This window comes from Grampus griseus (assembly GCF_964374135.1).
Source record: "Grampus griseus genome assembly, chromosome: 11".
NCBI lineage: Eukaryota > Metazoa > Chordata > Mammalia > Artiodactyla > Delphinidae > Grampus > Grampus griseus.
Genome location: NC_139005.1, coordinates 51,587,072 through 51,731,250, shown reverse-complemented (window position 1 = coordinate 51,731,250; position 144,179 = coordinate 51,587,072). Strand labels below are relative to the sequence as shown.

General features: G+C 38.8%; 1 protein-coding gene across 1 annotated transcript; it reads left to right on the top strand.

The window, feature by feature from the left end:
• Window positions 1–53,449: 53,449 nt before the first annotated feature.
• WIF1 (WNT inhibitory factor 1) lies at window positions 53,450–139,844 on the top strand (the record flags this gene model as incomplete). Its single annotated transcript, XM_082666837.1, has 10 exons — window positions 53,450–53,597; window positions 54,096–54,235; window positions 103,299–103,407; window positions 116,516–116,656; window positions 117,536–117,631; window positions 125,045–125,140; window positions 129,454–129,549; window positions 134,706–134,801; window positions 135,321–135,416; window positions 139,049–139,844. 10 exons carry the CDS (start codon window positions 53,450–53,452, stop codon window positions 139,168–139,170), a joined length of 1,140 nt encoding a protein of 379 aa, XP_082522963.1. The 3' UTR covers window positions 139,171–139,844.
• Window positions 139,845–144,179: the final 4,335 nt, after the last annotated feature.

Below are 144,179 nucleotides of genomic sequence, written 5' to 3'. Positions count from 1 at the left end.
GGGTCTCTGGCCATTTTTCTTATTTTATATCAATACTCCTTTGTCACTGCCATGATCTCACTGAACAGCCCTATTGAATGGCAGAAGCAAGTTATTATAATTCTCACTTTATATAGGCAATGAAATTGAGGCATAGAGTTTCATTCAATTCTCCAAGATCACAAAGCTAGTACATGTGATAGTACCTAGGTCTTCTGAATTCTATTTAATTTTTCTTTCTATAATTAATCATATCAGGAGAAATATTTAAATATCTAGCAAAATAATCTCAGCAAAAGTACAAAACAAAACAACAACAACACTTTTGAGGTGCATACCAGTTGGAAGACAAGGGGGACAGGCTGATGATGGAAAATGTAATGGCTGAAAAAATAGTAACAACTAACAGTGTTGCCATAGTAGCAAAACTGAGCAATTAGAAGCATCGATGCAAATGTCTTTGAACAAAAAGAATCAAATTCTATGAAAGAAGTAATTTTTGGTCAGTCCTTACATTGTTTCAAGATACCAACTGCGCAAATGCAAAGATGAGTAGATTTGAATTAACATCGATTTCTGGGTGAAGACATGGGAATTTTCGTTCATTAAAAACAGAATGGCTTCAATGTTATGACACGGCTGCCAGAAAAGCTACTGTAACCCTACGTGACAGTGATAAAAGGATGTATGTAGTAAAATTCGCTGGTTATGCTAAAATTGTATCACCATGTTAATCTTGGTGCCACATTTTTTTTTTTTCGATACGCGGGCCTCTCAACCACTGCGCCACCAGGGAAGCCCCTTGGTGCCACATTTTAAGAAGGACACTAAAAACCTGAAGTTCGTATAAGAGGCTGACCAGAATGGAAGTCTGGAAGCCATTTGAGCCATTGAGGAACTTTTTAGGAACTAGGGCATTAATTTGAAAATAAGGAGAATTAAGTGTTCTCTAAATTTATTCATTCACTCAACTAAAATTTATTGAGTGCTTACTATATGTCAGATTAGGTAGGGCCTTTTAGGTGACTGCAAAGACCTTGTCCAGTTTCTGCGTGAGTTGGGGAGCCATGTGGAGGATTTTAGATAGAGGAGTGACTGTATCTCACGTGTTTTTGAGGCATCATTCTGGGAGTTATGTTGCAAAATAGGCTGTTGAGGGTGGGGCTAGGGTGGAAGCATGGAGACAAATCAGGGTACTGAAATAATCAGGCAAGAGCTGATGTTGTTTGGACCAGAGTGGTGGCAGTGGAGGAAAAGAGAAGTGATAGGATTTAGGATATATTTTGAATTTGGGATATATTTCATATATGTGAAGGGTTTTTTTAGGTTAAACTTAATTTAAATCTCTGTGTCTCCAGAAGATAGCACCAGGATCCGTGGATGGTGTTGGGAGGGGAAATGGGAGCAGGAGGATGGGATTTGCCAATTGACAGACTTTTCAATGGCAGAGAGAAGAAGTGGGGGGTGGGGGCAGAGCTGGAACATGAGTCTCTCCCTCTAATGTCATAGCATTTTGACTCAGTGTCACAGAGGGAGACAACATTCATAGCTGCGAGAAATATTATAGAATTTCAAAAAGTTCATGAAATTAGCAATATAAATTGCAACACATAAAACTGCTATTATATTTGTTCCACAATAGTGTAAAAACAATAAATTTTTTACAAAATATAAAAGGAGAAGAAAGACTATGACCCACCACTTTCTTAAAGAGTCACTTGGAATTACCAATAACAAGTTATCTGCATGACCATCACCACCTCACACGCCCATTCATCCCACAATCATTTTTTGCACTCTACAACTATGAAACATAAGAAGTAACTAATAGGGGAATTCCCTGGCTGTCCAATGGTTAAGATTCAGTGCTTTCACTGCTGTGGCCCAGGTTCAATCCCTGGTGGGGGAACTAAAATCCCGGCCAAAAAAAAAAGTGACTAATAGAAAAATGAACAGCAAGGCTAAATATAGACGAATATTTCTACTTCAAAATGGTCTGATGTAAAAGTAATTGAAATTGGACTCATAGGACATGAACACCATACCTATGCCATTTGGGGAAGAAGAATTGAAATGTGGGCTGAAAGCAAGTCTAACATAAATGCAAAGGAGGACTCTTAACTAGTAAAGGTATCACAATAATGGACTGATTTTTTTTTATTGAAGTGTAGTTGATTTACAATGTTGTGTTAGTTTCTGGTGTACAGCAAAGTGATTGCTATATATATATTTTTTTTTCCCCTGTGCTATACAGTAGGACCTTGTTGTCTTGTTGTTTATCTATTTTATATACAGTAGTTTGTATCTGATAATCCCCTTTTGGCCATCTGCATGTCTTCTTTGGAGAAATGTCTAGGTCTTCTGCCCGTTTTTTTGACTGGGTTGTTTGCTTTTAGTCTACGAGCTGTTTGTATATTTTGGAAATTAACCCCTTGTCGGTCATATCGTTTGCAAATATTTTTCTCCTAGTCCGTAGGTTGTCTTATTGTTTTGCTTATGGTTTCCTTTGCTGTGCAAAAGCTTGTAAGTTTGATTAGGCCCCATTCATTTATTTTTGCTTTTATTTCTATCGCCTTGGGAGACTGACCTAAGAAAACATTGCTATGGTTTATGTCAGAGAATGTTTTGCATGTGTTCTCTCCTAGGAGTTTTATGGTGTCGTGTCTTATATTTAAGTCTTTAAGCCACTTTGAGTTTATTTTTGTGTATGCTGCAAAGGAGTGTTCTAACTTCATTGATTTACACGTGGCTGTCCAGCTTTTCCAACACCATTGCTGAATAGACTGTCTTTCCTCCGTTGTATATTCTTGCCCACTTTGTAAAACATTAATTGACCATAGGTGTGTGGGTTTATATCTGGGCTAAAAAATCTAAAAAATAGTGGATATATGTATATGTATAACTGATTCACTTTGATGTACAGCAGAAACTAACACAACATTGTAAGTCAACTATACTCCAATAAAAATTAATTTTAAAAAATAAGAGGGATTGCTTTTTTTACTGTCCCTTTCTGATATTTCATCATTAGTGTAAAGAAATGCAACCGATTTCTGTATGCTAAATTGGTATCCTGCTACATTGCTGAAATCGTTTATCAGTTCTAGCACTTTTTGTGTGGAGTCTTTAGGGTTTTCTATGTATAGTATCGTGTCATCTGCATAGAATGGCAATTTTACCTCTTCCCTTTCAATTTGGATATCTTTTATTTCTGTTTCTCGTCTGATTGTTGTGGCTAGGACTTCCAATACAATATTGAATTGAAGTGGTGAGAGTGGGTATTCTTGTCTTGTTCTAGGTTTTAGTGGGAAGGCTTACAGCTTTTCACTGTTGAGTATTATATTGGCTGTGGATTTGTCACAAATGACTTTTATTATGTTGAGATATGTTCTCTCTATATCCACTTTGGTAAGAGTTCTTTTTTGTTGTTTTTTTTTTTAACATCTTTATTAGAGTATAATTGCTTTACAATGGCGTGTTAGTTTCTGCTTTATAAGAAAGTGATTCAGGTATACATATACATATATCCCCATAACTCCTCCCTCTTGCGTCTCCCTCCCACCCTCCCTATCACACCTCTCTAGGTGGTCACAAAGCACCAAGCTGATCTCCCTGTGCTATGCGGCTGCTTCCCACTAGCTATCTATTTTACATTTGGTAGTGTATATATGTCCATGCCACTCTATCACTTTGCCCCAGCTTACCCTTCCCCCACGCTGTGTCAAGTCCATTCTCTAGTAGGTCTGCGTCTTTATTCCCGTCCGGCCCCTAGGTTTTACATGACTTTTTTTTTTTTTTTTAGCTTCCATATATATGTGTTAGCATACGGTATTTGTTTTTCTTTGACATCACTCTGTGTGACAGACTCTAGGTCCATCCACCTCACTACAAATAACTCAATTTCATTTCTTTTTATAGCTGAGTAATATTCCATTGTATATATGTGCCACATCTTCTTTATCCATTCATCTGTCGATGGACAATTAGGTTGCTTCCATGTCCTGGCTATTGTAAATAGAGCTGCAACAAACGTTGTGGTACATGACTCTTTTTGAATTATAGTTTTCTCAGGGTATATGCCCAGTAGTGGGATTAATGGGTTGTATGGTACTTCTATTTTTGTTTTTTAAGGAACCTCCATACTGTTCTCCATAGTGGCTGTATCAATTTACATTCCCACCAACAGTGCAAGAGAGTTCCCATTTCTCCACACCCAATCCAGCATTTATTGTTTCTAGATTTTTTGATGATGGCCATTCTGACTGGTGTGAGGTGAGATCTCATTGTAGTTTTGATTTGCTTTTCTCTAATGATTAATGATGTTGAGCATTCTTTCACGTGTTTGTTGGCAATCTGTATATCTTCTTTGGAGAAATGTCTATTTAGGTCTTCTGCCCATTTTGGATTGGGTTGTTTGTTTTTTTGATACTGAGCTGCATGCGCTGCTTGTAAATATTGGAAATTAATCCTTCGTCAGTTGCTTCATTTGCAAATATTTTCTCCCATTCTGAGGGTTGTCTTTTCATCTTGTTTATGGTTTCCTTTGCTGTGCAAAAGCTTTTGAGTTTCATTAGGTCCCATTTGTTTGTTTTTGTTTTTATTTCCATTTCTCTAGGAGGTGCGGCAAAAAGGATCTTCCTCTGATTTATGTGGTAGAGTGTTCTGCCTATGTTTTCCTCTAAGAGTTTTATAGTGTCTGGCCTTATATTTAGGTCTTTAATCCATTTTGAGTTTATTTTTATGTATGGTATTAGGGAATGCTCTAATTTCATTCTTCTACATGTAGCTGTCCAGTTTTCCCAGCACCAATTATTGGAGAGGCTGTCTTTTCTCCAATGTATATTCTTGCCTCCTTTATCAAAAATAAGATGACCATATGTGTGTGGGTTTATCTCTGGGCTTTCTATCCTGTTCCATTGATCTATCTTTATGTTTTTGTGCCAGTACCATACTGTCTTAATTACTGTAGCTTTGTAGTATAGTCTGAAGTCAGGGAGCCTGATTTTTCCAGGTCCGTTTTTCTTTCGCAAGATTGCTTTGGCTCTTCGGGGTCTTCTGTGTCTCCATACAAATTGTGAAATATTTTGTTCTAGTTCTGTGAAATATGCCAGTGGTAGTTTGATAGGGATTACATGGAATCTGTAGATTGCTTTGGGTAGTAGAGTCATTTTCACAATGTTGATTCTTCCAATCCAAGAACATGATATATCTCTTCATCTGTTTGTATCATCTTTAATTTCTATCATCAGTGTCTTATAGTTTTCTGCATACAGGTCTTTTGTCTCCTTAGGTAGGTTTATTCCTAGGTATTTTATTCTTTTTGTTGCAATGGTAAATGGGAATGTTTCCTTAATTTCTCTTTCAGATTTTTCATCATCAGTGTATAGGAATGCCAGAGATTTCTGTGCATTAATTTTGTATCCTGCTATCCTGGTGGGTTTTTACCTTCCTCCTTCATCTGCTGTGTGTTTCTCTGTCTTCTCATTTTACTTGACTTACTGTGTTTGGGGTCTCATATTCACAGGGTGCATGTTCGTAGTTTCCGTTGTTTTTGGTGTCTGCCCCCAGTGGCTAAGGTTGGTTCAGTGGGTCGTGTAGGCTTCCTGGTGGAGGGGACTAGTTTCTGTGTTTTGTTGGATGAGGTTAGATCTTATCTTTCCGGTGGGCAGGTCTGCGTCCAGTGGTGTGTTTTGGAGTGTCTGTGACCTTATTATGATTTTAGGCCGCCTTTCTTCTAGTCGGTGGGGTTGTGTTCCTGTCTTGCTAGTTGTTTGGCATAGGGTGTCCAGCACTGTAGCTTGCTGGTCGTTGAGTGGAGCTGGGTCTTGGCGTTGAGATGGAGATCTCTGGGAGATTTTCACCATTTGATATTACATGGAGCTGGGAGGTCTCTGGTGAGCCAATGTCCTGAACTCGGTTCTCCCACCTCAGAGGCACAGGCCTGACAGCTGGCCGGAGCATCAAGACCCTGTCATCCACATGGCTCAGAATAAAAAGGAGAAAAAAAGAAAGACAGAAAGAAAAATAAATAAAATAAAATAAAGTTATTAAAATAAAAAATAGGGCTTCCCTGGTGGCGCAGTGGTTGAGAGTCCGCCTGCCAATGCAGGAGACGCAGGTTCGTGCCCCGGTCCGGGAAGATCCCACATGCCGCGCAGCGGCTGGGCCCGTGAGCCATGGCCGCTGAGCCTGCGCGTCCGGAGCCTGTGCTCCGCAACGGGAGAGGCCACGACAGTGAGAGGCCCGCGTACCGCAAAATAAATAAATAAATAAATAAATAAATAAATAAATAAATAAATAAAATAAAAAATAATTTTAAAAAATTAAAAAGTAAGAAAAAGAAAGAAAGAAGAGAGCAACCAAACCAAAAACAAATCCACCAATGATAAGAAGCACTAAAAACTATACCAAAAAAAAAAAAGAAAAGGACAGACAGAACCGTAGGACAAATGGTAAAAACAATGCTATACAGACAAAATCACACCCAGAAGCATATACAAACACACTCACAAAAAGAGAAAAAGGAAAAAATATATATATATTTATCATTGCTCCCAAAGTCCACCTCCTCAATTTGGGATGATTCGTTGTCTAGTCAGGTATTCCACAGATGCAGGGTACATCAAGTTGATTGTGGAGCTTGAATCCACTACTCCTGAGGCTGCTGGGAGGGATTTCGCTTTCACTTCTTTGTCCACACAGCTCCTGAGGTTCAGCTTTGGATTTGGCCCCGCCTGTGTGTGTAGGTCACCTGCGGGTGTCTGTTCTCCGCTCAAACAGGACGGGGTTAAAGGAGGAGCTGGTTAGGGGGCTCTGGCTCACTCAGGCCGGGCGGAGGGAGGGGTATGGAGTGCGGGGCGAGCCTGCAGCCCCAGAGGCCGGCGTGACTTTGCAACAGCCTGAGGCGCAGCGTGTGTTCTCCCAGGAAAGTTGTCCCTGGATCACTGGACCCTGGCAGTGACGGGCTGCACAGGCTCCCGGGAGGGGAGTTGTGGACAGTGACCTGTGCTAGCACACAGGCTTCTTGGTGCCTGCAGCAGTAGCCTTAGCATCTCATGCCTGTATCTGGGGTCCGCGCTGACAGCCGCGGCTCGCACCCGTCTCTGGAGCTCATTTAGGCGGTGCTCTGAATCCCCTCTCCTCATGCACCGGGAAACAAAGAGGCAAGAAAAAGTCTCTTGCCTCTTCCGCAGCTCCAGACCTTTTCCCGCACTCCCTCCCGGCTCGCTGTGGCACTAGCCCCCTTCAGGCTGTGTGCACGCCGCCAACCCCAGTCCTCTCCCTGGGATCCGACCTCGGAAGCCCGAGCCTCAGCTCCCAGCCCCACCCGCCGTAGCGGGTGAACAGACAAGCCTCTTGGGCTGGTGAGTGCTGGTCGGCACCGATCCTCTGTGCGGGAATCTCTCCCCGCTTTGCCCTCGCACCCCTGTTGCTGAGCTCTCCTCCGTGGCTCCGGAGCTTCCCCCTGCCACCCCACCCCGCCACCGTCTCTACCCGCGAAGGGGCTTCCTAGTGTGTGGAAACTTTTCCTCCTTCACAGCTCCCTCCCAGTGGTGAAGGTCCAGTCCCTATTCTTTTGTCTCTTTTTTTTCTTTTGTCCTATGCCCTACCCAGGTACGTGAGGAGTTTCTTGCCTTTTGGGAGGTCTGAGGTCTTCTGCCAGCATTCAGTAGGTGTTCTGTAGGAGTTGTTCCACATGTAGATGTATTTCTGATGTATTTGTGGGGAGGAAGGTGATCTCCGCATCTTACTCTTCCATTATCTTGAAGGTTTCCTGGTAAGAGTTTTTTTTATCACGAATGAATATTGAATTTTATCAAATGCTTTTTCTGCATCTATTGAGATGATCATGTGGTTTTTATCTTTTCTTTTGTTGATGTGGTGTATCACATTGATTGATTTACATACATTGAACCATTCTTGTGATGCTGGGATGAATCCTACTTGATCATGGTGTATGACCTTATTTATGTGTTGTTGGATTTGGTTTGCTAATATTTTGTTGAGAATTTTTGCATCTACATTCATCAAAGATATTGGCCTGTAATTTTCTTTTTGGTCGTGTCTTTGTGTAGTTTGGTATCAGGGTCATGGCAGCTTCATAGAATGACTTTGGGAGTGTTCCCTCCTCTCAAGTCTTTTGGAAGAGTTTGAGAAGGTTTGGTATAAGTTCTTCTTTGTATGTTTGGTAGAATTCCCCAGTAAAGCCATCTGGTCCTGGACTTTTGTTTGCAGGGAGTTTTGTTTTGTTTTGTTTTTTTCAATAATTGGCTGATTTTTGACACCTTACAAGTTCTTAGTATTTGATAGAAATATTTTGGTATTGTAATATAATCAAGAGTTTATGATTCAATCAGTAATTTTAAGTTAAGCCTTATCACTGTTATTATACATTTGTATATAATAAGAATTATGTTGTAGACGTAAGAGATAGTTTATTGAATCTGTATGTGTCTTTTATGTGCCAGGCAATGTGTAAGGGATTTAATCCTGAACAGGATGCACTAACTGTGCCGTGTCCTCAAGTAATTTATATTCTGGCTCAGTGGTTCTTAAACATTAATATACTTGAAAATCACCTAGAGAATTTGTTTAAAATGCAGATGGCCAGCTCCTTCCACTCCTACCCCTGCAGAAATGCTGATTTGGTAGATCTAGAGAGAATCCCAAGAATCTAATCTCCATTTTAAACAAACTTCCCAGTAGATTCTACTGCAGGCGGTCCATGGACATCACTATGAGAAATCCTGGAATATGACAGAGAATGAGGAGAAACTATGGGTCTCTGTCAGCCTCTCGGGGGCAACAACTGGTGACTAGAATCAGTATGACTACTTACAAACCAACAAGCAGGTATCCTTTGGTGGAAAGATTATTCTTAGTGAGTAGGAAATCTTGGATGATTCTTAGGAAAGGATAACTTCCAATTCCCAGGCTACAGTTTTTCAAAATATCTGACCTTGTGGGGGGCATTTACCCATCAAACACACACCAGACCAACCATTCCATTTACCAGGTACTCGCAACAGTACCTTCTACCTTGACCTGCCACATCCACCGCCTCTAGAGGGATATACAGTTAACCTGCCCCTACCTCTTCCCTAGCTGATTTGACTAAAGGTGAGTAACTCAAAGCCAGCCAATGTACTGGCAGCCAGAGAGCACATTTTTCTCCCTTGGATAATCTGAACTAAGAGACATAGGGTTGTAGTCACTGATTGTATGTTAAGCTAAAAGATCATGAGCAGTCGATATGAGATGATTAAACAGAAACCCAGCAAGAATAGAGATCAGAATACATGTGTAGAAAATAGCAGTGAAGCCACAAGAGAGACACAAATATGAAGGAGAACGCTTGACTCCTGAGAGATGTAAAGAATAACCACAGTTCCTGACTTCCCATTTCCCTGCTTCAGTTCCCTTGGACACAACTCTAATTCCTGTCCTTAGTGCCTTGAGGCTTCTTTGTGCTCTTTCAATAAAACTCATTTTTTGAGTCAGCTGGAGTGGGTTCTGTCTATTGCAACCAAATTATCCCTAACTAAGTTAAGCAGCGACTAGACGCTTCAGGGAAAAAAAACTACCCACTCATTCATATATAGTGTTTTGGTTAGAGATTTGAATTGCAAGCAACAGAAACTCTAAAAGATAATAAAACCTTTGGGAGGCTATTGGCAGTGCTTAGACTTGAGATTAGAGAGCCAGATTCTGAGATGAACAATAACCAAGGTAACACAACCTGATCCGGAAGCTGAAAGTGCAGCCACTGTCTCATAACTGCACATGTAGTTGGCATACTACCTCTGTGCTGAATGATGTCTAACATTTTTTTTTTAACTCATGCCACATTCTCTTAAGATTAAAAAACTGAAGGGAAAGTTGACCAAACCTAGGACACATACTTATGCTGGTTTTATGAGGGCGAGGAAAGGAAAGATTTGCCCTTTGTTTCCAAAGTGGGAGGCAGGCACACAGGTTTTTTTCTTCCAAAAACCATACACCACGGAAGAGATATGATTTCCTAAAAGGAAATTGAGGACTTTTCTGAGTGGGAATGGATATCTCTGGAGAGATATACAGAGATACTTTGAAACAGAGATAAGTAGCAAAAGACCATGTGCTTACCCTGAGACAAAAAATTACAGAGAAATGATTTGGTATTCAACATTAAAAATAAAGTTCTGATGATTAGAAAAATGGAATAGCCAGGTTTGTGAAATAGTGAACTCTCTGTCACTCTAACTATTCAAGCAAGAGCTGGATAACTATTAGTCAGTAACATGGAGGAGATTTCTAAATTAGATGACAAATGGGCTCAATGACTTGTCTGACTACTTACAATTCTTAATGGTATATGACGAAAAATACATATAAATATATATATCTATTTCACATCTTGGGGGTAATGAGTACCATACATATACTAAATACTTTATGAAATACCTTTGCCTTTTATTCACCTTGAAATTATTCTTTTAATCTTTAAACTGCTCTGCTTATGGCCCTGTCCCTGCATCTCTCTAATTGTTATCACTGAGATAGCTTCACCTTGAGCTAAAGGTATAATCTTGCCCAGCAATTTGGGATCAAACTTGTTCCTAGGCATAGGGAATGGCAGGAGCCACAAGAGCCCCAGGGCAGAGGTTTACCAACTCAACACACACGCTGTATTGCAACACAGCCTGTCCTGAAGTTGACTCTGGTTCCCTGAAAACTAGTGTAGTGCATTGTTTTCTTTGATAGAGACTGTGTCTGGCACACCTGTCTCTCCAGGGTCTTAATTTCTGTCCCTGAACTGGCTGTTTATTTCCACATCTGCCAATTACTGTTTGTTTAAACCTTTGCTGAATGTCTCTCCTGACTGTGTGTATCACAGTGCTGGAAAGAGATGCCACCTGAAGTATTTTAAACAGAAAGGGATTTATTACAAAGAATTAGATCATTTAAAACAATCACTTGAAGGGCTGGAAGACTGAGTTATAAGCTGAGATCCAGGAATGACTCCTTAAGCATCACAAAACTGATCTCCCAGTGACGTTACCTCCTCTGCCATAAGCAGGAAGGTGGGGAAGCAGGAGTTTGCCACTAGGACTATTAAAGTTAAAAACAAAATAAAACCAACCAACCAACCAACAAAACACTGTAGCTGCAATCCAGAGGTCAGGAAGCTGATTCTACTGCCTCTTGAGAGCCATGAAACTGGAGACTGGACACTGCCGAAAACCCCACAGTTCCATGACTGCGTTTGTCAACAGTAAACAGCCAAAAGCGGCAGTAAGAGGACCTCCACTTTAGCTTCACGTTTTCTCATGTGTGTAGGTGTATCTAATTGGTGGAATCTAGCCAACTGTAGAACTCTGATGCCAAGGGAGTCTGGGAAACTTAGTATTTAGCTTTCCATCTACTCAGCACAGAAGGTCACACTAGAAGGAAGTGGGAATAAATGCCAAGTGCTGTATCCACCACATCATGCCCATGTTGTGGCATGTCCATGGAAGCCCATGGAAGTCCTAGCCAGTGTGTTAAAGCAAGAAAAATAAATGAAGGGCACACAGTCAGAAAGAAGGGAGTAAAACTAGTCTTATTCACAGATGACATGATTTAATACAAGGAAAATCATCAAGAACCTAACAAAAATAAAAAAAAACCTACTAGAAGTATTATTAAGTATATATATATCAAGATCCAGAATATATGGTCAGTATTTTAAACATTCAATTTTATTTCGCCATGTAAGCAGTTAACAACTGGAAATTTAAAATTTTTAAATAACAATAAATAATAAAAATAATAAATTTATAGAAGCATTATAAAACATGAAATACTCAAAGATGGATTTTATAAGATATGTGTAACATTTGTACATTGAAAACTATAAAATATTGCTGAGTGAATTGAAAAAAGACCTAATTAAATGGAGAGTTGTATTATGTTCACAAATTAGAAGACTTAATATTAAGATGTACACACTCCTCAAATTTACCTTTAAATTCAATGCAAGTTCAACCAAAATCTCAGCACGTTTTTAAAAAAATTTATTTTATTGAAGTAAAGTTGATTTACAATGTTGTGTTAATTTCTGCTGCACAGCAAAGTGATTCAGTTATATATTTATATACATTCTTTTCCATATTCTTTTCCATTATGATTTATCACAGGATATTGAATATAGTTGCCTGTGCTATACAGTAGGACCTTGCTGTTTATCCATTGTATATATAATAGTTTGCATCTGCTAATCCCAGACTCCCAATCCTTTCCTCCCCCAACCCCTTTGGCAACCACAAATCTGTTTTCTATGTCTGTGAGTCTGTTTCTGTTTTGTAGATAGGTTCATTTGTGTCATATTTTAGATTCCACATATAAGTAATATCATATGGTATTTGTCTTTCTCTTTTTTTTTTTTTTTTTCTTTTTTTGCCGGTACGCGGGCCTCTCACTGTTGTGGCCTCTCCTGTTGCGGAGCACAGACTCCGGACGCGCAGGCTCAGCGGCCATGGCTCACGGGCCCAGCCGCTCCGCGGCATGTGGGATCTTCCCAGACCGGGGCACGAACCCGTGTCCCCTGCATCGGCAGGCAGACTCTCAACCACTGCGCCACCAGGGAAGCTCTGTCTTCCTCTTTTTGACTTACTTCACTTAGTATGATAATCTCTAGGTTCATCCATGTTGCTGCAAATGGCGTTATTTCATTCTTTTTTATGGCTGAGTAGTATTTCATTGTATATATGTACCATTCATCTGTTGATGAACATTTAGGTTGCTTCCATGTCATTTTTTTTTTATAAAAGCTTTATTGAGATAAAATTAACATACCTAAAATTCCCCCTTTAAAAATGTACAATTCGATGTTTTTTAGTATATTCACAAGGGTATGCAGCCATCACCACTATCTAATTCCAGAACATCTTCATTACCCCAAAAAGAGACTCCATACCTAGTGGCAGCCAATCCCAATTTCCCTCTCTCCCTAGCCCCTGGAAACCACCAATCTATTGATACTTTCTGTCTGTAAAGATTTGCCTGTTCTGAACATTTCATATAAGTGGAATCATATAATATGTGGTCTTTTGTGACTGACTTCTTTCACTTAGCATAATGTTTTCAAGATTCATCCATGTTGTATCACTACTGAATTTCCTTTTTATAGCCAAATAATAGTTAATTGTATGGATATATGACATTTTGTTTACCCATTTGTCAGTTGACAGAAATTTGGGTTGTTTCCACTTTTTTTTTTAACATCTTTATTGGAGTATAATTGCTTTACAATGTTGTGTTAGTTTCTGCTGTATAACAAAGTGAATCAGCTATATGAATACATATATCCCCATATCCCCTCCCTCTTGCGTCTCCCTCCCACCCTCCTTATCCCACCCCACTAGGTGGTCACAAAGCACTGAGCTGATCTCCCTGTGCTATGCAGCTGCTTCCTGCTAGCTATCTATTTTACATTTGGTAGTAGTGTACATATGTCAATGCTACTCTCTCACTTTGTCCCAGCTTACCCTCCCCCTCTCTGTGTCCTCAAGTCCATTCTCTACATCTGTGTCTTTATTCCTGTCCTGCCCCTAGGTTCATCAGAACCTTTTTTTTTTTTTAGATTCCATATATATGTGTTAGCATACAGTATTTGTTTTTCTCTTTCTGACTTACTTCACTCTGTATGACAGACTCTAGGTCCATCCACCTCACTACAAATAACTCATTTTTGTTTCTCTTTATGGCTGAGTAATATTCCATTGTATATATGTGCCACATCTTCTTTATCCATTCATCTGTCAGTGGACACTTAGGTTGCTTCCATGTCTTGGCTATTGGAAATAGTGCTGCTATGAACGTAGGGGTGCATGTATCTCTTTGAATTATAGTTTTGTCTGGATATATGCCCAGGAGTGGGATTGCTGGATGATATAGCAACTCTACTTTTAGTTTTCTGAGGAACCTCCATACTGTTTTCCATAGTGGCTGCACCAATGTACATTCCCACCAACAATGTAGAAGGGTTCCTTTTTCTCCACACCCTCTCCAACATTTGTTATTTGTAGTCTTTTTAATGATGGCCATTCTGACTGGTGTGAGGTGGTACCTCACTGTAGTTCTGATTTACATTTCTCTAATAATTAGCGATGGTGAGCATCTTTTCATGTGCCTGTTGGCCATCTGTATGTCTTCTTTGGAGAAATGTCTATTTAGGTCTTCTGCCCATTTTTCAATTGGGTTGTTTGTTTGTTTTGTTATTGAGTTTTATGAGTTGTTTGTATATTTTGGAAATTAAGCCCTTATTGGCCATATCATTTGCAAACATTTTCTCCCAGTCCATAGGTTGTCTTTTCGTTTTGTTTATGGTTTCCTTTGCTGTACAAAAGCTTGTAATATGATTAGGTCCCATTTATTTATTTTTGCTTTTATTTCTATTGCCTTGGGAGACTGACCTAAGAAAACATTGCTACAATTTATGTCAGAGAATGTTTTGCCTATGCTCTCTTCCAGGAGTTTTATGGTGTCATATCTTATATTAAGATATCTTATAAGATATAAGATATAAGATATCTTATATCTTAAGTTTTTAAGCCATTTTTAGTTTATTTTTGTGTATGTTGTGAGGGTATGTTCTAACTTCATTGACTTATATGGGACTGCCCAAATTTTCCAACACCACTTAAAAATCTCAGCAGGTTTTTAAAATAGACATTAATAAACTGATTCTAAACTCTATACAGAAATACAGAGGACCTAGTATAGCCAAAACAATGTTGACAAAAACCCCACAAAGGTGGATATCTTACATTACCTGACTTCAAGATTCTTTTGGGTTCCTAGACCCAATTCCAAAGTATGACGTATGTGTGCATGCTCACTGGATAGGAGGAGTTTCCCACACAATGCCATAGCAATTCTCTGGCATCAACAAGGTGTCCAGGAATTCAACTCAATTCTGACACTACTTACCCAGAGATAGCATCAGATTCCACAGGTAAAGGGCTCAGTCACAGATGACTAACACCCCCCAGGCCCCCTCATCCCCTGCAATTCAGATGCCCATTGCAAGCCCAGATTGTCACTTGTGCTTCTGACCAACTGGCTATAGATTGGGGGTTCCAATGACTTCCCCCCACCTTGGACTTTAGACACCAGTCACGAGTTCAGGTTGCTACCAAACGTCTGACCAACTGGCTATAGATCAGAGGTTTCTAGGCCCCCTTCCCTGTGTTTGATTAATTTACCAGAGCAGCTCATGGAACTCAAAGAAACATTTTACTTACCAGATTGCTGGTTTAGTATAGTAAGATATAACTCGGGAACATCCAGATGGAAGAAATGCATTGGGCAAAGTATGGGGAAAGGGCATGGAGCTTCCATGTTCTCTCCAGGTGCACGATTCTCCCAGCACCTCCATGTGTTCACCAACCCAGAAGCTCCCAAACCATGTCCTTTTGGGTTTTTATGGAGGCTTCATTACATAGGCATGATTGATTAAATCATTGATGATTGATTCAACCTCCAGTCCCTCTCTCCTTCTTGAGGTCAGACTGAAAGTTCCAACCCTGTAATCACATCATTTGTTGGTTCCTCTGGTGACCAGCCCCCACCTTTATGTAATTTAGGGGTATTCCAAAGATCATCTCATCAACATAACAAAAGACACCTTTGTCACTCTCAACACTTAAGTAATTCCAAGGGTTTTAGGAGCTCCGTGCCAGAAATATATATTTCTTATTAAAAATTGCAATATCACAAAGATACATTGTCAAGTTACAGTAATCAATACAATGTGGTATCCATATAGGAGTAGAGATACAGATCAACGGAACAGAACAGTGGTTCCAGAAATAGACCCACACAAACTGTCAGTTGATTCTCTAGAAAGGTGTCAAGGTAATTCAATGGGAGAAAAGATAGTCTTTTAAACAAATAACAACAGAGCAACTAGATTTCCATTGGGGGAAATGAATTTCAATCCTTCCTCACACCATATACAAAAATGAACCCAAATGGATCACAAACACAAAAATAAAAACTAAAATGTAATACTTCTAGAAGAAAACATAGGAAAATATTTTGACTTTTACATATACAAAGATTTCCTGGACAGGATACTGTATAGTATTTAAGATTCAAAGGGATTTGGAGTCAGGTAGACTCTAGTTCTGCTACTGATAATATTTAAGCATTTAGTCTACTTATTTTATTACTCAAAATCCAAGTTTCCTCTTCACTAAGGCTTTTTGTAAGGATTAAATGAAACATATGTGAAGTGTTTAGTACACTGCTTATTGAATATCATACACCCACAAAATGATACCTATTAATATAAACAAAAGTGTTTATAATATAAACAGAAGTCATATTCATGGACTTTTGTAAGATTTACCTAGATTCTAACCTAATTCTGCAATTTTCAACCATCCCAGGTGAATAACAGAAAGGTAGCAAATTGAAGCTGAGGCTTACATTTTCTTAAGCTGGAGTTCCTAAAGTTCTAGTCATATTTTTAAAAAGCGATTAATTAGATGTCATTAAAACTAAAAACTTCTGCTCTTTGAAGACCACATTTAGTAAAATCAAAAAGCAAACCACAGACTGGGAGAAAATATTCACAAATACATATATCTGATAAAGAACTTGTATCTCAAATACTTAAAATTCAATAAGAAGACAAACAACCCAATTTAAACATGGGCAAAGTATTTGAGCAGACACTTCCCAGAAGAAGATACATGAGTGGCCAATAAATACATGGCAGTATGCACAACATCACTAGTTATTAGAGTAATGCAAATTAAAACACAGTGAAATACAACCACACACCTACTAGAATGGCTAAAATTCAAAGGAATGATAACATCAAGTGTTGACAAGGATGTGGAGCAGCCAGTGCTTTCACACATTGCTGGTGGGAATGTAAAATGGTACACCCACTTTGGATGACAACTTGGCAGTTTCTCATAAGGTTAAACATATACTCACCATATAATCTAGCAATTCCACTTCTATATATTTGCCCAATAAAAATGAAACATATCCACACAAAGATTTAAATATGAATGTTAATGACCTAAAGGGACAGGAGAAATCCCCATGTGATTAGGTAGGTTGTGAGGGGGAAGGAGGGGAGGAGGAAAAGTGGAGGTGGGATGAGACTGGCACCCCTGAGGGGTGGCTGGGGAAGGGGAGGGGTTCCCACTATCAGAGGGGACCACCCACAGTGCCGGGATCAGTGGGGACAGGGAGGGACCTTCGGGGGATTGGGGAATTGGAGGGGAACTCAGCCAGTATTTCCCCTGCCCACTTGGGCCCTGGAGAGTCTGCTGGGGTCCAGGGCCTGAACCTCTGCCTTCCAGAGCCCCCTCCATCTGCACTAAGCCTAAGCACTGCCCCTGCACTTCCCCCAGGGCCTTTTCCAGCCACATAGGTCCTGAGCCTAGGCCCTGTCCCCACCTAAGTCCGTGCCCCCCCCGCCCCGCGCCAAGGCCTTTTCCGGCTTTTCTTTTTTTTCGTTGTTTTTGTCCTGCTCTTTTTTTTCTTTTTCCTTTCTTTCCTTCCTTTTTTTTTTTTTTTTTTTTTGCCACACCACACAGCTTGTGGAATCCTGGTTCACAGGCCGAGAGTTGGACCTGAGCTCCTGTGGTGGGATGCTGAGTCCAAACCACTGGACTAGCAGAGAACCTCAGACTGCAGGGAATATTAATCAGTGTGAGGTCTCCCGGAAGTCTTCATCTAGGCACCAAGACCCAACCCTACCCAGCTGCCTGCAGACTCCAGTGCTGGACGCCTCAGGCCAAACAACCAGTAAGACAGGAACACAGCCCCACCCATCAAAACAATGAGATGACAAAAAAATATGTTACAGACGAAGAAGCAAGGTAAAAGCCTACAAGACCAAATAAATGAAGAGGAAATAGGCAACCTACCTGAAAAAGAATTCAGAGTAATGAGAGTAAAGACGATCCAAAATCTCGGAAATAGAATGGAGGCAGGGATCGAGGAGAAATGTTTAACAAGGACCTAGAAGAACTAAAGAACAAAGGAATTGTAATGAACAGCACAATAACTGAAATGAAAAATACACTAGAAGGAGTCAATATCAGAATAACTGAAGCAGAAGAATGAATAAGTGAGCTGGAAGATAGAATGGTGGACATAACAGCCAAGGAGCAGAATAAAGAAAAAACAGTGAAAAATTTTGAAGACAATCTCAGAGACCTCTGGGACAACACTAAATGCACCAACATTTGAATTATAGGGGTACCAGAAGAAGAAGAGAATGAGAAAGGGTCTGAGAAAATATTTGAAGAGATTATGGTTGAAAACTTCCCTAACATGGGAAAGGAAATAGCTACCCAAATCCAAGAAGCTCACAGAGTCCCATATAGGATGATCCCAAGAAGAAACACACCAAGACACATATTAATCAAACTAACAAAAATTAAATTCAAAGAAAAAATATTAAAAGCAGCAAGGGAAAAACAACAAATAACATACAAGGGATCCCCATAGGGTTATCAGCTGATTTTTCAGCAGAAACTCTATAGACCAGAAGGGAGAGGCAGGTTATATTTAAAGTGATGAAAGGGAAAAACTTTACTCTACCCAGAGAACCAAGATTACTCTACCCAGTAAGGATCTCATTCAGATTCAATGCAAAAATCCAAAGCTTTACTGACAAGCAAAAGCTAAGAGAATTCAGCACCACCAAACCAGCTTTACAGCAAATGCTAAAGGAACTTCTCTAGGCAGGAAACACAAAAGAAGAAAAAGACCCACAAAAGGAAACCCTGGGGCTTCCCTGGTGGCTCAGTGGTTGAGAGTCCGCCTGCCGATGCAGGGGACACGGGTTCATGCCCCGGTCCAGGAAGATCCCACATGCCGTGGAGCGGCTGGGCCCGTGAGCCATGGCCACTGAGCCTGCGCGTCTGGAGTCTGTGCTCGGCAATGGGAGAGGCCACAACAGTGAGAGACCCGCGTATAGAAAATGGTAATAGAAACATACATATCAATAATTACATTGAATTTAAATGGATTAAATGCTCCAACCAAAAGACACAGACTGTCTGAATGGATACAAAAACAAGACCCATATATATGCTGTCTACAAGAGACCCACTTCAGACCTAGAGACACATACAGACTGAAAGTGAGGGGATGGAAAAAGATATTCCATGAAAATGGAAATCAAAAGAAAGCTGGAGTAGCAATACTCATATCAGATAAAATAGACTTTTAAAATAAAGAATGTTACAAGAGACAAGGACATTACATAATGATCGAGGGATCAATCCGAGAAGAAGATATAATGATTATAAATATTTATGCACCCAACATAGCAGAACTTCAATACGTAAGGCAAATGCTAACAGCCATAAGAGGGGAAATTGACAGTAACACAATAATAGTGGGGAACTTTAACACCCCACTTACACCAATGGACAGATCATCCAGACAGAAAATAAATAAGGAAACACAAGCTTTAAATGACATGTTAGACCAGATAGCTTTAATTGATATTTACAGGACATTTCACCCAAAAGTGGTAGAATACACTTTCTTCTCAAGTGCACATGGAACATTCTTCAGGATAGATCACATCTTGGGTCACAAATCAAACCTTGGTAAATTTAAGAAAATTGAAATCATATCAAGCAAATTTTCCAAGCACAACACTATGAGATTAGAAATCAATTATAGGAAAAAAAAACCTAAAAAACACAAACACATGGAGGCTAAACAATACGCTACTTTGAAGAAATCAAAGAGGAAATTAAAAAATATATAGAAACAAACGACAATGAAAACACGACAACCCAAAACCTATGGGATGCAGTAAAAGCAGTTCTAAGAGGGAAGTTTATAGCAATTCAATCTCACCTCAAGAAACAAGAAAAATCTCAAATAAACAATCTAACCTTACACCTAAAGCAACCAGAGAAAGAAGAAGAACAACAACAGAAATTCAAAGTTAGTAGAGGGAAAAAATTCATAAAGAGCAGAGCAGAAATATATGAAATAGAAGCAAAGGAAACAATGGTAAAAATCAATAAAACTAAAAGTTGGTTCTTTGAGATGATAAACAAAATTGATAAACCATTAGCCAGACTCATCAAGAAAAAAAGGGAGAGGATTCAAATCAATAAAATTGGAAATGAAAAAGGAGAAATTACAACTGACACTGCAGAAACACAAAGGATCATAAGAGACTACTACAAGCAATTATACACCAATGAAATGGAAAACCTAGAAGAAATGGACAAATTCTTAGAGAGGTACAACTTTCCAAGACTGAATCAGGAAGAATTAGAAAATATAAACAGACCAATCACAAGTAGTGAAATTGAAACTGTAATTAAAAATCTTCCAACAAATAAAAGTCCAGGACCAGACGGCTTCACAGGCTAATTCTATCAAACATTTAGAGAAGAGATAACACCTATCCTTCTCAAACTCTTTCAGAAAATTACAGAGAGAGGAACACTCCCAAACTCATTTTACAAGGCCACTACCACTCTGAGACCAAAAACGTATAAAGATTTCACAAAAAAAGAAAATTACAGACCAATATCACTGATGAACATAGATGCAAAATCCTCAACAAAATTCTAGCAAACAGAATCCAACAACACATTAAAAGGATCATACACCATTATCAAGTGAGATTTATCCCAGGCATGCGAGGATTCTTCAATATACACAAATCAATCAGTGTGATACACCATATTAACAAACTGAAGAATAAAAACCATATGATCATCTCGGAAGATGCAGAAAAAGCTTTTGATAAAATTCAACACCCATTTATGATAAAAACTCTCCAGAAAAAAAAAAAAAAAACTCTCCAGAATGTGGGCATAGAGGGAAACTACCTCAACATAATATAAAGGCCACATACGACAAACCCACAGCAAACATCATTCTCAATGGGGATAAACTGAAAACATCTCCTCTAAGATCAGGAACAAGACAAGAATGTCCACTCTCACCACTATTATTCAACAAAGTTTTGGAAGTCCTAGCCACAGCAATCAGAGAAGAAAAAGAAATAACAAGAATACAAATTGGAAAAGAAGAAGTAAAACTGTCACTGTTTGCAGATGACATGATACTGTACATAGATAATCCTAAAGATGCCACCAGAAAACTACTAGAGGTAATCAATGAATTTGTAGAGTTGCAGGATACAAAATTAATGCACAGAAATCTCTTGCATTCCTATACACTAACAATGAAAGATCAGAAAGAGAAATTAAGGAAGCAATCCCATTCACCATTGCAACAAAAAGAATAAAATACCTAGGAATAAACCTACCTAAGGAGGTAAAAGATCTGTATTGAGAAAACTATAAGATACTGATGAAAGAAATCAAAGATGATACAAACAGATGGAGAGATATACCATGTTCTTGGATTGGAAGAATCAGTACTGTGAAAATGACTATACTACCCAAAGCAATCTACAGATTCAATGCAATCCCTATCAAATTACCAATGGTATTTTTCACAGAATTAGAACAAAAAATTTTACAATTTGCGTGGAAACACAAAAGACCCCGAATAGCCAAAGTAATCTTGAGAAAGAAAAACGTAGCTGGAGGAATGAGGTTCCCCAACTTCAGACAATATTACAAAGCTACAGTAATCAAGACAGTATGGTACTGGCACAAAAACAGAAATATAGATCAATGGTACAGGATAGAAAGCCCAGAGATAAACCCATGCACCTATGTTCACCTAATCTATGACAAAGGAGACAAGAATATACAATGGAGAAAAGACAGTCTCTTCAATAGGTGGTGCTAGGAAAACAGGACAGCTACATGTAAAAGAATGAAATTAGAACACTCCCTAACACCATACACAAAAATAAACTCAAAATGGATTAAAGACCTAAATGTAAGACCGGACACTATAAAACTCTTAGAGGAAAGCATAGGAAACACTCTTTGACATAAATCACAGCAAGATCTTTTTTGACCCACCTCCTAGAGTAATGAAAATAAAAACAAAAATAAACAAATGATACCTAATGAAACAAAAGCTTTTGCACAGCAAAGGAACCCCTAAACAAGACGAAAAGACAGCCCTCAGAATGGGAAAAAATATTTGCAAATGAAGCAGCTCACAAAGGATTAATCTCAAAAGCAGCTCAATATCAAAAAAACAAAAAACACAATAAAAAAAATGGGCAGAAGACCTAAATAGACATTTCTCCAAAGAAGACATACAGATAGCCAAGAGGCACATGAAAAGCTGCTCAACATCACTAATTATTAGAGAAATGCAAATCAAAACTGCAATGAGGTATCAGCTCACACTGGTTAGAATGGGCATCATCAGAAAATCTACAAACAATAAATGCTGGAGAGTGTGTGAAGGAAAGGGAACCCTCTTGCACTGTTGGTGGGAATGCAAATTGATACAGCCAGTATGGAGAACAGTATGGAGGTTCCTTAAAAATCTAAAAATAGAACTACCAGATGACCCAGCAATCCACTACTGGGCATATACCTTGAGAAAACCATAATTCAAAAAGACATACGGGGGACTTCCCTGGTGGCGCAGTGGTTAAGTATCCACCTACCAGTGCAGGTGACATGTGTTCGAGCCCTGGTCTGGGAAGATCCCACATGCCGTGGAGCAGCTAAGCTCGTGCGCCACAACTACTGAGCCTGCTCCCTAGAGCCTGTGAGCCACAACTACTGAGCCCGCGTGCCTAGAGCCTGTGCTCTGCAAGAGAAGCCACCGCAATGAGAAGCCTGTGCACTGCAACAAAGAGTAGCCCCTGCTCGCCTCAACTGGAGAAATCCGGCGCAGCAACGAAAACCCAACACAGACAAAAATTAATTTAAAAAAAAGAGGAGTACACCAGTGTTCATTGCAGTACTATTTACAATAGCAAGGACATGGAAACAACTTCAATGTCCATCGACAGATGAATGGATAAAGAAAATGTGTTACCTGTATACAATTAAATATTACTGAGTCATAAAAAGGAACGAAATTGGGTCATTTGTAGAGATGTGGATGGACCTAGAGTCTGTCATACAGAGTGAAGCGAGTCAGAAAAACTAAAAACAAATATCGTATATTAACGCATATATGTGGAATCTAGAAAAATGATACAGATGAATCTCTTTGCAGGGCAGGAATAGAGACACAGCTGTAGAGAATGGACATGTGGACAGTGTGGGGGAAGGGGAGGGTGGGACGAATTGGGAGATTATGATTGACATATATACACTACCAGGTGTAAAATAGATAGCTAGTGAGAACCTGCTGCACAGCACAGGGAGCTCAGCTCTGTGCTCTGTGATGACCTAGATGGGTGGGACGGGGGTGGGGGTTGGGGGGGGGAAGTACAAGAGGGAGGGATTATATATATAAACATAGCTTATTCACTTCATTGAAACTAACACAACATTGTAAACAACTATGTTCCGATTTTTAAAAAAGTTAAGAGAGAAAATGAATGTTAATAACAATTTTATTCACAATGAGCAAAAACTGGAAACAGAATCTATCAACAGGTGACTATATAAACAAATTTTAGTGGAACTAATGAAATTGGAACTGTATTGGAACTACTCAGTAATAAAGAATGAACTATTAATGTACATCAATCTGGAGACATTTGAAAACTTTAGTTACAAATGACACAAAAATTACATACCATATGATTCCATTTATTTGAAATTTTGAAACAGGAAAAATAATCCATGGTGACAGAAAGCAGAATCATGTTTATGTTTGGGGAGGGCGTTAGAGAGAAAATGACAGCAAAGGGATATGAGTGAATTTGGGGGGTAATAAAGTTTTTTTTAAAAGAATCTAGATGAGCTTACTGTCCTTCAAATATTTTATAGCAAAAGGAATGCAGCAATCTGGTTAGGGTAGCATGAAAAAAAAAATGCAGGTTTGTACGCGGTGCTGTTTACATCCAGGAGCTGGGTCTGCCTGGCATCAGGGGCAGTGGTTGCACTTGTCCAGTGCTGCTGTGCAGACACAGCCATGGGTACGCTTGGCACAGCCCATGGGGCAGCAGGAGTGGCAGCCCTTCCTTCAGGAGGTGAGTTTGCAGGAGTTAGCACAGGTGCAGGATCCACCAGTGGAACAGGAGCAGCTGGGGTCCACTTCAAGCCAAGGTGACGCCAGAGGTCCAAAGCAGTGGCAGAGAGGCATTTGGGCTGGTGCAAGGTTTGTACAGAGTTTCCTTTATTTTAATTGGAGTAGTAGTTACGTGGGTATGCTTTCATCAAAACGTACCTAACAATACACTTAAATGAATGTATTTTATCATATGTACATATCAATAAAGTTGATTTAAACTGTAAAACCCCGAAGTATATAGTATATGTACCTCTAAGTGTAAAATCTAATTCCCAATTTATACTCCCCTCCCTCAGGAGCACATAACCATATCTTTTTTTTTTAAACATATCTGTTATCTACACTGATAACAATACTGCAGGTTATAAATCCTTTAAAATTTTATTCCATTTGCTACACAGAAAGAGGTATCTAACTGGCTTGCATTGCCCAGATATTAGTGACTTGTCTGAAATGCTAACTTTTAAAGGACAAACAAAGGAAGAGAAACCAACATATAGGACTAAGAAGGAACAATGAGGGAAGTAAGAAGAAAACCTGTTTTCACAGGAGTAAAGGAAATAAAATTAGCATTTCCAGCTCCTCTAGGATGTTCCCTGTCTCCCTCCCTCTCTCTCTCTCTCTCTCTCTCTCCCCCTCCCTCTCTCCCTACATTATTACTGTTTGTCTGTACTCTCCGAGTCAAAACTTGAGGAGCTATTTTTGGTTTCTCCTTACCCTGATCATCGTAATCGTTTTCAGGTCACTTGCTAAGTCCTTTGTAATAGTTCCTGCCTCAGCATCCTTTCCCTCCTGTGCATTACTTCTGCCACTTTAGTGCATTTGACCTGTTTCTACTCTAAGTAGACCAGCTAGGTCCTTACCTCTAGTCTCTCTTTCCAATCCAAACTACCCTCTGCTCTGCAGTTAATTTTCCTGAAGCACATTTCTATGATGGTGCTTACAGGATCAAGCACAAACAATAAGAAACAACAACAAAAAATTTCAATGAGTTGCTTACTAAATAAAATCCCGATACCAGCATTCCAGGTCCTCCAGAATTCGGCTGCAATCTGCATTCCTAGCCCTATATTCCATTATTTTCTCACCTCTACTCAGGCTGTACAGTGTAGTGTTTGAAAGCTGCTGTTATCTCTGTATTAACAAAAGTAACATGGAGAGCCAAATATCTCTAAATAAGCTGTGTGCAAAGAGCACCTCTGGCACGTCATCAAGTATTCAGAAAGACCTTTATTCACAGGCCACAGGTGTTTCTGTGGCCTGGTGTCTCTGCAAAGTACATATTTCTTTCAGGTCTACTGCCATAAAAATTGTGTGTGGCTTGTCTTGTGTTGTTCAGAGACATATTTAGCTAGTTCATTCTCTCAGCAAAGATTTACATATAGTAAATAGACTTTTGTACTTGAACAAGCCTTTATGTTACATAGTCTGCTTAAGAAACCTTGGTCATGCTTTCAGAATAACTTTTTCTGTCTTAAATTGTACAATCTTTATTAAATTTAACAAGTATTTATTGAGTACCAACTCTGTGAAATATGCTATACGAACAAGGGCCTACAGAAAATTAAAAGATGAGTGGGAGAAAACCCTTTAAACAATTTACGATCTGGTAAAACATCAAGATAACAAATCCTGAGAATCTTTAATTTAAAAAGAAACATTTTCGTCACTATTAGAGGCATACAGAATTCTACAGTGGCTTGAAGAACAAGTCATAGCTGGTGCGTGAATCAAGGCTTTTTGACAAGGGTGGTTTCTGACAAAGTCCTGGAAGGTTAGATAGGGTTTGACAGGCAGAGATGGTTCAAGAACACTTTCCAGGCAGAAGAAATATCAAGGATAAAACTAGAGAGTTTCCAAAAATGTTTGGGGTTATTAGGGAGGGGTCCATGTGCCAGGTCAACTGAGCCATAGTGTCCATAAAGGCGGCAGTTGGTGATGTAGGTTAGACCCATGTTAGTAGAAAGCCTGGCATGATGGGCTGACAGGTTTAGACTTATGTTCAAAACAAGGAACCTGTTAGTTAACATATAACAAATGCATGATTGGCACGATGTTTGAGGAGGATTAATCTGTAAGGATAAAAGAAGGGAGAAGAAATTGGAAAATAAGGAGGAAAACTAGGAGTCTAACTCAATACTAGTGAAAAGTAATACATTGGAAGGAGGGAGTCATAAAGAGGAAGGTAAACACAGCGGCATTTTTTTGTTGTTGTTGCGGTACGCGGGCCTCTCACTGCTGTGGCCCCTCCCGTTGCCGAGCACAGGCTCCGGACGCGCAGGCTCAGCGGCCATGGCTCACGGGCCCAGCCGCTCCGCGGCATGTGGGACCCTCCCGGACAGAGGCACGAACCCGTGTCCCCTGCATCGGCAGGCGGACTCTCAGCCATTGCGCCACCAGGGAAGCCCCACAGCGGCATTTTTACAAATTTTTTTTTACAGGGCTTAACGATGTATTAAAGTTAAAAGAGGATAGGGAAGTAGACCGGCATGGACTGTGCAGCTACAGGATCCAGGCACTGGGCTCAATTATCTTGCTGAGGGATGCGGGCAACGTAAGAGGCGCAGCGAAGGTTTCCAGATTAGGGAATGGGGAGAATGCTTGTTCCATTAACAGGAATTAGGAAATTAGGAGATAGTTTAATTTGGATGCGTTGAGCTCCATGTGCTGGTGGAATATTTAAGTGGTGATTTGTACGAGAAATTGAAAGTAAAACAAGGACGCCCAGGAGTGGTGTCCAGGTAGGTGACATAGGTTTGGAAATCATCCAGGTAGTTGTGATAGTGAAAGCTAAGGATAAGACCACGAAAAGAGAGCTTGCAGAGAGAGAAGGGCTCTGTGTGGAGTGATAATAATATTGATAATCCTCCTCACCATTGCAAACACTGTTGAAGGATTAGTATGTGCGAAGCATCATGCCAAATACTTTTCATGCATTAGCTCATTTAATTATCACAATAAAGGAATCTGTAAATGTTATCACTATGACTAATTTGTTATTAATACACAATGTAAAAGTTAATTTTCCAGAAGTAGAATTCCAGATGATTTCAAGATGTTAAGTAGTGAGGAGGGGGCCTTAGAACTGGATTTATTTTCCATTGGAATCTGAGTCTTTGACTTTTTACTAAAAATATTAAGCTCATTTACATATATAGTCATAAATCTTACATGTATGTATTTAGTTTTAAGATGTAGAAATTCATCTTGAATTAACTTAGGCAAAATGGAAATTCATTGGCTCCTGTAACCAGATAGGGCAAGAGTGCAGCTAGAGACCCCCTGAGCCAGAGACTTGAGGCTACCACGATTTTCTAACTCCACCTCCCTTCTTTGCTTCTCTCTGACTACTCTTTTTTTTGGCGGTGCCAACCAGGGATCAAACCCGCGCCCCCTGTAGTAGAAGCTCAGCGTCTTAACCACTGGACCGCCAGGGAAGTCCCTCTCTGGCTACTCTTGTCCACACATACTTCTCCACCCATCTTCCCAGCTTTATCTTCAAAGTTAAAAAAACCCATTTGCACAAATCCTGTTGAACAAACCCTGGAGAAGTAATATGATGTTCATAGTTTGTGCCAAATGTCTATTTGCCTATGAACTCAACCAGTATACAGGACTGGGTGGTGAGTGGGTGGGGATGATGAGGTTGTAGAACTGACCCAGCTTAAGTCAGATACTCGCTTCTGCATAATCTAGACCAGGTACATAAGACCATGTAAAACGATGTTATCTCCATTTGGAGTTAGAGTGGGGATGGGGGCATGGGGTTCTTTTCTCAGAAAAATGCAGAGTTACTGGGCAGAAAAAGAGGTAAATGACCATTTTAATTGTTACAAAAATTAAAAGCTCCTATTTTATACTTCCTGGGTTTTAATCCCTTTCCTCTTTTAGACATGGATTGTTAGTTTGTTCTTATTCTCTGCAATAATTAAGAAGGAAAGCATCCTGTTTCAGTTAAACCATTCTTAGACTTTTGCCATCTAATTATTAAAATCAAGAGCAACATAAGAACTTTACTCCCCATTATGAAGGATGTGAAACCCAAGGCTTTTGTTTCCTTTGGTGAAGCTTCTCCTTTCTCTCCAGTGTTTTCTTTGGTGGTAGGGGGAGGGGTGGTTTCATTTAGACTGAGGTCATAAACTGCATCACTGACCTCGTGTTAAATAGTATAAATCATCTGTTTCAAGTAACTTTATTTCAAATTTATACACTAGTTGTAAAAATTCAACTTCTCTCTAGATATTTAACTTACCTTATTGATTACCCCAATTCCTTTAGCCACCACTTTTGTTTTCTTGAATCTAAATTTTTATTAATATGTTGGGGTTCTGAAGCAGGCCTTCAGGGCATTTATTTGGGAAGACAATCTGGCTTCTGTGTTCTTAGACACCTAAAAATGTCATTCTGTGGCTTTCTCACCTGATAATAAATGGCCTAGGTAGCTCAGAATGAATGGAACACCAGTTCCTTTAGTTACTGAGTCACGGTCACTGTGGCAACAAGTAATGAGCAAGAACAAGGTTCTTCTATTTCAATCCTACTTCACAGAAAGTTAGGCAGGATTATTTTGTCTCTTAACAGAATCTGACTATATCTTTTATTTTACCATGTTCATAGATGAGTTTTCTCATTTAAGGTACTCTCCTGGTTAATCAGGAGGGAATTTGGAAGACATTTTTCATTGTGTCCTTTATCACCATTGTAGGCAGAAGGCGAGATTAGTTCTGTGATTCTACAGCTGGGTTTGGCAGCTTCAGAGTATGAGCAAAGAAAACAGACATTAGAGATTCCTAAGCTCGAGGTCTGGCCAAACAGACTATGGCACAAGTGTACGTATCGACGAGAGAGTCCAGTCTAGTGATCAAGCGATCACCACTGGCATAGCGTCACATTGGGTAGGGAGATAAATGAAGCTGCAGCCTGTAGATATGCTGAAAGAACAGGCAAATGTAAAACTTGAATTTATTATTTGGACAAATAGGACATTCAGTAGGAGTGAAAGAATGGGATGATTAGGATGCTGTGATCAGAGAAGGAAATGTCAGAATTGGAAATCTGATCGCATCTTAGTTGCTCATATCCCTTTTAATTCAGCATTTCAGGTTTATCCTACATTCATATTTTATTCGAATCCCTCAGTCATTATCAGTTTGATGCCATTCGTCCATTATTGGGTTGTCTTTCTTCCCATTATATAATTAAAAAATAATTTTATCTCTGGCTCATACAAATGTGGGATTGCTTATTTTCTGTAAGCTAGATTCCTAAACAGCCTTTCCAGTTTTCTTTATGGAAACATACTGTAATTAAGAGTCAGGGACAAGATACCCATTTTCCTGTCTAAGAATAATGCTACCTCTGTTTTAACCATCAGCTCTGGCTTTTGAATGCTCATTCTCACTGTGACTAATATGCCAAAACTTTCATAATTATGCATATGCAGGGAGAACAATATGCACGTTTGTTCTGAAGTAGAGAAGGATTAGAAGGATAGACTAATGTTAACTCCAGCTTAGTAAACACATACTTGTTATGCATGTCACAGAGCATTCAGACTCTGATGAAGAAGCTTTTTGTGATTCCCTGATTACATAATTGAGCTTTATAATTTATGTTCTACTATATATTTTGCAGCAGATTTCATGGACTGCTTGATTGTGGTTGTGACAAAGCCTAAAATCAAATTCTAGTGTTTTAATCCCAAGTTGCGTTCTTTCCACTATCCCACATTGGTCTTTGTGTCTTTTTAAAAAAACTTTATTGAAGTATAGTTGATTTACAGTGTTAATTTCTGTTGTACAGCAAAGTGATTCAGCTATACATATATATTCTTTTTCATATTTTTCATATTCTTTCCCATTATGGGTTATCCCAGGACACTGAATATATCCTATGCTATACAGTAGGCCCTTGTTGTTTATCCATTCTACATAATAGTTTGCATCTGCTAATCCCAAACTCCCAATCCTTCCCTCCTCCACACCCCTTGGCAACCACAAGTCTGTTCTTTATGTCTGTGAGTCTGTTTCTGTTTCTGAGATATGTTCATTTGTGTCATATTTTAGATTCCACATATAAGTGATATCACATGAGAGATATCACATGAGTGATATCTCTTCCTGACTTACTTCACTTAGTATGATAATCTTTAGGTTCATCCATGTTGCTGCAAATGGCATTATTTCATTCTTTTTTGTGGATGAGTAGTATTCCATTGTATATATATACCGCATCTTCTTTATCCATTCATCTGTTGATGGACATTTATGTTGTTTCCATGTCTTGGCTATTGTGAATAGTGCTGCTGTAAACACAGGGGTGCATGTATCTTTCTGAATTACAGTTTTGTCTGGATATGCTCAGGAGTGGGATTGCTGGATCATACGGCAACTTTATTTTTAGTCTTTTAAGGAACCTACATACTGTTCTCCATAGTGGCTGCACCAATTTACATTCCCATCAACTGTGTAGAGGGGTTCCCTTTCCTCCACACCCTTTCCAGCATTTATTATTTGTAGACTTTTTGACGATGGCCATTCTGGCCAGTGTGAGGTGATATCTCATTGTAGTTTTGATTTGCATTTCTCTGATAATTAGAGATGTGGAACATCTTTTCATGTGCCTGTTGGCCATCTGTGTGTCTTCTTTGGAGAAATGTCTATTTAGGTCTTCTGCCCATTTTTAAAAATATATTTATTTATTTATTTGGCTGTGCTTGGTCTTAATTGCAGCAGGCGGCCTCCTTCGTTGTGGCATGCGAACTCTCAGTTGTGGCATGCATGTGGGATCTAGTTCCCTGACCAGGGATCAAACCTGGGCCCCCTATTAATTGGATTTACACCTGTGGTTCAAAACATTCAATCAGAAAAATACAAATATACTGGCAAATCAAATCCTCATTCAATAAACTACTCTCTCCAGTTTCATCTCAGTTCAAACCTTATACAAGCACATCCACACAAAATTATAAAAATTGTGGACATTCACTAAGTACGGTTTTACAGCTCATTCTCACTTAAACGTCGCTTTATGAACATTCCCTAGGTTAGTCAGTACAATTATGCAGTTCGCCATTCACAGCTGCCTCATATTCCATCTTTTCCCTTGTGTTGGCCATGCACCTTGTTTCTAATGTTTTTACTGTTGTAAATTATGCTGCAAACAATATTCTTGCCCCTAAGTCTGTGTCTGCACCTTTGATTATTTCTCAAGGATAAATCCCTATATCAGCCAGGGTTTTAGCAGGGAACTGATGGCATATTCCAAATGTTTAATTCAAGAGACTTTCATGAAGGAACTGATGACAAGAGGCGTGGACAGGGTTGAAGAATCAACAAGGAATGGTGAAGGACTCAGAGACTGGCAAACACACCCTTCCCATGCCTAACCAGAGAGAGAAAAGGGCTACAGTGTCAATGTCTCACAAAGAAAGTCTCAGCTGAGCAACTAGGGCTCAGCTGAGCAACTACGGCAACAAGGAACCGTGGCCTTAAATCTGTACTTCTCAAAGCGTGATCCCCGGACCAGTAGCATCAGCAACACCAGGAAACCTATCAGAAATGCAAATTCTCAGGCCTTAGCCTGTCCTACCAATTTGGAAACGAGGCTCCCAGATGATTCTGATGTGTTGAAGTTTGAGGACCACTGGCTTTAAGGAACAAAATTGCTCACAAAACCATGGCAGCAGTGAGGAATCAGGTGGTGGGAACTAGATGTCCCCAGATCTCTCATTTTCTGACCTCTCTTCTCCTTTCAGTGCTTTCACTGGCTAAAGCCAACTAGAAGCTAGAAAGCAAGGGAGCTCAGGGATCTTCCCCTAGACAACATAGAGTAGGACCAAAAAGGGTGGAGTGGTGACATGGAGGGACAGAAGGAGAAAAACGAGCCAATCCCTATACGTAGAACCACTGGAGCAAAAAGGTAAACATTTTTATTCCTTTTAATACATATTAGCAATTTTTTTTCATAAAGTACTCATAAATAAACATTTTTACCAGCAGTGGCTATGACTGCCAGTCTGGTGGAATTCTTGCTAACTCTGAATATGAGTTTAAAAAAAAGTCTGTTCCAGTTTTGTCAATTTGAAATGGTATCTTGGTTGTGTTTTAATTTGCATTTCTTCATTTAAAATGAGATAATTTTTTATTTTTATTTATTTTTATTTTTTTAACATCTTTATTGGGGTATAATTGCTTTCCAATGGTGTGTTAGTTTCTGCTTTATAACAAAGTAAATCAGTTATACATATACATATGTTCCCATATCTCTTCCCTCTTGGGTCTCCCTCCCTCCCACCCTTCCTATCCCACCCCTCCAGGCGATCACAAAGCACCGAGCTGATCTCCCTGTGCTATGCGGCTGCTTCCCACTAGCTACCTATTTTACGTTTGGTAGTGTATATATGTCCATGCCTCTCTCTCGCTTTGTCACTTCCCCCTCCCCATATCCTCAAGTCCATTCTCTAGTAGGTCTGTGTCTTTATTCCTGCCTTACCCCCAGGTTCTTCATGACTTTTTTTTTCTTAAATTCCATATATATGTGTTAGCATACAGTATTTGTCTTTCTCTTTCTGACTTACTTCACTCTGTATGACAGACTCTAGGTCTATCCACCTCATTACAAATAGCTCAATTTCGTTTCTTTTTATGGCTGAGTAATATTCCATTGTATATATGTGCCACATCTTCTTTATCCATTCATCCGATGATGGACACTGAGGTTGTTTCCATCTCCGGGCTATTATAAATAGAGCTGCAATGAACATTTTGGTACATGACTCTTTTTGAATTACGGTTTTCTCAGGGTATATGCCCAGTAGTGGGATTGCTGGGTCATATGGTAGTTCTATTTGTAGTTTTTTAAGGAACCTCCATACTGTTCTCTATAGTGGCTGTACCAATTTACATTCCCACCAGCAGTGCAAGAGGGTTCCCTTTTCTCCACACCCTCTCCAGCATTTATTGTTTGTAGATCTTTTGATGATTGCCATTCTGACCAGTGTGAGGTGATCCCTCATTGTAGTTTTGAGTTGCATTTCTCTAATGATTAATGATGTTGAGCATCTTTCCATGTGTTTGTTGGCAATCTGTATATCTTCCTTGGAGAAATGTCTATTTAGATCTTCTGCCCATTTTTGGATTGGGTTGTTTGTTTTTTTGATATTGAGCTGCATGAGCTGCCTGTATATTTTGGAGATTAATCCTTTGTCAGTTGCTTCATTTGCAAATATTTTCTCCCATTCTGAGGGTTGTCTTTTGGTCTTGTTTATGGTTTCCTTTGCTGTGCGAAAGCTTTGAAGTTTCATTAGGTATCATTTGTTTATTTTTGTTTTTATTTCCATTTCTCTAGGAGGTGGGTCAAAAAGGATCTTGCTGTGATTTATGTCGTAGAGTGTTCTGCCTACGTTTTCCTCTAAGAGTTTGATAGTTTCTGGCCTTACATTTAGGTCTTTAATCCATTTTGAGTTTATTTTTGTGTATCATGTTAGAGAGTGTTCTAACTTCATTCTTTTACATGTAGCTGTCCAGTTTTCCCAGCACCACTTATTGAAGAGTCTGTCTTTTCTCCATTGTATACTCTTGCCTCCTTTATCAAAGATTAGGTGACCATATGTGCATGGGTTTATCTCTGGGCTTTCTATCCTGTTCCATTGATCTATATTTCTGTTCTTCTGCCAGTACCATACTGTCTTGATTACTGTAGCTTTGTAGTATGCTAATCAATGGATTTGGTAGCGTATCAGGATACAAAATTAATGCACAGAAATCTCTTGCATTCTTATACACTAATGATGAAAAATCTGAAAGAGAAATTAAGGAAACGCTCCCATTTACCATTGCAAGATAAAGAATAAAATACCTAAGAACAAACCTACCCCAGGAGACAAAGACCTGTATGCAGAAAACTATAAGACACTGATGAAAGAAAGTAAAGATGATACAAACAGATGGAGATATATACTATGTTCTTGGATTGGAAGAATCAACATTGTGAAAATGACTCTACTACCCAAAGCAATCTACAGATTCGATGTAATCCCTATCAAACTACCAATGGTATTTTTCACAGAAGTAGAACAAAAAATTTCACAATTTGTATGGAAGCACAAAAGACCCTGAATAGCCAAAACAATCTTGAGAAAGAAAAATGAAGCTGAAAGAATCAGGCTCCCAGACTTCAGACTATACTACAAAGCTTCAATGTATCTTTTAAACCACATAAAAATCTCTCTTGAAACAGTCGGGTATAAATTAAAACGAATAAAATCACGTTTGTGTTCATGAAAGTATTTGACACAAATAAGTGTTAGTGTATTACCTTGTGTAAGTATGGTTTCATAAAAATATAAGATATAAACATTATAACAAAAAATGCTTTATGTTTAAGGTGTTATATATGGGTAAAATTCTGTTAAGTATTATCCTTCAGTTTCTGTTGGAAATTTATTGAATGTTACCCAGTGAATTAGGGAAGAATATGCATAGACTTGTGAATATGAGAAAAATAGCTTAATGCTTATCTACAAAATCTTGTCTGAGATTGGAAATTATGTATACCTGTGATAAACTGTCTGAAGCTCCTGTAAGGATGATAAATAATAATGGAGAAGATGGAAGTTAAATGACAAATCTTTTCTATACTGGGCTAAATGCCATTTATAGCAGTTCTCTGTGAAATGTTTTATTGTCATGTAAATTATATGCCATTTTCAATCTGGCAGTTTTCAAATTGCTTCTCTTTTTTGCAAAAAAAAAAAAAAGAAAAAGAAAAATATTCTGTTAATAATGGAAAACATTCTTTTCTGTTCTGGAGGGTTTGAAGATAATAGCTCTAAAATGTGAAATGCAATACAGTGTTCCAAATATGTAGTAACTCTGGGAACTCTATAAAAGTGAAATCCATCTACAGCTTTCCAGAACCTAATATCCACATCCACCAGGGGAATTATTAACCTTCTCTAATATCCCTAAGTAACTTTATTTCAAAAATATGTATTATAATCATTTTAGGAGAAATTAAAGTAATAGAAAAAGGAAAAAGTATGTCTCTATAGTACTGAAGCTGGTAATGCAAACCCACAGCATAAGCTATTTTTGTTTCAAAATGGGTAAGTGAAATAAGGGATAGGTATATTGTCTACACAGAAAAAAACAACAACCTTGTTTTAACACATATTTCTCTTCTTTCAATTTTTAATGTTATATTTGAAAACTGTCAAGCATATTCAAAAGTAAATAGAATAGTATAACCAACTGGCATATATCCATCACCCAGCTTCAACAATTATCACTAATATTTACTATCTTGAAGTCAATTTTCTCTGATACTAATAATGCCTCTATTTCTTATGAATAGTTTTTCCTTGGTATACACTTTTTCGATCCTTTTCTTTTAACTTACCTGAATCTTTATATTTAAAATACTATTTTTGTAAGCAGCATTGTTGAGTCCTTCTTTTTAAAATCCAATCTAACAATCTCTGCTATTTAAATGGGGTATTTAGACATTTATAGTTAATGTAATTAAAGATATAGTTAGCTTTAAGTCTACAATTTTGCTATTTGTTTTCTACTTGTTATATTTGTTCTATATTATTTTCCCCCTCTTTTAGATTGAGTATTTTTAGTATTCTATTCTATCTCCAGTATTGTTTTGTTAACTATACCTCTTTGTTTTATTTTTTAGTGTTTTTTCTAGCATTTACAACATTCATCTATAACTAAGCACAGTCTACCTTCAAATAATATTGTACCACTTTACATATACACCTCTGTTTCCTCCCTCTCAATCTTTGTACTATTGCTGTCATATGTTTTACTTTTACATATTATAAACTTCACAATACTATTTTTGCTTCAAAGAGTTAACTGCTTTTAAGGAAAATTTTTTAAAAGAAAATATTATTTTATATTTATCCACATATTTAGCTTTTCTGAGTTCCATCTTGTATAATCTTCCTTTCTTATTTCTTGTAATGCAAATTTTCTAATGACAAATTTTTTTCAACTATTGTTTTAAACATTTTCATTTCATTTTTAATTTACTGAAGGACACTTAAATGAATATAGCTTTCTAGGTTGCCTTTTTTTCTTTCAGCATTGTAAAATCCATTTTTTTCTACCTTGAATTGTTTCTAAAGAGGTCTTAAGCTTATTCCTCTATAAGTAATGTGTCTTTTATTCTCTGCCTGCTTTAAAGATTCTTTTCTTTATCACTTGTTTTCAGCAATTTTATCTTTATTATAGCTGCCATCTCTCTCCTCATTATATTCATGTTTTTCTTTAAACTCTTGAGCATATTTAAAGTAGTGCTTGAAAGTACTTACCTGTGAATTCCATCATTTCTATCATTTCTTGATCTTTTTCTATTGATTCATTTGTCTTCTGGTTTATGTATTACCTTTTCCTGCTTCTCTGCATGCCTAGTAATTTTTTATTGGATTCTGAACATTATGAATTTTAGGCTTCAAATGTCTGGATTTAAACATTTTTCTTTAAAGAGTGTTGAGTCTTGTTCTGAAGGAAGTTAACTTACTTGCAGGTTAGGTTGATCCTTTTGAATCTTGTTAAGCTTCATTAGAGTCGATCTAGGGTAATTTTTATTCTAGAGCTAGTTTAACCCTACCGTTAAAGAATTATCCTTCTGGGGTCTCCACCAAGTAACTCAATGTTCACCGAAGTCTCTACAGTTTGCTTGGTTGGAAATCAAATGTCTCCCTGCTTTGCATGAGCTCTGGGAACTTTTTAGCTTATTGCTTTTGAGTAGTTTCTTAACCAGCCTTGTGAAGTTTCCCCCTATGGATTTTCATCTTAGTATTCAGAAACAGACTCAAGGAGACTTCTATGAAGGATTCTTGAGCTTTTTCCCCCCCATAATCTTTCTTCTAAGTTCTTTGCTTCACAAATTCCAGCTGCCTCGGCCTCCTCCATCTCTGTCTCCTCAGAGACTACCTTGCTCTGCTTGGATTCCCTCTCCCTACTCCATAGTCAGGAAAGTGCCTTCAGAAAAACAGCCAGAGTGATCATTGAGCTTAAATAACTTGTCTCCTTTCTTTTAGGATTTACAAACTTTAACACTTCCTATCATTCAATGTCTTCAAACAGATTTCTTATATTTTGTCCACTTTTCTAGTTGTTTGCAATAGGAGGACAAGTTCGGCACCATTTACTCCATCATAGCGTCAGAGGAAGTTTCAGTTCCAATAATTATCTACTCATGGCCAACCTTATTTTGTGTATACCTCCACCTCCACTCCCACCCCTCCAATTTTAAGTTGATGGTAGATGGGACAATTCCAACCACAATTATGAGTAACTAAAATAAGATTACCACTTGAAGGTTGATGGTGTGCCACAGATGCTAGAATGTACGGTGTGAACATTGGAACCTTCATCCTGACTTCAAATCCATGGTTCAGCTTATAGTCAATAGAGGTATATTTTGGTTTTTGTTTTTAAGTCATTTGAATTCACAATTCCAATGTCAGTTATTGTGAAGCAAATTTATTAAAGTGACATTTATTTAGTTCTTCTTTTAGAAAGCCAGCATACTGGATATGAATTACAGATTCTTAGCACAAGTATCAATTAATGATTATCTAAATGTTATATTCTTGTTACTTATTCATATAGCTTAATTGGTTAAATAGTTGTTAGGCAAGAAAATTTAAAAAGCTAGTAATTCATCATTTTGACATCTGTTCTTTGGATATTACCCAAATTAAGGCATTTATTAGGTAATGTTCCTTCCTTAACCATTTTAATCACCCACAATAAGTGAACTAAACATTTCTACATGTTAAAATTTCCCAGTTTCAGAAGGCTGCAGAATAAATACTGTTAAATGGCAAAAAGTCTTTAACACCCCAGCCAAAATGCTGACCAATTGTAAACACCTTATAAAAATACAAGAGACTTGTATTTTCTCTCAGTAGAAGTGACATTTTAGTACACTTTTCTTCTAGGAAACAAAAGCAATTTTTTTTTTTAATTCTTAGTAAACTCAGGAGGTAGTATAATGTGAGTCCTGGTTTTTTTTTTATTTTACTTTATTTTATTTTATTTTAGAGTTGTAATATAGCAGTGAATGGAAAAGCTTAAGAATTCACAGCATTCTTCCATTTAAGCACAAAACTAGTGAGGCAGTATGGTGTAGTAAATGTTCACTAGAATTAGTGGCTAGGTTTTAATCCTAACTGCCAGTAACTTGCTGGCTTTGATTGAGCTGTAGTTCATTCATTGTCATGAATCCTATTAAAAAATAACTTATATCTCTCCATATATCTGACACTATTCACAGGAGAGTGATGAGAATGAGTAGTTCAATCACTAGAGATGTGAACTGCGGGAGCATAAATGTCATCAGTGTCTATGGCCTAGTTCAGTGGTTCTCAACACTAAGACCCAACACTACCATTTAAGTTGCTTTATTTTCTGTGTTTCGTTTGTGGGTTTTTTCCCCAAGTTTTTAAACATTTAAAAAATTATATACAGTAAAATTCAATTTTTTTGGTATACATGTCTATAATGTTTGACAAATTCATGCAGTCATATAGTAATCACTACCATAGTCAAGATTCAGAACAGCTAACATTGCCCCCCAAGAAATTCCCTCATGATGGCTTGTTGTAATTAAACCATCCTGGAAACCCACGGCGTTTGGTAACCATTGATGTATTCCCTGATTTTCTAGAATGTCACATAAATGGAATCACATAGTATATAGACTTTACAGACTGACCCAAAGCTGCCTTCTGTTTTTCCCCCTTTATGATCCTTAAATAGAATCCAAATGGATGCTTGCATCTACTTTAATGAAAAGTTTGGTTTCAAGGGAAGTAAGAAGATCAGAAGCTATTATATATAAAAGTACAGGAAAATGAGAAAAGCAGAGGTGTGATGTGATTTTTCCAAAACGTGGATAATTCTTGGTAAAGATCCAAGCAAAACCAAGTACAATCTTACTCTTCGCAGAATCTTACTATTGCCAGTAGTTGCATTTCTGGAAAATTCAGTGTATATTAAAAACTGTATGTTTATATGTAAAATGGAGCTAGGTTTCTAGGTTCATATAATTATAAACAGGTTTTCATCTACATGAGTCTCCAATGGGGTCATCAAAAGATGTATAGACTGTGGGACAATTCATGTGTGGTCCTGTCTCGTGCATAGCAGGACATCTACTATCCCTGCCCACACGCTGTAAGAGCCCAAAGTGCCCTCTAGTCGTTGTAACAACCAAAAATATCCCCACAAGGCATTTCTAAAATGCTTCCTAATGGGTGGCAGTTCAAACTCACTGGCCAAGATGAAGTAACTCTCATGCCATCCCATACTGTCAGCTGGAATCAATGTTCACCAATCTTGTGATTACCAAGTGAATTCTGCATATACCTTCATACCTTCATAGGAAAGAGAAGTCTTGGAATGCTGACTTTTGTATTCTAGTTTCCAAAAATAGATTCCGCCTGTTAGAGATTAACAAATTATCATTTTGGTTTATCCTGCTTCTGTTTTGAGTTTATCCTGAAACAGTCTCTGAGGACCTGATCAACTTGAAAGTGACAAAATTGAGATTTGTCTGCCCCAAATTAATTTCCTATTTTGTGTTAACTCTGCCAAGGAATTTTTCCCTCATTAGGTCTTACTTTCACAATTAGCTGATCTCCCTTGAAATTTTGAATGTGTCCTTTCAAAAATTCACAAGTGCATATTTTTAAAGGTTACTACAGGCCAAATGCTATTCAGTATTTTACCTAAATGAAGCCAGTCATATAAACTGGCATTGTTTGATTGTGATTATTCTCATGAACGGAAAGAATATGTATCATGTTCAGCTGGTCCAGAGAAAAATGCCTCAGGAAACTTGAGTATTCTCAAGAATGAGTGCAAGATAGAATTCAACCCTCATTGTGATTATCAGTTATTAATAAGGCAACTTCCACAATATATTTTATAAAAAGCCTTGGGAAAAGTTTTTTAATTATAAAGATAATTTTTTCATATGTGAGAAGAGTTTTTAGAGTCACAGTGCTTTCTAAGATGCTAGTTGATGCTGCTAGGGTTGCACAGATGATGAAGCTAGACCTATGCCCCCCATTGTCTATTAATGGTAGTTTTTATTGCCATAACCAAAGGGCAGAGCAAAATTTCCTCTTGGGCACAAGTTATATGGCTTCATGTAAATTAATGATAAATATTCAAGGTATTTGTGCCATTAGAATAAACTGTTAAGAGTAAATTTTTGCAGACAGCCTGTAGTAACTTGGAAGAAGCTAGTAATTTACAAGAGGGAACCAACCATAGCCATGTGGATCCAAATATTGCATTAAGTCTTTCAGTGTATATTTTGCAGACGTTCATGAAGTACCTATTGTATTTCAGACGCGTTAAAGTGCCAGAAGCATTCCTTAAACTAAATCTGAGTTGAAGTAGCTAATCAAACAAAGTGTCCTCAAATATTCAATTGGTGGGATGTGGAGAAGTGAGGAGGCTGTCTTGTTTCCACAATCCACATTTTTTCCATAACTCTACATTGCCTCCCAAGTGGCACTAAAAACCCGAAGGAAAGGTGAAATTTTGTGGGAACTATAAATATATTGTAAACAAGGCTCCAAACAGCATGTAATCCCTTGGTATTCTTGCATAAATGAGAGCGGTCTTTGTAAAACCTGATTTTAATCAAGATTGTTGATAGCTAACCTCACATAATGCTATGGCAGACTCCAAAACAGTCATCATTCATGGAGGTACATGACATTTAGATTCAATCTCTTTGCTTGAAAAAAAAAGCCATTAAATATTTTTCAAACACAGTGAACTAGCTTTACTACTTTTTCTTATTAATACAGCTTTATTGTAAAAGATTTAGATAATACAACTAAACAAGATAAAGTGAAAATCTGTAGTAACGTCATCATTTAATCACTGTTAATGTAAGTAGTGTCCAGATGTACACAAATATGTTAACATGCATAGACATATTTTAAACCATTCTGTAATTATACTATTGATTATACCACGATCATTCATGCTTTTTTCAGTTAAAATAATGAGGATTTCTTTTAATGTCAACAAATTCCATTAGAACCCATTTTAACTTACATCATGGCATTCTACTGTGTACTTGTTTGTTCAGTTTTGATGGGAATTATTTCTAATTCTTTAATATAGTAAAGATTGTCAAGAACATTCTTGTTCATATACATTTTATGCATATCTAATTATTTCATAAATTCTCAGAAATAAACATTTCTGTTAAAGAGTATGCATATTGGGACTTCCCTGGTGGTGCAGTGGTTAAGAATCCACCTGCCAATGCAGGGGACATGGGTTCGTGCCCCGGTCCGGGAAGATCCCACATTGCCGCGGAGCGGCTAGGCCCATGAGCCATGCCCGCTGAGCCTGCGCGTCCGGAGCCTGTGCTCCGCAACGGGAGAGGCCCGCGTACCGCAAAAAAAAAAAAAAAAAAAAACCTCTATGTCAAAACTGTCCTGCTGCTTTTTTGAGGCTCATTCTGAATGTAGCTCCTTCACATAGTATTTCTGTTACCCATGGAATTTTCCATTGCTTTAGGAGTCTGTGTTCTAGGATGTCTATGTCTGTGATGACTTTGTGGCTGTAGGAATGGGTCAAGGACTGGAACTCAGATTAGCAAATAAGCTGGAGAGAAGAATCAAGGGAGGAAGGTTCATAGTGTTCTGGAGACTTCAGAGATCAGTGATCACAACAAGAAAAGCCTCCCACTCCTCTGTCCTGAGGACAGCCTCAGACACAGAGGTGAGCGAGCAGCTCCGTACCCAGGCCTTGAGTCTTGGCTATTCAGACCACTGCTGCTGGAACTCATAAAATACCAGCTACAAGTGGGGCTTTGCAGGTTACAAAGTGCTTTCACGTGAACTATCCAGTTATTGTTGAAACAACATATTTGTATTCTGAGTTCCTTTTCAGCAATTCTGTCTCTTGCCTGAGAAAATTACATTCCTGGATGGGTCCAACCTTTCTGTCCATCTCTCAGTCAGCTCCCAGCTCCTACTTCATATCTCAATGCCTTCGTTCCTGACACAATTTCTCATACAGGGAATGTTTTCCTAGACTATCTGGGAGGAATTTTAATTAGGAATTTCACTGGGACCTGACTCTTTAATAATTTAAAAGGCCACAGTCATAAGCTGTATGTGTCATGGACACAGACTTGGAGTTAAACTTGCCTGAGGTATTTCCTTAGCTCTGCGGAGTTTTAGCTGTGTGACCTTATACACAGTACCTAACGTCATCGAGCCTCTTATATGAATATGCATAGTGACCCCCTGACAGGACTTTTGTGAGGAGTAAATTAATAAAACCAATGCCTCTTATGTAGAAGTGACTAATGTGACTGTCAGTGTCCTTCATTCCTTTCACAAGAGTCCATAGCTACTATTTTAGCAATAATTTTTGATATATAAGTAACTTTTTTGTAATAGAAATGTTAGAAAATAATGACGAGCAAATAAAATTAAAACAAGCAAAAAGAAAGTAAAAATAAGAGGAGAAAATAAAAACGAGATAGCTACTATTAATATTTTAAGGTTACATTAAATATTGAAATATTCACATTGTTATGCAACCATCACTATCCACGTCCAGAACTTTTCATCACCCCAAAGTGAAACTCTGTACCCATTAAACAATAATCCCTCATTCTCCCTCCCTTCCTGGTATCCACTGTTCTACTTTCTGCCTCTATGGATTTGCCTACTCCAGGAATATCATATTAGTGGAATCATACAATATTTGTCCTTTTGTGTCTGTCTTATTTCACTAAACATAATGTCTTCATGTTTCATCTATGTTGTAACATGCATCAGAATTTAATTCCTTTTAAGAAATTTGTTAATATTCCATTGTATGTTAATACCACTTTGTTTATCCATCGAAGGACATTTGGGATATTTCTACCATTTGACTATTGTGAATAATGTTATAAACACTGGTGTTACTGTTAACATTTTGAAGTATTATCCCTGCAGTCATGTATTTTCACACACACACACACACACACACAACACACACGTTTTAAGTAGGTTCCCACAGTATATAATATTTTTAATGTGATTATTTTTCATTCAACAATATATCATAGATGTTGTTAAATGTGATTATGTAACTTTCCAATACTCCTAACTGTGCATAGTTTTTTTTAAATTTGTATTTAAACTAAAACTGATGATTGGACATTTAGGTGGTTTCTAGTTTTTTACTACTATATGTAAAATAGCAGTGAACATTGTAGTTAAGTTTAAACATTTTTCTCTATGCTTTCTGCCTTCAATTCCTCTTTTTCTCAGGTAAATACTAACTCATATTTTTTTCTAGTATTTTGTTTCCTCTTTTATATTTAAATATATATAAATATTTACATTTATACATAAATATATGTATAACCTATCTGACACTTATTTTGGAATGTGGTATGAAATAGAGATCTTTTATTTCCCAGCAGAAACCAGTTACCTCAATATCATTTATTCAATATTCATGGTTTTCCTGCTGATATTCTGAGTGTCTGTCTCTAGTCTGCTTCTCCCTACTATATAAGTACAGGAGTTCTGGTTATTCCATCGGGGCAAGTTTCTCATTTCTCAGTAACATTTCAGAGCATTTTTATATTATTTTTGTGTGTTTATGTTACACATAATATATTACACAGAAACATTCCTTTCTTGGGGTTTTCTCATTCAAAATTATATTATGAGCTATCAGAAAGTATTTGGAAATGTCATTTAAAAAAACATTTCTTAGACTTTTATTTTTGAAAACAGAAAAGCAAAGAGAAGAAAATTTAAATGGCTCATAGCATGTTACCTAAGTAATTTCTATTAACATTTCAAAAAGTAGAAACCAACTGTATGTCTAAAAAATTTCAAATAATAGAGAAAAATAGAATTAAAAAATCCTCTCTCCCCAAACTCTTCCTAAACCATAGTTCTTTTCACCAAAGGAAACTAGCATCAAGTTTCCTATGTATTTTTCCTGCAGATAAATTTATGTGTGTGTGTGGCTGACTATGTGAACGTGATGATGATGTCTGTGTTTTTGTATGTACATGTACATCTGTGCTTAAGTGTTTGTGTGTGTATTAATTTTTTATGTACACTAAGGAACACATACTACAAACACTGCTTTGCATCTTGCTTGCATCTTCTTCACTTCATAATGAATCTTGGAGCACTTTCATAATCAGCACAGAGTTTCTTTTTTCTGGATAATGGCTGCCTGATATTCCACTGAATACTGTACCATAATTTGGTTGACTACTTTCCTATTAATGGATCTTTAGATAGTCTCAAGTTTTTTGTTTCTTTGTCTTTTACCATTACAAAGAGAATATCTTTGTAAATGTATTTTGGTGGTGTTTTTCCATGTATAGTCATGGAATAAATTCCTAACAGTGGAATTATTGAGTCAGAGAATATATGCATTTTGAATTTTTGATGGATATTGGAAAATTAGAAATTATTCTCCCAAACGGATAAGTTGATTAACACGTTCATTAATAATATATGAGAGTTTCTGTTTGCCTATTTCCTTGACTATACTTTATATTCAGTTATTTAAAAATTTATCTAATTTTTAATTTATCTAATTTTATATTTGTCAATTTTTATATTTTTGACATCAGTAAAATAAAACAATATCTCATTGTTTTGGTTTGCACCTCTTCCATTATGAATGAAGTTAAGCACCTTTTAGCCTTTTGTATTTCTATTTCTGTGAAACAGAAATCTATATTGTCCATTTTTCTACTAGCTGATATGGTAGGCATAAGCATTATTGGTAAGGATAAGCATTTTGGAAATTTGAAAATTATCCGTCTGTCTGTCATACGTTTGCAGATATTTTCCCCAGTAATCTGTTTATGGTGAAGCTATTTTTACATTAATTGCTACATAGCTATTTAAAACATTTTTTCTGGCCAAATTGATTTATCTTTTCTTTTATAGCTTTCAAGTGTCTTGCTTAGAAAGGTCATTCCCAGTCTAAGCTTATACATACATTCACCTATGTGTTCTATCTTTTATAATTTTGTTTTTTATATGATATAATAATTTTTAGTAAATGTTTTATTGAAATATACACATAGAAGAGTGAACAAATCATAAATTCATTCAATGTAACGAATTTTCACAAAATAAACATTCCCATGTAGCAAACATCCAGATCAAGAAACAAAACATGTGGCGCAGTGGTTGAGAGTCCGCCTGCCGATGCAGGGGACACGGGTTCGTGCCCCGGTCCGGGAGGATCCCCCATGCCGCGGAGTGGCTGGGCCCATGAGCCATGGCCGCTGAGCCTGCGCGTCCGGAGCCTGTGCTCGGCAACGGGAGGGGCCACAGCAGTGAGAGGCCCGCATACCGCAAAAAAAAAAAGAAACAAAACATTACCAGCACCCTGAGACACCTTTTACATCCCCTTACAGTCATTACTCCACTCCAAAGGTAGTCCCTTCATTATCTTAACTTCTAATATTAGTTTTTCCAGTTTGGGGAATTTTAGTAATGGAATCATGCAGTATGTACCCTTTCGGTTTATTTAGCTCATCCTGATGTCTGTGAGAGTCATCTGTGTTGTGTGTAATTGTACTTTGCATATTCTGATTGCCGTGTAGTATTCCATCATACCAATAATAATAATTTATTAATTCATTCCACTGTTGATACTTGAGTTGTTTCCATTTGGGGGCCAAGATAAATAGTGCATGTCTTTGGATGGATAGGTGCACATTTTTTTTTCTTGGGCTTATCCATAGGAGTGCAATCACTTGAGCTTTACTAGCTATTTCCAAGCAGTTTGCCACAATGATTGTACTAATTTACACTTTCATCAGCAGTATAGGTTTCACTTCTTCACCAACCTCATATAGTCTTTCTTTTTTAATTTAAGCATTCTGAATGCAGTGAACTGGTTTCACTGTAGTTTTAGTTCTGATTGCTAATGAAGTTCAGCAGCTTTTCATGTGTTAATTGGCCATTTAGATATGCTCTTTTGTGAAGTGCTTATTCAAGCCTTCTGCCCATTTTTCTACCAGATTGTTTGACCTTTTTCTTATGAATTTATAGAAATTCTTTATATATTCTGGATAAGAGTCCTATATGCCCAAGTATCTTCCCCTACTTTATAGCTTGTCTTTTCATTCTCAATGCTATCTATTGATTAAAAAAAGTCTTCATTTTAATATCACCTAATTTACCAATTTTTTCTTTTATGGTTAGTGTTTTTTGTGTCCTGATGAAACATCAATATTTTTTATTTCTTAAAAATTTTTTAAACAGATTTAATTAAATGCAGTTGCCATATAATAAACTGCACATATCTAAAGTATATGATTTGTTCAACTTTGGGAGTGATGGATAATGGATTTTATCTTGACTGTGATGATAGTTTCATGGTTGAATACATAGGTCAGAACATTAATTTTAATAGTTCAATAATAATTCATCTTATGAAAGTATTCTAATTCGTTTTCCATTTCTCTAATATTGGGCAGTACAATTGTTTTCCTTTTATTCCCAATTATAAAAAAATAGTGCTGTTAAATGTCATAGGGATGAAACAGCATGGATGAACAGAAAATAATGGGTATGGTTTGTGGAAGACAAGATATGCTAGGTTGCTTGGCAATGCCATCAAGTGAGGGAAGAAGAGCAGAAGTGTTACATGCGCTGATGAGGAACCCTCAAGCTGTGCTGTGCTTCAGTAATGAGCTGTCATGTGTTGTGATGTACAGTTCTTAAGTGATAAAGTATGCAAGCAGCATAGCAAGAAGTGCTGGACTAGGGTGGTGACAGCTGCCTACTTTGAGAGAAACTGACTGAGCAGGAGAGAAACAACCTTTCTTCTTCGAAGTGGTTTTTAATTACAAGAGCATCTGCCCATTAAAAAAAAAATCAGAAAATATTTGTGCATAAAGTGAAAAATAATTCCCTCATCCCAGTCTCACTCCTCATAGGTTACCCTTGGAAATATTTTGGTATGTAACCTTTTAGACATTTTCTCGGCATGGTTTTATATACATATTAACTAGATAGATAGATAGGCAGATAGATATTGTGTTTGGTTTTTAAAAACAGGGCTGCATTAAAACAATGCTTGGCAACTTGCTCTCTTCACTTGCTATCTTGTGTCTTGTGGCTCCCTTTCCATACCAGTGTGCTACAGGGCTGCCTGCTCCCCTCTTTCTCCAAACGCAGCTCAGGGTGCAGCTGATATAACCTAGTCTCCGTCCCAACACCTGTCACCACCAAAATAGCTCTGGCGGAGACCACAAGGCAGAGTGGTCAGCAGGATGGCAGTTTGCTGGGGTGAACGGGTGGCTGGGCAGTGACAAGATCCTCCTCTACAGCAGGCTTTGTCCTTGTTCCCACACAACTGCACTTCCAGGCTAAGGGATGGCTCAGCCCCCTCAGGCACCTTCCCACTCCCTGTCCCATGGTCTCTCCTCCAGGCCATGAGTAGCGAGTAGCAAACTTCTGGGCCTCCAGAAGCCCAGCAAGTCAAGAAAATGAGTGGAGCAGGCTGGAAAGAGGAGTATTGTAACTGTACTTACAGCACTACTCACACACATCATCTTGGGAGGGAATATTGCCAGATGTCTCAGTTTTACTTGAGTAAGCCACAAGAAGCCAAAAAAAAGCCTCAAGAACCTGAAAAACCCAAATTTTTATGAAAAATCCTTTGATTTTCAAATGTCAGCACTTTAGTATTTTTGTTATTGGAATATATTTGATATTTATTTTCCAATGTTGTGTTAGTTTCAGGTGTACAGCAAAGTGAATCAGTTATACATGTATATATATCCACTTTGTTTTTTAGATTCTTTTCCCATATAGGTCATTGCAGAGTATTGAGTAGAGTTCCCTGTGCTATACAGGGGATACGTATTAGTTATCTATTTTCTGTATAGTAGTGTATATATGTCAATCCCAATCTCCCAATTTATCCCCCTTTGCCCCCCGGGAACCATAAGTTTATTTCTACATCTTTGACTCTATTTCTGTTTTGTAAATAAGTTCATTTGCGGTACGCGGGCCTCTCACTGTTGTGGCCTCTCCCGTTGCGGAGCACAGGCTCCGGACGCGCAAGCTCAGCGGCCATGGCTCACGGGCCTAGCCGCTCCGCGGCATGTGGGATCTTCCCGGACCGAGACACGAACCCGTGTCCCCTGCATTGGCAGGCGGACTCTCAACCACTGCGCCACCAGGGAAGCCCACATGTATCTTTTTGAAATATGTTTTTTTCCAGATATATGGCCAGGAGAAGGATTGCTGGATCACATGGTAATTCTATATTTAGTTTTATAAGGAACCGCCATACTGTTCTCCATAATGGCTGTACGAATTTACATTCCCACTAGCGTCGTGAGAGGGTTCCCTTTTCTCCATGCCCTCTCCAGCATTTATTGTTTGTAGATTTTTTGATGATAGACATTCTGACCAGTGTGAGGTCATACCTCGTTGTAGTTTTGTTGCATTTCTCTAATAATGAGTGATGTTGAGCATCTTTTCGTAGTATTTTAGTATTTTTGAATGTATCTAGGTCTACCATTTATTTTTAAAATAAACTTTACTTTTTAATTTTTTTAAATAAACTTTATTTTTTAGAACAGTTTTACATTTACAGAAAAATGGCAACGATAGCACAGAGTTCCATAAATCCCGCACCCAGTTTTCCTTCAATTAACATTTTACATTAATATGGTATATTTGTCACAGTTAATGAGCCAATATTGATACATTATTATTAATAGTTTATTCAGATTTCCTTAGTTTTTATCCAATGTCCTTTTTCTGTTCCAGAATCCCATCCAGGATACCTCATTACATTTACTTGTCGTGTGTCCTTGGGCTCCTCCTGGCTGTGACCATTTCTCAGACTTTCCTTGTTTGTGATGACCTTGACAGTTTTAAGGATTACTGGTTAGGTATTTTGTAGAATGTCCTTCAGTTGTGTTTTTCTGATATCCTTCTCATGATTAGACAGAAGTTATGGGTTTTTAAGAGAAGACCACAGAGGTGAAGTTACCATTCTCATCACATCTTATCCAGGGTACATACTATCAACATGACTTATCACTGTTGATGTTGACCTTGATCACCTGGACAAGATCACCCATGTCTGTTAGGTCTCTCTGCTGTAAAGTTACTCCTTTTACCTCTTTCCATATGGAACTCTATGAAAGGAAGTCACTATGCATAGCCTACGCTTAAGAGTGGGGACAGCCATAAAAAGAAACGAAATTGAGCTATTTGTAATGAGGTGGATAGACCTTAGAGTCTGTCATACAGAGTGAAATAAGTCAGAAAGAGAGAGACAAATAGCATATGCTAACACATATATATATAGAATTTAAGAAAAAAAAATGTCATGAAGAACCTAGGGGTAAGACAGGAATAAAGACACAGACCTACTAGAGAATGGACTTGAGGATATGGGGAGGGGGAAGGGTAAGCTGTGACAAAGCGAGAGAGAGGCATGGACATATATACACTACCAAATGTAAGGTAGATAGCTAGTGGGAAGCAGCCGCATAGCACAGGGAGATCAGCTCGGTGCTTTGTGATCGCCTGGAGGGGTAGGATAGGGAGGGTGGGAGGGAGGGAGACGCAAGAGGGAAGAGATATGGGAACATATGTATATATATAACTGATTCATTTTGTTGTAAAGCAGAAACTAACACACCGTTGTAAAGCAATTATACTCCAATAAAGATGTTAAAAAAAAAAAAAGAGTGGGGAGTTATGCTCCACCTCCTTGAGGACAGTGTCTCTCCATAAATTATTGAGAATTCTTCTCAGCACAATTTCCATAACCAACTCCTACTTCCCTTTTTGGCTTCATCCATCCCTCTCTCCCCCACTCCAGGCTCATCACATTGCAGATCAGTACATTCAGGTTCTGGATGGTACCATTCCTTCTCTCATCTCTGTTCTCACTATTGCTGGACATCCCTTGTCTCTCTCCCTTACATGTTCAATTCCCCTTTAACCTTCAGAACTGCTTACTCAAGTACCCTGGCCCCTAGGAAGTCTTACCAGAACCCAGTCTGCATTAGGGGACTTTTCTCCCAGTCCCAAAATACCCTGTGCACATCCCCATCCTGGCATTCATTCTTCTTTATTGTTCATTCTTAACAATCTCCCCTGTTAGACCGAGAGTTCAAGAGCAGGGGCTGTCTTTTTACTTGCCTTCCTATCCCCTGTACCTGTACAGTGCATACATCAGACACACAGTCAGTGTTTTTTTTAATGAATGAATGAATGAACTATAAAACTTTCAGAATCCCAGATATGAGATTTCTCCTTTGAATTTCCAGTCCTTTTGTCTTATCAACAATCACTGTATTCTGCCTTGAATTACGGTTACTTGGGTACTTATCTTATTCATTTAAATAGCTCCAGTGGTCTTCAAGGGCTGGGATCGTGTTTTGTTTCTCATGTAGTTTCGTGATATTTTTCACTGGCTTTGTTTCTCCTGTTGTTTCTAGGACAGTGTCTTGCACAAAATGGGTGTTTAATAAATATTTGTTGAATGAGTGAATGAGTTAATGAACAAATACATGAAGTTGCCTGCAAATGTAATTCACAAGAATTAATTACACAAGGAAAGGAAGGATAATGGACTGGAAAAATAAATGGTCGGATTTTCAACTAAATGAAGTTAACTCGCAACACCTCCTAGCATATTATTTCCAACATTTTATCATGTGCAAATATTGTTGCATTTCTATTTGAGCAGAGAAATGTTAAAACATGACTTTTTTCTGAATGAAAAAGCCTCTTTGCTCTTTAACAATAGAAGGGAGTGTCCAGCCTGATTCAACTCTTAGATGGACCTTCCCCCCAAAGAGACACCATATTACTCTTGAAAATAGCTGACTGGTTCCTTCCTTCCCTTTAAAACCCAAAAGAGCCCAAATCCAATATTTTTAAATGACACTTTTCTCTATCATAAAATGTAATTTTTCTAAGTGTCCACTGCTGGGGAGAAGCGAACAGAGACCCGTTGTTCTGGAAAGAAAAATTCCTTACAGCACGATATACTACCAGTATCACCAACACCAAATTCAACTGTTGCAGAAAGACCTCACTCAGGGGAAGGTGAATTAGGGAGAATTTAGTCCCTCTTTTTCTCTACATAAAAAGTAAATTTTATGAAGGCTATTTCTCAGTTAGTATTTGATTAGAACAACCTGTAGAGGGCGTCCTTGCATCAAGAGCCGTAGGGGTTTGAACACTACTGAGGGAAAAATATATTTTCAATTAAAACGACAACTTTCTGGAGTAAAGGAAAATGTCCATTGTGTTGCAAAAGTATTATCTTTAACTGGGGGACAACTGGCATTACAATGCTAAAGTGCTTTAAAGGTTTCGGAATGTATATGAATACATTACATAAATGAATATTCACTGAAATAAAAACTCATGAAATCTTTGAAAAGAGGTAAATGTTATTGTAAAGAAGAATGGCTGTGAAGCTTTGGATGCAAACAGACTTAATTATGATTTACTTATCAGTGGAGGTACAGTGGTTAAGAGAATAGGCTTTGAAACCAGAGTGCCTGGAAATTTGAACCCTGACTCTGCCTCTGACCCGGTAAGTAACCATAGTTACCACTGGGTAACCACAGTCAACTAACTTACTGGATCTTTTTGAGCCTTGTTTCCCCGTCAATAAAATGGGAATAATAATAGTACCTATTTAAAAGACTTGTGAGGTTTAAGTAAGCACTTTAAAGTACTTTTACAATTAAAACACAAAGTTCAAATCCATTGTAGATTTCGTCTAGTTCTTTTCAAAGATCAACAGTTGCACGGTTGAAAATATTTCATAATTGGAAATACACATATTCTGTTCTTTTTAGTAACTTCTCATGACCCAACGCTTAGCTGAATTCATGCACGTGTTCCGCTTCTCTTCCGTTGTTGCCGGTTTGCTCTCCCCTCTTGAGGTATCCACTTCTGCAAGGGACTGGGTGAAACAACACGCCCAGCCCCAGATGCTCAATCCTTGGGACATTTGTCCAGCATTCGGATGCCAAAAAATACAGAAGTAAACAACTCTTTTCTGAGTCTGAAATCTAAGTTAAAAAAATTTTTTTAAACCTTTGCTTCCGTTTTCATTGCTCATCCAAGGGATTAGGCAGGGGGCAAAACAAATCCTCTCTGCTGGGGTCGAGTCGGTGTGGCTGGGCTGGAGCCCACTGCCAGCCACCTACTCTTCCCACAGGCAAGGCCAGATCCTTGGTGTTGCTCTAAAGCGCCTGCGATTTCAGTACCAGCGCGGCACGCCTCCAAATTTCTTAAAATACCGGCAACTATGAAGATATTCACAACTTTTGGGAGCCCTACCCCAGCAGGTCAGGTAAGCCTGTCATCCAGAGCTCAGGGAACTCTTCCAAGTGCTTCCGGTGATCAGGGAGAAGAGCCTCCACAGCTGTTAAAAAGCATCCTCCATGGTGTCAGGCAAGTGGCAATGAAACCCCACGCCCCCGCCAACCTGAGCGCCAGCCATCAGGGAACCACTGGACGGTCGAGTCTTGGGTTTTAAATGGATGGGAATGCGCCGTGTCAGCTTAGCGCGGATGGATGAGGATAGGGTTTGCAGAAGGAGGAATGACAGTAGCGGAAAGGGAGAAGTGGAGGAATATGCGCCTTCATTTAGCCCCGGAGTACAAATGGGAGTTATCATCATCATCACCTGCGCTCAGTTAAGCCCTGTGAAGTCAGTTCACCCCACTTCCCTCCATTCATGCCTCGTCTGGCCAGAGGCAGAAGCGAGGGACATCCCAGAGGCGCCTTTGAGCGCCCTTCTCCGCATCTCCCTCCACCACGTGCGCCTTTCGTGCGTGCTCCCACGCGGCGCACAGCGGCGTGGACGCGGCCTCCGGGGTCCCGTGCCGCCCCACCCCCGTGCGTCTCCCCAGCGCCGCCCAGTGGCGGCCGACTGGGCCGAGTGCCTCCTCTTTCGCACCGCACTTGCGCCGGCCCTTCCCGCTCTTCCTCTCCCGCTGTATTTAACCCTCTGACTGTTGGCCTCGCTCGGCGGGCTGGCATCTCCTGCTTTGCCAGTCTTGCGTCTCTGCTCTCCCCTGTTCCTCCTGCGCCCCCGCCCCCCCCCCCCGGTCTTGCCCCGCTCTCGCCGGTTCTTCCACTCCCTTCTCTTCCTCCTCGCGCTCACCCGGGCTCACTCGCATCAGAGCCGAGAGGCTACACGCCCAGCTGACTACGCGGGAACAGCTCGGGTTGAGAGACAGCTTAACGGCTGCAGGTTGGGTAGGTGCGGCAGGAGTTTCAGCTGCGAGAGCCACCAGCCAGGAGGTCCGGAGTAGTATGGCCCGGAGAGGCGCCTTCCCTGCCGCCGCGCTCCGATTCTGGAGCATCCTCCCGTGCCTGCTGGTGCTGCGGGCGGAGGTCGGGCAGCCGCCGGAGGAAAGCCTGTACCTGTGGATCGATGCTCACCAGGCGAGAGTGCTCATAGGTAAGGTTTCGCGCCTAACACGGGAGCTTCTGCTTCTTCCCCTGCCTGGGTCTTCACTCTCTGTCCAGCTTTTCCATTAAAGGAGGAGAGATGCATACATTTAGTATGTTTTCAAAGCTTAATTTCCAAGGAAGATTGGTCTCCCCCTTTTAATTAGCTATTTTCCATCTAAAAGCGTATAAACTTCTCTCTCAAGAAACCTAAGCTGATCTAGTGTTCTGATCATGCTGTTGCTAGTTTCTACAATCCTGCGTTTTTAGGTGGACCCAGCATTTGCTAGCACCAGTTAACTCCACGTCCACTCCTTTTCCCCGAAAGCATGCGTCTTTGGCATCATTCTTATCACCCACAGAAATATCAGTTGGTACGAAGGCAGGTGCCTTGTGAAAAGAAATGACCCATTACTAATTCTTTGGTGTTCTTTTTGCGTGCAAGTTCTCATTTGGATGCTTTTAAGTCCAGCTAGTTTGATAGTTTTATTTGTTTTTTTAAAACCAGGATTTGAAGAAGATATCTTGATTGTTTCAGAGGGGAAAATGGCCCCTTTTACACATGATTTCAGAAGAGCACAACAGAGAATGCCAGCCATTCCTGTCAATATCCATTCCATGAATTTCACCTGGCAAGCTGAAGGGCAGGTGAGTTATGTTAACCAGAAAGGTTGAAGAAAATTACCCTTTAATATTTACAGCACCTGATGGCAGGTAGAAATAATACTATATAGTGTGTAGTCGGCTACATTTTTTTACAATTTTGAGAGTGATTTTTATGTAATTTCCAAAGCATATGAAGAGTTAACTCCCATTTATTTAAACATGTCACATAAATTAAAGATTCCCAAAAGAAAGGGGTAGGCAAAGTGCCTAAGATCACTATTTTGATAAGTCTCAATGTCTTCAGGCTGCTGGAAATATAATGACCTCAAATACCAACATTACTTTTTTTTCTGTGTTCACTAACATTGAAATTTAGCATAATATTTAAGACTTTTTTCTGTAGTATATACCAACCACCTGTGACATTGTTTACAACAATGTCATTGTTTAGAACAATGTCACAGGTGGTTGGTATATACTACAGAAAAAACAAATTTTAAAGTCGATAAGTATTTTTGACACTGTGCCTTTGAAAAAAATTGGTATGTTGAGTTATTCACTGGAATGATGTGAACACTATATATTTCTGGCAAGAATTCACAGACTCGAAAAGTGTCATATAACAATGTTTGTAACATATTGCAAGCTACTGTTTTTTAAATACTTTCATATGGAAAAAGAAAACCACTATATTTTTATGAAGTGTTCCTTTTATTTCTTAGCACATTAGCATCTTTTGTATGTTACCTTTTGTAGAGGTTCAGTATTACATAAATGACCTAATTTGGGAAGGAAAGGGAGAATAAACATTATGTGAGTTTAGTTTCTTTTGTGCAGTTGGAGAATTTATTCTAGAGGACAAATGGTAAGTAAATTCTTTTGCTCGTTAGTTGGTAAAGTGTATCTACTTAGGAAAATCATTGTAGTTAAAGTCACATTTTCAGGTCTTTTTATTCTAAAACTGTTTAAATGGATATCTTCATAAAGAATGTGATCCAGAAAACACTTTATAAAAAGTAGCTATTTTGAATTGAGACACCACTAGTGTTCCCTCTAATTACCTGTTGTAGTATGGGCGTGACCATTTTAGCTGCCTTTTTTCCTTCACGTCTGTTCTCTCATTTTTCCTTTCTAAAACAGATCAAATCTAGACCCTTCAACACTTCCATTGTCATAAAGGAATAGATGTTCTGGATCCACCAAAGTTCCTAACAGGAAGGTCATCTATTCTAATACCCCCATTCTGCAGATAAGTTCACTGAGGCTCCTGTTGCTCTATAGGGAGAGCATTCCTCTTTTTTTTTTTTCTACAGTTTCCTCTTCATAGATACTTTATGGACAACTAATTTTGAAATATTATGAAATCAGTAATAAATCAGTGAATGACCTTTTATTATCGCCTTTTCTTTTTCACCTGAATCTATTGTGTTTGACCACTTGTCAGCTGGGATCAATATTTTTAAAAAGAACATTTTCTTTACTTCTAAAGAAAATGGATTTATAAGAACCATTAGAAGGTAGTTTGACTTGCACCCCTCCTTAGCTTAAAGGGTTCAGTAACTGCACTTGAAGTAGAAAATGTCAGTAGCTCCGACTGATTGATTGATTGATCAATTTATTTATTTTTCCTCTGAGTTTGTCTTCTGAAGAATGAAATTTGAAGCAAAGACTTAAGTTCCATGCTCTCTCCCCTTTGCAAACGTTGGCATATTGTTGAGTACAAAATGGATTGCATATCAAACAATCTCAGGACTATTTCTTGTAGGGGATTAGAGAAGATGGTAGAACTGGCATGGAGATGAAGCTTCTAGAATCTTTCCCTCTCTTGTTTAGGTGTTGATTACCCATGTGGATTATGCAGGCCAATATTAGCACCTCAGTTATCTTACTCTCTATGTCCAGTCTGCTCCAGATAGGTTACCACAGGTAACTGTGTGAAATCTGGTATGTTTTTTTTGGAGCAGTGTGGCGTACTGGGAAGGGGGAAAGGATCTACACAATGCCAAACAGCAAGATGTTTTAAAATATTATTTAAATTTGACTAATGCCAATAAAGTTCTGTGATTCCAGCACCATAATTTTTGAAATGCATGGAAATTTTGAATATGGGAAAAATGACTTCAATGTCAATTAGGTATTTTGAAAGGCATCTTTGGCTAAAGCCAAACCACGTCAAAATATCTACATGGAAAATGAAAAGTTCATTCCATTATCTAGTTATTTCATTCAAAAGAATATCAAACATTTAGGGATTTCAACACAAGCAAAATACATAGCTGATTAATGAAATTTTAAACTTAATATTTAAGTGTTTTGGAAACATGTGGGAAAAGTTAAAATAACTTTAGGATTAAGATCTAGCAGAGGCAGTAGGTGTTATCTACTTCCAATAAAGTATTGTCCAGTAACCCAAGGGGTTCTTGGAGCCATTTAAAATAACTTTCATGTTCTACTTCAAACAAATGCAAATAAAAAGTACAGTGAGAATTATTTCCTCACATCACATTGGTCAAGTTTTTTAAAAGTGTTTTTAGTATGTGGAGAATTATGCATACTTATTTGTAGCTGATGCATATGTTAGTCTTTCTGCAGGGCAATTTGACTTTGATGGCAAAAGGCTTGACATAGATCCTTTGACTAGGAAATTTTACTTCCAGAGATTCCTCCTAAGGAAATAATCATGGATATGAATAAAGTTTTTGGTGCAAGCCTGTTCCTGGTCATGCTATTTATAAAAGTGAAAAACGGCAGAACCTAGAGGTCTGTGATAGTGGCAAGAAGCATTAATAAGAATATTCTAGACATCCACTCAATGCTATGGAAGGATGTTCATGACAAATTAAGTCAGTCGTCTATAACAGTATATTCTGTTTGGTTCCATTACAAAATATGTGGGGAGACATAGGAAAACATGTCTGATAAAAGTCTAATCCTCCAAGGTGTTCACATTAGTTATATCTACATGTATTATGTTTTGGTTTTTTCCACAGTGAATGTGTATTGGTTTGTAATTTTAAAAATTATTTTACATTAAACACATGTAAAAAGTTGTACTTTAGAGTTTAAAATTGTACGATGTTCTGTATTGTAAATAGTTTATTTCATTTATTATCCAGTATCATTTATCCACTACATATCACTCACAAAATGGTAAAAGAATTTGATTTCATGGCTGATTGTAACCTATGTAGCCCAAATTTGCTAATGTTTACCTTATTCTTACCTACCAGTTTCTTATGAAATCTTCAAAAATCTGCTTTGCAAAGCTTTCCTGCCTGAAATCCAATTCCCTGGCCTCTTCCTCTTGCTGTAATCCTCATTTTCCATGGACAACCCCGTCTCCTCTTTATCTCCCAAAATCTGCTTTGCAAAGCTTTCCTGCCTGAAATCCGATTCCTTGGCCTCTTCCTCTCCCTGTAATCCTCATTTTCCATGGAAAACCCTGTCTCTACTTTATCTGCAATTTAAAATATTCATTTTCTGACATGCTCCTTCTCAAGGCTTTTTTTTTGGCTGCACTGGGTCTTCGATGTGGCGTGTGGATTCTTCTTTGTTGTGGCGTGCGGGCTTCTCTAGGTGTGGCATATCTCAAGCCCTTTAGATTAGAGAAGAATTTCTACTACAGAGGCTGAGGCTTAAAGGATTTTTGGTAATTAAAGTGAAAATACTCTTTATTACTGTACATAACTTAACAATAGTTGATATTTTTCAATGAGGCATTCCTTATTCTAATTTTCCCCTAAATTTGAGACAAACAACAAGGACCTACTGTATAGCACAGGGAACTATATTCAATATCTTGTAGTAACCTATAATGGAAAAGAATCTGAAAAAGAATCTATATATCTGAACCACTTTGCTGTACACCTAAAACTAACACTATATTGTTTTTTTTAAGTGTGCACTACAGTATTTTATTTTTTAAAACAGCTTTATTGGAGTATAATTACTTTACAATGGTGTGTTAGTTTCTGCTTTATAACAAAGTGAATCAGCTATACATATACATACATCCCCATATCTCCTCTCTTGCATCCTCCCACCCTCCGTATCCCACCCCTCTAGGTGGTCACAAAGCACTGAGCTGATCTCCCTGTGCTTGTGGCTGCTTCCCACTAGCTATCTACTTTACATTTGGTAGTGTATATATGTCCATGCGACTCTCACTTCATCCCAGCTTTCCCTTCCCCCTCCCCATGTCCTCAAGTCCATTCTCTATGTCTGCGTCTTTATTCCTGTCCTGCTCCAGTTTCCTCAGAACCATTTTCTTTTTAAGATTCCATATATATGTGTTAGCATATGACATTTGTTTTTCTCTTTCAGACTTACTTCACTATGTATGACAGACCTTAGGTCCATCCACCTCACCTCATTACAAATAACTCAGTTTCGTTTCTTTTTATAGCTGAGTAATATTCATTGTATATATGTGCCACATCTTTATCCATTCGTCTGTCGATGGACAGTTAGGTTGTTTCTATGTCCTGCCTATTGTAAACAGAGCTGCAGTGAACATTGTGGTACATGACTCTTTTTGAATTATGGTTTTCTCAGGGTAAAGGCCCAGTAGTGGGATTGCTGGGTTGTATGGTAGTTCTATTTTTAGTTTTTAAGGAATCTCCATACTGTTCTCCATAGTGGCTGTATCAATTGACATTCCAACCAACAGTGCAAGAGGGTTCCCTGTTCTCCACACCCAATCCAGCATTTATTGTTTGTAGATTTTTTGATGATGGCCATTCTGACCGGTGTGAGGTGATCCCTCATTGTAGTTTTGATTTGCATTTCTCTAATGATTAGTGATGTTGAGCGTCCTTTCATGTGTTTGTTGGCAATCTGTATATCTTCTTTGCAGAAATGTCTATTTAGGTCTTCTGCCCATTTTTGGATTGGGTTGTTGGTTTTTTTGATATTGAGCTGCATGAGCTGCTTATAAATTTTGGAGATTAATCCTTTGTCAGTTGCTTCATTTGCAAATATTTTCTCCCATTCTGAAGGTTGTTTTTTCGTCTCATTTATGGTTTCGTTTGCTGTGCAAAAGCTTTTAAGTTACATTAGGTCCCATTTGTTTATTTTTGTTTTTATTTCCATTTCTCTAGAAGGTGGGTCAAAAAGGATCTTGCTGTGGTTTATGTCAGAATGTTCTGCCTATGTTTTCCTCTAAGAGTTTTAAAGTGTCTGGCCTTATATTTAGGTCTTTAATGCATTTTGAGTTTATTTTTGTGTATGGTGTTAGGGAGTGTTCTAATTTCATTCTTTTACAGGTAGCTGTCCAGTTTTCCCAGCACCACTTATTGAAGAGGCTCTCTTTTCTCCATTGTATATTCTTGCCTCCTTTATCAAAGATAAGGTGATCATATGTGCATGGGTTTATCTCTGGCCTTTCTATCCTGTTCCATTGACCTATATTTCTGTTTCTGTGCCTGTACCATACTGTCTTGATTACTGTAACTTTGTAGTATACTGTGAAGTCTGGGAGCCTGATTCCTCCAGCTCTGTTTTTCTTGTCAAGTTTGCTTTGGCTATTCAGGATCTTTTGTGTTTGCATACAAATTGTGCAATTTTTTGTTCTAGTTCTGTGAAAAATGCCATTGCTAGTTTGATAGGGATTGCATTGAATTTGTAGATTGCTTTGGGTAGTATAGTCATTTTCACAATGTTGATTCTTCCAATGCAAGAACATGGTATATCTCTTCATCTGTTTGTATCATCTTTAATTTCTCTCATCAGTGTCTTATAGTTTTCTGCATACAGGTCTTTTGTCTCCTTAGGTAGGTTTATTCCTAGATATTTTATTCTTTTTGTTGCAATGGTAAATGGGAATGTTTCCTTAATTTCTCTTTCAGATTTTTCATCATTAGTGTGTAGGAATGCAAGAGATTTCTGTGCATTAATTTAGTATCCTGCTACTTTACCAAATTCATTGATTAGATCTAGTAGTTTTCCGGTAGAATCTTTAGGATTCTCTATGTATAGTACCTGTCATCTGCAAACAGTGACAGCTTTGCTGCTTCTTTTCTGATTTGGATTCCTTTTATTTCTTTTTTTCTCTGATTGCTGTGTCTAAAGCTTCCAAAACTTTGTTGAATAGTAGTGGTGAGAATGGGCACCTTGTCTTGTTCCTGATCTTAGTAGAAATGGTTTCATTTTTTTTCATCATTAAGAACAATGTTGGCTGTGGGATTGTCATACATGGCCTTTATTATGTTGAGGTAAGTTCCCTCTTTACCTACGTTCTGGAGGATTTTTATCATAAATGGGTATTAAATTTTGTTGAAAGCTGTTTCTGCATCTATTGAGGTGATCATATTGTTTTTATCCATGTTTGTTAATATGGTGTATCACGTTGATTGATTTGCGTATATTGAAGAATCCTTGCATTCCTGGGATAAAGCCCACTTGATCATGGTTTATGATCCTTGTAATGTGCTGTTGGATCCTGTTTGTGAGTATTTTGTTGAGGATTTTTGCATCTCTGTTCATCAGTGATATTGCCCTGTGGTGTTCTTTCTTTGTGACATCTTTGTCTGGTTTTTGTATCAGGGTGATGGTGGCCTCATAGGTTGAGTTTGGGAGTGTTCCTCTCTCTGCTATATTTTGGAAGAGTTTGAGAAGGATAGGTGTTACCTCTTCTCCAAGTGTTTGATAGAATTCGCCTGTGAAGCCATCTGGTCCTGGGCTTTTGTTTGTTGGAAGATTTTTAATCACATTCTCAATTTCAGTGCTTATGATTGGTCTGTTTATATTTTCTATTTCTTCCTGGTTCAGTCTCAGAAGGTTGTGCTTTTCAAAGAATTTTTCCATTTCTTCCAGGTTGTCCATTTTATTGGCATATAGTTGCTTGTAGTAATCTCCCATGATCCTTTGTATTTCTGCAGTGTCAGTTGTTACTTCTCCTTTTTCATTTCTAATTCTATTGATTTGAGTCTTCTCCCTTTTTTTCTTGGTGAGTCTGGCTAATGGTTTATCAATTTTGTTTATCTTCTCAAAGAACCAGCTTTTAATGTTATTGATCTTTGCTATCATTTGCTTCATTTCTTTTACATTTATTTCTGATCTGATCTTTATGATTTCTTTCCTACTGCTAACTTTGGGGGTATTTTTTGTTCTTCTTTCTCTGATTGCTTTAGGTGTAACGTTAGGTTGTTTATTTGAGATGTTTCTTGTTTCTTGAGGTAGGATTGTATTGCTATAAACTTCCCTCTTACAACTGCTTTTGCTGCTTCCCATAGGTTTGGGGTCATCGTGTTTTCATTGTCATTTGTTTGTAGGTATTTTTTGATTTCCTCAGTGATCTCTTGGTTATTTAGTAGTATATTGTTTAGCCTCCATGTGTTTGAATTTTTTACAGATTTTTTCCAGGAATTGATGTGTAGTCTCAGGGCGTTGTGGTAGGAAAAGATACTTGATACGATTTCAATTTTCTTAAATATACCAAGGCTTGATTTGTGACCCAAGATATGATCTATCTTGGAGAATGCTGCATGAGTGCTTGAGAAGAAAGTGTATTATATTGTTTTTGGATGGAATGTCCTATAAATATCAATTAAGTCCATCTTGTTTAATGTATCATTTAAAGCTTGTGTTTCCTTATTTATTTTTATTTTGGATGATCTGTCCATTGGTGAAAGTGGGGTGTTAAAATCCCCTACTATGATTGTGTTACTGTCAATTACCCATTTTATGGCTGTTAGCATTTGCCTTATGTATTGAGGTGCTCCTATGTTGGGTCGTAAATATTTACAGTTGTTATATCTTCTTGGATTGATCCCTTGATCATTATGTAGTGTCCTTCTTTGTCTCTTGTAATAGCCTTTATTTTAAAGTCTATTTTGTCTGATATGAGAATTGCTATTCCAGCTTTCTTTTGATTTCCATTTGCATGGAGTATCTTTTTCCATCCCCTCACTTTCAGCCTGTATGTGTCCCTAGGTCTGACGTGGGTCTCTTGCGGACATGATGTATACAGGCCTTGTTTTTGTATCCATTCAGCCAGTCTGTGTCTTTTGGTTGGAGCATTTAATCCATTTACATTTAAGGTAATTATCGATATATACATTCCTATTACCATTTTCTTAATTGTTTTGGGTTTGTTATTGTAGGTCTTTTCCTTCTTTTGTGTTTCCTGCCTCGAGAAGTTCCTTTAGCATTTTTGTAAAGCTGGTTTGGTAGTGCTGAATTCTCTTAGCTTTTGCTTGTCTGTAAAGGTTTTAATTTCTCCGTCAAATCTGAATGAGACTCTTGCTGGGTAGAGTAATCTTGGTTGTAGGTTTTTCCCTGTCATCACTTTAAATATGTTCTGCCACTCCCTTCTGGCTTGCAGAGTTTCTGCCGAAAGATCAGCTGGTAACCTTATGGGGGATTCCCTTGCATGTTATTTGTTGTTTATCCCTTGCTGCTTTTAATATTTTTTCTTTGTGTTTAATTTTTGATAGTTTGATTAATATGTGTCTTGGCCAGGTTCTCCTTGGATTTATCCTGTATGGGACTCTCTGTGCTTCCTGGACTTGATTAACTATTTCCTTTCCCATATTAGGAAAGATTTCAACTATAAGCTCTTCAAATATTTCCTCAGTCCCTTTCTTTTTCTCTTCTTCTGGGACCCCTATAATTTGAATGTTGGTGCATTTAATGTTGTCCCAGAAGTCTCTGAGACTGTCCTCAATTCTCTTCATTCTTTTTTCTTTATTCTGCTCTGCAGTAGTTATTTCCACTATTTTATCTTCCAGGTCACTTATCCGTTCTTCTGCCTTAGTTATTCTGCTATTGATTCCTTCTAGAGAATTTTAAATTTCATTTATTGTGTTGTTCATCATTGTTTGCTCTTTAGTTCTTCTAGGTCCTTGTTACATGTTTCTTGTATTTTCTCCATTCTATTTCCAAGATTTTGGATCATCTATCATTACTCTGAATTCTTTTTCAGGTAGACTGCCTATTTCCTCTTCATTTGTTAGGTGTGGTGGGTTTTTGCCTTGCTCCTTCATCTGCTTTGTGTTTCTCTGTCTTCTCATTTTGCTTACCGTACTGTGTTTGAGGTCTCCTTTTTGCCGGCTGCAGGTTCATAGTTTCCGTTTTATTTGGTGTCTTCCCCCAGTGGCTTACGTTGGTTCAGTGGGTTGTGTAGGCTTCCTGGTGGAGGGGACTGGTGCCTGTGTTCTGGTGGATGGGGCTGGATCTTGTCATTCTGGTGGGCAGGACCACATCTGGTGGTGTGTTTTGGGGTGTCTGTGACCTTATTATGATTTTAGGCAGCCTCTCTGCTAATGGGTGGGGTTGTGTTCCTGTCTTGCTAATTGCTTGGCATAGATTGTCCAGCACTTTAGCTTGCTGGTCGTTGAGTGGAGCTGGGTCTTGGTGTTGAGATGGAGATCTCTGGGAGATTTTCGCCGTTTGATATTACATGGAGCTGGTAGGTCTCTTGTGGACCAGTGTCCTGAACTCGGCTCTCCCACCGCAGAGGCACAGGCCTGACACCCGGCCAGAGCACCAAGACCCAGTCAGCCACACAGCTCAGAAGAAAAGGGAGAAAAAAAGAAAATAAATAAAGTTATTAAAATTAAAAAAAATTAAAAAGTAATAAAAAAAGAAAGAAGAGAGCAGTCAAACCAACAAAAAATCCACCAATGATAACAAGTGCTAAAAATTATACTAAAAGAAAAAAAAAAAAAACGACAGACAGAACCCTAGGCCAAATGGTAAAATCAAAGCCTATACAGACACAATCACACAAAGAAACATACACATAGACACTCACAAAAAGAGAAAAGGAAAATAATAATATATATATCTATATTAAAAAAAAAAAAAAGAGAGCAACCAAATCAATAAACTAATCTACCAATGATAATAAAGTCTAAATACTAAACTAAGATAAACATAACACCAGAAACAAATTAGATGCAGAAAGCAAACCCCAAGGCTACTGTTGCTCCCAAAGTCTACTGCCTCAATTTTGGGCTGATTCGTTGTCTGTTCAGGTATTCCACAGATGCAGGGTACATCAAATTGATTGTGGAGCTTTAATCCGCTGCTCCTGAGGCTGCTGGGAGAGATTTCCCTTTCTCTTCTTTGTTCGCACAGTTCCTGAGGTTCAGCTTTGGATTTGGCCCCGCCTCTGCGTGTAGGTCGCCTGAGGGCGTCTGTTCTTCGCTCAGACAGGAAGGGGTTAAAGGAGCAGCTGATTCAGGGGCTCTGGCTCACTCAGGCCGGGGGGAGGGAGGGGTACGGACGCGGGGCGAGCCTGCAGCCCCAGAGGCCGGCATGACGTTGCACCAGCCTGAGGCAAGCTGTGTGTTCTCCCGGGGAAGTTGTCCCTGGATCCCGGGGTCCTGGCAGTAGCGGGCTGCACAGGCTCCCTTAGCGTCTCATGCCCGTATCTGGGGTCCGTGCTGATAGCTGCGGCTCGTGCCCGTCTCTGGAGCTCCTTTAGGTGGTGCTCTGAATCCCCTCTCCTCGCACAGTGGTCTCTGAAACAATGGTCTCTTGCCTCTTCGGCAGCTCCAGACTTTTTCCCAGACTCCCTCCCGGCTAGCTGTGGCGCACTAGCCCCTTAAGGCTGTGTGCATGCCGCCAACCCCAGTCCTCTCCCTGCGCTCCGACCAAAGCCGGAGCCTCAGCTCCCAGCCCCCGCCCATCGTGGCGGGTGAGCAGACAAGCCTCTCGGGCTGCTGAGTGCCTGTCGGCACCGATCCTCTGTGCGGGAATCTCTCCGCTTTGCCCTACGCACCCCTGTTGCTGCGCTCTCCTCCGTGGCTCTGAAGCTTCCCCCCTCCACCCCCCCCCCCCCCCGCAGTCTCCACCCGAGAAGGGGCCTCCTAGTGTGTGGAAACCTTTCCTCCACGGCTCCCTCCCACTGGTGCAGGTCCCGTCCCTATTCTTTGTCTCTGTTTTTCCTTTTTTCTTTTGCCCTACCCAGGTACGTGGGGAGTTTCTTGCCTTTGGGGAAGTCTGAGGTCTTCTGCCAGCATTCAGTAGGTGTTCTGTAGGAGTTGTTCCACGTGCAGATGTATTTCTGATGTATCTGTGGGGAGGAAGGTGATCTCCACATCCTACTCCTCCACCATGTTGAAGGTCTCCCCACAATATTGTAAATACACTACACTTCACATTTTTAAAAAAGCTGAATTTGGGTGCTACTGACTGGAATCATTCACAAAGACACAACTATCCAGGCAAAGTTCTCAGGCTTTCCTTATACTTGATTTTGTATTATTATTGTTGTTATTTCTTTTTTTTTTTAACATCTGTATTGGAGTATAATTGCTTTACAATGGTTGTTCTTGTTATTTCTGGCACTTTTCAATAATTCAAGAAGTTGTCTTTAATTGATAGGTAGCTAGTAAAGTTTATGAACACATTTAAATTAACCTTACATGTTGGAAAATATTTCACTTTCTACACTGTATCTTCAGTATTTCTAATATTTTCTATTTTCAGTGATCACACATCGAACAAAGGAGCACGTTTCTGCAGTTTAACCCGATAAAGTCAATTGTCCACAGTATACATGTGTGTATCTGTATCCAAATTCAGTTTTAAAATGAGGAAAGTACCACTGGAGAAAAGAAAAGTTAGAAACAGGCCATTTTGCCGAACTCTGACTCACAGTTTTGCTAATTTTTAAAAAAAATAGAATCACTCTACTGGCATGTACGTGTAAGATCAACTGGATAATCTAGTTTCGTCATTCAAATACCCCTAAAGCTCCAGATAGCTTGTTTTTGCAACGTTGTGTTTGATATGATGTAACACTGGCCCCCTTAAACTAGCTGCAGTTTGAGGTCTCAAATTTCCCCTTGGACTGGTTGAGTTAAGGAGACCTGTATTGAAATGGTTTTTTCCTTCCTTTCTCCCCTTGACAAAAATCAAAGAAAAACAATTGAGAGTGAATTTTCATTCAAGTACTTCCTCTCCGTCTTCAAAAGAACTGCCAAATGCCCTGAAACACCTCCTCCCAACTCTGAAGTTATGGTAACACTTATTATTATTATTTAAATCCCTTAATGTGTACTGTCCACATTTTTTCCTAATGGAGTTATGATTGTGTTCGTAGTTACAGCCGAGTAGTTGCATACCTTTGTACTCCTGGGGTTTGCCATCATACCTTTGCAGTGGTTTTATGTCATGAAATGGAGGAAATGCCTCATTTTTTGACCCCTGTTCCATGGTTTCAAAGTGGGAATGTGAAAATGTTTACATACTGTGAGCATGATTTTTTTAAAAGAAGGTACTTATATCAAAAGCACAGCTTTAACAAACCTCCCTTTTTTTTAATATATTTGATGCATTTTATTCCACTCGAATAAATCCATTTTCTACAAAAAAAAAAAAAAACCCACAGCTTTAAACCTTTAGTGTTTAGATTCTGCTATGCTGTAGTATTTTGCATTGTGGTGTTGTGGACATGCCACAAGGGAATCAAAGAGTAATTCTGCAGAGGGCCCATTTCATTTAGCAAAGCAGGCATGTGCCAGCCATCTGTCGTATCTGCTGATAGAAAACAGCAGTAAGTTTCTCAGACTTTCGCAAGGAAAAAAAAAAAGGCTTTATAGCTTAGAGGAGATGAGTTACAAGGTACCTTGTAAGCCACATCTGGTTCTAGAGCGATTTACATGGTATAAATGTAAACTGTGCTTTGTCTTCCTTACACAGTGGTGTAAAGGCACGTAAACAAACCATTTGCCATTATCCTCTATCTTTGTTTCTGACTTTTAAATGCTTGCACCAGTAGAAATCTTTTAAATCATTGTGGTGAAGTGGAAAGGAATGATGTTCAATAAAGCATTTTATTTTGGATTAAACTCATTTAACTTAAATGTCCCTAATGAACAGGATGGGTGTCGTGAGGAAAAAACTTTGGGGATTGAGAGTATAGTGAAAATGCTTTTCATCCTTCAGCTGGATCTCTGGAAGAGGTATTGTCAGATCAGGGCTTCTTTTGCTGCAGTTTTTTAGCCAGCTTTCTCCATTTGCCAACCTGGGATGAACTTGGTTACATTCCCCTGAACCTTAGTGGATGGGGAGTTGTTCTCCCATGCAGGAGAACATGTTCTCTGCCTTCAGTACACAGTCAGTCAACAAACACAGACACTCAGTCAGTCACAGGAGCATACAAAGAGGAGTAAACATGCTCCCTGCCCTCAGGTAGCTTATAGTCTAGGAAACAGATATCCATCACACTCAGGCAAATGAGGTTAGAAAGTCTAGGACTGGCAGAGAACACAAAGAAGGCCATACTTTTCCCTGTCTGGAGGAGGAAAGGAGCCAGGAGCTGAGCATGTGATGTCCGAATTCATTCCTGCAGAATGAGTAAGCTTTCATCAGACCAGCGAGAGGGGAAAATGCCTTCCAAGAGAAGAGCTCAGGATGTTCAAGTGCATGGAGGTCTTAAAGGGAAGGCATGTTCTAGGTGATCATGATGGACCTTGTGTCTCATCTGTGAGGTAAGGGAAATTCAGTCAAGGGGATGTCAAGGTCAAACAATGGAGAATGGGGGAGGAGAAGAAGGTAGGTTTCTGTCTTCTCTTCTGTGAAGAGAATGGACTCAACATTTTGCAGCTTTGTCCCAGGGATGTATTAAGTAAATCTTTGGTTTCTCTGTTGGGTAGACAGTGGCTTTTCTTTTCTTTTTTAAAAATTTATTCAAGTATAGTTGACTTACAATGTTGTGTTAATTTCTGCTGTACAGCAAAGTGGTTCAGTTATATATACATATATATGTATATACATTCTTTTTCATGTTCTTTTCCATTATGGTTTATCACAGGATCTTGATTGTAGTTCCCTGTGCTATACAGTAGGACCTTGTTGTTTATCCATTCTATATATAATAGTTTGCATCTGCTAATCCCAAACTCCCAAAACATCCCTCCCCCAACGCCCCTCCCCCTTGGCAACCACAAGTCTGTTCTCTATGTCTGTGAGTCTGTCTCATAGATAAGTTCATTTGTATCATAGTTTAGATTCCATGACAGTGGCTTTTCTACAACCACCATTTAGCTCTTCTTTCTTACTAAACTTTTGGAAGAGTTTGCAATGATTAGTCTCAGCTCCAGGTTACATTTTTTTATGTGATTAGGGCACAGAACTATAAAAAAATCACTTATGTGAGTGCATAGGAAAAATTTTTTCTAATGGACTCTAGAACTTTGAACTTACTGTAAAAGCATGCTTGAGTAAAGAAAGTCATGTTAATTTGAAGAAGAATCGACTTAGCATCTATTCTCAACTCCCATACTACCTTTCTGATTATCAAGAAAACTTTTCTAAGTATCAAGAAAAGTGTAATAAAGATATAGAAATTACACTTGGCAGGTGATCTTTCAGTTAAAATAATGAGAGGTCGAACACTGGAAATGGGTTAACTCAAACTAAGCCTGCTTCTTCAAGTATATGACTTTCTCTCAAAACCTAATAGTTAAAACTCTAAAGTCATAGGACACACTCTCTTCTTCCCTGTTTTCCTCAGGTAGAGGTACGGCTGTCTATGCCTCTGCGCTGTACCTTTTGTCTTCTTTTTGGATTTTATGGATGAATCTGATTAAAGAATCTTGGAAAATATCAGGCATCTTTTGAAACCCATTCACCTGAACAGAATCTCACAGGGCAGCAGTGTGTTGTGGGCCTGGGACAACGGGACAGATTTGGGGAGTGAGTTCTTACCTGGCAGTGATGAGAGAAGGACGTGAACCCAGTCCTTGCGTAGCTGCTCTTTGGCCGGAACTCGGATCATGCACTGCGTGCAAAACATGATTAAGAACCATGTCCGTGCCCTTGAGAAAATTAGAAGCTAACTGGAGAGGCAGCTGTATATAAACAGATCATCTTAATAATTCCTGGTAAGTGGTATTGTAGAAGTACTGAGGCATTCCCAGGTTGGAATGAGAGTACATAGGAGAAGTAACTCCGGCACTGGGTCTGACTATAGAGTTGGACAAGCACAAACAGGGAGGAGGGGATGATTTTTAGGGAAAGGAGACAACATCAGACAAGGCAGAGAGACCAGAGATATGTTATCTGGGGAACTAGTACTTTGGTGTGGCTGGAGTGTATATGCAAGGTAGGGAGTGGAGAGGAAGGCAGGGGGTAGGTCTAGACGACTTTGTCCTTCATGTTAAGGCATCTGAGACTTACTCTATAGGCCGTGTTGAGTCAGTCTGTGAAAAAGTATAAAGCAGAGGACAACAGAGTCAGAGTTACAGTCTTTAGATCATCCTGTCAGCAGAATGGAGGAGAGCTTTGAGGGGGGTTGACAGCAAGGAGAGAAATCAGGGATAATGAGATACAAGATCAAGGATGAAGAGAAGGGAAAATGGATTGGGGAAACATTTAAGAGATAAAAATCTGAAAGTCTTGGTGCTAAGAATAAGGAGTGCCTCATTTCCTCCACTTTCTGCTTCACTAACTTGGCAGTAGCCCTGTTAGCCTTTCCGTCCCCTACCCCCAAGCTTACCCTTCCTGCCTCAGGGCCTTTGCACATGAAGTTTGCTCTGCCTAGGTGCACTCCTGCCAGATTTCTGTGTGGCTTGTTCCTTCGTCTCCCCCATGTCTGATCAAATGTCACCCCCTCTAAGAAACTTATCCTGACTTCCTCCTCTAAAACAAGAGCTACCCACCACCCAGCACTCTGAGTCTTCTGCTCTGCTGCATATTTTTCCATGGCACCTAAAATAATGATAATACTTGATTATATTGGACTTTAATTGTTTGACTCTCCCAATAAATGTAAGTTCATGAGAGCAAGGACTTTGTGTCCTATTCACCATATAACTCCAGGTCCTGGAACATCTGATACACAATAGGTAGGCAATAACTATTTGTTGAATGAATGAATATACTATTGTTCCCATTTGATAGATAAAGCAACTGAGACACAGAGGAGCAAAGGAAACACAGGGAGCAAGGGACAGAGCTGGGATTTAAACCTAGGCAGGTGAGATCCAGAGCCCTTGCTCTGATAAGTGTTAAATAGAGGTATGAACACACAGCAAGCTCTGGGAACACAGAGGAGGAAGCAGCTAATTTTGGCTGAAGAAGTAGGGGAAGGCTTCACCAGAGAAGCTACAGTAATCGAACTGGGACTTGAAGGATGTGCATGAGGTGGTTTAATCAGCTGAGACGGGAGCAAGGCACAGGAAGGAGGGCTGTCACAGGCAGAGGCCAAAGAGTTGTGCAAGTGCATTCTGGGAGAGGCTGGTGGTGCCCGAGACTGAGGGCTGATGAGTGGAAGGGAGAATACTGGGGGCTAGGGATGGGGGGAGATGAGGCAATAAAGCTGGATATTTGGTAAGGGCCAGATGGAGAAACACTAGAACCCACGGAAAGGTCACTTGACCCAATTCTTAAATCTATAAGAAAAGCAGTTTAGATGACCTCTAAATGCCTTCTGAATTCTGAAATGTTATGATTCTATGTCTTAAGTAGAACATCTTCAATCATTTAATATTAATGGTAATATATATATATATATATATTTTTTTTTTTTTTTTTTGCGGTATGCGGGCCTCTCACTGCTGTGGCCTCTCCCGTTGCGGAGCACAGGCTCTGGACGCGCAGGCTCAGCGGCCATGGCTCACGGGCCCAGCCACTCCGCAGCATGTGGGATCTTCCTGAACCGGGGCACGAACCCATGTCCCCTGCATCGGCAGGCGGACTCTCAACCACTGCGCCACCAGGGAAGCCCATAATGGTAATATCTTTATACAAACTGTAACGTCTGTCTCTAGATTTTTTTAAATCAAGGCAGAAAGATTCTTCCTCCAAAATGATCTTATTGTCAAATTTAAAAAGATTCATCTGAGAATACTTTCTTTATCCTATGTTAATGATAACAGCCAATACTTACATAAAGCATACTCTGAACTGGGCACTCTTCTAAGCACTCTACAGATATTATCAGATCCTCACAACAGTCCTGAGGTAGGTACTATTATTATCCGCAATTCATGGATGAGGAAACTAGGGCATAAGGAAGTCAAATTACTTGCCCAAGACTATACAGCTAAGAATACTTATGTACACATTTTTATACTTCACAGATGTTTCTTTGATGATTTTTGGAATATCTTCTCATTCCAAAAAATAGCAATTCATAGAACACTCATCAATGTTTACATGTCATAGGTTCTGAGAGTACAAATTTTGATTGATCTAACTGCCTTCTGGGAATTCACCAGCTGGTGGTGAAGACTGTGACATCGAAAAGGCAATCATAGGGCTTTCCTGGTGGCGCAGTGGTTGAGAGTCCGCCTGCCAATGCAGGGGACGCAGGTTCGTGCCCCGGTCCGGGAAGATCCCACATGCCGCAGTGTGGCTGGGCCTGTGAGCCATGGCCGCTGAGCCTGTGCGTCCGGAGCCTGTGCTCCACAACCGGAGAGGCCACTACAGTGAGAGGCCTGCGTACTGCACAAAAAAAAAAAAAAAAAAAGCACTCATAATCATTGTGATAAGTTCTCAGGGCCACCATGTACAGCTGAACAAGGTTTTTCATTGCATGAGGGAACCTGACCAAAGAGGCAGGTTCAACCTGACCAAGCTGAAATCCAGCCCATGTTTCACTTGTCAAGTCTTATAGCCTGACACAAAGCTGCCTCTGCCCGCGGCGGGGTTGGGGGGGGGGCACTTATACCTAATTTGCACAGAGCCTTCATATGGGCTAGCTGTAGCCCCCATTAACTGCCCTAAGAAAAGTGCTACTGGAGCATAAAGCCAGAGGATTTTGTCATTGATCAGGTAAATTTGCAGTTGCTTATATTCTGGAATAGACATCACAGAGGAGGTAACATCTAAACTGGGTCACAAAAAATGTTCAGTAGGCAGAGAGTGGCCAAGGCGGGTAGGGATTGGATGGGCATTCTAGGTCTGCTGAATGACCTGTGGGGAGGCACACAGGATTGAGAATCGTTGGTGTGGTTGGAGAATGACAGTTAGCTCAGAATGGTTAGGGTTTATGGAACACACCTGAAGAATATAGATCTAAAAAAGTAAGTTGAGGAACATTATGATGACTTCTGTATGCCACAGTTGTCTTGTAAAAAGTGGGGAGCCATTGAAAGTTTAAAAGTAGATGAAAATGTATCTGTATGGAAGATAACTTCGGTGGCAGATGGAGGATAGATGATGAATTACCTGGCTGAGGACAGGAGCCAGTTAGGAAGTTACTTAAGACACCACAAGAGGTGACGAGGATGTGAACTAAGGCAGGTAATTGGGGGAGAGAGGGAGGAGAGAGGAAGATACAACTGAGAGGTCTCTCTCAGTGTAATTGACAGGACTTATTGAATGTGGGTATTACGGAGATGGGGGAATAGAGGATGACTCAGATGGTTGGGCAGATAATTATGTCTTAACTGAGAAATTAATTACAGGAGCAAAAGCAGAACAGTTTGAGGTACAGAGACAGTAGGGTCCATTTGAAAATTGCTGAACATGAAATTTCTGCTGAACCTTTCAGATGGCAAAGTCTGGTGTTCATTTGAAAACTGGAGTCTAGAGCTAAGACTTCAGGAGTAGAATAGAAATACTGATTTTGGAGACTTTGGAACCTTCTTTTCTTCCTCCCTTTCTTCCTTCTTTTGACCTCAACTCAATAAATATTTTTTGAGAGCCTACCTAATGCCAAACATGTGTTGAATGCTTAAAAAAAAAACGAAAATGTGAATTGTATATGATGCTTGCCTTCAAGGCGACTACAATCTGGTACAGAAACAGATACGAACCAAAATAACAATAATACAATATCAACCATGCAATAATGCAATATGAACAAGATTCTATGAAAGTACTGAAGAGGGAGCATTACCTCTGTTGGGAGAGGAGTGAATTACCAGCATAGGGTCCCCAGTGTTCTTCAGGGCATAGCCTGAGACCTGTGAAACTAAGATATGCACATTTGGAACAACTTCTTTGCTTAACTTCATGGCTTTTATGTACTTGAGATAATTTGGCCTAATGTATTCTGCCTTCCACTTGCCATATATATATATATATATATATATTTTTTTTTTTTTTTTTTGAAATGACTACAACAAATGTCACTATACTGCTAGGTGATAGAGTAAGTCAGCTCTCCCAAATTAAACATTTAAAACTACTTTTAGGAAACTATCTGTGGGAGCTGAAGATACACCTGAATAAACCTCCAATGTAGGACTTGTTAGGATGCCTCATTTCAAAGGGTTATTTCAGTACTGGTCATGGATGCACCATTGGGAGGATTCACAAGTCCAAGTAGGACATCGCCTAATCAAGGCAATAACCAGACGGATCTCCAATAGACTTGTAAAAGTACTCTGGTATTTATTTGGCTTTTGAGTACTTAGTGAAGTCATCTGATTTCTATCATTTGTAAATTCAATCAATATTCCTATTTCCAGTTGGAATCTGATTAGGATTTGAGAGTGTATTATGTTGCCGTCACTTATAGCAGTAGCCAGTAGCCAGCAGATGGCAATGTAAAGGTTACTCCTTTGTGGAATTTTCCACCCCAATACTTTTAAAGGCTGTAGGGGTGCTCTCTATAACAGAGACCCATTTTGAGTAACTATGATCTTTATGTAACTCATTTCAGTAGATCTTTAATATATTCAGCAAGTGAGAAAACACCTTGCTCAAATTCAGTGCCCCTGAAAACATTAAAACTCATCCTATGTTTGAGAACTCATCCTAAATAACTAAAACTGTGCATGATTTCATTATACACTGATTACCCATTTCTTCCTTTGAAACAGTTGCTCAATTTCAGGAAGGAGTCAAGCTTTGAGTTACGTGTCCGTGTTCATCCAATTTTTTCTTTGCTTTCTCTGGCTGTATCTTTAGATGTCACAGAATAGAGTTGGAAGAGATCTCAGAACTCATCCGTCCCATGAATCCCACCCTTTCTTTGAAGCATCCAGGAATCGTGATCGCTCAACCTCTAGTTGAACATGCTCAGTGGCAAGGAAGTTATTAAGGCAGATTTTATTTAGTAAATTTGATTGTGTTAATTATAGAAAGTTCTTCGTAATAGGCCAAAACCTGTCTTCCTGTTGTAACTTGAATATACCAAGACTCTACCAGTCTATGGACTCACATTTGGTGAGTCCTACTTTGCATTTATACCCTAAAATTTACTGACTTGTCCCCTCCGTTGCTGATGTAAGGCCTCTGGTTCATTTACTCCTACTTCTTCCCCAGCAAAGACCAACTATTTCTGTGAGTTCTTGCAAAGGCTCTACCCATGCCATCCTGGAGGGGAATGTCTTGACCTCTGCTACAGCAGGGCGGCACTGAGAGGAGTCTGCTTCTCAGGTCTAGGTTCAGCCTCTCCCTGCTCCCCAAGCTATACAGACTCAAGGGGTCAAGCTGGGCTATATTCTCCACAAGGCTTACAGCCTCAGAGCAGCTTGGTGTTCTGTGCAAAACTGAGGAATCTACCCCTGTCCACAGTTTGGCATTGAACTTTGTCACTTGCTACTTAATGCAGCACAACTTAAGACCCTGACATCAACTGAAGCCACCAATATCGAGTTCCCGCAGCCCATGTCATTTAGAGAGTCCTACTTTACAAGGCAAAAACCAAATCATCTAAGTCAAGATCTAGTTCAGATGCCAAATGGCACTTGACTCCAGACTGGCTGAATGTCTTTGGTTCCCAAAGTTTGATCATTAAACTTACCTGATTTCTTGGATATCTGCAGATATCTGGATATCTTGGATATCTGCAGATATATTTCTTGGATATATTGCATGTCCTATGTTGTCCACGGTTTGAGGAAACATTACTTGTTAACTGAGGGGGAGTGTATGAACTGATACAGCTCTCCTGAATTGAGGTAAGAGGTTGTTCTATCATTCTGCTAATAGTAGTGACACTTTTCTATATTGCACTTAATAGTTTAAAACATGTTTTCATTTATATGATCTCATTAGGTTCATTCAGTCCTCCCATAACTGTGAAAAAATCATGCATCAGTGAAACTGTAGATAACCAAATGTGTTATAACTATGTGGAATAAATGTGGAATAACTATGATAATTTGCAATGAGTGGCCTTTAGCCAAAAGTAAAATAATTCAAACCTAATCTTTAATAGCTATGCATTTTTCTATAATACACAGAAGATCTGTGTGTTTGTGATTTTGTAGAAAGGCTTCTGCCTTTCAATAAAAATAAATGAGGCCCCATGCAATAAATACTATTTAAATTATAAGGCAACATTTTCAGTGGAAAATGTAAGTGAGTTATCATTCCATTCCATAGTAAGTGTAGAAATAATTACCCTTCTTCTGTTTCCTTATTTGGTATTTCAGATATTTTTTGCTATCAATTCCTTGAGAAACTCTGCATACCCAAGACTTTTCTAGAATGGTATTTACGTGATTGTAGAAAGTTGTTCCCCAGTATAAAACACTTCAGTTTTAAAAAAGTAATCAAATCTGCCCTTTTGAGTGGAACATGGGGCCAGGACCGGGGCGAGAGAAGTAAGGCACCCAGGGTGCTTGTGGAACTTGGGTGAGCGCCTCCATAAATTTGTGCTCTGGGTGCCTTGCTTACCTCCCCCTAGTCCAGGCCCTCAACATACTGAAGAAGACGATGGATGATGGTTACTTTGATGTGTCAACTTGACTGGGCCACAGGGTACCCAGACATTTGGTCAAACATTACCCTTGATAGATCTGTGAGGGCGTTTTGGATGAGATGGACATTTGAATCAGTAGACTGAGAGTGTGTGGCCCACATACATTGGGCCCATGTGTGTGGGCCCCATCCAGTCAGCTGAAGGCCTGACTAGAACAAAAAGGTTGACCCTCATGAAGGAGTAAGGGGTAGGGGGAACACCTCCTACCTGCAGCCTTCAAATGGAAAGATCGACTCTTCTTGGGCCTTGAGCCCGCCTTCTTTCAGACTAGAAACACTGGCTGTCTTCATTCTCAGGCCTTTCGACTCTGGCTGGAAGAACACCACTGTCTCTCCTCGGTCTCCAGCTTGCTAAGTGTCAGCCTCCAAAATCATATGTACCATCTATCTAACTATTTATCCTTTTGGTTCCTTTTCTCTGGAGAACTCTAACACGTCAGTTTTCTGTGTTAGCTGCCTAACAGTGGGAGAAGTTACCATCAAAGAGAGGCAAAGGGCAGCTCGGGCCAAGTCTTGATCCCTTAAACTCCTGGGGCCTTGGTTTCTTCAAGTACTAAAAGAAAAGAATTAATTTACTTCGTACAGTGGCAGCAAAATGCAGTTACATAATGTGTACAAAGTACTTGACACATAGTAGACACTGAAAAAGTAAGGTCTTTTCTTTCCTTTATATTAATGAGCTGTTAGTGCTAAATGGGAGCCATGAGGCCAAAGGAAGGTAGTCGGTCAGATCCCAGGCAAGGGAGTGTACTGGCGGGATGCCCAAATGCCACTCCAAGTGATGGCGTCCAACTCTCTGAACCCAGAGTGTCACACTGAGCTAGCCTTGGGAGGCCTGGCTTCCTGCCTGGCTCCTACACCATTTCTCTGGGACCTCAGACAAGTATTTCATTTTCTTTCTCATCTGTAAAATAGGAGGGTTCCTTTCAGTTCTGAAATGTCTGTGATTTATTATTTGTCATTACCATTTCCGCATTGTTCTTGGTTTTGTGTCTGAATTCAAATCCCAGGAAGAAAAACAGTTTGGACAGTATGGTTTATTGTATCGAAAAAATAAACTTTGAGCAGAATTAACTTTTCAAAATCCTGTTTGCCTTCATAAGGCTGATCAAATCTCCTAAAATTGATTTTAGACAATTTTTCTCTCGTTTTCTTATTAGCTTGGTTTCAGTCCTTTCAGTTTGACCGACTTTTGGAGTTAAACTCTGAGGCAGGTAAGGCAGGGCAGCTATGTTACTAATATTTATCCTTTAAGACCTTCTCCTAATTGTAGCTCCTTTCTGGATATTCATAACATTTATGCCTGCCTTGGCTCTTCACAAAGAAGCGAGGAATCAGCTCTGAGATCTTGTCTCTCTGTTACAAAATGAGATTTTTTTAAATTGCAAACTGTCTTTGTAGTGATTATAACTTGCGAAACCCACTACTCACTCAGGAGCATAAACTGAACTTCATTAGAGTTTGTAGTACTTAATTTCCTGGGTATAACTTTTTCATTTTATGAATCCTTAAGAGTTTTATTTTAAGTTCATTACTTTTTTTCCATCATAAACCAGTATACCCTCTAAAAATTTTTGGAAAATACAGAAAAAGAGAAAGAAGAATGGGGAAGTCATGTATAGTTAAGAAATATTAATATTTTGGTGTTTTTTCATCTAGTTGTTTGCACTGAAGTAATGATTTGTGTCCTTTTCTGTTTGTTGTTTGCTTAAGGACAGTGGGGCAGTTCCTCATGTTATTACATTTATTCTCTGGTTTATTTAAACATTCTCCTATTTTGATTATGTCTTTAGATAATTTTTCACTATATAAATAATACTGTGAAGAGCAACTTGATGAATAGAAGTTTTTCCATATTAGGATTAATAATATTAATAATAGTTCCTTAGGACTGAGTTCCACAAGTGGAACTTCTGAGTCGGAGTACCTGGGATCATTGTACAGGCTCTTGGCACATACACTATTGCTGAATGGCTTGCACTGGCTACTCCATACTTCCAACAGAATTATGCAAGGGTGTCCTTTTCAGTATTCTTTTGTGGCTTATTTCTAAACCTCCAAATGAAGCTTTCCCAACGGTACTGATGGTTGTTGATTTGTGCCTGCATTTTGCTAAGTTCTGACTAGTTCATCTAGTGGGAATTTCATACTGTAGGGGGCAGTGGGTGATCAGTAAGTGGCTCTCGCTTCCCATACAGGGATGTTAAGTCCGCCAAGGTAAAAAGCTCTACCTAGGGATGATTATTAATTGTGAAAATAGGACTCTTCAAATATATATTAATTATAAATTATACTTCTAGTCTACAAATACAACTGGTGGGCGATTTCTAAAGAATAAAACAGGTAATTCCTTTTTAACATAGCAACAAAACACATTTTCTACTAATTTTAAGTGAATGTGGATAAATATGTTTCTCTTCGTGTTTCGTATACACATTTAGACATATCTATCCAGAAGTATTTTGAAATAACAGTGATTGGAACATTTATTTTTGCATGTATACTCTTAAAAATTTTTTTTAGTATATTAAGTAATTTAGTCTCCCAACACTCAGCAGTATAATTTTCTCACTCTTGACAGGAACAAGGCAAAGAGGGATTAGCAAGTAGATCAACTTCAAAGCCTAGAGAGTTATTGTCATCAGTGGCTAGAAGATAGCACTTCTAAGTGCTATCTTTCTAAGAGGAAGAATGTTGTATTTTGCTACATTTATCAAAATAAGGGAATTCTTATGGGTGTTCTGTAAAAGGGAGGACCTATTACTTTGTAATCAGAGCTGAACATCCAAGGGGGTAGAAGGAGAAAGAGGAGAAGGGGAGTATTTAAGAGAAAGTCCTCAAGCAGCTAAAGAGCTGGTTTCACTTGGTCCAGCAGTCTTGATATCTGAGTAAATACTCTGCATTTTAGCCTTTGAAGTGTCCGTTAACTTCTGCTGAATTTGCTCTCTGTGGAATAAAATGTTCAGGGGGGAACTAAAGCCTGGTAGGTGGACTCAAACTATTGTTTACAAACTGCTGGCTTCTCTGCTGCTGAGCATCTTCTGCAGCCACTTCAAAGGCAGGGCCCTCACATGCTTCTTTGAATGAGATCTGCCGTGAACACGTGGTGAACAGAAGGGAAATGGGCAGGTCTGATGGAGGTAAATCATTCTCAACCATCCCACTGGCTTGCCCTAAGTAATCTCATCAATTCCTTCTCAAAACGTATCTCTGCACTTCGAAAACATCAGATATTGATAAAGACAAAAGTGTCATCCAAGGATGTTGCTGCGAATGTCCAGGTTTTCATATGCTTCTGAGATTAATGAGTAATGAGTCTTAGATCACTAAGAGCACAGATCTAATAGGCCAAGACTTTAACATTGAGAACCAACTCTTTATTGAGCCCAGTTCTCCACCTGGTTATCTATGCAGAATGAACTATATTCTTCCCAAATGCTCGGACTCTATGTTAAACCTTAGAAGAATTTGTCAAGGGCTGCCTCCACTTAGAATTATAAACTCTTAAAAGGGAGGGAGTCTTAAAGATTCCTTCAGACACCTTCCTTTTCAGATAAGAAAACCAGAGATGATGACTGACTTTCTGAGTATCACAGAGAAACCTGGCCACAGCACTGGCAAAAGAGCACGTATCTTCTGACAGCCAGAGCAGAGCTTTCCACTTTGTTTTAGTCTGAATGTTTAAGCTGTGAGAAGGTGTAGCATCACCATGTCACAATTCAACGGTCCCATAAAATGTGGAAGGAAAGAATTGCCTACAGTTTTTCTCCTGGAATGGAGCTGAGGAAGTCTGTTGATCTGTTCTTGTGTTTTCCAGTCCCATAAGCACGTGTGTGCGCGTGCGCGCGCACACACACACACACACACACACACACACACTTTAATGTTCAATCTGGGGGCAATAGCTGGATGGGTTGCTTATAGGCACCACTCAGTTCTGGCCATGGTATTTTTTACCCAGCACAGTGCCTAGGACATGGTAGATATTTAACAATGGTAGTCCCCCAAATCTCAGGCTAATGTCAGTGTGGGGTTTTCCCCTTTAATTTCAACATTAGCATAATGGAAATGGTTGGTAGGGAGGCAATGTGGTATTATGGAAAGCATGCTGGGCCAGACCTGCCTGGATGGGCCTTGGAACTATAACTTAACCTCCATGGCCTTCAGTTTCCCCATATGATCTCCTAGAATTTTCCAGCTCTAGAATGTCACCTTCTACCATTTTACCTTAGAGGGGCTTTGTGAAGCCTGATCTGTTTACAAAGCTCTCTGAGATCCCGAATTGTGGAAATCCCAACAGCATCAAAAGGAACTACAGATACAGATTTTTCAATGAGAGTTGAAAAGTGTTTAATAGTCAGATAATATAAAATAGCACTGTTTTTACATGACTTTGAAAACTTGGCCTGGGTTCATAAATTGGCTTTGTCTTTTGTCCACTACCTAAGAAGGAAGAAAGACATTATGTTAGCACAACTTGTACTGACCCTTATGTTCTGTTGTCCTCTCAATTCATTTTAGAATGTTGGCTCTTTTTTGGGTTTAGTTCTTTCCCCTGGAATCCACTGATCTTAGAATTACAGCTTCTCTCCCTTTCCTTCCCTCTTCCATTTAATAAACATGATTTTTCCTCATGGTCTTAGAACTTCTATTCCTTTGATTTCCTCTAATAGTATGAACCAAAGTGATATGGCACAGCCAGAGAAAATTGAGGGAAAACACTAGAGATAGAAATACATAAGAGATAATGCCAAGGTGATTCTTTAAAAAAAAAAAAAATTGCTGATGGAAAGAGTTCTGTGGGAGGGAGATAACTCAGAAATAAATGTTATGGACGGTTTGATTTTTTTTTTTTTTTTTAGAACAAAGCAATTTTGAAGAAATTAGAGTGATACAGAGTAGCATGAACAAATGATAAAGTCTGGGCATGGAAAAAGTCGAAACAAGAAGTAGGCAAAGCACCAGTCCAGAGCATGAGGAGTGGGGAGGAAATGTTGACAGGGAGGCTGCTTGTGAATGAAGAGACTTTCAAGGTCAACTGTAGATTAGTAGAGCTGGAAGGAATCTCAGCCTCTCATAGGAAGCATGTAGGGCAGATTTTTAAGTGCCTTGTGTTAAGAACTCACCTGTCAGTTTAGCTATCCAGACTTTCATCATGTTGATGGCCCTCACTTTCTATCCATCCAGAATCTTACTTGCTACAGTGAAATCTCATTTCTTTTTGTTGTTCCTTTAAGGACTTGAGAACAGCCGTGTAGCAAAAATTCACTGAAATCAGAGACTGGTATTCCAGACTGATACGTAAAACAAAGAACAAAACCAAACAAACAACAAAAACCTACCAAGAATTAAAGACAAAAATGAAATTAGAAAAGTAATCAATCTGGATACTTAATTTTCAAAAACAGTCCTTCATAAGCCATTTTAAATGGTTTTAATAAGCTTTTGGTATGCTTCTCTGAATCCCTGGGATTCATTCATATCATTTAAAATAAATACTAGTATTATATCTAATGCATGGCATGAAGGAAGGATTTTACACACAGTAAGTTTCATAATCAAGTTGACTTTTTTCAGATAGCATAAAATTGCTTACTCAAATCCAGGTTTTGATAAACTATGGTTTTCTAGATTGATTTGCATAGTTTCAGTTGCCCCAGTATGCTTCAGTGGTTGGCATATTTTTTTTTAGTTTTAATAGTGTTGTATTTTAATTGGTTAAGATTTGGATATTTCTGTCTTCTAGAGTATTAAAATCTACTTAATTTAAGAAAGTCTACAGCTTTTGTGAGCAACTTCACATTTTGTTTATAAAAGTCACTAATAAGAATATCTAATAAGTTGGGTTTCTAAGACCATTCTGAATGAAACACCATCCAGTATGCAGACCAGGCTGACATAGGTTTATGCTTTGGGTGTGGCTCTTAATTTGATTGTTTTGTCATCCCGTAGAATGGTAGAAAGGCTGGACGTCCCAATTGAAATAGAGGTGGACTCACTCCGTTGCTTCTTGTCCTCTCTTTTGAGGAAGGACATCAGTTTAGTCAGGCACTGTTTGTGTCATGTGACTCTGTGTTGATGTTATTCTTTTAGGTATTAAAAGAGATATTGATGCTGACCAGTCTATAATTTCCAGAGCCATCCTTTTTTTTCCTCCTGAATATAGGAGACTCATTTCTCAGTGCTTTTTAATTTCCACATATTCACACAAATCATGATTCAGATCATATCAGCTCTGCTGATTTGCATCCATACAGTTTTCCCATTGGCCTATTTCTTTGCCTCTTTATGTAACGTGTTATTCTCTGTCACAACTGGGGACAAAACTAGCTCACTGATATTTTCTTAAAAAACAGTCAAGCTGAAGATGTTAATAACAAAAAAGCCTGATCCTTCTTCCCTCTGATGTTACTGGTCTTTGGTCATCCCTTTGTGTGTGTGTGTGTGTGTGTGTGTGTGTGTGTGTGTGTGTTTGTGTGCGTGTACACAGATATTTGAATTTACTTTTATAAAATGACATTGGACCATTGAAAAGAGATTGGTAAATAGTTACGGTCTCAGCCTCTAGGAATTATAATCAAATAGATATGAAGCCAGATATTACATTTCTCTGTAGATGGGTACAATGAATGCATTGTGAGTCAGTAATTCAAATTTTAATTTGAAAGCTGGTAACATATTTGCAAGTGGAGAAGTTCTATATAGTAACAGTAGAGTTACAAAGATTTAGCAGTGCTATTTTGAACTAAGGACTCTAAAGGCATATACATTTGCTGGAAATTAGGTTTCCAACTTTCAAATATGTTCCAAAAGAAAAAAATCGTGATAACAGGTAACAAAACTGAATAGGTGACACTGGGGCAGGGGTAGTAACAGTTGTGAGGGAGGGGGTCAAGATGCCAAAATAATGCCTGTGATGTGTCCTCTCTTTACTTTATATACTTATTTCTCTTTAAAGGTCTGGTGTTTAGTACAAAAGGATGGGGCTAATCTTTCTGTGGATATCTTTTATTCTGTCATTAAGTGTTCCTTCAATTTAGACTTCTTCTTTGTCCCTTACATAGATCAAAAAACTCTGTTTGGGGTTTTTGTTTGTTTGTTTGTTTTTAGCTGCCATGGCCCTGGATTAGGTACTTTTCTTCCCAAATCTTCTCTTTTCTTGCATGCTTACTGCCCTTCTTCCCAAAGTGAAGCTAATTAAGCTACACTAAACACCCACATTTTAAATTTAGTAAAAATGTAATTTAGTTCAACGAGAGAGAGAGATAGAAGTAAATATAAATCTTAGATAATGTAGATAATGACATAATGGCTTCCTAGCCCAGTCCCAGTCATTTGAGAACTTCACATGAGAGCATGCCTTTTGCTAAATGAATATATTTTCCATTTATATTTTAACGGTGATTTGTTGGAAAAGTCTTTTATTCCCCTGATATATTTTTTTAAAGCACACAAGTCATGCAATTAAGTAAAAAGTTACTGGCTCTGATTAAATTGCTTTGCACAAATGAGTGTCTATTGGATTTGCGGGAAGTATCCTTTTAAACTTTCCAAAAATTCCTGCCCGTTAGGTACCCACACACTAGCTTAAGGGCCTGAAGAGTTCAAGGCTGAACTCTTTTCAGTAGCTGTGAAAAGTTTCATGGCCTTTTAAGAAAGTTCAATGGCTATGTTTGGGGAAGAGATATATGTATTATGCAAGACTGATAGCTAATGCAGAGATTGTAACATATGGAATTCATAAAGGTCCAATTACAGGACCATCACTGTTTGCCATGGTTTTAACTTATGTAAGTTATTGATTATACTTTCATGAGATCATAATCAAAAGGTTATTCTTTGGTAATGGTGTGTTAGAAGAGCTTTATCCTGAACTTCAAAGCCGTCCTCTGAGCCCCAAGAACAAAGGCTTAGAAGTTTGAACCAGGCCCAGAATCAGTCTGTATGAGTTAACGATGTCCCAGGCCATCCGGGAGCAGAATCGACCCATCCACGTGTGTGAACTTTCTCTCATCACATCAGATCAACAGTCATCACTAAAAGATGACAGTTGATTCAGCTTTAATGTGCCTTTTTTTTTTTTAAATGAATCAGCTTGACTAACCGTGGTGTCTGCTCGCATCTGCCTCAAACTGCTTAACTGTAAGGCACTGTCATTCACTGTGCTTTTGGAAAAGAGTGATTATCATTAAGTAGGTTTACCTCTAGGAAGAGGCACTGCAAGTACGAAATAAATAATCTACAGGAAATAATTTTTAGAAATGAGAAAGCGAATATGTAACATAACAATTAAAAAGTAACAAGGGAAGGTTCAGATTGGCCCTAATATTCTGACGTGTTTTAAGTGGGCAAAATAGAGAGGCCATGAGGTTGGCTAATATTCAGATGGAAAATACGGTGCCCTGTCTTTGGCTGTTAAAAATCCTCCTGTAAGAATCTAAGGGCTTAAAACTATTACACTAAATAAGCAAAACACCACAGAACTATCTTTTTCACAACAGCACCTCCCAACTTACTATGTAGGCTTCTTTCTCCTGAGCCTTTGGATCAGTCCTCAGGCAGATCCTGGAATTTCGCTAGTCAGCCAGAGATATAAAATGTCCTCTGAGTATTTTCGTGCTAAGACTATTCTCATTTCAGTAACTAAAATATCCATTTCTGTATAGTAGTAAAAATTCTGATCTTTATTCACAGTTAAAACTCCTCTCCTCCCTCAGCTGTGACCTGGAAGGCACCATGGCTGACTCTTCTCACTAGACCACTTCCCACGCCTCCAAGGCTAGATTGGGGCAAGGGGGTACAGGCTGGGGCGGGGGGAGCACGAAGAAGTGAGAGGAGATAAGCGGCAGGGTGTGACGTAACCCACAGTGTTTAACTCTGGCCCCAGAGGATGTTTAGAGCTGATCTTGTTCTTACGAGCAGCTTTCCTGGGTTCCTCCACTGGGAGGATCTGACCCCTTTGCCTGTGACAGGGCAATGCTTCCCCTCCAGCCAGGTGCTCATAATCACAGTGCCCTATCCACTCTGGTCCTGCCACACTGGCCTCCGTACTGTTTCCTGATTGTCCCAGGTACCATCCCACCTGAGGGACTTGGCACTAACTATTCCTTCTGCTGGCTTGCTCTTCCCCCTAATATTTGTTCAGTTATTTACAAGTTTTCCTCACACTCATATTCACCTACTTGTATTGATATAGAACCTTTTCTGACAAAAACAACAGATAAATTTTTTTTTAAGTACTGGTTTACGTCAGTAGTATTTATTGCCTATATTGTCTAGTGTATAGTACAGTGTTAAACAAGGCAAGAGCTACAGAAGTCTTAATTTTTGTCTTAGAGAAACTCTGATAGTAATACTATTTGCCTGAACTTACTTAAGAATATAAGAGTACCGTCATCCCTCGGTATCCACAGGGTATTAGTTCCAAAAGCCCACACAAATACCCAAATCCGAGAATGCTCCATCCCTTAGTATATAAAGTGGCTCAGTGCAGTGAATACAGTCGACCCTCTGTATCTGCGGTTTCGCATCGGCAGTTTCATCCAATTTGAATCCATGGTTGGTTGACCGACTGTATTTTCTTCTGCTTAAATTAAATTCAGTGTTTTATCCCATACAACCAATTTCCTATATTACAGTTTGAATGGAAAGAAATCAGACAATAGGTAAAATGTTACTGTGGTTAAATTATACTGTGCTTATATTTCCAAAAGTATGTTTGATTTTCCTATATCTTGCCTTTTATCCTAGGGCTCAATTTCAGCCAACAGCTCTGATGATGGCAAAGGTTTTAAAGTAAATTAATTCCAATTAATTAATAAAAATGTTTCCAAATTGAAACATGGACAGAAGAATAGGTCATTGTATTTAGTGGATCTTTCTTTAGTTATTCCTTCTTTCATTTATCCTATGAATATTGATTGAGCACTTTCCATGTGGCAGGCACAGCTCTAGGTGCCAGGGATGCAGCAGTGAACAAAAGAGGTAAAGTGCTGGCCCTCATAGAGCTTACTTTCCATGTGGTGAATAGGAGACATAATTTTTAAAAGTTTAAATGGATATATATCAAGTGATGATAAGTGCTATGTGGAAAATTAAAGCAGAAAATAAGAATATGCATGGTGGGTGTTGCTATTTCAGAGACGATGAACAAGCAAGGCTGCTTGGATGACATTTTACTTGAAACTGGAATAAAATTCAGGGAGCAAGCTGTGCAGATATCTGGGGCAAGAGCATTGCAGCAGAAAGAATAGTTAGTGCCAAGCTCCTCAGGTATATACCTGGCATGTTAAGGCAACAGCAGGAAGCTAGTGTGTCTGGAGCAGGTGGGGAGCCTTCGTTACGAGCATCCGGCCAGAGGGGAAGCATTGCCGTATGGATGTGTTATTGTCTGTGAATTGAAGGTTATCCAGTCAACATAGATACCAGTATGAGACTTCATTTTCTTTTTTAAAAAGATTTCATTATGGAAAATATAAAGTACAAATATAGACAGAATAGAAAAATGAACACCCATGTATCTGTCACCCAAATTCAAGAATTATTAACTCATGGCCAGTCTTGTTTCATCTGTATGCCCCAACTACTTCCCCTTCCCATAGTATTTTGAAACAATTTCAGGTATCATATCATTTCATCCACAAATATATTTAGTATGTATCTATAAAGATAACTTTAAAAAAAACCACACTATTAAATTATTAAAAATAATTCTCTAATACAAACAAATATCCAGTTAGTGTTTAAATTTCCAACTCTCTCTCATAAATATCATACGTTTTTTTTAACATCTTTATTGGAGTATAATTGCTTTACAATGGTGTGTTAGTTTCTGCTTTACAACAAAATGAATCAGTTATATATATACATATGTTCCCATATCTCTTCCCTCTTGCGTCTCCCTCCCTCCCACCCTCCCTATCCCACCCCTCCAGGCGGTCACAAAGCACCGAGCTGATCTCCCTGTGCTATGTGGCTGCTTCCCACTAGCTACCTATTTTACGTTTGGTAGTGTATATATGTCCAAGCCTCTCTCTCGCTTTGTCACAGCTTACCCTTCCCCCTCCCCATATCCTCAAGTCCATTCTCTAGTAGGTCTGTGTCTTTATTTCTGCCTTACCCCTAGGTTCTTCATGACATTTTTTATTTTTCTTAAATTCCATATATGTGTTAGCATACGGTATTTGTCTCTCTCTTTCTGACTTACTTCACTCTGTATGACAGACTCTAGGTCTATCCACCTCATTACAAATAGCTCAATTTCGTTTCTTTTTATGGCTGAGTAATATTCCATTGTATATATGTGCCACATCTTCTTTATCTATTGATCCGATGATGGACACTGAGGTTGTTTCCATCTCCGGGCTATTGTAAATAGAGCTGCAATGAACATTTTCTTACATGACTCTTTTTGAATTATGGTTTTCTCAGGGTATATGCCCAGTAGTGGGATTGCTGGGTCATATGGTAGTTCTATTTGTAGTTTTTTAAGGAACCTCCATACTGTTCTCCACAGTGGCTGTATCAATTTACATTCCCACCAACAGTGCAAGAGGGTTCCCTTTTCTCCACACCCTCTCCAGCATTTCTTGTTTCTAGATTTTTTGATGATGGCCATTCTGACTGGTATGAGGTGATCCCTCACTGTAGTTTTGATTTGCATTTCTCTAATGATTAGTGATGTTGAACATTCTTTCATGTGTTTTTTGGCAATCTGTATATCTTCTTTGGAGAAATGTCTATTTAGGTCTTCTGCCCATTTTTGGATTGGGTTGTTTGTTTTTTTGTTATTAAGCTGCATGAGCTGCTTATAAATTTTGGAGATTAATCCTTTGTCAGTTGCTTCATTTGCAAATATTTTCTCCCATTCTGAGGGTTGTCTTTTCGTCTCATTTATGGTTTCCTTTGCTGTGCAAAAGCTTTGAAGTTTCATTAGGTCCCATTTGTTTATTTTTGTTTTTATTTCCATTTCTCTAGGAGGTGGGTCAAAAAGGATCTTGCTGTGATTTATGTCATAGAGTGTCCTGCCTATATTTTCCTCTAAGAGTTTGATAGTTTCTGGCCTTACATTTAGGTCTTTAATCCATTTTGAGCTTATTTTTGTGTATGGTGTTAGAGAGTGATCTAATCTCATACTTTTACATGTACTTGTCCAGTTTTCCCAGCACCACTTATTGAAGAGGTTGTCCTTTCTCCCCTGTACATTCCTGCCTCCTTTATCAAAGATAAGGTGACCATATGTGGGTGGGTTTATCTCTGGGCTTTCTATCCTGTTCCATTGATCTATATTTCTGTTTTTGTGCCAGTACCATACTGTCTTGATTACTGTAGCTTTGTAGTATAGTCTGAAGTCAGGGAGCCTGATTCCTCCAGCTCCATTTTTCTTTCTCAAGATTGCTTTGGCTATTCGGGGTCTTTTGTGTTTCCATACAAATTGTGAAATTTTTTGATCTAGTTCTGTGAAAAATGCCACTGGTAGTTTGATAGGGATTACATGGAATCTGTAGATTGCTTTGGGTAGTAGAGTCATTTTCACAATGTTGATTCTTCCAATCCAAGAACATGGTATATCTCTCCATCTATTTGTATCATCTTTAATTTCTTTCATCAGTGTCTTATAATTTTCTGCATACAGGTCTTTTGTCTCCTTAGGTAGGTTTATTCCTAGATATTTTATTCTTTTTGTTGCAATGGTAAATGGAAGTGTTTTCTTGATTTCACTTTCAGATTTTTCATCATTAGTGTATAGGAATGCCAGAGATTTCTGTGCATTAATTTTGTATCCTGCTACTTTACCACATTCATTGATTAGCTCTAGTAGTTTTCTGGTAGTATCTTTAGGATTCTCTATATATAGTATCATGTCATCTGCAAACAGTGACAGCTTTACTTCTTCTTTTCCGATTTGGATTCCTTTTATTTCCTTTTCTTCTCCAATTGCTGTGGCTAAAACTTCCAAAACTACGTTGAATAAGAGTGGTGAGAGTGGGCAACGTTGTCTTCTTCCTGATGTTAGTGGAAATGCTTTCAGTTTTTCACCATTGAGGACGATGTTGGCTGTGGGTTTGTCATATATGGCCTTTATTATGTTGAGGAAAGTTCCCTCTATGCCTACTTTCTGCAGGGTTTTTATCAAAAATGGGTGTTGAATTTTGTCAAAAGCTTTCTCTGCATCTATTGAGATGACCATATGGTTTTTCTCCTTCAGTTTGTTAATATGGTGTATCATGTTGATTGATTGGCGTATATTGAAGAATCCTTGCATTCCTGGAATAAACCCCACTTGATCATGGTGTATAACATCATACATTTTTAAAGGTTTGTTTATTTGAATGAGGATCCAAAAATAAGGTCCACATATTGTGATTGGTTGCTAAGTCTTTTAGGTCTCTTTTAATCTATGTTTCCCCTCCATTGCTCTCATTTTTAAATTTCTTCAAATTTTTGTTGAGGAGACTAGGTTTTTGGCATATAGAGTTTCCCATAGCCTAGATATTTCTGATTACATCTCTGTGGTGTAGTCATACTTGTTCTTCTATCCTCTAAATTAATAGTTTGAAAAGACATTTCTAACTTGTTTTAAAGCTAAAGAAATAAGGTAATTGCAATTTTGCCTACACAGGATAACCTGAACTATAAACCCACGTCTGCAATAAGCAGAAAAGGAAAAGGTTTTTAGACTATTTTCACAGCCACTGCTCTCCTTTTGAACTCTTCTCCCTATAACCACAGCACATGGCTGATGTCCTTCAGGACTGTGAGAACCCTCTTGATCACACTCCTCCAGCCCCAAACACCCAGAAATCCTCAGACTGCTTCCTTCTACCTATGCGTTCTCCCACTGTCTAGAAACTGCTGCCACACGCCATGAGTAAGGGACTCGCGTATTAATCCTGCTGTTTGTTGAATGCTTACTGTGTGCCAACATTGGCTATCTGCTTTACACACATTATTTATTTTAATCCTTGCAACAGTGCTCGGAACCCTGCGGTTCCTCATGCTTGCCAAAGCCCTGTCAGAGCTTACACACCTGATCTTTCCACTGCCGAAAATGCTGCTCCCTCTTTCACCTGTGTAACTTCCGTGCATTCAGCAGACCTCAGGCGAGCCTTTCTTGACCCCAAGCTAAGTCAAATACGTATTCGCAAAGCTCTACATCTCCTCTGAAGTACTTTATCACAGTTTTAATTATTTGATTAATGATCAACCCCCTTCCAGCCTGCAAACTCCATAAGGACAAAAACCAGATCTGTTTTTACTCATCCTTGGCATTGTAGGCATACAGAAAGCCTAGTGTCTGGCACACTCAGTACATATGTGTTGAATGAATAAGAGGCTAAGATTTTGCCCAAGGCCAGCTAGTAAGTCGTGGAATTAGAATTCGAGCCAAGTTGGTCTGACTGTAGCCTGAGTCTCACCCAGATTCACCCCAGAGTCTGGATGGTGTTATTTGGACTGCTAGCTGTCTCAGCGGAGGGCCAACTCAGAGGCAGCTTAGTTTTCTTGTGTGTGGCCTCATTGTCACCCGTTTCCTGCGGACTTGTGACTGGAATTCCAGTCTACCTCCCTCGATCAAAGCTTCAAGTATACTGGGGCTTCTGTTTCGTTTAAAGTCAGAAATTTCATGACTTGGACTAGACGTGGTAAGACCTGATTTACCTGTTATTTTTAAGGAGATGACTAACTGGACTTAAAGCTTGTATCTGTTTTTTTATAATCATTTTTGAGCCACAAAAAATATATTAAGTCATCGGGGATTCAAATAAGAACAGACAAGATCCTCTGCCTAAGGGAGAGTGGGAAGACAAGTAACTAGATTGTTAGCATAAATACGATAGTAAAGATAAGGAAGAGTACAGGAAAGGAGCATCTGGAGTGGAAGAGTTTTACCAAAGAGGTGACATTTCACCTGAGTCTGGAGAGGTAAGTCAAGGTGGACCTTGCCTGGTGGACAAGGGCAGGGCTAGACATTCCAAGTGTAGAGGAGGCAGCAGGGTTCATGAGAGAGCATGGCAGCTCAGTGGATTCAAAGCTTGCTGTGACCGGATCAGTGCCTCGTGAGGAAAGACATGAGAGAAGAGGCTGGTGTGCAGAGCCCAGTGCAAAGCTGTAGCTGAACTCCTCCTGTGGTTAGAAATTATTAAGGGTTTTACGTGGGAGTGGTGATGTGGTCCAGCTGGCATTCAGGAGGAAAAACTGGATGATAATGTGGATTGGAGGGCATACATCTGGAGGTCATTCATTAATAGGAAGATTTGTTGAGGGACAATTACAGGAGCATGAGTGAGAAATGTCTGAATTTTGGTCGTAACAATGGGAAGGAAAGAAGGAAATAGATTTGAGAAATCAGTGAAAGTTTGTAGAGGTGGGTGTTGAAAGAATAGTCTAAAAAGACTGCCACGTTTAGAGCTTGGGCCACTGGTTACAGGGCACTTGTTGTCTAAAGACATGTAAGTGAACAGGTTCATTGGGAAGATAATGAGTTTGGTTCAAGCATGTTAAGTCCAAGGGTAGATGTCTGGTAGACAGCTGTCGATATGAATCTAGAGCTCAGAAGAAGGGTGAAAACTGGAGATAAAAATTTGGAGATCATGGAAATGTAGGTGTAAATCGAAGACATAGAAACGATTAAGACACCCCAAGAAGAGAGCAGAAGCAAGAAGAGCAGACCAGAAGTAAACATCAACCTTGAAGGCAGTGGTTCTTAACCTTTTTTTTTTTTTTTTTTTTGAGTCATGGACTCCTTTAAGAATGTGATAAAAGCTAGGGTCTACTCTCCCCCCAGAATAGTCATATACATATAAACACAAAAGCTATGGATTCTCTAATGGTGTATGGGCCCACATTCCAAACTCGTTGTAAGGTGCAGTTATAAAAAGAGAAGCATGTGAAGGTCATAGAGAAGGAGACAGAAAACCCAAATTGCTTTTATGTATAGGTCAAAGAGAGAGAGAAGCTGATTGTGTTAAAAAAATTTAAGAGAACACAGGAGAGATTAAGGCAGAAAAGTGCTCAATGGATTTAACAACTTGGAAGTCATCCGTGACCTTTTAGGAAAACATTTTAATAGTAATGAGAGAAAAAAGCCATACTCTAGTGAGCTGAAGACCGATGGGCAAGAAAACCAAGGCCACAAGTATAGCCTCCTCTGGAAACATCATAATAATAGGAAGGAAGAAAGATAGCCTGGTAGGCACAGGGTTGGGTTTTTAACCTTTTCATCACATTATTATAGATGAGAGAAGATGACATTATTGATGGAGCCAGTCTCAGAGGATGTGGGAAGGAAGCAGGATGGAATGTGGATGTGGCCTCTTTGTAGGTAGACGGAGGAAAGTTGAGAGAGTTCCTATCTAGCAGTCTTTGTTTTCATTGTGGATAAGATATTGTCGTGAGTTGAGTGAAGACAGCAGGAATGGGGCAGAGGACTTGGGGGAATCTATGGACTTGTGTGTAGGAGAAGGGAGAAACTAGGGATGTTTAAAAGAATTGCTCAGGGGTCCTCGGAGACGACTGGAGTTAGCCACATAGATGTAGCCAGTCCTCAGATTATGGGTCTTCAGCGTCAGTAGTCTCCAGGAAATTGCTTCAGTGCCGTTTCTCTTTTTCTTAAAGAGGGACGATTGGCGCATGGATGACTAACAATTTTATAGCAGCAAATGTCCAGAGGAGCTTAGAAGATGTAAAAGGCTAATTGTGCTGTATGTTGGAGGCAATGGCTTTTTCTGAAGTATAAAAAACTTTATAGTGGTGACTATTATTTGAATCTTTTGCTAGTAAGACGAGTTCTCTAAAATTTGGACTTTGCAAATCTAATTATGAGGTTACAGATTATTTTTCTCTTTGGCTCTTAGGTAGGAACAGAACAACTGGCCATTGGAGGATATCTTGTCACATAGTATTCTGATATATGAAATTGAAATGATATGAACAAAGAAGTCAAATTAAGGCATATCTCATAACCATTAACAAGTTAGTTTAATGCATTTTTTTTTAAACAATGTTAAGGGAGAAAGTCTTTTTTCTGGGTTTTATCAGAGAAGTTAATACTGTCCATGTGGATTCAATAAAAAAAATAATAAAGAATTGCAGAAGCAATTCTTTACCTGAAGCTTAAACTAAGAAAAATATGACCTAATATTAAATATTTTAAAAGCCATCACTGAGACTATCTCCTGACATTTCTAAGTCCGTTAAAAATTTCAAACACTTTTTATCAATAGAATGTAATAAATATATACCTCTAGAGATAAATTATAAAGAACTCTGAAAGAAATGGAATATTAACTTTGCCTCTTTTGAGCTACTTATATGTACTACCCAAATTTATTGGTACACTTTATAAGTGTCATTCTGCCCCCCAAAAATGTGATACGCTGAAATATACCACCAAGTGAATTATGTGAAAGAGAGTGAGGGGATGAGATACTGATGAAGAATTAAACGAGGTGTTAAGGGTACTCGCGCGGTTTCTAAATTATTAGAGAAATAGCTCTTAGCACATTCTCTCCCACCCACCACCTCCGTTAAGTGAATATCCGATGACTGCTTCTGAAGCTTTAAGAAAAGAAATATTCAAATATAAATCTTGAGATGTGAAGGAAAAAAATAGAAAAAGTATTCCTTTTCCTTTGTCAGAACTGAACTCTCCCTCTCCCGTCTCCTCTAGAACACCTGCAGTCATACTGCTGCTTTATCAGCCCTTCCATGCTCTCCAATAATTATTCTTAGTGTCCAGGAGACGTTGTAGTTGTACTCCGGAGTTCCTCCACACTGTTTTTTTCCCCCATACCGCCTGTATAGACTGTCCCTAGCCCTCAAAGTGCCAGCTGCACCACTTGTAATGATGTTTTCTTTCCTCAGTCCCTTACCTTACCCCACGCAATATCGCCCAATATGGTCCTCCTTCCTACTGCCCAGTTTTTAGGTTGGCACTGACCCATAACTTTACAAATACTTGAATTAGGGCAGGCTTATTCTGAGAAGGAGGTACTTGTCCCAGAAGCCTTGAGGAATAAAAAGAAATGAAGCTTTCAAAAACCCCACTGTTGTCGATGATCTCGGCAGCAGTGAGCGGTCCTGAAGAGAGATCTTAGTTCCGTGCCCAGGAATTGAACCCGGGTAGCCTGGATGAAAAAAACCAGGAATCCTAGCCGCTGGACCACCAGGAGCTAGAGGCTAAAGACAAAGTTTCCCTGGCTCTTATCCCCATTTGAAAGCAAGAATGTTTCAAGGAGGTAAAAACAGGTACAAAGTTTATTATCAGAGACACAGCATAACATGTAGGAGAGCACACAGATAAGGAGTCTGTTTATTTAAGACAGAAGCAAGGCAGAAATACACACCCAGAGAGAAAGGGTATGGAGGTCCTCTCTAATGAGGGGAGGAGCACAGTAAAGAGGTGATTTAAATCACTTATATAGGACAGTCCTTCCGGGTCTTTGTTTACCTTTGGACAATTATCTTGTTCTATTTTCCACACTTGACTGGTCCTAGGATCCTCCCCAACATGTGTGCACAAATTTTTGCTAAGATGGATCCCACCGCAGAGGCCTGTGGGGCATATGTCCACACTTATTATGGGGTGGCGCACCCTCCCTTTTTCACCCCCAAGGAGCTTTCCTGTGCATGTGCAGACAGGGAAGTTTTCCTTGACCTTAGCAGTGGTCATCTTATCTCTTTACTTCAGCAGAGCTCAGCTTCTGGAATGTCTGGTGAGAACAAAGGTTCAATTTTACTCCACCTGACAAAGACCAGCCATCCAGCCCAGGGGCCCATCTATCTCCTACCTTACCAACATTGCTCTTTCCAAGGAAAATTTTGGCAGTCTGGTGAACGTGTGCTGAACGGGGACTGTATTTTGTTCAGAGCCTACGTGGTCTTTATACTGATACTCTTTTTTTCAGTCTTCAAAAGAACTTTAAAAAAACCTTTTCCATTCTCTAATGCTTTGCTTTTCTGCCGCCTTGTTATACCACTCCCTCAAAAAAATTAAAAAGAAAACAAAACCTAACTTTTCGTTTTATCTAATACAAAATAGCAATATAGCTCTCTTGCATTGCTTTCCTATCTTTAGGAATCTTAAAAGAGAGTGACTAGCCAGGGATTTGTCAGATAACCGGGTCTGTTTCTGGTTTGCATGAGCGATGATGGTTCCAAACCCTAGGAGGAAAAAATGGAAAATGTCTTAGATATTTCAGATTCATGTGAAGCCAAACCGTGTGATCTCCTGCCAGTTTTAGTTTACAAAACTCTTGTGGTCCCGGGTGTGTTTACTTGGACTTTAAGTTTTACTATTACCATTATATTCCAATAACTTCACTCCCTCAACCAGCCCACTGACTGTGGTCTACTCTAGTGTGTATAAAAACAATTACTAGAACAGAAGAACTAGGCTGATTGAAATTCTCTCCTTAAAAATGTTAATTTCAATGTCAATTTAATCCAAGCCAGCGACATAATTAAATAACTACTCTGCATGAGAAGGTGCTTTTTCTTTTTGTTGTTGAAACAAGTTCCTCTTAGAGCCAGTTTCAAAAGAAAGCAGGAAAAAAGTCATTGTTGATATTTCAGTGACATTGGCAATTGCATATTGTAACTTACAGAAGGCAAAATTTATGTAAATTTATACAATTTTACAAAATTTATAAACTTTTAAAATTATATAAATTGCATGTCCTTATAAGTATATCTATGTAACTTATAGGAGAGATGCAAGTGGGAAATATGAACCAGAGGAGCGCTGGACAGTCATGATTCAGAACTGGACCTTGTTTACACGATTTGTTTATATTCCTTCTGGGAGACTGATTGCCAAGGTTTTGTCCCCAAACAAGCATAAAACGGTTACAAACTATGCCCAGATTGGCTGGCTATCAAATGTCAATGTTTCTTTGACTGCTCTTTTCTTCTAAAATGTTCTCTATTCTCTATGTATGCTGCGGTGACTGCCACACAGCAAAGTAAAAGAGAATCTTTTGACCCATAAAAGTAATTGAGCAATTGCCAAAACAGAGAAGCTGCTGCCTATCAGTAGAATCAGAGGCGAACGCCACTTCACCACAACCATGTGTTCTGGAACGCAGTGGGCTTACACATCTGGACGTTCCTTGGTAGGTCATTCATTCATTCAGCAAATATTTATTCAATACCTCGTGCTGTGCACAAGGCTGAGTGAATCTCCAATAGAGTTCTGGAAAAAAATATATAATCCCACCCTCAACACAAAGAATCCAAAATGTATATGAGAATACATGATATACACATGTGAAAAGTTTCATAATAATACATGGCGGTACATGTTTAAGGGCCAGGCTGGTTTAAGTCCTATCACAGGTCAGTATAGGCCAAAACACTGGGATACAGGTGTGGCTCCGGTAGGTACAGAGCAGGCCAGTTGAGCTCCATCAGTGTATCCCTGTTGGGGAGTAGTAAGAAACAAAGGAAATGTGGACCCAAATTGTGGAAGGACATTCAGATAGGCTAAAGGCCTTATCCTGGAGATAAAGAGAGACAGGAAAGGATTGTGATGTGGCGAAAGTGATACTAACTCAAAAAGATACATGAGCCCCTATGTTCATAGCAGCACTGTTTACAATAGCCAAGACATGGAAACAACCCAAGGGCCCAACAGATGATTGGATTAAGAAGATGTGGTTTATACACACAATGGAATATTACTCCACCATAAAAAAGAATGAAATACTGCCATCTGCAGCAGTGTGGATGAACCTAGAGAATATTATGCTTATTGAAATAAGTCAGACAAAGAAAAATACTTTGTATCACTTACATGTGGAATCTAAAAAATAACACAGGGACTTCCCTGGCGGTCCAGTGGTTGCGATTTCGCCTTCCAGTGCAGGGGTGTGTGTGGGTTCAACCCCTGGTTGGGGAGCTAGGATCCCACGTGCCTCTCCGCCACGAAGCCAAAACACAAAACAGAAGCAATATTGTAACAAATTCAATAAAAACTTTAAAAATGGTCCACATCAAAAAAATAAAAAATAATACAAATAAATGTATATACAAAACAGAAACAGACTCACAGATATAGAATACAAGCTTGTGGTTACCAAAGGGGCGAGGGAAGGGGGGAGAGGCAAACTAAGAGGATAGGATTAAGAAATACAAACTACTATATATAAAATAGATAAGCAACAAGTATATACTGTGTAGCACCAGGAAGTATACCCATTATCTTGTAATAACCTATCATGGAATATAATCTGCAAAAATACTGAATCACTATGTGGTGCACCTGAAACTAACACAATATTGTAAATCAACTATACTTCAATAAAAAAGTGATGTTTTCATTAGATATATTGGCTTATGTTATGGCAGATATTTTAAAGCGGCAGAGAGGAAGGATATTTCAGAAATGTTACAGTAATGCCACCTTGAAGAAATAAAGGTTGGGTTAGGGTGAGCAGTGGGAATGAAAGGAAGAGACGGAATTGATGTGGAACATGTATACAATGGAATATTACTCAGCCATAAAAAGAAATGAAATTGAGTTACTTGTAGTGAGGTGGATGGACCTCGAGTCTGTCATACAGAGTGAATGAAGTAAGTCAGAAAGAGAAAAACAAATACCGTATGCTAACACATATATGGAATCTAAGAAAAAAAAAAAGGTCATGAAGAACCTAGGGTTAAGACGGGAATAAAGACACAGACCTACTAGAGAATGGACTTGAGGATATGGGGAGGGGGAAGGGTAAGCTGTGACAAAGTGAGAGAGTGGCATCGACGTATATACACTACCAAACGTAAGGTAGATAGCTAGTGGGAAGCAGCCGCATAGCACAGGGAGATCAGCTCGGTGCTTTGTGACCACCTTAGAGGGGTGGGATGGGGAGGGTGGGAGGGAGGGAGACGCAAGAGGGAGGAGATATGGAGACATATGTATATGTATAGCTGATTCACTTTGTTATAAAGCAGAAACTAACACACCATTGTAAAGCAATTATACTCCAATAAAGATGTTTAAAAAAAAGATTACGAAAAGAGAAAGGATAAGATTTTTGTGTCTGGCTATCGGGAGAGGCAAGAAACAACTCTAAGGTTTGGTGCCTTTACTCTGGAAAAATGATAATACTGTCGACAGATGCAAAGAAATCAGGTGGGGATGGTGCTTTGTGAATGAGGCTCCATGCTGAAACAGCACGCCATGACATGGTGTAAATGTTTCGCCCTGAGCATCATTGCTCAGAAGGAAATATTCAGTACTTCAGTCTGTGAAAGTGCGGGAGTTTTATGGCAGAATGTAACGAATGAAGAGCTGAGGCTTGAGTGCGAACGATTTTCTGAGACTGTGAGCTGAAAGGAGACTTAATAAGGACATGCAGGAAGGTCAAGATGTGGGACAAGAATCAGTGGACTGTCGCAGAATCCAAGGATAAGGAGTTGTGAGTTTGAAGGATGAAATTTTGCAGAGAGGTAACAAGAAGAATGCCGAGGAAGAACGTGAGATCTGGCATTTTTGGTCTAGACATTCAGGTGTCAGATTATTTTAAGCATTGGGCATGCTTATTCGTTTTGTTTGGGACTTCAGCATTGAACTATTTTCCTTTCTTGCTTATTTTAGTAGATTTCTTCTTGCATTTCACATACTGTGTAGGAGCTATTTTATATTCCTTTAGTAATTCTCAGGCTCAGGGCCTGGCTAATCTGAACATACTTGTATGCTATAATAGTAGGCTGTTGTGACAATTAAATGAACAGTGACTAGAGTATAATGAACACTCAGCAAAAATTATTGGTAAAATTTCAAACTTTATGGCAGTATGTTCTGTATTTTTTTAATAAATTTATTTATTTATTTATATTTTTTATTTTTGGCTGCGTGAAGAAATGAAGACCTCTTCATTTCTGTGCGTGGGCTTTCTCTAACTGTGGTGCGTGGGGGCTGCTCTTCATTGTGGTGCGCAGGCTTCTCATTGCGGTGGCTTCTCTTGTTGCGGAGCACGGGCTCTAGGTGCGTGGGCTTCAGTAGTTGTGGCTCGCGGGCTCTAGAGCGCAGGCTCAGTAGTTGTGGCGCACGGGCTTAGTTGCTCTGTGGCACGTGGGATCTTCCCAGACCAGGGCTCGAACCCGTGTCCCCTGCATTGGCAGGAGGATTCTTACCCACTGCGCCACCAGGGAAGTCCTGTTCTGTATTTTTAAATCACCTGAGAATTTTGGAGGGACAAATACGATACCTTTATTGTTTAAGTTTTCCCATGAATACTTAGGCCAACATCGTAATGCATGAAGTTAAAAGAGGTTTGAGAGCCATGGTTTTATGAAGAACCTTTGATTCTTAACTCAGAGGTTCCTGCAATTATTGTGCTTATTAGATTAAGTGTATACCATAAACTCAGAACTTCAAAGGTGGAAAAGAAATACTGGATTCTCTCCATTCCTTCCAATGGTTAATGCAATTCTCTGCTTCCTTTCTCCATGTCTACCCAAAAATGAGTGCCAGAGCAAAGGCCTTATGAGTTATCCCATTTTGCTGTTTAAATGATGTCTTCATCTCTTCTGGAAGGAACAACTCTAATATTCAGCCAAGTTGCTTGGAAGCAAGTTAAATGGCTTCCAGCCCTCCTTTCTTGATAATATTTGGGTGTCTTTTATACCTCTCTATGAAAAGAAAATTTACTGCATGGCAAACCAGGCCAGCAAGATTTCTCAGCAACTTAATTTAGAAGTGAATTATTCTTCTGAATAGACCCATTCTTTGTTTGAATACAAGGCAATCCTTTCATGTGTTTCCCAAATAAGCATCCTAGTTACCCCTACCTGAGTTTCCACTAGTGTCATTTAATGTAACAGAATGTACTTTTTCCTAATAGAGGTTTTATGCTCTCCAACATGCCACCTCCCTATTGCAGTTCATGCTCTGAGTTACTTTTATCTCAATAATAAATGTGCAATTTGTGAAACTTGTTCCCAAACTTTAAAGCTAGCTCTCTGTTCTCTTTGGCATAGAATTTAGGTTTTATTTGCCCCCAAATAAGTTCTTCCAGGAGAGAGTTTTGGGACTAAGAATGTTGATTATAAATAAAGTAAAAACAGAAAGTCCTGTCTAGGAGTTATAATATGACATTAATAAATCTATCACCTCTTCCATCAGCCATTTTCTATGATTTTGAGGGAACTATTTAAGCCCTTAAGCTAAATGAGGAATATATTTCATCTCTACCTCATGGTGATGATAATTTATTTGTAAAAATATTTATGTGGTATTGGTGATTTTGATAGATTGCTTTATAATGACAAAGTGAAACTGAAAGAAGTCAGTGTTGAGATCAGACAAAGGGTGGGTCAATTTCTAAGTGGTTTTCAAGTTGGAGTTTGTAAGAAGGCAGTGGACATGAACATGGACAAAGTCCTTTTGAAAAATATATACCAGGTATGAAGAAAATCATATACTTTAGAGATTACAGCATCATCATCTCTAAAAAGAAAGCCAAATAAGTAAAAAGGTTTTCTCTGGCAGCTGCCTTTTGCTGATAAGATCTGAAGAAGAAACTGTTTTGACCAGTTCCTTGTGATAGAACTGTAGTAGAAAAGCCATGATGTTTACTGATTCTCAAAGAAATCAAACGGACATCCTAAAACCTGTAGTGTAAAATCCGTGATTGATAAGATCAGAGTATTGGCTTGCCAGAGAAGTTTATTAAACCTAGCTGCATCCTGTGGCGAGGCCATGCCAATGCCAATTATAAACTCTCTGGAACTGAATATAGCGCATTCGTGCTTCCCAACCTACTTTACGTGACCACACTCAAAAGCAACAACAGGAGACCCAAAGGTTCTATGAAGTTATATTTCTGGACTGAGTGAAATTCTTTCAGTCCCACTTTCTGTGAACATCATCAAAAGCTTTTGAAAGAGACATTCAGAATCTGCTTAAATACCGAGTGTTGTTTTCTGGAAGCACACTTTCAGGGAGACTGCAGGAGATTAAATACATTGTTACGTGAGCGTGGCCCCACTAAATAGAAGCCCAAGAAGAATATTTCAACTCTGATCAGAGATTTATACAAATAGAGCCAATGATTCTCATCAGCCACACAGAACTGAAAGCAGGGTATATGATTAATGTCTGTTGTTAAATAAGTGTATTTATTTCACTATAAAAGTCATGGAACCACATGTGGAAAATTTGGAAAAGAGACGCAGATGTAGAGAAGGGATTTGTGGATGCAGGGTGGGACGAAGTGAGAGAGTAGCATTGACATATATACACTACCATGTGTAAAATAGACAGCTAGTGGGAAGCAGCCACATAGCACAGGGAGCTCAGCTCAGTGCTCTGTTATGACCTAGAGGGGTGGGATATAGCTGATTCACATTGTTGTACAACAGAAACTAACACAACATCGTAAAGCAATTACACTCCAATTAAAAAAAAAAAATCCTACACAGTCATTGTTTTAATCTTGGTGTCTAGTCTTCCATCCTTTTTCTTATTAATGCAAAAAATGATTTTAAAAACTTACTGAAATTATATTAGTTTTTATAAATGCATTTTTAAAATACATCATCCATATAAACAGATTTAATTTATAACGTGAAAGGTATAATTATGGAGCAGCAAATGATAACATTATGTGTTATTTGAAGCAATATAGCTACTGAAATGTTTTATTTTCAACATATTTGCACTCTGTCCACTCAGCTCTTTTCCATTGTTAAATGTACTATAAATACAAATATTTCGAATATTTTGGCATGTGGAATTTCACAAGTGGTTGTTGTGTTATTGTTGCTAGCTGATATTACTGTACTTGGTAATATAAGTAACCAAAAGTTATTAATTACAAGGGCATACAGTGCTAAATCCCTTCATAATACCTACCATGATATGCTTTAGAACAAAAAGGGGAATGACAAATATTATCTAGTAAAGTATAGAGGGAAGCACAGCCGGTAGAAGTCATTTAAAACACCTAGATTCACGAAACGCCGTCTAAGTAGCAGCCCACTTTTAATAGTCGTTGGTTTTCCTGAAGGGACATAAATAATGTTTTCTTTTTCAAAGGAATTCATTCCAATTGAATGACCTTTCCTGATGACACTCTTTTCATCAGAATTCTTGCAATCCTTCCCTTAGACAGGGTAGCAGTTAACTGTCTTATGACCCTTTATCCTCAGGGCCCTCCTAAGTGAATGAATTTAGTAAAATTAATTCACACAACTCTTTTTACCCACCCAGGGAACCTTTCACAGTGGTCTTCTGGAACCACTGCCACAATTCAAAGAAGCGGTTGCAGTGGGAACTTGGTCAGTGAAGGTGCCCCTTCTGACCTAGTGAAAGCTGCAAGTGCTTTTCAACTCACTCCAGGCATGGACAGTGTCCCTATAGCTGCTGAGATTACCCTTTTGCATGATCACCCTCATGGTAAAGCCCTTAATGCCTAATACATTGATATTGTGACTTAAGGCAGAAAGTTGTGTCAATGTCTACCATATATCTCTTATATCTTCCACATTGGAAAATAAATTTTATACTGCATATAAATTTTTATACTACATATAAGATAGGCTGTATTCTTTTTTAAACCTCTTCCTATCCCATGTTTATGTAATCAACTTAATTAACCCATCCAAATTCTGGATATCCTACAGATAACTGCAGAACCTCTCAATCTGCCTATCTTTCATTTCAGAATCTGTGCTATTTATTGATTGTTCTTTATTCTTAAGCAAGAACACATTGTTTCCATCACAAACCGTTTTAATAATCCAGCTGAGAATCAGTTAAGCATCAAAGCTTGAGTGAGATTATACATCACTACTTTCAGTATTTCATGGCCATTCAAGTAGCAAGAATCATTTCTCAACTAGACTCAGTGGGAAAATGAAAATGTTTACAATATAAAGCTTTACGGCTTGTTGTCATATTGAAGAGGTGGTTTTCACATTTTTAGACTTTTCTCTCCATAATTAAATTGAGATGTTAAATATAAACCTTCCAAAGGGAATGATACTGAAAAATGAACATTCACACCAAGATAATTAAATTTTGGAATTTCATGTCTTCTTTTGCCAATAGGTTGCTGCTTTCATTATCACTTACTTATTACATCTTTCCAAATTCTGGTCAAAGACTCATGTCAGATTTGAAAAGAATTAAAGAATAACCCAAGAAGCTCAGGTGGATTTTCTAAGGGCTAGTTGAAGATTGTTTTGACATCACCTGTTTCCTTAAGAGAAGTTTTCTCAATCCTTTTAAGCTAAAAGGCTACCTTGTGAATATCGTGGACATGTGTTATTAATATTTTTAAAGAATCACTTCTCTCCAAGCAGAGTCTAATTCTAGAGTTCTAAAACCCAGAAGAGAGAGTTATGCCTACACAATATTTTAAGTGCCGTATGCTCCAGAATTCCTGTAGTGAAAAATGTCAGTCTTCCATCAGAGGGATGATGAATTGAGAAGTGCCTTCCCACTCTCTGTGGTTTCCATGGTGCTGATTGTCAATGCCTTTTGTTGTAGGCAGAATACTTCTATGAATTCCTGTCCTTGCGCTCCCTGGATAAAGGCATCATGGCAGACCCAACCGTCAATGTCCCTCTGCTGGGAACAGTGCCTCACAAGGCATCAGGTGGGTGGTCTTCACCTCAGAGAAAGGTTTACACTTAAAATATAATAGTGATGGGAATAATATTTTAGATCCAGTTGTCACCCATCAGAGACATTACAGAATGTTTTCCTGAAGAGATCTGTTGATTTTAGGGCAAATCAGTTGTTATGTCCCTATTTCCTTTGGGCAAAAGATTAGGATAGGCATGAAGAAATGGAAGTTTTAGAATTTCCTAAAAACTCAGTTCATAAATGATTCCAGATTAGAAAAAGAAAAGTCACTATGTGAGATATACTTGGCCAACAAGTGTGAATTAATGTAGTACATATAAATGTGGCAAAGATGCAAAGTAAGTGATCGAGAGAGAATGGGACAAGTCAAGAAAAACTTCCCCTAAATGAACATTGTATTGAATTTTTTTTTTTTTTTTTGCGGTACGCGGGCCTCTCACTGTTGTGGCCTCTCCCATTGCGGAGCACAGGCTCCGGACGTGCAGGCTCAGCGGCCATGGCATGGGCCCAGCCGCTCCGCGGCATGTGGGATCTTCTCAGACCGGGGCACGAACCCGCGTCCCCTGCATCGGCAGGCGGACTCTCAACCACTGCGCCACCAGGGAAGCCCTGAATAGGAATTTGAAGTAGAGAGGAGACATAGCAAAGTAGGAGAAAGGGGTTCAGTCTTTCAGATCTAATCATTCTTCTCTACTAAGAAAATCCAGTATGCAGTTATTTGTTTAGAACTTTTCAACTTACAGAACACCAGTTCATGCATTATCTGATTTGTGTTCTGGGAGGGCGGCAAGGCCTGAATTACGGCTCCATTTTACAAATTAGAAAATTGAGGCTTGTGACATTCAACTGACTTTCCCATAGTCATGTAATAAGCAGTGAAGCTGAGACTAGAGCCCAGGTTTTATGACTTTTAGAAAAATACAGAGATCACTTATGTAACCTATGTTACATTGAGTATATATATATTTTTACATAATTGTAGTAATATTATATATTTGGTCTTGCATAATGATTTTTTGGCTTTTAACATTTTAACATAAGCATTTTCCCATGTCACTACACATATTTCCAAAAGTTATTTTTAATGCCCTTATAATATTGTTTTATGAACATACCGTAATTTATTTACTCATTCCCTTATTGTGTTACTTAGATTGTTTTTAGGGTTGGCATACTAGAAATATCACAGTAAACATCATTTTTAAAGTAACAGATGGTCAGTAGCCCTGTTTGTCTTATTCACCATGACTGCCAACACAGGGCCCAGCACAGAACAGGCTCTCAGAAAATACTTGTTGGATTCACGCATGTAGCAAAATCTTAAAGTTCATCTCATTATTTTGTTAAGAATAGATTCTTAGATGTAAAATTATTGTGTCAAAGGATATGAACTATGAACTTTTTAAAAGGCTCTTAAATTGCCAAAATGCCAAATTACTTTCCGCAAAGGCTGTGCCTATTTGCACCCTGGCTAGCAGTGCTGGAGAGTGCCTGGCTTACTAACTTCATCAACGTGTGTTATTAATCATGTTAGCTGTTTTGCTGACTTAAAAAGTGAAAAGTGGTTTCTCAGTGTTCTTTCAATTTGATTTTTTAAATTCCTATGAGGTAGGAAGTTATTTTCTTGTATCTGTTAGACAATGTAAATGTCTGTGTGCCGTGCTCATTTTTATATTGAAATACTGTGGTTCTTATTAATTTGCAAAGCTCACTGTAAAGTACTGACTGTTGATTGCAATTTTTTTCAATTTATGTTTTATTTTATTTTTTTTGAGGAGGGATATGCAGAGGCTTTAAAATCCTGTGTGGTCAAAACTATCTTTTCCTTTGTGATGTTTTTCTTATTATTTTTATGCTTGGAAATTAATTCCTATTCTAGAGAACGATTAGGTGATAATTTACACATGCTTCTAATATTTTACAAAAATTTATTTTGGCAGTAGTATGAGGTAGGGCTCAACCTGAATTATTTTTCTGAACTGTCGACTTTTCCAGCGTAAGAGGTTGGACTGACTCAAGATATGCTCTTTATTTTACAGTAAGTTTTTTATAGATAAGAGTTGGTTTTAGAGACTACTGTTTGTTCTAATATTATAATATTTATAGTTTTATATTAAAATAATTGATAGCAGAATCCTGCCTCTTAAAAAAGATTAGTCTTGTTCTTTTAGAGCAACATTAGAATAATTTGTCAGACATCAAATGAAGATCTCGTTAGGAGCTAATTTTTTTCTTTTCCATTAGGGTTTATTATAGGATATTGAATATAGTTCCCTGAGCTATGCAATAGGACATTGTTGTTTATACATTCTATATATAATAGTTTGCATCTGCTAGTCCCAAACTCCCCATCCATCACTCCCCCACACCCCTCCCCCTTGGCAACTACAAGTCTGTTCTCTATGTGAGTCTGTTTCGTATGTAAGTTCATTTGTGTCATGTTTTAGGTTCCACAAATAAGTGATATCATATGGTATTTGTCTTTCTGACTTACTTCACTTAGTATGATCATCTCTAGGTCCATGCATGTAGCTGCAAATGGCATTATTTCATTCTTTTTTATGGCTGAGTAATATTCCACTGTATGTGTGTGTGTGTGTGTGTGTGTGTGTATATATATATATATATATATATATATATACACCATATCTTCTTTCTCCATGCATCTGTTGATGGACATTTAGGTTGTTTCCATGACTTGGCTATCGTAAATAGTGCTGCTATGAACAAAGGGGTGCTTGTATCTTTTCAAATTAGAATTTTCTCTGGATATATGCTCAGGAGTGGAATTGCTGAATCATATGGTAGATCTATTTTTAGTTTTCTGAGTAACCTCCATACTGTTTTCCATAGTGGCCGCACCAACTTACATTCCCACCAACAGTGTAGGAAGGCTTCCCTTTTCTGCACACCCTCCCCGGCATTTGTTATTTGTAGACGTTTTAATGATGGCCATTCTGACTGGTGTGAGGTGGTACGTCATTTTAATTTTGATTTGCATTTCTCTACTGATTAGTGATATTGAGCATCTTTTCATGTGCCTGTTGGCCATCTGTATGCCTTATTTGGAGAAATGTCTATTTAGATCTTCTGCCCATTTTTTGATTGTTTTTTTTTTTATATTGAGCTGTATGAGATGTTAGTATATTTTGAAAATTAACCCCTTGTCGGTTGCATCATTTGCAAATATTTTCTCCCAGTCTGTAGGTTGTCTTTTCATTTTGTTTATGGTTTCCTTTGCTGAGGAGCTAATTTAAATTGATGAAATAATCAGGAAATCAGGCACCCTTACAGAGTCCATTTTCAGGTTGTAGTTATCTACTACTTCCAATGTATCTGTATTGCCACATCCCAGCACTGTAAGAGTTGGGGACTAAATAAGCACAGAGTTTCTCTAATTTCCTGGCATAGATGCCCATGTGGGTATAGACAGGAAGAGTGTGAATCTGAGTTTCTCTTGGGTCATCCCAGTGCTGCCGATATGACTCACAGCCCTCCCAGAGGATTTACTTCCAATCCAGATGGGTTTAGGTTCTAGGAAGCTCCTATGAAGGAAAAAGGCCTTGGGTTCTGGAGATACACTCACCTAAGATTTGTAGCCTCAAGGATATGAATAGCCCATTCCAGATACATGGGTACCCCAATTCCGCTCAGATGACAATGCTAGTATTATTGCATACTGCTACATCATGGAGACAAGAAAGTTCTTAGAATATGACCACCAAATTCTTGGAATAGGGCATTGCTGGGTCTCATGCCACGTCACTTGGTGTTCCTTTTTAGTCCAAGATAATTTTCTATAAAATTTTTCTTGAGCATATTTGTTCTTTTTCTTAAGAAGTGGTCAGGAGTAAGATAAATACATAACATGTCTCTCAATTTCCATTTCATATTTTTGAATTTTTCTTTTGTCTTTTTCTGATTATTAAAGAAGTACAAACTCATTTAGCCCATTAAAAGGTATTAATTAATTGCACAGTTATACCTCCTCAACTTAAAATAAATCTTGAATCTTTGGATTTCTAATCAAATGCGTATATCCAAAATCTTCCCAGTTTTATCAATTTTTTGTGTCTAGTAAAAAAAAAGTTTACTGAAATTCTACTTCTTAGGATATTGAAGCAGTAAGGTTTTGAATATATGATATGAGAACACTTTAATAGGTCATGTTTAGAGAAAACATCATTTGCTAATAATTTAGAATCTTTAATAAAATGTAGAAGAAAAAGTGGATGATACTTTGGGCAAGGTGAGACTAAAAAGAACAAGCCTGGGATGAGGTGACTCATGCACATGTGTGTGCATTTATACACACACACACATACACACACACATTTTACACGGACAACCCCCCTCCCCCCATAGAGATTTTTGGAGGCAGATGTAGGATTTGTTTGCAGAAATGCAGGTGCAAGAAGTTTATGGGAATTGTAGTTCATTTCAGGGCAGTTATTCATTAGCCTCATTAAGCTCAGTCCCCCCAGCATGAGCAGTGAGGGTAACTTGAATTATTAAAAAGTAACCAAATCAGTGTGTCTTGCTCCTAAGCGTCCAGGTAGCGTTCATTACTCTGCTGGTCTATTTAATACCCTCAAGCTGCTAAGGTGTTCTTTTATCCTACAGACTCCTATATGCCTGAGCGTTGCACGAAAAAGAAAACTCTTGATCTTTAACAGTTATGAAGTGCCTGCTTTCTGGCATCTGAAGAGAACAAAAACAGGAAATACAAACTGCAGGGTGGTTCAGTAAAATTCCTCAGATGGAAAAACAGTTTCCATCAAGCCAAGGCTTTACCTGTTGGAACACTCTTTCTCTGTCATCCCATGAAACCAACAGAGCAGGGGTGCTTCTCAACCAAGACCATCAGGAATCCAATGTGTAGAAATTGTCAAATAGGTGTTAATGCTGGGAGGACCATCTTCTTCCTGGTGACCCCCATCCTTAGAAAGTGAAGCCCAGAGTAGGTACTCAGTAAGCATTTGCTGAGAGAATGAATGGATGACTATTTGTGTTGGATGATTTATATTCATGGAACAGCTTATAATCATGTGGTGTCGAGGATGAGATCTTGCCCACCTTATTCATCTCTTCCCTTGTTGTGAGGCAGTGGTTTGCATGACCGAGGCTGAGGCTGTATGAACACCATACTGGTCTCAGGGTGGAAGATTTAAAACATCTTTTTTGGAGTATAATTGCTTTACAGTGGTGTGTTAGTTTCTGCTGTATAACAAAATGAATCAGCTATAAATATACATTTATCCCCATTTCTCCTCCCTCTTGCGTCTCCCTCCCACCCCTCTAGGTGGACACAAAGCACCGAACTGATCTCCCTGTGCTATGTGGCTGCTTCCCACTAGCTATCTGTTTTACATTTGGTAGTGTATATATGTCCATGCCACTCTCTCACTTCGTCCCAGCTTACTCTTCCCCCACCCTGTGTCCTCAAGTCCATTCCCTACGTCTGCGTCTTTATTCCTGTCCTGCCCTTAGGTGCTTCACAACCTTTTTTTTTTTTTTTAGACACCTTATATGTGTTAGCATATGGTCTTTGTTTTTCTCTTTCTGAGTTACTTCACTCTGTATGACAGTCCCTAGGTCCATCCACCTCACTGCAAATAACTCAGTTTTGATTCTTTTTATGGCTGAGTAATATTCCATTGTATATATGTGCCACATCTTCTTCATCCATTCATCTGTCAACGGACACTTAGGTTGCTACCATATCCTGGCTACTGTAAATACTGCTGCAATGAACACTGTCGTACATGACTCTTTTTGAATTATGGTTTTCTCAGGGTATATGCCCAGTAATGGGATTGCTGGGTCATATGGTAGTTCTATTTTTAGTTTTTTAAGGAAACTCCATACTGTTCTCCATAGTGGCTGTATCAATTTACATTCCCACCAACAGGGCAAGAGGATTCCCATTTCTCCACAACCTCTCCAGCATTTATTGTTTCTAGATTTTTGTTTGAGTATGGCCATTCTGACTGGTGTGAGGTGATACCTCATTATAGTTTTGATTTGCATTTCTCTAATGATTAGTGATGTTGAGCGTCCTTTCATGTGTTTCTTGGCAACCTGTATATCTTCTTTGGAGAAATGTCTATTTAGGTCTTCTGCCCATTTTTGGATTGGTTTTTTTGTTTTTTTAATATTTAGATGCTTGTAAATTTTGGAGATTAATCCTTTGTCAGTTGCTTTGTTTGCAAATATTTTCTCCCATTCTGAGGGTTGTCTTTTCGTCTTGTTTATAGTTTCCTTTGCTCTGCAAAAGCTTTAAAGTTTCATTAGGTCCCATTTGTTTATTTTTGTTTTTATTTCCATTTCTCTAGGAGGTGGGTCAAAAAGGATCTTGCTGTGATTTATGTCATCATGTTCTGCCTATGTTTTCCTCTCAGAGTTTTATAGTGTCTGGCCTTACATTTAGGTCTTTAATCCATTTTGAGTTTATTTTAGTTTATGGTGTTAGGGAGTATTATAATTTCATTCTTTTACATGTAGCTGTCCAGTTTTCCCAGCACCACTTATTGAAGAGGCTGTCTTTTTTCCAGGCTGTCTTATTGAAGAGGGTGCCTCCTTTATCAAAGATAAGGTGACCATATGTGTGTGGGTTTATCTTTGGGCTTTCTATCCTGTTCCATTGACCTATATTTCTGTTTCTGTGCAAGTACCATACTGTCTTGATTACTGTAGCTTTGTAGTATAGTCTGAAGTCAGGGAGCCTGATTCCTCCACCTCCATTTTTCTTTCTCAAGATTGCTTTGGCTATTCAGGGTCTTTTGTGTTTCCATAAAAATTGTGCAATGTTTTATTCTAGTTCTGTGAAAAATGCCATTGGTAGTTTGATAGGGATTGCATGGAATCTGTAGATTGCTTTGGGTAGTAGAGTCATTTTCACAATGTTGATTCTTCCAATCCAAGAACACGGTATATCTTTCCATCTATTTGTATCATCTTTAATTTCTTTCATCAGTGTCTTATAATTTTCTGCATACAGGTCTTTTGTCTCCTTAGGTAGATTTATTCATAGATATTTCATTCTTTTGGTTGCAATGGTAAATGGGAGTGTTTTCTTAATTTCATTTTCAGATTTTTCATCATTAGTGTATAGGAATGCAAGAGATTTCTGCGCATTAATTTTGTATCCTGCTATTTTACCAGATTCATTGATTAGCTCTAGTAGTTTTCAGGTAGCATCTTTAGGATTCTCTATGTATAGTATCATGTCATCTGCAAACAGTGACAGCTTTACTTCTTCTTTTCCAATTTGGATTCCTTTTATTTATTTTTCTTCTCTGATTGCTGTGGCTAAAACTTCCAAAACTATGATGAATAATAGTGGTGAGAGTGGGCAACCTTGTCTTGTGCCTGATCATAGTGGAAATGGTTTCTCTTTTTCACCACTGAGGACGATGTTGGGTGTGGTTTTGTCATATATGGTCTTTATTATGTTGAGGAAAGTTCCCCCTATGCCTACTTTCTGGAGGGTTTTTATCATAAATCGGTGTTGAATTTTGTCAAAAGCTTTCTCTGCATCTGTAGAGATGATCATATGGTTTTTCTCTTTCAATTTGTTAATATGGTGTATCACATTGATTGATTTGCGTATATTGAAGAATCCTTGCATTCCTGGGTTAAACCCCATTTGACCATGGTGTATGATCCTTTTAATGGGCTGTTGGATTCTGTTTGCTAGGATTTTGTTGAGGATTTTTGCATCTATATTCATCAGTGATATTGGCCAGTAGTTTTCTTTCTTTGTGACATCTTTGTCTGGTTTTGGTATCAGGGTGATGGTGGCCTCATAGAATGAGTTTGGGAGTATTCCTAACTCTGCTATATTTTGGAAGAGTTTGAGAAGGATAGGTGTTAGCTCTTCTCTAAATGTTTGATGGAATTCGCCTGTAAAGCCATCTGGTCCTGGGCTTCTGTTTGTTGGAAGATTTTTAATCACAGTTTCAATTTCAGTGCTTGTGATTGGTCTGTTCATATTTTCTATTTCTTCCTGGTTCATTCTCAGAAGGTTGTGCATTTCTAAGAATTTGTCCATTTCTTCCAGGTTGTCCTTTTATTGGCATATAGTTGCTTGTAGTAATCTCTCATGATCCTTTGTATTTCTGCAGTGTCAGTTGTTACTTCTCCTTTTTCATTTCTAATTCTATTGAGTCTTCTCCCTTTTTTTCTTGATGAGTCTGGCTAATAGTTTAACAATTTTGTTTATCTTCTCAAAGAACCAGCTTTTAGTGTTATTGATCTTTGCTATCGTTTCCTTCATTCCTTTCTGATCTGATTTTTATGATTTCTTTCCTTCTGCTAACTTTGGGGTTTTTTTGTTCTACTTTCTCTAGTTGCTTTAGGTGTAAGGTTAGGTTGTTTATTTGAGATGTTTCTTATTTCTTAAGGTAGGATTGTATTGCTATAAACTTTCCTCTTAGAACTGCTTTTGCTGCATCCCATAGGTTTTGGGTCATCGTGTTTTCATTGTCATTTGTTTCTAGGTATTTTTTGATTTCCTCTTTGATTTCTTCAGTGATCTCTTGGTTATTAAGTAGTGTATTGTTTAGCCTTCATGTGTGTGTATTTTTTACAGATTTTTTCCTGTAATTGATATCTAGTCTCATAGCGTTGTGGTCGGAAAAGATACTTGATATGATTTCAGTTTTCTTAAATTTACCAAGGCTTGATTTGTGAACCAAGATATTATCTATGCTGGAGAATGTTCCATGAGCACTTGAGAAGAATGTGTATTCTGTTGTTTTTGGATGGAATGTCCTATAAATATCAATTAAGTCCATCTTGTTTAATGTATCATTTAAAGCTTGTGTTTCCTTATTTATTTTCATTTTGGATGATCTGTCCATTGGTGAAAGTGGGGTGTTAAAGTCCCCTACTATGATTGTGTTACTGTCCATTTCCGCTTTTATGGCTGTTAGTATTTGCCTTATGTACCGAGGTGCTCCTATGTTGGGTGCATAAATATTTACAATTGTTATATCTTCTTCTGGATTGATCCCTTGATCATTATGTAGTGTCCTTCTTTGTTTCTTGTAATAGTCTTTGTTTTAAAGTCTATTTTCTCTGATATGAGAATTGCTACTCCGGCTTTCTTTTGATTTCCATTTGCATGGAATATCTTTTTCCATCCCCTCACTTTCAGTCTGTATGTGTCCCTAGGTCTGAAGTGGGTCTACTGTAGACAGCACATATATGGGTCTTGTTTTTGTATCCATTCAGCCAGTCTGTGTCTTTTGGTTGGAGGATTTAATCCATTTATATTTAAGGTAATTATCGATATGTATGTTCCTATTACCATTTTCTTAATTGTTTTGGGTTTGTTATTGTAGGTCTTTTCCTTCTCTTGTGTTTCCTGCCTAAAGAAGTTCCTTTAGCATTTGTTGTAAAGCTGGTTTGGTGGTGCTGAATTCTCTTAGCTTTGCTTGTCTGTAAAGCTTTTAATTTCTCTGTCAAATCTGAATGAGATCCCTGCTGGGTAGGGTAATCTTGGTTGTAGGTTTTTCTCCTTCATCACTTTAAATATGTCCTGCCACTCCCTTCTGGCTTGCAGAGTTTCTGCTGAAAGATCAGCTGTTAACCTTATGAGGCTTCCCTTGTGTGTTATTTGTTGTTTTTCCCTTGCTGCTTTTAATATTTTTTCTTTGTATCTAATTTTTGATAGTTTGATTAATATGTGTCTTGGCGTGTTTCTCCTTGGATTTATCCTGTATGGGACTCTCTGTGCTTCCTGGACTTGATTAACTATTTCCTTTCCCATATTAGGGAAGTTTTTAACTATAAGGTCTTCAAATATTTTCTCAGTCCCTTTCTTTTTCTCTTCTTCTTCTGGGACTCCTATTATTCGAATGTTGGTGCATTTAATGTTGTCCCAGAGGTCTCTGAGACTGTCCTCAATTCTTTTCATTCTTTTTTCTTTATTCTGCTCTGCAGTAGTTATTTCCACTATTTTATCTTCCAGGTCACTTATCTGTTTTTCTGCCTCAGTTATTCTGCTATTGATCCCTTCTAGAGATTTTTTTTTTTTTTTTTTTTTTTGCGGTACGTGGGCCTCTCATTGTTGTGGCCTCTCCCCTTGCAGAGCACAGGCTCTGGAAGCGCAGGCTCAACCGCCATGGCTCATGGACCCAGCCGCTTCGCGGCATGTGGGATCTTCCCGGACCGGGGCATGAAGCCGTGTACCTTGCATCAGCAGGCAGACTCTCAGCCATTGCACCACCAGGGAAGCCCCTAGAGAATTTTTATTTCATTTATTGTGCTGTTTATCACTGTTTGTTTGCTCTTTAGTTCTTTTAAGTCCTTGTTAAATGTTTCTTGTATTTTCTCCATTCTATTTCCAAGATTTTGGTTCATCTTTACTATCATTATTCTGAATCCTTTTTGAGGTAGACTGCCTATTTCCTCTTCATTTGTTAGGTGTGGTGGGTTTTTTGCCTTGCTCTTTCATCTGCTGTGTGTTTCTCTGTCTTCTCATTTTGATTAACTTACTGTGTTTGGGGTCTCCTTTTCGCCGGCTGCAGGTTCATAGTTCCCGTTGTTTTTGGTGTTTGTCCCCAGTGGCTAAGGTTGGTTCAGTGGGTTGTGTAGGCTTCCTGCTGGAGGGGACTAGTGCCTGTGTTCTGGTGGATGAGGTTGGATCTTGTCTTTCTGGTGGGCAGGTCCACGTCTGGTGGTGTGTTTTGGGGTGTCTGTGGCCTTATTGTGATTTTATGCAGCCTCTCTGCTAATGGATGGGGTTGTGTTCCTGTCTTGCTAGTTGTTTGGCATAGGGTATCCAGCACTGGAGCTTGCTGGTCGTTGAGTGGAGCTGGGTCTTGGTGTTGAGATGGAGATCTCGCGGAGATTTTCGCCATTTGATATTACGTGGAGCTGGGAGATTTTCGCCGTTTGATATTACGTGGAGCTGGGAGGTCTCTTGTGGACCAGTGTTGAACTTGGCTCTCCCACCTCAAAGGCACAGCCCTCATGCCTGGCTGGAGCACCAAGAGCCTGTCATCCACACAGACAGAAGAATCTTCCAAATTATTTTCCTCTGGATATCAGTCGGTAAGGTAACTGCTGGTCATCACAATGCATATTCAGAAAAATCCACGTTTTACTCTTGTGCTCTTTTTCTTGTTTCTGCTAGCAATTAATATCGTGAACAGGATACCCATTCACAAATGCCAAGTTCACCATAAAAGCAGATAATTCCGTACAGTTCTTCCCTACAAAACTGCCTCCAGTTAGTTCTCAAAGTGCCCGATTGTTCGGTGAAGATACAATCCAGGTGCAGAGCAGGGGAAAAAAAAGAAAACTGGGAGAAAAAAGAAGAGGCAGATAGAAAAGTAGAGACCGATAGAGGAGAGGGCAGAAAAAAAGGGAAGACATTTGTTACAAACAAGGAAAGAAAAGGCCAGTAAGTGAGGAAGTCTGTAAGCTCTACAACAAGAATTGGAGTCTTGCTTTTCGCAAATCTTCTGTATCCATGTAGCCTTTCAGATTCCCTTGGTCCCCAAGTAAAATTTCCAGATCCGGGATGCAGCCATAAGAAAGAATCCTATGTATATTTCACAAGTATCCCGCAATAACAGATCCAGCGCGGTTTTCCTTGTACAGTCCTTTGCTTCCTTTTGAAATGGAAATCCCTACTACGGATTTTTGTATTTTGTAAGTTTGCATTTTCATATATACAATTTCATTAAACCAAGGTTTTCAGTGGGGACAATTATACTTTGGGACTTCAGAAACAAGTTTTTTTTTTCTCTCTTTTTAGTTCTGTTAAAATATCTGGGGTTTTTTCATCACTTAATTATTTACAATGCTCAGATCTCAAGATTCAGGAGAACTGGAAACCCGTGTTATTTGGAGAAGAGCACAGTAATGAACACTGACAATGCCAAAGCCTTGAGAGTGGTTTCTGGTTGCCAAGCACATTAAGAAGATTGTATGACCAACTGGTGTGCAGTGCATTATGGAAAAGAGCACACTAATTTCTAGCTAACTTCTTCTTGTACAACTAGGGGAAAGGTTTATGAAAACTCTGAAGGGAAAGGATTTTTCTTGGCATGGTACGATTTTCCCAAGCTTGGCAGTAACCATAACCTGCCATACAGCAACAAAATGAAACAGAATTTCATATGTATACCTCTTAGCAATATTTGTTCTATTCATAAGGAAGAACTGGAGTCTAGTGGATCAGCTAGATCAGTCTTCTCCAGTGGATATGTTTAGGATAATCCAGTGGATTTCAGAAATTTATGAAATCGGCCTCTCAGCCAATGACTTGAGCCAATTTCCACCCAATGATTTGTGAGTATTTCACAGCTGAAGTTGTGGACAACTCCTCGCCGTCTCTGTACAGCAACACTATTAGTTCCCACTCTCTGCTTAGTCTACACCTACATACCCCAAGTGATCATCAGTTTCACTAAAAAGAAGTGTCTCCTCTTTAGGAACCTAAACCATTAGATATGTCTATTGTGAGATTACTTCATCACAGAAAACTCTCTTCTAGATCCCCAAGATATGGACACTTCTCAGTATTAACAAATAGCCTGAGAAAATATTACATTTATTAACTCAGTCCAATGATTGGGGTCTAGTCTGAGTTGTAGAACATTTCCAAAGAAGATATTTTGTCACTTTCAAGCATACATAGTAAAAGTAAACCAGTGGGGTGTTGCTTATAGGGCTTTATTTAATAGATTCTGCAGTGCTGACTTTTAGCTCTTTTTGAATTATATGGAGGCTGGTGAAGGTGTTCACAAAGTTTCTTCTCCTAATTAATCTATGCTACCTATTTGCACCTTTACTTCTTAGAGAACATTTTACCATCTTTTTTTTCAAGATGGTACAAGTTCAGACTATGAACAAAATATCCCCAGTTTCCTATTAGTAGGGTACAAATTAATGAGGGTCATTAATTCTCCACTCAGCATGATGTACACGTTCTGTGGAGAATGCCCAGATAATCAAAATACAGTCCGTACTCTAGTGGAGATACAAGCATGTCTGATAACAAAAGGTGAACATTTTTGCTTTGTTCTTTGTCTCTCTTACCAAGATTTCTGTAGAAATGGGATCAACTACATAAACTTTCTCCATACCTTCTTTTTCTTTAGTTGTTCAAGTTGGTTTTCCATGTCTCGGCAAACAAGATGGAGTGGCAGCGTTTGAAGTGAATGTGATTGTAATGAATTCTGAAGGCAACACCATCCTGCAGACACCTCAAAATGCCATCTTCTTTAAAACATGTCAACAAGGTAATCAGTGATGGTGATTCCAGAGAAGGCTCGTAAGGCTTCCAGGTGTGATTTGGGCCAAAAATTGTAGCTAGCTAGCTAGATAATTATTTTGTATAATTAAAACCACACCAGTGGGAGGAGGGGTAAACGCAGGGTCCGCTAATAGTACTAAGACAGACTTTCTCTGCTTTGACCGCACTCACAAGTTTAGGAACTCCAGTACCCTTCAAAACGCCCTGTCTTCCACCTCTCTTCTTTCCCTCCTCCAACACAATCTTTGGGAGTCCCCACCTTCATAGCAAGGGTTCCAGTCATCACCAGCAACTACTGCAAACCACACGCTCTGCTGAAAGCTTGGTGCTTTTGACTTCCAAAGATCACGCCAGTGACCTCTGCCAGGCAAAGGCACCTCTCCATCACAGCCCGGATTCCCAGTTAAGCATGAAGGCTTTCCCATGCTGTCTCCTTTCCCATCCTGATACAAGCTCTTCCAACACAGAATTTAAGCTCTGGAGGCTTTCAGTGCCCTAAAGATGTACCAAAAGGCCGTTCCCCCCTCTGAAAATGAATATTGAGGGCAATATCCATCATTCTGTTTCAGTGTGAATTTAAGGAAATGCAGTAGATTGATGGGTGGGAGGAAGGCAGAACATAAGCTCGCTTTGCCTTCTTCCACGAGCTCCCTACTGTTGGAAGTAGGATTGAGAGGCAGTATCTCATGAAGACTTAGTGGAGTACAGGCAGTGTAGAGAGAATGAAGTGGAAGTACTGGTATTCGATAAATTATGGTAATTGGTGTGCTGGGGAAAAAGTGACCGTTAGCCTCTTCATGCCCCTGTAATTCACTCAACATGATCTGAAAGCTGTCTGTATAAACCTTGTTTCTCTTTGGTGAAGCTGAGTGCCCAGGAGGGTGCCGAAATGGAGGCTTTTGTAATGAAAGACGGGTCTGCCAGTGTCCTGACGGATTCTATGGACCTCACTGTGAGAAAGGTAAGAACAGAGACAGCCAGCTTCCCTGCTTGCTTCCTAATGAAATGGGTGTTACACAGGAGCCCCACATGTATTTTTAACACATCACCTGAAATTATTTTTCTGGTCACATTATAAGGATTTGTGCAGTCTTAAAAAGCCACAGCAAAGCTATTGGAAAGTATTCTTCTAGGAGTGGTTTTCTGTTAAATCCAGTATGTGGTGACAGGAGCAGAAAACTGGCACAATGTCTACATTCTTTGTGGCCACTTTCACTCTCTTCCACCCCCCTCCGCAATTCACTATTATATATACTATGCTTTAGCATAATCTTATGAAAGTTTTGAGTTTTTTTCCCTCCACTAAAGTTGGTTTTAAAAAGCTAGTATTATGAGTGATTTGAAAGTATCTACTCCAATTAAAAGTAGCTTGTTTCACAATTAAGTCTACACCTGAGTTATGAAGATGCTCTAGGCAAAAAAAAAAAAAAAAAAAAAGGATGAAAATCATTTGTGTAGTAAATATATATATTTTGGTGAAATTACTACTAAGAAAGCTATATGAAAAAAGAGATGAACATGAAAATGTTTATTAACCACAAATGTGTCTAAACCACAAGCTCACATATACTGAGCTTATTTGACCAGAGTAAGCAAAATATTTTTCATCTTCAAAAAATAGATTTTTTTCTTGTCTGCATTGATTTTTTTCTTTATTTTATTTTCTTAATTGAAATATAGTTGGTTTACAGCATTGTTAGTTTCAGGTGTACAACAAAGTCATTCAGTTATATATATATATATTGTTTTCAGATTCTTTTCCCATATAGGTTATTACAAAATATTGAGTATAGTTCTCTGTGCTATACAGTAGGTCCTTGATTATCTAGTAGTGTGTGTATCTGTTAATCCCAACCTCCTAATTTATCCCTCCCCCACCTTCCCTTTCTCCTTTGGTAACCATAAGTTTGCTTTCTATGCCTGTGGGTCTTTTTCTGTTTTGTATATAAGTTCATTTGTATCTTTTTTTTTTAGATTCCAAATATAAGTGGTATCATATGATATTTGTCTGTCTAGCTCACTTCATTTAGTATGATTATCCCTAGGTCCATCCATGTTGCTGCAAATGGCATTATTTTATTCTTTTTATGGCTAATATTCCATTGTGTGTGTGTGTGTGTGTGTGTGTGTGTGTGTGTGTGTGTGTGTGTCTGTGTCTGTGTGTGTGTATCTATCTGTCTCACATCTTCTTTATCCATTCATCTGTCGATGCACATTTAAGTTACTTCCATGTCTTGGCTATTGTAAATAGTGCTGCAATGAACATTGGGTGCAATTTACATTCCCACCAACAGTGTAGGAGGGTTCCTTTTTCTCCACACCCTCTCCAGCATTTATTATTTGTAGAATTTTTGATGATGGCCATTCGGACCAGTGTGAGGTGGTACCTCATTGTAGTTCTGATTTGCATTTCTCTAATAATTAGTGATGTTGAGTAGCTTTTCATGTGCCTCTTGGCCATCTGTATGTCTTCTTTGGAGAAATGTCTATTTAGGTCTTCTGCCCATTTTTTGATTGGGTTGTTTGTTTTTTTGTTATTGAGCTGCTTGTATATTTTGGAGATTAATCCTTTGTCAGTTGCTTTGTTTGAAAATATTTTCTCCCATTCTCAGGGTTGTCTTTTCGTCTTGTTTATGGGTTCCTTTGCTGTGCAAAAGCTTTTAAGTTTAATTAGGTCCCATTTGTTTATTTTTTAATTTCCATTACTCTAGGGGATGGATATAAAAAGATATTGCTGCAATTTATCTCAAAGAGTGTTCTGCCTATGTCTTCCTCTACGAGTATTATAGTATCTGGTCTTACATTTAGGTCTTTATAACATTTTGAGCGTTTTTGGTGTATGGTGTTAGAGAATGTTCTAATTTCATTCTTTTACATGTAGCTGTCCAGTTTTCCCAGCACCACTTATTGAAGAGACAGTCTTTTCTCCATTGTATAGTATTTCCTCCCTTGTCAGAGATGAATTGACCACAGGTACATGGATTTATTTCTGGGCTTTCCATCCTGTTCCATTGATCTATGTGTCTGTTTTTGTGCCAGTACCATACTGTTTTGATTACTGTAGGTTTGTAGTATAGTCTGAAGCCAGGGAACCTGATTCCTCCAGCTCCATTTTTCTTTCTCAAGATTGCTTTGGCTATTTGGGATCTTTTGTGTTTCCATACATATTTTAAAATTTTTGTTCTAGTTCTGTGAAAAATGCCATTCGTGATTTGACAGGGATGACATTGAATTTGTAGATTGCCTTGGGTAGTATGGTCATTTCAACAATATTGATTCTTCCAACCCAAGAACACAGTACATCTTTCCATCTGTTTGGGTCATCTTCAGTTTCTTTCATCAGCATCTTATAGTTTTCAGAGTACAGGTCTTCTGCCTCCTTAGGTAGGTTAATTACTAGGTATTTCATTCCTTTTGATGCGATGGTAAGTAGGATTGTTTCCTTAATTTCCTTAATTTCTCTTTCTGATCTTTCGTTGTTAGTGTATAGAAATGCAACGGATTTCTGTGTATTAATTTTGTATCCTGTAAATTTACTGAATTCATTGATGAGCTGAGTAGTTTTCTGGTAGCATCTTGAGGATTTTCTATATATAGCATCATGTCATCTGCAAACAGTGACAGTTTTACTACTTCTTTTCCAATTTGGATCACTTTTATTTCTTTTTCTTCTCTGATTGCTGTGGTTAGGACTTCCAAAATTATGTTGAATAAAAGTGGCAAGAATACACATCCTTGTCTTCTTCCTGATCTTAGAGGAAATGCTTTCAGCTTTGCACTGTTGAGTATGATGTTAGTTGTGCATTTGTCATATATGGCTTGTATTATGTTGAGGTATGTTCCTTCTATGCCCACTTTCTGGAGAGTTTTTATAATAAATGGATGTTGAATTTTATCAAAAGCTTTTTCTGCATCTACTGAGATGATCATGTGATTGTTATTCTTCAATTTGTTAATGTGGTGTATCACACAGATTGATTTGCAGATATTGAAAAATCCTTGCATGACTGGGGTAAATCCCACTTGATCACTGGGTATGATCCTTTTAATGTATCGTTGGATTCAGTTTGCTTGTATTTTGTTGAGGATTTTAGCGTCTATGTTCATCAGTGATATTGGCCTCTAATTTTTTTTGTGTGTGTGGTATCTTTGTCTGGTTTTGGTATCAGGGTGATGGTGGGCACATAGAATGAGTTTTGGAGTGATCCTTTCTCTGTAATTTTTTGGAATAGCTTCAGAAGGATAGGTGTTAACTCTTCTCTAAATGTTTAACGGCTGTGAAGCCGTCAGGTCCTGGACTTTTGTTTGGTTGGAGCTTTTGCATCACAGATTCAATTTCAGTACTGGTAATTTGTCTGTTCATATTTTCTGTTTCTTCTTGGTTCAATCTTGGGAGATTGTACCTTTCTAAGAATTTGTCCATGTCTTCTAGGTTGTCCATTTTATTGGCATATAGTTGCTTAGTCTCTTATGGTCTTTTGTATTTGCGGTGTCAGTTGTAACTTCTCCTTTTTCATTTCTACTTTTATTGATTTGGGCCCTCTCCCTTTTTTTCTTGATGAGTCTGGCTAAAGGCTTATCAATTATATTCATCTTTTCAAAGAACCAGCTTTTAGTTTTATTGATTTTTTTTATTGTTTTGTCTCTATTTCATTATTTCTGCTCTGATCTTTATGATTTCTTTCCTTCTACTAACTTTGGGTTTTATTTGTTCTTCTTTCTCTAGTTGCTTTAGGTGTAATGTTAGGTTGTTTATTTGAGATTTTTCTTGTTTCCTGAGGTAAGCTTGTATCGTTATAAACTTCACTCTTAGAGCTGCTTTTGCTGCATCCCATAGCATTTGGATCATCGTGTTTCCATTTTCATTTGTCTCTAGGTATTTTTTGATTTCCTCTTTGATTTTTTCAGGGATCTATTGGTTATTTAATAGCATGTGTTTTTTGCAGTTTTCTTCTTCTAGTTGATTTCTAATCTCATGCATTGTGGTCAGAAAAGATGCTTGATATGATTTCAGTTTTCTTATATTTACTGAGGCTTGATTTGTGACCCAGTATGTGATCTATCCTGGAGAATGTTCATGTGTACTTGAAAAGAATGTGTATTCTGAGGCTTTCAGATGGAATGCTTTATAAATATCAATTAAGTCCATCTGGTCTAATGTGTCATTTGAGACCTGTGTTTCCTTATTGATTTTTTGTCTGGATGATCTGTCCATTGATGTAAGTGGGGTGTTAAAATCCCCCACTATTACTGTGTTACTATCAATTTCTCCATTTATGTCTGTTAATGTTTGCCTTATTATTGAGGTGCTCTTATGTTGGGTGCATATATATTTACAATTGTTATTATCTTCTTCTTGGATTGATCCCTTGCTCATTATATAGTGTCCTTCTTTATCTCTTGCAACAGTCTTTATTTTAAAGTCTATTTTGTCTAATATGAGTATTGCTACTCCAGCTTTCTTTTGACTTCCATTTGCATGCAATACCTTTTTCCATCTCCTCACTTTCAGTCTGTATGTGTTTCTAGATCTGAAGTGGGTCTTTTACAGACAGCATATACACAGGTCTTGTTTTTGTATCCATTTAGCCAGTCTGTGTCTTTTGGTTGGAGCATTTAATCTATTTACACTTAAGGTAATTATCAATATGTATGTTCCTATTGCCATTTTGTTAACTGTTTCGGATTTGTTTTTGTAGGTCTTTTTTCTTCCTTTCCTCTTTTGTTCTCTTCTCTTGTGATTTGATGACTATCTTCAGTGTTGTGTTTGGATTCCTTTTTCTTTTTTGTGTGTATATATATTATAGATTTTTGGTTTGCAGTTACCATGAGGTTTTACCATGATATATCAGTCTATACATATACACCGTTGTTTTAAGTTACTGATCTCTTAATTTCAAATGCATTTCTAATATCCTGCATTTGTACTCTCCTGTTCTCACGATTGCTGGTTTTGATATTGTATTTGTGTGCAGATGATTTCCTACCTTTACTGTATGTTTGCCTTTACTGTTATCGTTCCCATTTCATAATTTTCTTATTTCTAGTTGTGGCCTTTTCTTTTCCACCTAGAGAAGTTCCTTTAGCATTTGTTGTAAAGCTAATTTGGTGCTGCTGAATTCTTTTAGGTTTTGCTTGTCTGTAAAGCTTTTAATTTCTCCATCAAATCTGAATGAGAGCCTTGCTAGGTAGAGTATTCTTGGTTGTAGGTTTTTCCCTTTCATCACTTTAAATATACCATGCTACTTTCTTCTGGCCTGCAGAATTTCTGCTGAAAAATCAGTTGATAACCTTATGGGGATTCCCTTCTTTGTTATTTATCACTTTTCCCTTGTTGCTTTTAATATTTTATCTTTATCTTTAATTTTTGTCAATTTGATTAGTAGATGTCTTGGTGTGTTCCTCCTTGGTTTAATCCTGTATGGATCTCTCTGCACTTTCCGGAGTTGGGTGACTGCTTCCTTTCCCATGTTGGGGAATTTTTCAGCTATTATCTCTTCAAATATTTTCTCAGGCCTTTTCTCTCTCCTTTCTCCTTCTGGGACCCATATAATGCAAATACTGGTGCATTTGGTATGGTCCCAGAGGTCTCTTAAACTGTCCTCATTTCTTTTCATTTTTTCTTTATTCTGTTCCACAGCAGTGATTTCCACCACTCTGTCTTCCAGCTTACTTGTACCTTCTTCTGCCTCATTCATTCTGCTGTTGATTCTTTCTAGTGTATTTTTTCATTTCAATTATTGTATTCTTCAACTGTGTGGTTGTTTTTTGTATTTTTGAACTCTTTGTTAAAAACTCTTGTAACTTCTTGCTCTGTGCATCCATTGTTTTCCTGAGTTCTTGGATCATCTTTACGATCATTACTCTGAACTCTTTCTTGGGTAGATTGCCTATCTCCACTTAGTTGGTCTTCTGGGGTTATATCTTGTTCTTTTGTCTGGAATATATTCTTCTGCCATCACATTTTGTCTAAACTTCTATTTGAATTTTTATGTATGTGGTAGGTTAGTTATGTTTCTTGACCTTGGAGAAATGGCCCTCTGTAGGGGATGTCCTGTGTGTCCCAGAAGTACACTCCCCTCTCATTGCCCAGGGGCCAGGGACCAGCTGGTAGATTCTGACCTGTGTTTGTGGACTCAGTTCTGCAGCCTGCTGGATCATAGTATTCTTGCTTCTGGTGTCTGCCCCCTGGTGGGTGAGGCTGGTCTAGAGGCTTGTGTAGGCTTCCTGGTGGGAAGCTCACTGGTGAGTGCAGCTGGGTCTTGGCCCTGTGTTGGGGAGGACCGTGTTAAGGGGTATGTCTCGAGGTGGCTGTGGGCTCAGGAAGTCTTTAGGCAGCCTGTCTGCTGATGGGTGGGGCTGTGTTCCTACCCTGTTTGTTGTTTGGCCTGAGGTGTCCCAGCACTGGAGCCTACAGGCCATTGGGTGGGGCCAGGTCTTGGTGGCAAAGTGTCGGCCTCCAGGAGAGCTCATACCAATGAATTCTCTCCGATACCTCTGCCACCAGTGTCCTTGTCCCTGGAGTGAGCCACAGCTGCCCCCCACCCCTGGAGACCCTTCAAAACTAGATGAGTCTGGCCCAGGCTCCTATGAAGTCATTACTTTTGCCCTGGGTCCCAGTTACACAAGACCTGGTGTGCACCCTCCAAGAGTGGAGTGTCTGTTTCCCCCAGTCCTGTGGAGCTCCTGCATTCAAGCCCCGCTGGCCTTCAAAACCAACTGCTCTGGGGGTTCCTCTTCCCAATGTCAGACCTCCAGGCTGGGGAGCCTGATGTGGGACTCAGAACTCTCACTCCTGTGGGAGAACTTCTGCAATATAACTATTCTTGTTTATGGGTCACACACCTGAGGGCTATGGGATTTGATTATATCACGAGTGTGCTCTTACTACTGTCTCGTTGTGGTTTCTTCTTTATGTCTCTGGATGTAGAATATCTTTTTTGGTAGGTTCCAGTCTTTTTATCGATGATTGTTTAGCACTTAGTTGTGATTTTGGTGTGCTTGTGAGAGAAGGTGAGGTCAAGGTCCTACTCTGCCATCTTGTCCTGACCTTCATCTGCACTGATTTTGAAATTGGAAGATTGAGGAAATAAGGCAAGAAAAAATATTTACAGTCTTAAGAAGACCACATCTTAGTTAACATAATGATTCTGGGCAAATTTTAATCCTCTTCTATGAAATTGGTTGAAAAATAGCCTTATTTACTGCATAAAACTAATTTTTAATATAGCAAACTTGTATCTCTAAAGAGTGACTACTTTAATGTCAACTACAAAGCTTGAAAATACAGACCTGTTGTATTATTGACATTTCCAAAATGGTCCTGCTCGCAAAACCCTATTTGGTCTTAATCAGAATTCTCTCTCCCCATTAGCCCTTTGTACACCACGATGCATGAACGGCGGGCTTTGTGTTACTCCCGGTTTCTGCATCTGTCCACCTGGATTCTATGGAGTCAATTGTGATAAAGGTAACTTTCTAAGAACAAGGTTCTTTTTACTTTTTAAATGTCTGATTAAAAGACGTATATTTACTATAGCATCACTCTTCATAACAGCTCTGTAAATAGGATGTATCACTTCACCAGCTGCTATAACTTTCTTGTTGTTGTTTTTTTAATGTAAATTTATTTATTGCTGCATTGTGTCTTCATTGCTGTGCACAGGCTTTCTCTAGTTGTGGCGAGCGGGGGCTCTCTTCATTGCTGTGTGCAGGCTTCTCATTGCAGTGGCTTGTCTTGTTCCGGAGCATGGGCTCTAGGCGCGTGCGGGCTAGTAGTTATGCTGCGCCGGCTCAGTTGGCTGCTATAACTTTAACCCCAAATTTTATTGTAGCTTAACACAGTACAAGTTTACATTTGCTCACAGAATGCTCCAGGGCAGGAATACTTGGTCAGTGGGCAGGGCAGTTCTTCGCCATGCACTGATTTAGGGTCCCAGGTGCCTTCCATCAGTGGTTCTGCCTAGAGCTTTGGAGCTCTCCAGATCCAGCCAATAAGCAGAGAAAGACAGACTGGAGTAGGTACTGCTTAAAAAACAAACAAAAAACAAAACAAAAGCTCAGAAGTGACCTACAAAACTTCAACACCTATTCCATGGATAGGAATTAGCTCCATGATCCTACCTGGATGCAGGCAGGACAAATGTCATCCCTGGTTGGACAACCATCTCTCAATGACAACTTCATGGGAGGGGAGCATGGATTTTTGCGAACAATTAACTTCTCCTTCCCCATTGGGGTTTTGGTATGTCCCAAATTAGTTTTATGGGTGAGCTTCAAAGACTGAAATCAAACAGTCTTTTCCGAATTGCCTGACCTAGAAGTTCACTGATCCCGAATTTAATTCTGTGCTCACATATCACATCCCTGAGAGATCAGGACCCTCCTTCCTATGATGCTGCATCACAGCCAGATTTTACTCTCCAAAAGTAGATTCAAATGTGGCTCTAAAATAGTACCGAATGATTCATACTCTTTACAGGACACCTACCTATTTTGCCCAGTTCACATCTTTTATGGAAAGAAATTAAATTATATCCTTAAAGTGTATGTATTTTATGAAATTATCCTTGTGTCCAAAATGCTAATTGCATGAGTAGGGCACTGTTTCTTTTAAATAACTACTTGCCTCAAAATAAAATGATGTGTTATTTTAGAGAAGTGTCTCTTTAGTGATAATGCAGATAGCACCAGTTAAGATTGAGCAGCTTTTAAAAAAAGAAGGAAAAGCTAAAGGAAAGAGCCCTTAATATGAGTCAGAATAGTCATTTATGGTTGTCTGTTATTTTATGATATACAAAGTACCTTCATACAATTACCTAACTTTACTCTCAACAATCTTTTGAGATATGTAACGCATCCTCCATCTCAATCTCAGCTAAGCAAAATGAGGTTTATAGAGCTTGAGAAGCTTGGCCGAAATTCACACCCTCCACTGTACCATGTTGCCACTCAGGCTACCTGTTTCACATCTTAGTTCCTCTACCAGTGACTGCTTCTGGGCAGAGAACCTCATCTCTGTGGGCGATGCTTTTCCCAACTCTAAACTGGAAATTAAGCCATTGACCCCTGGTCCCCCCACCTCTATGCTAAATGAGATCATGTGTGAGAGCATCTCTACCTTTTAGTTGTAAGTGATCTCCTAAAACTATAGCACTGGAGTGAAAATAATTTTAAAGTTTTATGTTCATAAGGATTAAGCACTAATGACACTCATAATAACAGCCAGTGAATAAAACTCTTTCTTGTGAAGCTTCTTTGCCTTTGTCTGAATGTAGCCTTCAGCATCTCTGCTACTTCAAACCTGGGCAGAAGTTCATTCTTGAAGCAGAATTAAACTCATATTATCTCAAAACTATTAGGAAATAGAGCAAAGCCTTCAGAGATTTGGATGAAGAATGAATGTATTATCAGGTTTAGAAAGACCGTTTGTGAGTAGATGAGGCTGTTATTGGTGTATTTGCACGGTGGACTGTCAATTGTAATGTTTTTCTTACGCTAGGGTGTCACAAATGCTGCATGGTCCCTGTTGAAGGGAAAGATCTATGTGTATTCCGGTTTCTTCTACATTTGTAATACTTTACCTTTCAGATGAAAGATTTTCTTACTTGTTAGACTCCAGTAACTTTTTTTTATTCTTTTGGAAAGTCTGTTGAAATTCCACTTGGTTTCCCCAGAGATCTGGGAACATTAAAAACTAATGTTTTTTACTCCCTCAACAAAAAGATGCATTTATTAACCAGGAGGGAGTGTAGAGCTTCTGAAAAATGGTTTAATTACTGGAACGGAGCTAGACCTTAGCCCTACATATTTGAAGAAACACTAAAGATTAACTTTTATTGGCTCTTGAGACATCTGTTGCAAACTTTAACAGTTGAGTACTTAAACACTGGCCTAGCAAACCCTCAGCCCCAGTGAAAGTTACTTGGTGTCTCTGGCTCATTTTCTGAGTCAAGAATCATGGCATGGGCTTCCCTGGTGGCGCAGTGGTTGAGAGTCCGCCTGCTGATGCAGGGGACACGGGTTCATGCCCCGGTCCAGGAAGATCCCACATGCCGCGGAGTGGCTGGGCCCGTGAGCCATGGCCATTGAGCCTGCGCGTCCGGAGCCTGTGCTCCACAACGGGAGAGGCCACAATAGTGAGAGGCCCGCGTACCGCAAAAAAAAAAAAAAAAAGAATCATGGCACAACAGAAATGTAGAGAAGCTTGGTCCAGATGGTAAAGTATTATGCAAATACTAAGGCTGTGGCCAAATTCAGTAATCAGCTTTGTCATATTCTGTAACTTTTGATTATACTCCCAGGTTCATTGCATTCTACACATAGTACGGGACAGTGCCCAGAGGGCTCCAGCCAAGTGGACACAGGTCCTGATGTTTTCTCATCTCTTCTCATTATCCCCAGGAGAAACAGGACACGCTTACAAAAACAAGTCTTGTGCTCGCTTCAGCAGCACATATACTAAAATTGGAATGATACAGAGAAGGTTAGCATGGCCCCTGCATAAGGATGACATACATATTCGTGAAACATTCCACAATTAAAAAAAAAAAAAAACTGTCCAGCCCTAACAATACTAGCAGCAAGTAGCAAAGAGGAAGTCCAAGAGCTGATTCTCCTAAATCCTAAATTCTGTACCCCAAAGCTTTTGCTCCCCTCTACATCAGGAGGCTTGATTTTGCCAAAGCAAGTACAGCATGGCCTTAAGCTGAGAGGTACTTCTGATTTTTAACAAAAAGCTTTATCATTTAAGAAGCATGATATTCATAGAATATTCCAGCTGGACTTCTTTTCCACAAAGAAAGCATACACTTAGAACTTTTGGATTTCCTTTCTGATTTTCTTACTGAAAGCTTATTCCAGCTTTCGTTCATCTATAGCCAACTCTGGCCTGTTTTATATAGGACAAGAACAAATAGGCCATAAAACTGGAATAGCTGAGAATCGAGTTCTTATTTTCATCTCCTTTACAGAATGAGCCAACTTGTCTATTTTTAGATATTTGCTCTCCCCCGTCCCCATTTCTGTCCTCCCTCTATTTTAGGTGCCAGTGAGCAGTGAAATTTCAGAAGCTGACTCTAAGAGAGAGGGTTTAGTATGAATCACAAACGGTATGATTATTACCTGGAAAATATAGTTAATTGGACTCCCACAATAATATACCCACATTCTTCATCCCTCCAGCTCATACTGCCACCACTTCCCTGCCTGTGGGACCCGCAAGGGGCAACCGTCTGTCTTTTCCTAAATATAATTACTCCTTCCTGCAAATGTCAAAAAAGTCTATTTTTAAAAAATTCCTGTTATATAAGATGCATCTCTGTTCCTCTTATTCAGAAAAGAAGTTGCTTTCTCCTTTGTCTGATCCCAGTACTTATGACTTCTCTCCCTTTTGTCTATTCCAAAGAAAGTTTTCTCCTTTTACTCTTCCCTCATCTTAAAAAATATTTTCTTGGGTTCATAGAGTTCTTCTCCTTTAAGAGCATAGATATTTATAAGAAAATAAAAAAGATTTTTTTTTTTTTTTTTTTTTACACATGATGCCTTTTTTCACTAAGCAGTAAACCCCTAGAGGTGGGCCCTATGTAATGTGTGTGTTGCTGGAATCTGCAAATGGTCAAGCAATTGCTTACAAGTCCTGTATGTGTAAAGTGGCTTGTTTTGTTAAATAAGTAAATGGGCAAGTAGCAGATGCCTAAGAAGAATCACTTAGCCTTAATGAAATGTTGTTGTTGTTAGATTTAAGCTACTATCTAATGCAATACCCTGTTTTCATCCTAACAGCAAACTGCTCAGCCACCTGCTTTAACGGAGGGACCTGTTTCTACCCTGGAAAGTGTATTTGCCCTCCAGGACTTGAGGGGGAACAGTGTGAAATAAGTGAGTATCGACCTGCATTGTCTTTTTTCGGGGGAGGGGGGAAACTTAGAAGCTCCATCTAACCCCTTCATTTTATTGATGAGGAATCTGAAGCCCAGAGACAATGAATACCTTGTCTAAGGACTCAGGCCAGTGGTTTCTTTTTACTAGATTGAGCCGCCATCTGTTTTGGCTAAAGGTGGGCAAAGAGTGACATAGCTCAGCACAGGTGACTCAGAGCCAATGCTCTCTGACTCAGTTATCTGGGTTCGAGTTATTCACCATATTGCGTTGTCTCTTGCTAGTGATTTTTATCCCCTTATCATTGTGCAGAGCCCGTAGTTTCAGCCTGGAAATGTAGATCAGAGCTTTAGGACAGCTGGAATTTGTTCACCTACCTGCAGGCATATAGAGTTTCTCCTCTGGCACTCACTGCCACATTTCCTAACCAGACGGAGCCTCGTGACTTATCTCAGAGAAAAGGATAGACTCACTCAAGAAAAAAGATGGGGAAAAAAAGGTGCAGAGCAATAAAAACAAACAGACAAAAACCTAATAGCACACGCAACAACATGAATGAATTGCACAGACGTTATGCTAAGTAAAAGCTAGACACAAGAAAGTGCGTGCTGCCATTTTTATGAAGTTCAAGAACAGGCAGAAGTAATGGATGATCATAGAAACAAGAATAGTGATTGGGGGGCACAGAGGAACTTTATGGGGTGCCAGAAATGCTCTATATCTTGATTGAGGAAGTGTCTCATGAGTATTTATGTAAAAAAAAAAAAAAGAAAGAGTTGAGCCATAAACTTAAAATCAGTGCACATTATGCCTTCACTAGATGTTTGTCACGCTTTGGTACAAAGAAAAAAATGTAACGGTGGAATGTGGTAGGTAATCATTGTTTTGGGAATCAGGATACCAAACCGCTTGCCCTGGCCCTGTCACCTCCCAGTCACATCACTGAAAGCTCTCTGCTCAACTCAGAAATGAGCCAGCCCCACTCTCAATTACTCTATGACCCAGAAGACAGATACCACCGAAGCCCCGCTCAGGAAGGCGCAAAAAGAGTGTGAGTGAGCACATCTGCTAAAGGGGCTGTGTCCCCGCCTTTCTGGAAGTTCTGGAATGTGGCATTTTCACCTCCAGCTGTATTGTATCCATAAAACACCCACTGTGTTTGGTACAGCCGTAGTTTCTGAAGTTGTACTGGGTTCAGAATTCAATAATACTGACTTCCTATTTTAACTTTCAACTTCTAATTTATTTGTGGGTTTGTGTAGTTTAATAAGTAGTAGCTGAAGTGACGGTTTTTTATAGAGTTCAAATGAAGTACCTCTACGGTTTCCATAGGACATGTAATGTAATTAATCGTCAGGATGTGGTTTCTGCTCTTCCTGCCCTGATAAAGATATCTCTGAGCTCACTCCCCTCACTTTTCTTCCCATACTTACTCTCAAACTTCGCATATTTAGTTGGTTCATGTTTATGAATCTTCGTTCATGGGTTCATTTCTCTTCATGTAGATATCTGTTTCATGCCCTTAGGTTTATGACCTTTCCATTGACAGAAACTGTTTTCTATTCCTTTTTTTTTTTTTAACTGCACCAAAAATGTGGGCCTTTTGAAAGCTCCTGATTATCCCCATCACAAGTTATACTCAAATCCTTTTAGGAAATTTTTTGTTTCTATTACAGGAACCAAATTACCAGGAAAAAATTTAAATGGGTCTTGAGTTGAAAAGTGCCTCTAGTGTAATAGAGACAAAAAGTTGAATTATGTATCCTATCTTTAAATTGAGATACAACTCACATACCGTAAAATTCACCATTTTAAAGTATATAATTGAATATAGTCACGAAATTGTGCAGCATCTCTTCTCTCTAATTCCAGAACATGTCATCATCCCCCAGAGAAACCCTGTACCGATCGGCAGTCACTCCTCATTGCCTCTCCCCAAGCCCCTGGAATCCACTAATCCACTTCCTGTCTCTTTAGATTTGCCTATTCTAGACAGTTCATATAAATAGAATCATCCAATATATGGTCTTTTATGTCTGACTTCTTTCACTTAGCACGTTTTCGAGGTTCACCTACGTTGTAGCATATATCATTACTTCCTTTTACTTGCTAAATAACATTGCATTGTGTGGATATACCAACCACATTTTGTTTATCCATTCATCAGTTGATGGGCATTTGGGCTGTTCCCACTTTAGGACTCAACGAATAATAGTGCTGCTACAAACGTTTGTGTACAAGTTTTTGTGTGAACGTATTTTCAGTTCTCCTGGGTATATACCTAGGAGTAAAATTGCTAGACCACATGTTAACTCTTTAATTTTTTGAGGAACTGCTGAACTGTTTTCCAAAGTGGCTGTACCATTTTACATTCCCACCAGCAACGTACAAAGCTTCCAATTTCTCCATATCCTTACCAACACCTGTTATTGTCTGTTTTTTTAATGAAATATGTATTCTGATGCTATTTATATTTTCATTTCTCCTGGCCTCTATCAGAATTGATATCTTCTCAAACTTCACTCTGACTTGGCTGTGAGATATACTTGCAGTTTAACAAATAAGACCATGGTTAGAAGTATCTAGATGTATGTACCTATGTTTATCTTGTTCTTTAAGGTTCACAGACTTTACAAGAATCTTTAATGAGCCGTCAGTTAAAAAGACCAAATTATTTATACTGTACTATAAATGTTTTCTTAATACCTTAATGGGTTCTTATTATTATAAAACTTATCTGTATAAAATGCTCTCCATAAAAAATTAGAATATTGGATAAAATAATTAAAAATCACTCATAATTCTAAGACCCAGAGATGACAGTTATTGGCGCTTATTGTAAACTATTTTTATCTTTTTCTCTATGTGAAGGATAGTCACAAATTTAAGTTACCTCACAATCTGATGGGCAGAGGAAGTTTAATATCTTTATTTTGTCAATACCTTATCTCACTGTTCTCACTGGTTAGAGTTAAAATTCAAATTGTTTAGAATTAGTCAAATCTGTTTGTCTTCAGGCAATATTTAGTCTCATTTGGGTAAAAATGTGTAATCGCTCAAGTTGACTCAGTTTACCACTGTCCAGTGGATAGATTGGTTGCAAAATATTTTCAGGAAAAGGAAGTCAATGTTACAGACACTTACAGAATTTGTAATTTTAAACAATCATCTCTTCATGATGTTTTGGCTCCATGAGGTTTGATCTAGGAATGGCCTTCTAACCATCACCGGCAATCATATTTCTGTGGTGAGATAACTGGGAGAGAACGTCCTCCTCCTTCCTGGCTGCAGTGATCCTAAGGGTCCTCACTTCCCTCTTGCCAAGAAAACAAAAAGGTCCTTGGAGTCACTGAAAAGATTCTCTCCATCAATCATTCTCTGCATTGTCCCTGGATACCAAGTTCACATTTCATAGAATATGGGGAAACTTGGGCTCACCAAGTATTTCACAATAACTCCTCCATCTTTTCTGCCATATAGTTATTGTCCCACATCTTGCTTACTTGAAAAAACCCAGTGCATTGCAGAGTACTGTGATATGATCCAATTTTGTGCATATGATGGGGACAGATGTTTCTTTGATGCAAATGGAAATTCAGAATTAGGTATTCCTTTCCTTAAATTAGAGTTGGGATCTTGACCAAATAGTAAATGCTATTATTTGTATCCAAACCTATCAAAAAGTATACTTTTGGATTTTTAATGGTCAGTTAAAAGGTGGCATTCTAATATTAAGATTGTTTTAATACATGTTTCTAGAACATCCCTGCATCAGAAGAACCTACAGGTCTAATGGCATTCCAGGTTCTTGAGAGATTCTAACATCTCAATATTATGTCTCTATTATCTCCACAATGACTAAATGCTGCTTTGGTTGATTTATATATGAAGAAAGTCATTTTTGGAGAAATAAAAAGAGAAGAAAGTGTTTTTAGCAAAATTACTTTCATATGGGATTCACTCTATGTTTGTCAAGCATAATGTTTGCCTGGAAAAAAACTTCACCCTTAGGATGGCAAATTCTAGATTGCAGAGGGAGAATAAATAGCTTCAAAAGTAAGAGAAAAGAAGAATATTATATAATTCTTACATCTAAGGCCCTATTCCAGCTCTAAAATCCTGTGATTCAAAGATCTGTGAAAAGACTAGCAATACTCATTTGGCACAGAGATAAAAGAAAGAATGATGTATCATTAGGATCTAAGACATTCCAGAAAAATGCACAGGTGTGGAATCAGGCCCCTTTTGTGCCCCACCTCATATCCTTCTCAGCCAGCCTTTCACTCCAGCCACTGCTATGACCTATTTTGCACAGACATAGCCTAACTGCACCTTAGCTGTGTCACACTTCTCTTGCTTTCCACCCAGAGACTCCTGAGTACTAAAAAAAAAAATAGAATCTGCACTCACACAGTCACAGAATGGGAACGCAGCAAGTTATTCCATGGGGTGACCTTTGATCAGTGGGAGACAAGTACAGATGGATAAATGCTGCCCTCTTCCTTCCTTCAGTCACCTTGAAGGTGCAGTCAGTCTACCTGGCTCCTCAGAAAGATGCTGCAGGATAGAGCCCAGTTGCCCATAGTGATGACCAACCCACAAACATATTATGCTTTTGCGTTGGCTTTCCCTCCTTCGCCGTTTTACTCTCCCCACCCCCCATTCCTGACCCCTAGGACCACTTCCCAAATAAACTCTGCACGCAGGCCCTGCTTTCTGGAGAATCCGAGGCTAAGACAGAAGTCATCATGTCCAGGTATAGGCCTGCTTTCAGAAAAAGTGACATAGAAAAATCAGAACTCAGAAAAGATCAGTTAGGGCGTCATTCCTATCTTCATTTTTAGTATACCTTAAATTACAAGCGTTTATGAATCAGTTAAAACATTATTCTTTTTTTTTAAAGTAATATAAATACATTTGAACATCTTCATTGTAGAAGATACGTATCCAGAATCATAAGTAAGAAGACTAGCCTGTTTGTTCCAGAAACGAGACTCAAACAGTAACAAAGCCAGGGTAGATCAGAAATAAGTGGAAATAACTGCTACTTAAAAGGCCTGATCCTCTCAAAGCCTTGCAGTTCCTCTGGAAAAAATGTAATTGCCTCTGAATGAAGCACAGAGTTCCTTGCTTATTTGCATTCTTCTCTATTTCAGGCAAATGCCCGCAGCCCTGTCGAAATGGAGGTAAATGCATTGGCAAAAGTAAATGCAAGTGCTCCAAAGGTTACCAAGGAGACCTCTGTTCAAAGCGTAAGTACCCCGAACACATAGTCGATCTTGTGTTACAGGATAATTAAACTAGTAGGAGTCTCTCCTCTCTTCATGACTTCTGTACCTACTGCATGTCGCTCGGGCATCACAGTTAACCCTTCTTCACTGACGTATGTTTCCTTGAAGTAGACCAAAGACGTTGTATGAAATCCATGCACGTAAAAAAACCTTAGACACATTCGCACACACAACCAAACTTTTTAACTCAGGAGTTTTCTTAAGGAAGATGAACTTCCATCGCCCAGCAGTTTCAAAGTCCTCCTGAGCATCTATTGTGAATGAGAAGCACCAAGTCTAGTTTAAGATTACTCTCAGGACTGTTTCAAAAAGTCCAAAACTGACTTCTAGCTGGAGATTGACTCAGAAAGAAAGAAAGAAAAAAAAAAATTAAGGGATGAAGCCAAAACTAACACATTCTAAAGAACTGCAGGAAAAGCAGCTGCGTAATTCTGTTGACAAATGAAAGCTCAGGAAACATTCTATCTCCTTTGACTCTAGCTGTCTGCGAGCCTGGCTGCGGTACACACGGAACCTGCCACGAACCCAACAAATGCCAATGTCAGGAAGGCTGGCATGGAAGACACTGCAATAAAAGTGAGTGCGAGCCGTCTGGGGAGCCAGCCTTTTGCATGTCTGTTTCCTGGCTCCAAAGGCGGATGGACAAGCCTAACTCAGCCCTGCTTTCCTTTTCAGGAAAGCAACTTCTCCTCCACTGCCTATGCTCCCCCGTGCTTCTCTGCATGCCACACCCCGCCCCACCCGGTACTCTCTAAACTGTAGAGCCTAAGCTTTAGAGTATAAAGAGGAAAGAAAGCATCACTGTAAAATAACACCACAAATATCTTCCAGGCTGAATTAGTACTACGTGGTGATTTGGTAATACGGTATGTTAACTGTGATAGAAATAAGTAAGATTTTAAATCAAATGTAGATCGGTATCTACATGGTTCTGATTTTATCATTCAGGATTGATCGGTCAGCATATAGAACATGAAGAGTTCTGCTCTGTAAAATCTTTAAACTGTATTGGTTATGGTATGCTTTAAATGGGTTCTTTTGTGGGACGGTAAAGGTCTGTGAAGTACGGGAGAGATGTTATCATGGAGTTGTGTTTTTTTCAAATTTATTGAGTACCAAAAATGAACTAGCTATAGGCTAATAAACCACTGACCTATTTTATACACAAAATGAAAGTTGCTAAATTCAATCATTCCGTTTTGATTGATATGCTAGGCATGAATCCAGGCACTGGAGACATACCCGTGAACAGACAGAAAAGGCCCTTCCTGGTAGCACCCAGGTTCAAGAGGGAGGGACAATCAGCAAGTGAAGGAAATAAATAATGCAGTTTCTGCAGGTTCATCCTGCAGCTTGAACGCAGTCTCCTGAGTATGGGCCCACTGGCCACTTTCCTTTGAGGAAAGAAAGGCTTCATTCAGTCATACAGCTCCCTTGATTAACAGACATCCAGGTTGTGTCTCCAAAATAATGTACACAAATTGAACAGATCCCTTTCACATCAGATGTTTTTCTAAATCAGTGGTCTCCAAAGGGTGATGCATGTAGCCCAGTGAGTGTGGAATGATCAGCTGGGTGCTGAGGGAAAATATAGTTTGAAAACATTTTTTATATCCTTTTATTACATTTATGTATAAATTTTATATGTATATATAGTTATATATCTCAATCTCTAATTTCTAATTTTCGTGCATATTTTATAACTCACATTATATTATTCTGATATGTACATATACCATTTATGTGTAGGTATACACGTTTATTTGTTTATTTTAAAGTATACCGGTGTCTGGTCTAGGCTAAGCCATTGATTTGAGTCTTTTGCACCCACCGAATTGGCTGGATGGTAGACTGAATTGGCTTCAGGTGGGCATAGCTTAACAAGAAGTGGAGCTCCTCTGGAAAAGCGTTCCTTTACCGAGGTGGGAATGATTGAATGGTATCCCTGTTAGGACATACTGGGTGGGGGGGACCTTCGTGGGAGTAAAAGACCTATAGAAAACTAACCATTTCTGGAGCCGTTTTGGAAAAGAGTTAAACCAAACCCTTTACGCCACCTTTAACTCAGGATAGAAACTGTGCCGTTTGTCCCCAAATCAGAGTAAGTTTCCAGAAGTCCTTGGGCCTAGGGATGACCTGAAGTGAGACCATACGTCCCAGGACTCAATTACAAAGGTCTTCTGGGACTCGCATTTGGGGCCTGGTGACCACCAACGATGATGGGAGGGGAGTACAAGAGGCACTGTTCCTGCTGTTACACCCGGTCGCTCTTCTAGGAAGAAGGCAAGTTAGGGGCCCTCATGCATGTAGTTTAGATGAGCAATTCTGACAGGTCTGCCAGCCACCAAATAGCACTCCCACTTGCTGAAAGCTTTTGTCATCCATTGCTCCTTCAGATCCAGGCACTGCATGTCAAGAAGATGCCTTGGTGTTTGATTCAAATGCAAACGTGTTTTCTAGGAGAGGCCACCCAGCCATTCTGTACATTGGCTGAGAGAATCAGGCTGAAAGAATGAGGTTTATGTTGATTAACGGGAGGGGACAAGGAAGCCCTGAGGCACAGAGTTCTGCTAAGAACAGACCCCCAGCAGGGTGACATGCTGAGAGGTCCCAGGCACCCAGACATTCCTGCTTGGGAGGAGGATACTGGAGACAGACTCCCCAGCTTAGGCTCCCCTCACCAGGGAGGTGTGGGCTTCATGGGTTGCGGGGTGAGCAGCAGGGTAGGGATTTACTCCAGCGAATTGTTGGCTCATTGTTTTGGCTGCGCCATGAGCTACTAGCCTGCATACCGACAATTCAAAGAGACACATTCAGGAACAAAGTATTCTGTTCTCAGTGGTTACTTAATGGCATGCTTGCATTTATTTATTTATTTGGCTGCATCAGGTCTTCTTTGCAGCATGTGGGATCTAGTTCCCTGGCCAGGGATCGAACCTGGGCCCCTGCATTGGGAGTGTGGAGTCTTAGCCACTGGACCACCAGGGAAGTCCCCCCCATGCTTGCATTTAAAAACCACAAGGAAGGGACGTCCCTGGTGGCGCAGTGGTTAAGAATCCGCCTGCTAGTACAGGGGACACGGGTTTGAGCCCTGGTCCGGGAAGATCCCATGTGCTGCAGAGCAACTAAGCCCGTGCGCCACAACTACTGAGCCTGCGCTCTAGAGCCTGCGAGCCACAACTACTGAGCCCACGTGCCACAACTACTGAAGCCCATGCACCTAGAGCCCGTGCTCTGTAACAAGAGAAGCCACCACAATGAGAGGCCTGTGTGCAACCAAGAGTAGCCCCCGCTCACCGCAACTAGAGAAAGCCCGTGCACAGCAACGAAGACCCAGCACAGCCTAATTAGTTAATTAATTAAAATAAATTTTAGAAAAAACCACAAGGAACAAATGAAATGCCAAACTTGACTCTAATGCACAGGAAGATGGAGGCAGATTTTTAAAGTGTGATTGCTGTTTTGGATCAGTTTTAGGAAAGCAGTAGAAGTGAGTCAGTGCCCAGAAGCATCTCCAGAAGTTCACAAGTAATAAGAAAAGAGGCTTCAAGTTGTGTAACTCAGTGTTACACTCCACTTATAATGAGCTGGAAATGCTATCGATAGATGCCCAGCTTCACCGAAACTCACAAATCCCCATTGATAAGGAGTCAGTTCAAATCATAACCTTTCTCTAACATGTGTACTGGAGTCCTTAATTCTTATAAAATTCCTATTTTGTGTAAATGCAATAGCCACGCCTAATCATGTGATCTATATGAAGAATGGGGGTTATTACATTGAACTAGATCAACGTAATGGAGTCTGGTTTTACAAGGCAGTGAAAGAATCAATGACCAAGTCCTCTGCAGAAGCATCCCTGCTATTGAGACCTCAGTGCTAGATCCTTACCAACTCTTGGGTGGAGAACATCCTTCCATTCAATCACATTCATCCAAAGTTTGCATCAAGAGTATCTGCATGGCCAAAATACATAGTGAATCAGAGATTCAGTGGAAGCCAGATTTGACGGAGTTAGTAAAATGGGTTTCTTTCAACAGAGATCTTGAACCTGTAACATCTCTTCATTCAGGTAGCTTTTTGTGATTGCTGTGGTCTTTCACTCTGGGTTGAAAAGGGAAAATGGATTTCATTTGAATGATTAATAATGAATCTGAAGAGCCTGTTTTTGTAGTTTCTTTTCTTTTAAGCTGTGAATAATTTTGCAGGGTATGGAGCCAGCCTCACGCATGCCCTGAGGCCAGCAGGCGCCGGGCTCAGGCAGCACACGCCTTCACTTAAAAAGGCCGAGGAACGGCAGGACCCACCTGAATCCAATTACATCTGGTGAACTCCGGCATCTGAAACGTTTTAAGTTACACCAAGTTCATAGCCTTTGTTAACCTTTCATGTGTTGAATGTTCAAATAATGTTCATTACAGTTAAGAATACTGGCCTGAATTTTATTAGCTTCATTATAAATCACCAAGCTGATATTTACTCTGCCTTTTAAGTTTTCTAAGTACATCTGTAGCGTAATGGTATAGATTTTCTTGTTTCAGTGCTTTGGGACCGATTTTATGTTATGTAAGTTGTTCAGGTTAAATTTTTGTCTTTTCAGTGTGTAGTTGGCAGATAATTTCCAAAAGTACAATGCATTCATGATGTCGAGGGGCTGGGCAACATTAGAGAAGATAAATGGAACAAAAATGCATAAATCACAAGGGTCTGGATGAAGCAATTATAAAAGTGCAGAAGTTATAGCATTTCAAATTATATTGTCATGTATTTAGACATTTGTCACATTTTTTAAATTCCCCTTATTTCTAAACTCACAATACAATATATTTTGACCTTACCATGATTCCAGAGAATTCAGTATTGAAAAAAAAAAAAAGAGAGAAAGAAACAACACTGTGGTAGTGGCATTAAACGATATAATATATTGTAAACACAATAAAATAGGGAATATAATGTATGAACTTTCGGCATTGGCTTGAAGCAATATAATATATTGTAAACAAACACAGCTCTTACATAAACATTTTATACTGTTTGTGTGTATAAAATAAAGGTGCTGCTTTAGTTTTCTGAGTGTTGTATGGAGTGGTCTTTGCATGTGTTATTTTATGAAAATAAAGTTGGTTGCAATTGAGTGGAAGTTAAAACTTTGCAGTATCACAAAAAAACAGAAGATATTCTTTCCCTGACTCTGTCCTAGCTCTCCAGCCTCATCTCTCCCTCCCAGTTCTGCCTCTACTCCAGCCATGTCACACTACGCTTTGTTGTCAGAGCCTGCAGCACTCCTATTTATGTCAGCTCCCAGCTTAGTTGTCAATTCTTTCAAAAAGTCTTCTCTAACTAGGATGTGTTAAATATCCCTTAGTGAAGACTTTCGAAAGGTGTGAAAATGTTGCAAATAAAAGTGCTACCAGTTGGGAATGTATTCAATAAACTGGTGCAGCCACTATGGAAAACCTTAAAAAACTAAAAATGGAGTTACCATATGATTCAGCAATCCCACTCCTGGGCATATATCTGGAGAAAATCATAGTTCAAAAAGATATGTGCACATTCTTAACAGCACTATTTATCAATACAATAGCCAAGACATGGAAACAACCTAAATGTCCATCAACAGATGAATGGATAAAGAAGATGTGTGTGTGTGTAGTGTGTGTGTGTACACACACTACACACACACAGTGGAATATTACTCAGCCATAAAAACGAATGAAATAACATCATTTGCAGCTACATGGATGGACCTAGAGGTTGTCATACTGAGTGAAGTAAGTCAGACAAAGATATGATATCGCTTATATGTGGGATCTAAAAACAATGATACAACTGAGCTTATTTACAAAACAGAAACAGACTCCCAGACTTAGAGAACAAACTTATGGTTACCAGTGGGGGAAGGGTGGGGGGAGGTATAGACTGGGAGTTTGGGATTGACATGTACACACTGCTATATTTAAAACAGATAACCAACAGAGAAAGACAAATAGCATGTGATAGCGCTTACATGTGGAATCTAAAAAAATGGTACAAACGAACTTATTTACAAAACAGAAATAGAGTCACTGATATAGAAAATAAACTTATGGTTACCAAGGGGGTAAGGTGGGGGGATAAATTGGAAGATTGGGATTGACATATATACACTACTATATATAAAATAGATAACTAATAGGGACCTACTGTTTAGCACAGGGAACTCTACATAATACTCTGTACTGACCTATATGGGAAAAGAATCTAAAAAAGAGTGGATGTATGTATGTGTATAGCTGGTTTGCTTTGCTGTGCAGCAGAAACTGGTACAACATTATAAATCAACTATACTCCAATACAAATTAATTTAAAAATAAAAAAGATAACCAACAAGGACCTACTATATAGCACAGGGAACGCTGCTCAATATTCTGTAATAACCTAAATGGGAAAAGAATTTGAAAAAGAATAGATACATGTATAACTGAATCGCTTTGCTGTACACCTGAAACTAACACAACATTGTTAATCAAATATGCTCCAATGTAAAATAAAAATTTTAAAACGATGTGATATATATATACAATAGAATATTACTCAGCCATAAAAAAGAATGAAATAGTGCCATTTGCAGCAACATGGATGGACCTAGAGATTATCATACTAAGTGAAGTCAGACAGAGAAAGACAAATATCATATGATATCACTTATATGTGGAATCTAAAATATGATGCAAATGAACTTATTTACAAAACAGAAACAGATTCACAGACATACAAAACAAACTTACGGTTACCAAAGGGGAAAGGGGGTGGGGGAGGGATAAATTAGGAGTTTGGGATTAGCAGATAAACACTACTATACATAAAACAGATAAACGACAAGGTCCTACTATATAGCACAGGGAACTATATTCAATATCCTGTAATAAACCATAAAGGAAAATAGTCTGAAAAAGAATATACATATATATATATATATATATATAAAATATCTGAATCACTTTGCTATACATCAGACACTAAGACACACTGTAAATCAACTATACTTCAATTTTTTTAATAAGTGCTACCATTTATTAAGAACCTATTGGTTCCCTAGAAAAATATATGTTACCTTACAACCCTACGGGGCAAGTATCATTACGCCCTTTTACATATAAGAAAACTGAGTCATGGAGATAGGAAGCAGTTTACCCATGATCACACATGAGAGGGACGGGTTTGAATCCATGTCATCTGCCTCTGAAGCCTTAACACTATGCTGTTCTTCCTCCCTTCCTTTTCTCAGCAAATACAGCAGAACACAAAACTCTACAAATCCTAGGTAGCAACCTTCCAACATATTTTATTCTCCTCATTCTCCCAGGGGACTGTGGACCTTATTTTATAGACAGTCTAAAGTCCACAAGTTCTCTCACACCAGGCAGTGGCATAATCAGTTGTGTGATTTAGGGAAGTGACATGTGTTATGGGAAGAAATCAAGGGAGAGGCTGGAAGCAGAGTGACCGCATCTTGTTACGGTGCTAGACCACAGCGATCTTTCTCCTCTAGCCAGAGCCCAGGGTGTCAGCCTGTGCTCACAAAGACTTGGCAAAGCAGGCCAGGAGCCAGGGAGCTAACCCTGAGAATCCTAATATGAGAACTGACTTATTTATTAAAGACTTTTAAATAAAAAGGCCAGATGCATGATTATGAGGATCTAAAAGGTGGCAGAATGTTAAGTTTGGGGACAGGATAATAATAATAATAGTTGACACTTAGGTAGTGCTTAGTTTATTCTGAACACATTACTTGTATTAACTCATAATGAATAACAGAATAGTGGGGAAGTTAGACCGAAGGCATGGTGACAAACTGCAATGGTCTAGGTTGGTCATCTCCACAACAATTCTGATTGCACACTCCAGTAGAAAATTTTGAACACATAGTCCTATATATGACTATTATTTATCTACATATATAACTGTTCCAATACGTACATCATAAAAGCCAGAAATGTTAAAAGGAAGAGGTAAATTCTACACTGTGGGTGGGAATATAAGTTGGTGCAGCCACTGTGGAAAACAGTATGGAGGTTGCTCAGAAAACTAAAAATAGAGTTACCATATAATCCAACAATCCCACTCCCGGGCATATAACCGGACAAAACTCTAATTCAAAAAGATACATGCACCCCTATGTTCATAGCAGCACTATTCACAATACCCAAGACATGGAAACAACCTAAATGTCCATTGACAGATGAATGGATAAAGAAGATGTGGTACATATATACAATGGAATACTACTCAGCCATAAAAAAGAATGAAATAATGCCATTTGCAGCAACATGGCTGCAACTAGAGATTATCATACTAAATGACGTAAGTCAGAAAGAGAAAGACAAATACCATATGATATCACTTATATGTGGAATCTAAAATATGACACAAATGAACCTAACTATGAAACAGAAACAGAATCAGACATAGAGAACAGACTGGTGGTTGCCAAGGGAAAGGGGGTTGAGGGGGGGATGGATTGGGAGGCTGGAGTTAGCAGATGTAAGCTATTACATATAGAATGGATAAACAACAAGGTCCTACTGCATAGCACAGAGAATTACATTCAATATCCTATGATAAATCATAATGGAAAAGAACATAAAAAAAAGACTACGTAGGGACTTCCCTGGTGGTCCAGTGGTTACGACTCCACACTGCCAATGCAGGGGGTGTGGGTTCGATCTCTGGTTGGGGAACTGAGATCCTGCATGCTGCACGGCACAGCCAAAAAAAAAGAATGTGTGTGTATATATATACATATATATGTATTAGTGAATCACTTTGCTGTACAGCAGTTATTAACACAACATTGTAAATCAAATACAGTTCAATAAATTTAAAAAGGAAGAGGTAAAAATATATGTAACAGCTCTAATACTTTCTTCACTTACCCCAAAAGATAGCTTTATGTATACCTGGAGTACACACACAGCCCCAGGAGACTTCAGGTAAAGGGGAGAGATAACAGGATCTGAAATGTCTTTAGTGTCAGAGAGGAGAGTTTGAACTCAAGAGAAATTTCAAATCTAAGCAGGGGACTGGATGACTGATCAGATGTAAGGGTTAAGAAAAGAGAGGAATCTGGACAGTGACGCTAATGAGTAAGGAGGAACAAGTGTGAGCAGGGGTGAGGGTTTCCAGACATACTGAGTTTGGTTTTGAAGATGCTGAGTTTCATGTGCCTTTAGGACATCTTGGTGGAAATGTCTGCTACGGCATTTGGAAATACAGTTAGGAGGGTAAGCCAAAAATCTGTTGACTATTAGTCATATTATAAATGAATAATACTAGTCATATATTGAATTACTTTCAATA